The sequence below is a fragment of the Gorilla gorilla genome, chromosome 14 (assembly GCF_029281585.2).
Source record: "Gorilla gorilla gorilla isolate KB3781 chromosome 14, NHGRI_mGorGor1-v2.1_pri, whole genome shotgun sequence".
NCBI classification, from domain to species: domain Eukaryota; kingdom Metazoa; phylum Chordata; class Mammalia; order Primates; family Hominidae; genus Gorilla; species Gorilla gorilla.
The window spans coordinates 67542978-67687156 of NC_073238.2; the positions used below are offsets into that span (position 1 = coordinate 67542978).

At 40.6% G+C, this 144179-nt stretch overlaps 2 long non-coding RNA genes and 1 pseudogene across 2 annotated transcripts; 2 read left to right on the top strand and 1 right to left on the bottom strand.

Annotated features, from left to right (window-relative positions):
• Positions 1 to 13620: 13620 nt before the first annotated feature.
• On the bottom strand, positions 13621 to 34039 carry LOC109029390 (uncharacterized). Its single transcript, XR_010130667.1, has 5 exons — positions 33589 to 34039; positions 31241 to 31388; positions 30143 to 30250; positions 28755 to 28790; positions 13621 to 13696 (listed from the first exon to the last, which is right to left on the bottom strand). It is a non-coding gene; the product is annotated as an uncharacterized lncRNA (long non-coding RNA).
• Positions 34040 to 41656: 7617 nt separating this feature from the next.
• On the top strand, positions 41657 to 75558 carry LOC129526505 (uncharacterized). The gene is made up of 3 exons (XR_008671165.2): positions 41657 to 41757; positions 74445 to 74539; positions 75485 to 75558. It is a non-coding gene; the product is annotated as an uncharacterized lncRNA (long non-coding RNA).
• A 6217-nt stretch (positions 75559 to 81775) lies between these two features.
• LOC129526267 (protocadherin-8-like) lies at positions 81776 to 85051 on the top strand (annotated as a pseudogene).
• The last annotated feature ends 59128 nt before the right edge of the window (positions 85052 to 144179 follow it).

Consider the following 144179-nt stretch of genomic DNA (forward strand, 5'->3'; position numbering starts at 1 on the left):
CTGGAGACATTTTCCCCATTTTTTTGGAGATTAACATTCAGCTCCTCCTTGTTACTTATGCAAATTTTTGCAGCTGGCTTGAATTTCTCTTCAGAAAATGGATTTTTCTTTTCTATTGCATTGTCAGGCTGCAAATTTTCTAAACTTTCATGCTCTGCTTCCCTTATAAAACTGAATGCCTTCAACAGCACCCAAGTCACCTCTTGAATGCTTTGCTGCTTAGAAATTTCTTCTGCCAGATACCCTAAATCATCTCTCTCAAGTTCAAAGTTCCACAAATCTCTAGGGCAGGGGCAAAATGCCACCAGTTCCTTTGCTAAAACATAACAAGAATCACCTTTGCTCCAGTTCTTATCTTATAATAAGATAACTGATAATAAGACTTCGATTTTCTTATCTCTATCTGGGACCACCTTAGCCTGGATTTCATTGTCTCTATCATTATGAGCATTTTGATCAAAGCCATTCAACAAGTCTCTAGGGCGTTCCATACTCTCCCACATTTTCCTGTCTTCTTTTGAGCCCTCCAAACTGTTCCAGCCTCTGCCTGTTACCTAGTTCCAAAGTCGCTTCCACATTTTTGGGTGTCTTTTCAGCAGCACCCCACTCTACTGGTATCAATTTACTGTATTAATCCAGTTCATGCTGCTGATAAAGACATACCCGAGACTGGGCAGTTTAGAAGTTTATTGGACTTACAGTTCCACGTGGCTGGGGAGGACTCACAATCATGGCGGAAGGCAAGGAGGAGCAAGTCACATCTTATGTGGATGGCAGCAGGCAAAGAGAGAGCTTGTGCAGAGAAATTCCTGTTTTTAAAACCATCAGATCTCATGAGACCTATTCACTGCCATGACAATAACATGGGAAAAACCTTCCCCAATGATTAAATCATCTCCCATCGGGTTCCTCTCATAACACATGGGAATTATGGGAGCTACAAGATAAGATTTGGGTGGGGACACAGAGCCAAACCATATCAATGTTAATATGTAATAAGTGAATATAACTGATAATAAGACGTCTATTTTCTTAATAAAATAAGCAAAAACAGAAACCTATAATTCATACAAGACATAGAACAAATGGCTAATAAACAGGAATGGATGGTCAACTTCATTAGTAATCATACTGACACAAATGAAAACAGAAACAAAACTTAATATTTTATCTATCAGAGTAACACAGCTTGTTTAATAAAAATACTCAGGGCTGGGCCGGGCGCAGTGGCTCACACCTGTAATCCCAACACTTTGGGAGGCCAAGGCGGGAGGATCATGAGGTCAGGAGATTGAGATCATCCTGGCTAACGCGGTGAAACCTCGTATCTACTAAAAATACAAAAAATTAGCCGGGCGTGGTGGCAGGCGCCTGTAGTTCTAGCTACTCAGGAGGCTGAGGCAGGAGAATGGCATGAACCCAGGAGGCGGAGCTTGCAGTGAGCCGAGATCACGCCACTGCACTCCAGCCTAGGCAATAGAGCAAGACTCTGTCTCAAAAAAAAAAAAAAAAAAAAAACCACACACAAAAATCTCAGGGCTGGCCAGGTTGTGGTGAAAGATGATTATTTAACACTGCTAGTTAAAGAAATTTGACAGTCTTCACCAAGAGCCTTCAACATGTTTGTACTTTTTTATCTGATAATTTCCTTTATAGGAGTCTAGTCTAAGGAAATAACAGAAATGTGCTTAAAATATATGTATAAAAAGGTGTGTCTTAATATCATTTATAGTAGAAACAAAAAGAAAATTACCTAAATGTCCCCCAATAGACCCATAGCTAAACAAATCATGGAATGTCCATATGGTGGAATATAAAGTGCTGTTAAAATATTTTAATGAGTTTAATTGAATAATGTTCATGACACAATTTTAATTGTAAGAGCAACACAGAACATAAAGTATATGTGATATGTGATAATATAAACTATGGAATAAGTATTATATAAGAGTAAAAAAGTTTGGGTGAAAATAGAACAAAATGCTTATAGTGTTTTCTGAGAACCATTTTTTGGAGGATTGTAAGATTATGGAAAATGTGTGTCTCATTTAGATTTATGCATTTCCTGCAACGTGTTGCTTTCATGATGACAAAAAAGTACTCTGTAAACTCTAAATGAACATTTTTAATTCTATTATTTCACATGTCTCACTGCTCTGGGGAGTTGCACTGTGTTTGTGTATACGTATGTGTCTGTGTGTGTGTGTGTGTGTGAGAGAGAGAGAGAAAGAGAGAAAGAGAATTTGTGTTCTATAATTCCAGGGAATTTATGTATAAAAATGGTAAAACTCATTTTGTCAGGAAGTGGTAGATTAAATCCTACAGTAGTGCATTAACTCTTTCAGGCCACTTAGGGACCAATTAGTGCATTATGCTAAGGGGTACTAAATTGTATCCTACTGGCTTGGAGGAGACCAGGCATGTCCCGGAGCTCTAACTCATATCACCACTGGGAAGTGATTCAAATCTGGGAAGAAGCTGGCTCATTGAATATAAATTGAATGGGTGAATAAATGAAGGGAAGACAAAGAAGGGTGCTAACAAGCTAACACTTATTGATTATTTACTATGTGCCAGGGGCTTCCCATTCATTATCTCATTTAATTCTCATGGCAACCTTATGAGGCCTGTATTATTATTATTATTGCCATTTTACAGGGGAGGAAATGTATTTATACCCCAAACATAAGGAGTTTCCTGCTCTTCCTATGGGGAAGATGCTGGTGCTGACTTTAGATAGTCACTTATTTGCTGTGGTCAGGAGTATAAGATCCTTCCTGGACCCACAGAGGCTTCTTTCAGCCTGACTGATTCGTAAAATTCTGCAGTTCAAGATAGCATTCCTCTGTAGAGTGTGGCTTTTCTGAGTATTCCATAGTATTTAGTGTACTTGGGGAGAGTGGGTGGGAGAGTGGTCTGGGCAGTGGAAAACCCTGTGGGATATCAGTCAATTACACTGAAATAAGGCTAAATTTCATGTTACTTTCTGATAACTATTTTTAGTTAAAAAAAAAAAAGGTAAAATGAAAAAGAGGAGAGCAAAAGATTGCTGGGTGCCTAAGGAGCACCAAAAGGAATGCCCCAAAGGCAGAAAAAGACATAGAATAAGGGGCCAGGGATTACTACCAGCTAACTGGTGGTATTGAGAGAGTGCCTAGAAACCATTCCCATCCTTTAATCTCCTAAAGGCAAATGGTAGGCATTTGCAAGATAGTTGTCTGGGCTACCTGGCATAGATGGTTTTTGTGCCTCAGAGTAAAGGAAACTGGTTTCTAAAGGGAATGAATTCCTGACTTGTTTCATTAACAAGAAGTTGTAGCCCAGTAAGTTGTAAATGGTACTTGAAACTGACATAAGAAAACACAGTATCAGAGCAGAATCCATTTCTTATAGGACTCCTGGGCCAGGGAAAGAGTTCGGTACTCTCAGTATTTCTATTTAGAAGGCCTTTTACATCTGAGAGGGTGCACTTTTCTCTACAGGTGGTAAGACACAGTTTTACATTTTAGATAATTAGAAGTTTTCAGTACAAAGTTCTCTATGTCTATAATTTCAGTTTCAAAAGAGAGACTTTAAGGCATAAAATGAAAGTTCTAAAAGAAGCCTTTTTATTCTTTTCCGTTTCTTAGTTTAGGTACTTTATATTTAGGCTTTCAAGGAACAAGGGGACAAGGTTTTTCTTTTTAGAAGGAAAATCCAAACAACTGACAACTTTAAATAGATTTACACCCAAATTATACATTGTGTCTACAAGCAACTTTATAAAATAGCATCCACATGGCCTTTTGTATTGTGATCCTTTGTATGATACTGAAACTCCTGTAGGAGGGAGAAAATAATGATTACGCTTAAGCAAAGTGAAAAGATATTTTCTCAGCTGGAAGTTGTTAGTACTTCAGCTGATAGAGACTTGGAGAATAACTCCACTGTTATGTGTTTAAACAATAAATACACAAGCAGTGGAATAATTCACAGGAAGAGAAATCGCAGGAGAGAGATAACAGCCGAGCAGATCTGAGGCTGATCGTTTTCCTGCTTATGGGGATGTTGCTCTTTTGCCCTAAGTCTTGGGCTGACAGCTCTTCTGGACGTAGTCTCCAGTCCTTTGGGCCTTGCTGTCTTGCAGTAAATACTATATTGCCAAGTCAGTGGAGGGCTTTATATTTTCATAGAAGACATAATTATTGGAGACATAAGCACAGAGTTCAGAATTCTAAACCTCCTCTGTACTTAAAAATATTAAATATAACTTCTTTTCTTTCTCATTGTTAAAAACAATACATGTTCATGGAAAACTTAAAAAATATAAAGAAGCAAAAAGAAGAATCTATAGAATAATCCAACTAGTGAGAAACAGTCACTAATTAGAAGTAGAGTGTGTCAATTCTTCTCTTATTTAATCCAATGGGAATATATTTTACCAAAAGTTTTCTTCATATGGCATGTGCAGTTTTATAATCTTCTTGGGTCTACTCCCCTGTGCGTTCTGATGGGTAATAGTTAAATGTCTATACTCTGGAATCAGATCCAATAGAAGGCAGAATTCTGCCCCTGCTACTTACTATCTAGGTGGCATAAGTCTCCGTTTCCTCTTCTGCAAAACGAAGATAATGTTACTTGGATTGAAAGCTGTTTGTAGGGACAGAGATAATGTCTGTGAAGTCCTTGGCACTTAGTAAATTTTCAATAAATGGCAGCTATTACAATTTTTCTTTCTGTCTTCCTTTTTCTATCTCTACCACATTGGTGCCCTACTTTGTTTTTTGCTATCTTTAATATTACTAAAATTGCATATGCCATTCAAGCACACACACACACACACACACACACACATCTATCTATCTATCTATCTATCTATCTATCTATCTATCTATCTATCTATCATCTATCTATCTATCTATCTATCTATCTATCTATCTATCTATCTATCTATCATCTTAGGATTAAGATACCTTGACAGACGAAGAAAAGAGTAAGATTTTTCATCTGGGTATGATCATCTGCTTTAAGGCAACGCATATACTGAACATGTTTAGGTTTGGGTGCTGCTTATATTTTGCCTTAGAATATATAAAGTTTGAGGATGTTTTGCACAGGTCAGGATGACATGGCATTCCAATGTCTTGATTATCAGGCTTCACTATATCTGTCTCTTTAAGTAAGATAAAGAATTGAGCCAATAATAATCAGGATCTCACTTCTCTGACAGAGGGATTTAAGGACTGATGTCCTTACTTCTACTTCTGTTTTAACAATGTTTGAGGAGAGAGAAGTGTGGAGACCAGGCCCTATTTTGATGCAGGGCAGTGGCATGAAAAAGTTAAGCCCCCAGTCAAGGATGAGAGCTGCTCTGGGACACATTTCCCTTGTTCAGAATGGACTCTTCTGACTTTCCCCGGGACAAGCAAATGGAGGGGTCTGCCCAGTAACTGTTAAGTCATGGACTAACAGCGATCATGTATAGTGGTGTATCTACTGTCCATCATATTTACTTTTGGGGAATGCTGAGTCTGAGAGACTGCACTTCCTTGGGCAGCAGTGGGGCAACAGGTGAAGCATGCACAGTGGCCCTTACTTCTTTGCTTGCTGCACCGAGTAAGTGGAGGAATTTCTTTGTCAAAGTGCCTGGTGTAATGGAATGCACTGTTTAGTTGGTCAACATGAGTGGGCCTGGGAAGCCTGAAAAAAGATATTTTGGCTAGGCACAGTGGCTCATGCCTGTAATCTCCGCACTTTGGGAGACCCAGGTGGGAAGGTTGCTTGAGAACAGGAGTTTGAGACCAGCTTGGGCAACATAGTGAGATCCTGTCTCCACAAAAAGTTAAAAAAAAAAATTAGCTGGGCATGGTGGTGCATGTTGCCGGCAGTCTCAGCTACTCTGGAGGCTGAGGTGGGAGGATCGCTTGAGCCCACGGGGTTGAGGCTGCCATGAGCCGTGATCATGCCACTGCACTCCAGCCTGGGTGACAAAGCAAGATCCTATCTCTAAAATAACAATAAAAAATAAAAAATAGAGAATTTTTATTACTGAATTTTCAGGTATACACAAGATTAGAGAGAATAGTACAAATGAACCCATGAACCCACCACACAATGTCAGAAGATTTCAACATGTTGCCAATTTTGTTTCATCTTTTGCCATATCACTTTCTTTCCTTGCCTCACTTGTTACCACAGTATTCTAAAGCAAAGATCAGAGAAGAAACTCTCTAAGTGCTTCTGCAGGTATCTCTAAAAGATAAGGACATTAAAAAAACCCATAATCACAATCCCATTCATACCTAACAAAACTAGTAGTAATCCTTAATGTAGCCTAATATCTATCTCAAGTTCAGATTTGCCTGATTACCTCAAACCCTGTGAGTTTCTTCAAATCAGAATCCAATCAAAGCCTATACATTGCACTTGATTGTTAGTTCTTATAAAATGTTTTAATTACAACAGTTCTTCCTTCCCCTCTCCCTATTTTAACACCATTTAGTTTTTGAAGAAACTGGATTATTTCTTCTTTGGAATCAGGGATGACTTCGGATGAGCTATTTTTTTCAGGCCATAAGATTTTTGGCTAGCTTGGAGGTCATGTGGAACAATGTAATAGAAGTGTGTCTGTGAACATGTTAATGTCATCCATCATGGTGAGATCAGATGATTGAGTGATTGATGGGATGTAGGAGAACAGCTTCAGGCACGAGATATGGAGTTAAGACTCACTGCTTAAAGGGAACTTCTTATGCAGAGAAACTGAAAATGACAGTCTGGCAAGACAGCTGCCTTGTGAATGATCTCATTGATCACACTTCTGTTCTTTTAAGAACCCCTCCCTGGCCTACTGGTGATATGGTTTGTGAGCCTGGTCTTCACACCACTTTGTGTGTACTGACTCTACTATCCCCCAGCAGCTGTGGCTGGTTTTTGTTGGTAATGCACCGGCTTTCCCATGTAAGACTCTCTTGGCATTTCTAGTGAGCACTTTGGGAGTGGTTATTCACATACCTACTACGTGCTCTGTGGAAGAATAGGTGTGTGGTGATGCTGTTTGAAAAGTCTCTGCTTTCTATTCCAAATTCAAACAGACTAAGTCTCTATGGTTTTTAAAAGCTACTTAGCTGATTCTTTGGGCTTTGAAGCCACACGATCCTGGTAGGAACTGAAAAACAGAAATGAATTCTTTCTTAACCTGACCTCTGGGTTACTCCCAGCATTGTGCCATTGTTGGGCCTAAATAGTTAGGAAAGGGGTTAGAAATGTGGCATAAAGCAGTGCTCTGGCTTCCCACACAGCCCATGACCACATGGACTGTGCAATATCTCCTGAAGCTACTTCATGATTTTCCACCATCGCATGCTGCTTTCTCTTTTAGAAATGTGCTCCTTCTTTGTCTCTTTGAAATCTCCTCAAGGTTCTGTTAAGGAGACAACTCCTTCATGAGGCCTGTCCTGAGCTCCCCAACCAGGTGTGCTTTTCTCTCCTCTGAACTTTCAAAGTGCTGACATTCAATGGACCCACTGGGACTAGAACTTGTGCAGAGCCCTCTGTCACTTGTCCTCTTTCTTCTAAGCCCCTCTCAAGCTTGTGGCTGGGTATCCAACCCACGAAAAAGGGACATGTCACCAACTAGCCAATAAAGAAGCAAAACCAACCTGGAATAACAGTAGGTAATGATAAGTACTTGGTGAATTTTTCTTACCTATGCCTTGTTTGTGAGTGGAAATTTGAGTTCAGTTCAGTACACTTGTTTAACTTTTCTTTTTTTTGAGACAGAGTTTCACTCTTGTTGCTCAGGCTGGTGTGCAGTGGTGTGATCTCGGCTCAGTCCAACCTCCGCCTCCTGGGTTCAAGTGATTCTCCTGCCTCAGCCTCCAGAGTGCCTGGGATTACAGGCACACACCACCATGCCTGGCTCATTTTTGTATTTGTGTTTTAGTAGAGACACGGCTTCACCATGTTGGCCAGGCTGGTCTTGAACTCCTGAACTCAGGTGGTCTGCTCCCCTCGGCCTCTCAAAGTGCTGAAATTACAGATGTGAGCCACCACGCTCGGCCAACTTTTTTATTTTTAATGTTTGCTATGAGCTAAAGATGATGTGAGATACTGAGAATACAAAGAATAGTAATAACTGTAATGTTAACAATGATTATGGCACATCACACCATGTTCTAAGCACTTTACAGCTATTATTATTCACTTAATCCTCAGAACAATGCTATGAAGTTGATGCTATTATTATCTCTATGTTTTTCCCCCAAAAATAGAGGCATTGAGAGGTTAAATAAGTTACCCAGGTTACACAAGCTGTAAGTAATACAGCTGAGATTTGAACCAAAGCAGTCTTGCTCCAAGAGAAATAAGACAGAGTCCTTTAGCCTTCAACTGCTTATAGTCTGAGGGTTCTAACCAAAAGGGAAGTATGGTTCTTTTTCAGTCTCAGAATCCCAGACACATTTCACAGACCTGGATGTTACCACCAATGGAGTGCAGTGTAAGCTTTGGGTTAACAGACTATTGGACAAGGCCACAGCTGAGACAAGTGTTGAGAAGTGGTTGTCTTAGCATGCCTCAGAAAGAGAGGCAGTTGTCAAGAAGGGCTGGCCTGAGCTCCCCATTAAACTGTGAATCCTTATGCAGAGGGCATTGTCCATCAGACGGGACTGGGAGCACCACTGCATAAGGAGGCTGGTCCTTCCCTTAGGAACTTTCCCTTTGTTCTGCTTCATCATCATCAGTGAATGTAAGTGCACAGTGCAATTTTGTGGTATAGACTCACTGCACTGCCTGTTAAGAACTGCTCTGAGGAGACCCCAACGTATAAATAACCATTTGGATATTTCCTTAGAATTTCCTTCCAAAGTAACTGATCATGCTGCAGTGATGAAACAGTGCTGAACTGGAGCCATGTGGAATTGGAGCCAAATGCTAGGATGGCATAGCAATCTCCACAAACATTCCTCTGGGGATTTGGGAATGTTCAGAGTAACCCTCCATCTTAAACACTGTGTTTTTCAGCCAAATGGGTTTTCTGAGAAAGAAGAGGTTTTAAGAGCTTCTCTGGAGATAAATGAGCATCATCTGCTCTAGGGGGAAATGGTTCCAAAGCTCTGGCATAAATCTGGGAAGTTGTTGCCTTAGAAACAACTGATGTTGTGTAACTCTCTTCCCTGGACAACCATTTAGGGTCTCTATAATTTGCTCACTTCTACCCACAGTTTCTAAACCTTTAACCCCAGGTAAGAATTCTTAATCTCTTTCCCCAATGAGGACTGTAACAAACAACCATTCTTATCACCCTAGAGATTAAGCACTTGGTGGGGACTGATCCTCTTCTTCTTATGTGAGATTCTGTTGAGATGGCAGAGATAAGATAAGTCATGGCAGAACCACTTGGGGTTCCGTGATATTTGTCCTGCTTTGCCCATGACTCAGGAGTTTCCTGGGCTGCAGGATTTTCAGTGCTAAAGCCAGAATGGTTGCTTCCCTTAGTAGGGACATGGACAGCTCTCCAGGAGAGGACTCTGAGCTCCATGACTTCTGGACTCTAGATAGTTCAGAGTTCCTCCCCCAGCCTCATCTGTAGAGGACAATTCAGAGCACAGTCCCTGTTGAATTGTCCAGTGATTGTTCTTTCAAAGAAAGATTCCCCCACAGCAGACTGAGTTACATTTGAGAAACTGTTGGAAATATTACACACAGCCAGATTCAGTTCAGCTCATTCAGTTTTACTCAATGTATCAAGCCTACATGACATTTCTATAAACACATGGCACTGAATTAGAGGCTGGGGATACGAAGATGGACAAAGCATAGTCCTGCTCACTAGGGGCTCTGAGTCTAATGGGAAAGATGAAAATGTAAACAAAGGAGCACTTTTCAGTGTGAGGGATGCTGTAATAGAAGTGGTAGACAAGGTGTGGGGAATGAACATTAATAAGGAAGTTAATTACCTGAGGTCAAGAAAGGCATTACAGAAAATTGATGCTTCAGTGGAGAGTTTGAAAATGAATTGGCGCTTGCCCACTGGACAGAGGGGAAGAGCACTTCTGGCAAAGCTAAGAACACAGAACAAAAGCACAGAGACAAAAAATGATCTGGTCAAGCAGAAACTTTCTGGTATATTTAGGGAACAACAGGTATGGTCTGAATACAGAGTTTGAGTTAGAAGGAATGGTAGGAGAGGAGGGTGGAGGCAAGGGGCATGAGAGAGAGGTCGTGAATGGCATTGCATGAAATTGTAGAAATAGCCGTTGGCCACCTACCCAACACTTTTTCCCACTTTGTTAATTCTGTTCACGTGATCCACCCCCACACAGTTGTAGACTTCTTTAAGCCAATCACAGTCATCTAATTTCTCTTGTCAGTGGCTTGTTTTAAGATTTGTGCAGAGGCAAAAGAGATGCAAAGAGATGTGTGTCTGTTGAGAGTCTTGTAGGAAAAGATGCTCTACTCTACTGCTAGAAGTTGTCATGTTTGCATCTGAGGCAGCCATCTTGTGACCATGAGGATGGCTGGCTTGAAGACAAGCTGACTTGCTGAGAGTGATAGAGCAGAAAGATGAAAAGCTGCTGGGGCCTTGGAGTCACTTTCCCTTAGGACAGTTTGTTATGTGAAATAAAACGTTTCCTCATTCTTTCATCATTTTGAATAGAGATTTCTGTTAAAGAAGGTTGAAAACACTTAATTAGATGGCATGATGTGTTGCAAAGTTGAGACTTTAGGTGACAGGAGAAAAGGAGTAATGTTGCATAAGTTTTGTTATAGGACATTCACTCTTATTTGTTAGTAGCCATGTTTCTTGCATTTAAATTTTAGATGCAGAAACTCATTCATTCATTCACCTAGACTTTTTTTGAACTTTATATTAAGCACCATCTTAGATGCTGAAGATTCACTGTCAAATAAGATAGGATATCTCTTCTTAGGGGAGTTGCAGTTTCTTAGCGGAGACAGGTAAGTAAATCAATTTCACTGTGGTAGGTGAAGCTGTGGCAGGTGCTTTGATAAAGTTACCCCCAGGGTACTGTAGTCATGCTATAGGGGCTCCTAAGTCAGTTGTATAAATTGTGGAACATTTATCAAGGAGGTGTGATTGGACTGGACCAGTTGAAGACTCCTAAAGCAGTAGTTAGTCATCTGGAGAACTCTCTCTGGGCTTGTGCACCTTCCCATCCTTGACTTACTTGTTTCCACCGTGGTTCCTCTGACTTTAACTCATTTCTGGATGCTGGAGATCTGTTTCTGTGCTCATCCTGTCTCAGCTCTGCTAGATTTAGTTTCTTGCTTTGGTCTCTTGGATTGACTATTTCATCTATTCTGACTTGCCTTTTCATTGGTTCTAGCTTCTGGAATCTTTCTGGGCAGGTGTTCATCTAGTTTTGATTTCACAGATTTGGGCTTTTTGCTGTCTATTTTTAGACACATTTATTCAGGAATTACCTGCTGAACACTTCTAGCTTGTCTTGGTTCTCCACACCTTGCCTTTCAATGGTCTATACATGGCATTAGTTGTCAGGGCACATAGGTTCAGTGTACTAATAATGAGTGTGGGTCACAGTCGTTTTGGGGTTGATGTAGAGGGTCAGATTGGTTCAGAGAACTTTGGAGTAGGTAAAAATTAAACAGAAAATAATTGCCATCTTCCTTCTTGGCATCTTTGTTTTTAGGGGGTTTTGGGGGTCTCAAGACTTTTCAAACATCCAAAGAAGCTATATATGCATAACAGGATAACTTCCCATTTACTACAATTGTTTGCATTATGAATGATGTTGTTTAGTGTGGGGACAGTATTAACGACCTTTTAACATTATGTAAAAAGCCTTTTTCTAGAAGGTAAAAGCTAAAGAATTGTCTGGGGCTTATGCAGCCTTCCTGAGAATTGATTATGTGAAGTATCCCCTGAGGGGTAAGGAATGTGAGAAGGTAGGTGGCTTTTCTGAGGGCCCCTTACAGTTTTAACATAGCTTAATGTTTACCCTCTAGGATCACAGAGCTTGGAATTCAGTAGGTAGTGCCAGGTTTGGTGGCTTATGCCTGTAATCCCAGCACTTTGGGAGGCTGAGGCAGGAAGATTGCCTGAGGCCAGGAGTTCAAGACCAGCCTGGGCAACATAGCGAGACCCCATCTCTTAAAAAAAAATTAGCCAGGTATGGTGGCACACACTTGTAGTCTCAGCTACTTGGGAGGCAAGAGGATCTCTTGGGACTAGGAGCTCAAGGCTTCAGGGAGCTATGATCATGCCACTGCACTGTAGCACTCCAGCCTGGGTGACAGAGTGAGACTCTGTCTTTAAGAAAAGAAAGAAAGTCAGTAGGTAGAAAGGTTTAAGGAAAAAGAAGACATAAGGGGTGCATAATATGTGTTTACTACTTTTTAAAAATTAGAGATGCCAAATATTAAGCTTCTTTCAATTACTATATATATTTTCATAAAGAATAACTCTACTGAACTTATGAAAACAATATAGCTCATTATAAAGAAGTCAAGCAGCAAAGAAAGGTACAAAGAAGAAAGCAAAGAAGTCACTCCGTATCCCACTATACAAAAATAACTACCATTAACACAGGGCAATATCATCCTATGTATCTCTATAGAAATACAGACAGGAAAAAAAATACAGAAAAACTGAATTTGGAATATTCTGTAACACAATTTAAAATAAAAAAATTAACTGTACTTAATTTAAAAAATCCTAAAAAGTGAAATAAAGCAAATTATTCATTTTAAGTACAAGAAATATTAATTCCCAAAATATTTTCTAAAGTTTAAAAAATAAGGTATAAAAGAATATTAAAAGATTGGTGTCATTATACTTTTTAACTTCATGCACCAAGTGTAGGCAGTATTTATTAAATATTAAGAAAAACTGGGAAAACTGCCATATTACTATTTTTATGCGATTCACCTCTATATAACATTTATTTGGTGTTTATAACCATTACAAAGTATTATGACAATTATTTTGCCTTGTTTTATATGTAAATGAATTCAGTGCTGATAACCAGCCCTTTTCCCATGGCCTCTCTATTTTTGAGATTTTCATTTGATCAGCATAATCATGATTGCATTTCTTTAATGAGTAGGATGCTCCGTCAAAGAATGGCTGTGATTCTTTGTTTGCTTCTTCCCCTCAGAACTCTGGAGACTTTGCTTGACTCTGTATCACTAATTTCTCTAGTGATATGTGCTCTTCATCTGCATTCCTTCTTCATTTTTGAAGTAGCTGTACCTCAGCTTTGAAAATTGCTAATGATTAATATTTATCTTATGAAATATTAATCATATAGTACCTACCTGATGTTAGTGGGTATCAGGCTACCTACCAGGTAGAAGTATTAGGTAGACTGGCGACTGATTTGGAGCAGTCATCAATTGTTAGTTCTCTTGCCTGGGTGGTGTGGGAGGATCCCTACTCAACTCAGTTCTAGGGGCAGCTGTTACTCACTCAAAAGTCCCACATGTCACAGTCTCAACGTATTGAAATCTGACTGTTACTGCCTTCTCTCCCTTCTGTACCCAGCTTTCCATCTGTTAGTCTCTCTTAGGTAGGATGAGAAGTCCCACTCAACATGATTTCTCCTGGCTCCACTTGTAACTCTGCAAGGTCAATCCACACCTCTAAAGGGCTATTTGCTTCTTGTGGTTTACCACATCTATCCATCTTATGCTTGCAAACATAGTTGTATTTGGCTTGGCCTCTATGATGGACCTGCACAATATTTCAACAAACAGATGATTGCCTTATTTTCTAATGGTTAAGAATCAGGAGATATTGCACACAAAAATATGAATTTCTGGCTTCTCTTGAAATATCAATGACTTGATGATACTGGGACCACATTCCTACAGCCATCTAGAGGTAGGATGCCCTGTTCCGAAATGCCACAGTCCCCACATTCCCTATTTCTCTTTGACATAGCCTGTGTCAGCCACTTACGTTAAATGCCTGGCAGCTGTAAGATTTGAATGTGTAACCACTTTTTAAGCAAAACATCTTGCAATTGAACTTTTTAGGTATAGGGTGATAGCTTATTGGATAAACCTTTTGAGTGATTATTTATGGAGCACCTGTTAGGTATCTGGCACTGTGTCAGATGCTAGAGATATAAGATAACAAGATGTAGTCGCTGCTGCTAAGGAGTTCCATCTAGTTTGGGAAATAAACAGCCAACAGATAGAAATCGTATCTTTTGACATGTGCCTCTGATACGTATATAAACAATAAGAGATAGCATCTGTCAAGGAGTTTATGAAAAATACAATTAGTCCTAAAGCATGTTTTAGGAAGAAAAGAGTGATCCCATCTTGGAGCCTTCAGGGTAAAGTATTTGAGCTGGTTCTTAACGGCTTTGCAAGCTTTTAATTGGCAGGTGGGTGAAAATTGAATAGCCCAGAGGAGACAAGGCTGTAAGCAAACCAGAGCACAGAAATGAACAAGAAAGGAGAGAACCTGGGCACTGCAAGTCGTGCTGCTAGCGGGAACTGAGGCTTCATTTTTGGCAGTTGGGAAAGATATGGCTTAGAAAGGTAAGTTAGGGTGAGATGGGCAATGCTAAGATTTGAGTTTTATCCTTCGTACAGTGAGAAGTGACCTCAGGATGCAATGAGGGGAATGACATGATCAAAGAAAGGTTTTGGTGGATTAGATATTCTACTCAAGCAGGATGAATTAAAAGGAGAGAAATGCAAAGAAACTGAAATTTATGGACTACTTGTTATATACAAAGCACTGTGATGTTAAAAAGAAACCTGGATGCTTATGGGATTTTCTCCCCTAATACCTGAATTTTAAGGAATGCAAACAAGATATGTCTTGATGTGTGTATCAATGTATTCATTGTATGATACTTGGTGAACTCTTTCAAACTGAAGACTCTTGTCTTTTTTAGTCCAGGAATGACTTTATTTCTTTGATTATTGATCTTTTGAATACTTTGATCTCTCTTTCTGGAATTCTTGTTACACATAAGTACTAGATCTTCTGGATCATTCCCCCTGTGTTTCTCATTTATTTAATACTTTATCACCTTTATCTCTTACAGTCTAAGTTATGGGGAAATTTCTTGAACTTTTGCTGTAATTAAATATTCAGTTTTAATACATAATCCATTTGCTATGCACTGCACTTATTGCATTCTAAAAGTTATCCGTCTTTTTTAACCAGTAATAAATATTTTCTGATGTCAAAAAATAAAATGGCATTATAAATGATATTTTAAAAAATGCTCTATGAAGTTATCTCACTGAAATCCTCAGGAATGCACCTATAGGAGGCATTTTTATTTCTATTTTAAAGAAAAAAAACTAAGGTTCAAAAAGTTTATGAGTCTTGCCCAAAGTCTCAAATCTAGTATGTGAAAGTGCCTGGAATAGCTTTCCTGACTGTCTGACTTCAAAAACCATGGTTTCACCCCTTCCTCTGTATCATGAGGAAGGACTGGCATCACAGAGAGCTCATAATAATTATTATGCTTATATCACATTTGCCAAGATACTAAAGAGATAAAAATGCGCAATTTATTCAGGGTCCAATCTCTATCCTTCTGGCCTTCTGAATTTTGGAGAGAATTTGATAGGGGTGGAGAAGGCTCTAAAGCATATCCTTTAATCCTCAACTGATCTATTAGCTCCCGACCAGAACAGCTGGAACAAAGACTCTGAAAAAGAATATTTTACTAGTAAATTTTTATATTTTATTTCTTCTTACCCAAAGAGAGTCTTTTAAGCTCTCAAGGGAAGGGAGAAAAGGTGGGCAAGTCATGACGAGGGTAATGAGACTCTCCTGCTCCAAATTATTCAGAACACTTTAGCCACCTGCTTTGCCCAGAATCGCCATGCCGGCAGAGACCAGTAGAGAACAAAGTAATGGTTTTTGGAGTAGTCTGGCACAGTGGGTTTTATTCTCACCTCCCTGCAGGTGTGTGTGTGTGTGTGTGTGTGTTTGTGTCTGTGTGCATATACTACTGCCACACCGACACAGCTGTTAGAATAAGCTCAAAGTTTCCTTATGTTAATCTCCAGGATTTTTTTCTCTCTAGTTCCAGGTAAGCTTTCCTAACCTTTTCTTAAGTAATATATATAATCTGGAGATACAAATATTCACTTAAGTGATTTAGAAATATTTTTAAACAGTTTCATAGAAAAACCGTGAGAAAGAGAATTTAAAAAGCTAGCTCAAATTTCTCTTCTAGAAAGAGAATTTTGATTTGATTTTTTACAAGGTTTATGTATCTAGGAAGGAGAGAGGAAAAAGCCCTAGAGGGTATGCTAGCTAGTAAATTGTGGCACAGGTCTAGGATTTCCCTGGTTCCACTTATGCACAACCCCCATTCCACTTCTTCGGAGGCTCCTGTTCGGCTAGAGGCAGACCTGGGTCACCAGCAGCCTCAGGAGCCATTTCCTATTCCTTTGTGTTTCACCTTATTTAGTGCAAAGAAAAATGCCACAGCAACAATGTACGGGAGTTAAGGCTGAAGACGTCTTTCCAGCTTCTTCTTCAGTGTACCTGGACTTGTCAACATCTAGCTTTGCTATGGAAGAACAATTCGTTGAGACTATTGCATCAAATAGTATTGAACATTCATCAGTCACAATAATGATGATTAAGGCTCAGTGTGAATGACAGCTCGGGGCTCTTGGTTTCTACTATGTGTGACAGCAATCTGACAAAATCCTGAAACAGCCTTAGGGATAATGGTTGGACCAGAGTGTGGCATCTTCCAACTACATCCAGGGTGTTAAGTTTGGTTTTGAATGCCACACTGTGGAAGTGACAGGAACACATTTGAGCACATTCAGAGGAGGGCAATGAAAACTAGACAGGAAGTGCCCAGATACCGGAGGCACTGCAGATGTTTCATCTACAGGAAAGAGCCTGAAGAGGCACATTGACACCCAGAGTAGACTGGTTGTGTGCTGTTTCAGGCAAAGATAAATGCATGCTAGAAATGAGTTCTATGGAAGGAATAACTTTTCTAACAACGACAAAATGGGCTACTGTAAAGGTAGTGAGCTCCCTAACATCAAAAATGCTCAAATGTATGCACCAGATGACCTACATCACAGATTCTGCGATCTTCTGATTTACTGGAGTCTTGCAAGTGACTTATTTAAACAAGTCCATGTATAGCTGCCAGCTGTGGTTGATGCCTCTTTCCTTTCCTAACAGTCTCTTCAACCCAATCTAAGCTGGCTTTCATTCCAGCAACTTCATGGAGATTGCTTCTGTCAAGGCGACCAGCAACTCTCAGTCACCAAACCCCAATCTTCTCTGTCTCTAACCTATTTAACTTTTTCAGAAGCATTTAGCACCATGGCAACTCCTACTTTCTGGAAATATATTCTCCTGCTGGCTGCCATGACCTCATATTCACCCAGTGGTTTCCTTCCTACCACACTGACATTCGTATCAGTCTCGTTTGCTAATTATTCATCTTCTCCTCAACATCTAAATGTTGACATGCCCCAGGGCTCCCCTTAGAATTCTCTTTTCTTCTCTGTTTGTGTTGACTCTATGTGGTGGCTTTAAAACATGTGTGCAAACTCCTTGACACTCCTCTCATCCAGAGGTGAGATCTATGTCTTCTCCCCTTGAATTTGGGTTGAACATAGTAATTCATTTGTAATCATTAGAATGCAGCAGGAGAGATAATTTGTAACACCAAGGGCTAGGTCATAAAAGACCATGAAGTGTCCACCGGGTTCCTTGGGACATTAGTCTTAGGAATCCTGAGCTTCCGGCACTGAGGTGGTCACAGTGACAGGAAGCCCAAGCCTTTCAGGGGGCCATGTGTAGTGCTCCAGCTGAGGACTCAGGCATCACGGAGCAGAGACAAACCTTCCCTGTTGTGTTCTGCCAAAGTTTTGACCCACCATGAGCATAGTAAAATGGTTGCTTTAGGTCACTAAATTTTGGGGTGGCTTGTTATGCAGCAACAGAACTGATACATTCCCTAAGGGGGGCTCATGCTGTAGCATGACTTTAAGTACCGCCTATAAAAGCTTATGAGTTCCAAACCCACTTTCCAGCCCTGATCTCTTCCCTGAGCTCCAGACTCTTAAATCCAATTATCCACATGTTTACTTGATCTCTCCATATGGGTATTTAGTAAGCATTATCTGAAATGCAATATGACTAAAACAGAAAGCTCAACATTAACCTTTGTCCCTTGAGCTTGTTTCTTCTCTCTCCCCCATTTCTGTATACATCTAGTTTTTCAAGTCAAAACTGTTTGTCTTATTTCTGCCTTTTACCCCTAAAATCATCAAAGTATACCTAGAATCTGTCCCGTTCTTTCCATCTCATCTGCTTCTGTCCTAATCCAAGTTATCATAATCTCTCTTCTCATCTACTGTCATATCCACTGAACCAGTTTTCTTTCTTTCACTCTGGCTCTCTAAAATTCCATTTTCTACACAGTAGCCTATATTAGTTATTTATTACTGTGTAGCAAATTACCCCCAAATGCAGTAACTCAAAACAGTAACATTGATTATCTCACAGTTACTGTGAGTAAGAAGTCTGGGTACAGCTTATCTGGGTTCTCTGGCAATGATCTCAAAGCTTGACTGGGAGGGAGCTGCCTCTTAGCTCACTCATATGATTGTTGGCAGGATTCAGTTTTACCAAGAGCCCAGCTTCCTCATGGACTGTTGGCTGGAATCCTCCTGCGGTTCCCTTGTCAGGTGGGACTCTCCCTCAGGCAGCTTACAACATGGCAGTTGGCTTCATTAAGGTGAGGGAGAGGGAAAGAGAAGGAGGACTGGCAAGTCATAGCGTTTTGTAACCTAATCATGGAAGTGACATCCCATCACTACTGCCATGTTCTGTTAGAAGCAAGTCCCTCAGTCTGGCCCACTCTCAAGGGGAGGGGTTCATACAAGAGTGTGCATACCAGAAGGTGGGAATCACTGAGGGCCATGTCAGAAGCTGCCTACCACATGGTCCCAGCGTGATCTTTTAAAATCATAAATCACCCCTCCTTAAATCATATCACACCCCTCCTTAAAACTTCCAATAGCTTTTGCTACATTTTAGAATGAAATCCAATATCTTGTTGTTTTGCAGAGCCCCACATGTGTAGCCTGCTTTTCTCACCTCTAATGTTACGATGCTTTATTTAATCAGTTTCACTCCAGCCTTCCTGTTTTTCTTTCTGTTCCTTGAATTCTCCAAGTATGCTCCTTCCTTGGGGCTGTACATTAGGTGTTCCACCTTTTTGGATCACTTTCCCCTGTTTATATAGAGATAGCTGGGTTTTCTCATACAGGTCTCCACTTCAATGTCACTTCCTCAGAGAGACATCCCTGGCTGCTCAGCTTAAGGTGGGTCTCTAGCCTCTGTCACATTAACCTCTTTCATTCTCTGTATTGCTCTTATTCCTATTTATATTATTCTTATTCCTATATTCATTAATTTACTTACCATCAGTCTCTTTCCTCCCTTCTCTCCCACAAGTAGAATGAATTTAATGGGTTGACCAGTTCCAACTTTGGGTCATTCACTCTACACCTTTAGTAATATCAGTCTCTATTAATAGAATTGCCAGGGACTTTCTGGCAATTTTCATTACTACACAATTTTCATTTCTATACAATTTTCTGTACTACTATTACAAAATTTTCATTACTAAGTTTATAACAATAGCTGACAGTTATGTGATACTTATAAGGTGGCAAATACTGTTTCAAATGCTCATTTAATCATCACAACATCCACATTCTACAGATAAAGAAAGCCAGGCACAGAGAGGGTAAGTAAGTTGCCCAAGATCACATAGGTAGTAAGTAGGATGGCTGGAATATGACCTCAGGATCTAACTTTGCAGTTCTTGCTCTTAATGAGTACACTTTCCTCCCATTCATGACATGTACAATTCTGCAACATCCCTCCATCATTACTCAACACAGGAATAGGCAGGTTGCCAAATTCATGCAATTCCCACTAGTCACTGGAAGGCATTTCCCCCCGAAAGTATGCAGAACCTGTAGTTTTTAAATTTGTTTATTGTCTTAACTATATTTCTACCATTTTAGTGCCTGTGTTTCAACTATCTGGGACAGGGAGAGGAGAAATGTTGAAACGTAAAGAGATACATTCTCCAAAGTGCTCTTTGAAGCCATCGTTTTACCCAGGGAACAGATTATGTTTCTAAATATCTCTCAGATCTGCCCCGGCCTGGAATCGCAAGAGGGCTTTCAGAAGTTTTTCTGGCTTTTTGGCAGGAAGAGAACAACTGCTAGCTTGGTTATGACCTAAAAAAATACTCCCTTGCTCTAAAGATGTTATTGACTCAATGATATTCTCTGTGTTACACCATCAAACACCCCCCTTGGCTGTTAACAGTACAGAGTTTTACTGTGTAATTGCTTCATTTTCCATCCATGTGGAGCTACCCGTACGGTTCCACTATCCCATCTAGTCCCCCTGCAAACTTCTCTCCACGCACATTTTGAAATTTAGCTGGTAATTTTCCAGCAAAGAAATTTCTCCTGCCCAGATAATGATGATCACATGGCAGACAACAGGGGCAGGCCAGTTGCCAAGCACCGAGACGGAATAAACACCACCCAGCTTCCTTTTCCCTCCCTCTTGAGAAGGAACGGTGATGTCTTGAGAGTCAGAAAGAAAACAGTGACCAAATAGACATGATTTACTGAAAAATATGCAGGGCTTTGTTGGGAGGTCTGTCATGGATGTTGTCTCCTCAGTGAGCCCGCCTCTTCCCACTGCTGCGCGCAGACGGCCTGCACGCGGACGCCATTTTCTTTGGTACACGCTGTCTCTGGGTAGAAAGGCTATTTTTTGTTTAAGCTGAATATTCACCTGAACAAATAGCAGATGTTGATGAATATTAATTTGTGCTTAGATTAATGCTTCAAAGTGTCAATTTAATTTCTGTTTTACTATTCAGGCCCTGATTGCAATGAGCTACTTCAGGATGTGGGGGAGCATACACCTGGCTGGGGGCGGGGCTGGAGGTCTTCAGGGAGTGGAGCCCGGTCTTCGGGCTTTTATCTCTGCAGTGGGACAAGGCAGAGATAAAATTGTCTCCAGTGGAGTCCAGATTCCTCCTGGAAGTCCCCCAGCTGTGCACTGGCACAGTGGAGAGCTGGCAGCTCCTGAGAGACAGAGAGAGAGAGAGAGGGGAGAGACAGCAAGAGAGCGAGAGCTGAGCAAGTGCTTAAGCTGGGCTCCAGGCTCCAAGTGGGACAGGCTGCTGGGATTGCTGGGATGATCCCCTCGTGGTCTCCTTTTAACATATCTGAGTCCATTTCTCTTGCTGACTTTTTAGGTTCCTGAGAAGTTTAATTCTAATTTGTATCCTCCTAAACCCACATGGTGAGGGGGAACACAGCATGAATTTGAACTCAGGCATTTTAGAGTTTAAATGCTTCGCTTTCCTGAGTCTCAGTTTCCTCCCTCGTAATACAGAGTTAGTGAGGGGACCAAGTGGTACCTGTGTTCCATGCTTAGCAAGGGCCTGGCACCAAGTGGCACTCCGTAAATTAGATCCCTATCCTCCTTCCCTTCTGATGGATAAACTCATTCTCAAAGAATGTAAAAATTTAAACTTTTCCTTACTGAGTTTTCAAATATCTCTCTGTTGTGTATGTTTATTTCTTTATGTTGCTCAGTTTCCTGATTCTCTGACTTATTAGCAACTCGGTAAGTACACATGACATAAATGTTTCTATTTTGAGTTTTTCTGCCAGAATAATGTGAATGCCATGGTTTTGTTTGTTTGTTTTTTAAAGAATGCTTATGGCACCATATTCCATATTTGTCTTGTTCGTCCTTGACCTATGTTGCTGCTTCTCTGTCAGCTGGACAAAGAGAATGGATTTCTGTTTCATTGAGAATTGCCCTTTGAAGGCTGGGTGAAGTGGCTCGGCTGTGCGTGGTGGCTCATGCCTGTAATCCAAGCACTTTGGGAGGTCTAGGCGGGTGGATCACCTGAGGTCAGGAGTTCGAGACCAGCCTGGCCAACCTGGTGAAACCCCATCTCTACTAAAAATACAAAAATTAGCTGGGTGTGGTGGCAGGCGCCTGTAATCCCAGCTACTCTGGAGGCCGAGGCAGGAGAATCACTTGAACCCAGGAGGCGGATGTTGCAGTGAGCCGAGATGGTGCCATTGCACTCCAGCCTGGGGGACAGAGTGAGACTCCATCTCAAAAAAAAGAGAATTGCCCTTTGCAGACCTAACCTCTGTCCTACCGTGGACTTGCCTTGTCATTTTGCCTTCTTGTTCTTTCCACCTCGCACACTCTCATCCCGCAGACCCCAGATAGTCGGCAGATTACTAACTGCAATCAAAAGAATCCTGAGTAATGCCAGTGTGTAGGATTTTAAGGTCTAGAGTTGCTGTGGTGGAAACTGTTGACGGCAGGTTTCAGCACGCTCTGTGGATTCCCACCTCCCTCTAGTTCTCTTCCTGTTATGTTTGTTTCCCAGGGCTGTGATCACAAAGTACCAAAACCTGGGTGGCTGAAAATAACAGAAATTTATTATTTCATGGTTGTGGAGACGAAGTCCAAAATCACAGTGTAGACTGGGCTATGCTCCTTCTGAAGTCTTTAAAGGAGAATAACTTCTTGCCTCTTCCAGCTTCTAGTGGTGACCTTCGATCTTTAGTGTTCCTTGTGTCTCTGTCTTTCCATGGTGTTATTCTTGTGTTTTCACATTATGTTATGTCTGTGTGTATTTGTGTCCAAATTTCCCCTTTTTATGAGGATAGTAGTTATATTGGATTTGGTTTCATCCTAGAGTTAAATTGGTTGCACCTACAGGGCCCTTATTTCCAAATAAGGTCATATTGTGAGATATTGGTTATATCTGAGCTCAGGACTTCTTACTTCAAGTCTGTTCATCAGGGCAAACTTGTATTGATTCAGCAACGACCTTCATTTTCTCTTCAACTGTTAACACCTTCATTTTCTCTTCAACTGTTAACATCTCTACCTTAACCCTAAGAAATCCTGTGTGTCCTTGATATCCCCTCCATCAACATTCTCTGGTCCCTCTGTCTTTATCTTTGGGATTTCTGTGACTCTGGCCTCTGCCCCCACTCTCTGACCGGCGGTTTTGGCTCCTGCTGGGTGCTTTCTCCTCTACTCTTTTGTTTCCTTGCAAGGACATTTCTTTTCCTTGCCCTTCTCCCTTCCATCTCACTCTCTTTGTTATTAATTCTTTCAACACTGCAGCATCCTGGTCCCTGATATCATTCACCTATATTGAAAACTGGCTGGTAATTTCCATCTTCTTTGTTTATACATCAGCACAATTCTTTACCACTTTTTCTTGACACTCCTCTGTTTTTTTCAAAGCAACACACATAGCTTCCAGTGTATTTTAAATAGCCTTAAGACACCACTTTATACTGGAACACAGCCCAGTTTCCTACCTCTGCTGCCTCTTCCAAACACGACGTGGGTCCCCTGGGGGATATTGCCTGTTCTTTCCCAAGCGCTGAGAGGTGCCCTCTTGCTAATGTTATGGCATGGTGCTTTTTCAACAAAACTTAAGGAGTCTAGTTGGCTGCTCTTTTAACAAGCTTAGTGCCCTTCCTGGGAGAGTTACTTGAACTCATTTGAAAGATTACCTGGCTGATACTTCTGCCTGAAAGAATAACTATCCTAAAGTACCCGAGGTAGGTGAAAACCTAGCTTATATTTAAAACCTCCAGAAAAGGAGAATCAGTTTAACTCCCTTGATTAAAAATAATCCCCAATTTCAGGGCCCCATATTTTCTTCTGCTGTATTGTACATACTTATGTTCTGATTGATCTGATCTTCTTTATCACTTTTTAGGTACTATATGTGTGCTGGAAAATGTCAAATCTAATTCCCTTGGCTTAATACCTTGCCCAAGCTCCAGATCGATATTTTTAGTTCTCTGTCATCTCCCTGGGTGTCCTGAAGGCACTTTACACTTAGCATTCCTCCGTCCCTGCTGCCTTCTTCCTCTTGTAGTCTAGATTTTGGTTACCAGCCTCAGTCACATCCCCCATCTCCCAAGTTATACAGCATTATCCCTGGTCGTGTCTCTAATCAGTTAGTGAACCCTACCATTCCAGCAGAGGCGGACTATTTCTATTGTATTTCTGTTTTATTCTCATCCTCTTCGTCAACATTTCTCACTGAACTCCAGCATCTCTACCAGTCTTCCTCTCCAGTCCCTCTTCATCCCAATTCAAGTATACTTCTTTTGAAAAAGTAAAGTTGACCATGTAACTGTTTTTTCTTTGAAACTCTGTTGGTTTCCCATTGCCTGGGATCAATCTCTGAATTCCATATGTTGTCATTCTGGGCTTCTCAAATCTGACTCTGACCTTCTCATTCTTCAAGCTCTGGCCCTCTACTCTCTCTCTCCACCCCCAAGCGTACGAAACTTTGCCAAACCAAGCCTCTCATTGTGTCTTGGAAACAACATACCATTCATGCCTTTGCACTTTTGCATATACTGTTTCCTTTGCTTGAGATGCCCTTTCCTCCCTTCATTACCAGACAAATTCCTTCTCGCCTTTGAGACCTAGTGCAATGTTAAATTCTTGGTAATAGTAGTAATAGAATCCCCCTTGCTAGAGTTGATGTTCCTCTGTACTGCATCCCATGGTACTTTATTCACAGTTGCATGGTACTACTCTGTACTTTATAATTTCCTTTGCCTCCTTCATTAGACTATTCACTCACCAACAGCTAATACACAGTGCCTGGTGTTCAACAGGAAAGCCATGAATGTAACTCAACTCTATGTCTTTTTATCTCTTTACCTTCCTTCCCTTCTTTTTTTCTCCCCTTAGAGAAAAATCTGAGATAGTGTTTCAAAATCTACATTGTACAAACTATCAAAAAACAAACTAGCTGAGGTTTTAAAAAAGGTGGTGGCAGTGGATACTGCTCAGCCATAAAAAAGAATGAAATCCTGTCTTTTGCAGCAACATGGACAGAATTGGAGGCCATTATCTTAAGTGAAACCAGTCAGACACAGAAAAACAAATACCATGTGTTCTTACTTACCTGTGGGAACTAAATAATGTGTACCTATGGACGCGGAGTGTGGAATGATGGACAGTGGAGGCTTGGAGGAGTGGGGGTGAGGTGGGAAGGGGCTGGATGATGGGAAGTTGTTTGGTGGGTACAGTGTGCATTGCTGTAGTGTTGCAGACACTGAAGGCTCTGACTTCACCATAATTCAATGTATCAATGTAGCAAAATTGCACTTTTACTCCACGAATACAATCACATAAAAAATAAGATTTGAAAATCAAATTAAAAAAAAAAGGTAGCGGGATCAAGTGAGGGATGGGGTTAGTGTATCTCCTGCCTGTCTTGAGTAGCCCAGCACTAGAGATGGCTGCAGAACTTTTTTTGAGCTTCCCAGCAGCACAAACAGAGGGTACAAGATCAGTTTATATAATTATTAGTATCTATGTAACAAAATAACTCATTGCTCTGGGAAACAGCAACCACTCTAAATCCTGAGACCTGAGAGAAGTTTCTCATGAGGGCATATGTGATTTAGTGAACACTGCCATCTTCTCCCTCTGATTTCCTGGCTGAGCTATGGAAAAATCGTATAATATTTGTCCAGTCTCTACATTAATGAGTTTTAATGAGGAAACAAATATATTTTGTTCTAGTCTGTGTCTGATGGGCAGGGACAGAAAAAAAGAGTAGAGAGGAGAGAGTCACCATTTTTGGACTAAAAGCCCTGACAGATTCATTCATTCACTCATTCATTCATCAAACAATAACTCTTAATTAAATGACCACTTTATAGGAAATTTCCCTTATACCCCTATTGCGCAATCTCTCCTATCTTAAAATTCGGCTGGAAATTATCTTACCACATATCAGCTCTTTCAAATCAGAGGCCAGAGGATGCATCGCCTAAATTGCTTTGTAAGGATTCAGCACTCAGGCTGGAGGTTTTTCAGTGGCAGCTAATGGTTGTCATAGGGAGGAACAAAAATGGCTCTTGGACATGCTTCGTTTTAAGCGTCCAGGGAACATTTTCTGGCTCTGGAAAGATTGCTTTCACAGAGCAATTTTAGCCATTATCAACTGAGAATAAAACCTACTTTACAAAATTAAATTAGCTAGTCTTCCCTCCCAGATTCATTTTTCCTCCTTTAGTGCGATGAAACCCATCTCTATTTAGCAGGCCACGTAACCTCTCCTACCTCGTTGTTCAAATCATTTAGTAAAATAAAAAGGCTTTAAAAAAGGAGGTTGCAAATATAAACACCAGTGCAATTAAGATCTCGACTCCATTACATTAATATAACTACTTTGCATGGAGTTCATTATGATGCGCGTCAGGGTTTTAATGTTTTCTCTGGTTTAGTGCTGTCCTTAGTTAGAAGGAAACAGCCTGCTCTAGGAAACAATTGCCTCTTGGGTTGGAAAATAGTTTGAATAGGATTCCATTGTGATTAATTAAACTCACACTTGATAAAGTAGAGAGAACCAAACAGTTGTTCTTCAAATTGACAGCGTATTCAGTAAATAAAAAAATTTATAACACCAAATTTAAATTTTCCTGATGTAATAATATAGTATGGAAATTACTCATCTTTATTTTTCTCTTTTTGCTGAAAACATGGTGAGCCTTTATTTTTTTTCCTATGCCAAAAATAGAGGCACAAACAAGAATGAGGGAAATTGAAAAAAAAGGACTTAATTAGTGAGCGCCGGCATGATAATATGGATATAAGCCTTTATTTTCTCTCCATTACCCTCAAATTATTTCTCTCAAACATTTTATCAGACAATTCTTCTTCACAGTCAGCTCTAAATGTGTGCTGCCTCCATGAGGAGGGGCCGTCCATCTTTCTCCCTGCATAACAGCCTCCCTTCCTGGAAATCAGTCACCAAACTGAAAAGCAGCTCCTCTCCCCTTTCAGTTCCTCTCCTGACCTAACCCACGCCTCCACTCCACTCAGCAGGGCCTTCAGGAAATAACCATTGTCAGCCCTTAGAATATGAGGCAAGCTACATCAGTGATATTAGAGAACTGTAACTAACGTGTCTGAAAGGAGAATAATGAGCCCTGCTTTGAAAAATGTCATTTTCACTCAGCCTCTCCTTCTCTCCGTCTCTCTATTTTGTCTTTGCCTTGTTTTCCTCTCTCCTTATGCCTTTCTTTGTGCCTGTGTTTTTCTGTGTCTGTCCATCCTCCTTAGTAGGTCCATCCGTTTCCTCTCCCTGAGCACCACCTCATCCCGGCATCCTTCTTTGCTTTCTCTCTCTCCCTCCTCCCTTCTCCCCTCCTCTTAAATTCTAAGTCTCTGGGTTGCAATCAAGATCCTTGAAGCCAACCAGGCATGGTATCTCACGCCTGTAATCCCAGCACTTTGGGAGGCCCAGGCAGGTGGATCAGCTGAGGTCAGGAGTTCAAGACCACCCTGGCCAACATGGTGAAACCCCATCCCTACTAAAAATACAAAAATTAGCCAGGCATGGTGACATGTGCCTGTAGTCCCAGCTACTTGGGAGGCTGAGGCAGAAGAATCAATTGAACTCAGAAGGCGGAGGTTGCAGTGAGCCGAGATCGCGCCATTGCACTCCAGCCAGGGCAACAAAGTGAAACTCCCATCTCAAAAAAAAAAAAAAAAAAGAAAAAAAAATCCTTGAAGCCAAATAAAGAGTGATGGAGCATGTCTCTGGAGAGTGTCTTGAATTAACTGGCAAGACTCAGGAACTGCTATTAATGAATCAAGGCAGCTAGCTCCCCAGGGTCAGCCAGTGTTACTGGGGCAGCACATTCAAATACTTTTGGTCGTCATTGAGAAGCTCAGTTTGGGCCTTAAGTGCTGATTTCTCTTCTGATGGAGTGTTGCTCCCAAGGCTACAGCAGGATCTGCGTGATACTTAAAGTTACCTCTCTTGGTGTTGTCCATTGTTGACACTGTCACCACCAGGGCATAGCCCACAGTGAGCTCTATGAGCTGACTCAGCTAGAGAGCAACATGGACCTGAGGTAGGTGGGGACAGGATTTAAACTTTCCTTAGCCATTAGGGTAGGGGTGTCCAATCTTTTGGCTTCCCTGGGCCACACTGGAAGAAGAAGAATTGTCTTGGGCCACACATAAAATACACTAACACTAACAATAGATGATTAGCAACAAAGAAAAACACACAAAAAAACACAATGTTTTAAGAAAGTTTATGAATTTATGTTGGGCTACATTCAAAGCTGTCCTGAGCCACATGCGGCCTGCAGGCTGCACATTGGACAAGCTTGCTTTAGGGTGTACCAAAGAAATATGTCCCCTTAAACACCTTCTACATTTTGGAGGAAAGCCAGCTTCTCACAGGGGACTGGTAGCTTTCTGATAAACAGCCTACTGTTTATCCCATAAGCATACTTGTTTGCTCGTGATGTGCAGGCTTGAGAAACAGAATTACCAAAGCGTTCTGCAAATCCAAAGAGATGAAATACGATAGAAACTTTATTGATTTGGCACGCTTGACTTTCCCTTTCTGAGCTTTTGATGAATGTCTAGAACGAATGTATAACAAACACCCGTGGTCTAACTGCTGTCTACTGATTTCTGATTCTTTTTCCCTCTGTGACTTCACAGACCTTGTTTTACAGACTCTTCAAGACAGTTGAAATAATTTATTTTTAAAGAATAATTTATAAAATGAAAACTAAACCCAGGTTTTAGCCTTGTTCACCTAGCAAGAATAGAGGAAAAGAGTTAAAAATACTTTTAAAGTCTAGCTATTAGGGAATATAGCAGCTAAAAATTTACTTACTCTTACTTCTTACAGTCTTTCAGTCCTTGGTGCCATCTATAAAGTTAGAAAAACAAGACTTAGAAAATCCTCAGGTCAGTTCAGTCTAAAACATATTTATTAACTATTATGTGCCAGGTACTGATGAAGGGCAGGGATCCTGGGGTAAGTAGGACATGGTTCTTGCCCTCAAAGAGTTCACAGTCTTCATGGACCTCCCAGAGATTGTATGAGGAAAGTGCTGAGTAAATGTCACTTCTCTTCTTTTTACCTCGATATAAGGACGTTCTAAGGACAGTGGGCAAACACTCATTAGAATCCTTTCTTATCTTAAATGGTCGGATTTCTTCCTATTTGTTTTGTGTTCTTGGTAAAGTGGTAGCATCTCTGTACTCATATACCACTTTGCATATACTTTTACTTCCAAACTGTGACCAGGGCATGTTTGTTAAATGCATGCTTGCATGAGGGCCTGAATTGTTTTGCAATTACTTTTTAAAATCAATTTGTCTTTCACTTTGGACTCTATGAACTCTTTCAGGAAGAGAAGGCCATGTCTTTCTCATGTTTGTGTCCCCAAATAATATGTGCTCACAAAAACTTGGAGTTACATTTAATTTCATGCCTCCTTTTTGGGTGAAAAATGGGATGCTTTTCTCCTGGCCCTCATTCCGAACACACTGGGTGTGGGATTGTTGTGAGGACATATAAAGTGTGGATCTCAGTGGATCTGCGTAGCTTGGAAAGCGTGGTTTTGGGGGTGAGTGGTGGCAGCTATCATACATTATGAATAAGCATGGCAGTGTGTTTCTGGGTGTTCTGCTCTGAAGCGTTTCTGCAGAGACCAATTCTTAGCAACAATTAAGTAAGCATTGTTTTCCTCCTTCTGCCAGCTGTGAAATGAAGGTGTTGGCTACCTTCTGGTTTCCTTTAAATTAGCATAACCCTCTCTTGGTTGCAGATATCGTATATAAATCCTCTGTAGGTGCTTGTTCATTAGCTCCATGAAGTTTCTTTGGGTCTCTCCTCCCTTCCTTCTCTCAGAATCTCCCTGACATAAGCTCCTCATGGGTCCTAACCCTTCAGGCTTATCACTTTGTCTCATTGTCCTCTTGCCTGGTTTAGAGGTGGTAGCCTGATTTTGGAATTCTTAAGATACTACTGCAATGAAGAGCCTCTACATTTTACTTCTTAACAGTGACCCAGAGGTACCTCACCCCAGTCTCATCTTTGGTCCAGGGAATAGAACAGCCTAGGGCTCTTCACCTTGTCCTGTATCTGTGGAGAAAGCTGTGATTCCCCTAGGATGAGCTGATGTTCAGAATGAGTACAGCTTTCTCAACTGGAGATGTAGGAGTAGGGGAAGATTATGGGTGGATCTAAGGTAAGCATCTTTCCTTCTTACTCACAAGACACACAGCTAGCCTTGCTTTCATCCAGGTATACAGCAGAAGAGGTTTGTGGATGTCATTTGCATCTCCTTGCTAAAGATAGGCAGCAAGTTCATATGCTGGCTCCTAGAAGGGAAAAGTTGGGAAATGCCATAAAGAACTTTTTTGGGGTTAGAAACTATTGAGAATGCTTGCCTTATTATTAAAAAGATTCTAGAACAGGACAGATCTAAGGAGATACATCTGATCCTAGACTTTTTTTTTTTCTTGTTTTGGAACACTCGGAGTCTGGCCCTGTCACCCAGGCTGGAGTGTGGTGGCGTGATCTTGGCTCACTACAACCCCTGCCTCCCGGGTTCAAGCGATTCTCCTGCCTCAGCCTCCAGAGTAGCTTGGATTACAGGTGACTTCCACCACGCCCAGCTAATTTTTGTATTTTCAGTAGAGACAGGGTCTCACCATGTTGGTCAGCCTGGTCTCGATCTCCTGACCTCAGGTGATCCACCCGCCTTGACCTCCCAAAGTGCTGGGATTACAGGCATGAGCCACCATGCCAGGCCTGATCCTGGACTTTTAAAGTCATTCCTCTACCCCCAGACATTCAGCTCCAGGGAAAGGACAGTGTCAAGGGCAAAGGCAGCAAAAATCTAAGGGTTTTGGAGAGTGGTTGGCAGGGCCAACTTGGGGGCCTGGCTCTGTAACTCTTTCTCATTTTCAGGTGTCTCCTTAGCCCTTGGGAAGGCTTCTAGATGCCCAAATGCTGGGTTCTGTGTGCCCCCTTAACACACTGTGCCTACAATTCTGCCAGCCCCCAGCCCATCCAAAGCCCATGTTTGTGAGACCGTAAGAGTACTGAATGCAGGAGCTGCTGCTTTTCCGCATGTGCCTGCAGATATGTAATGTCACAGAGACATTACAGGCATTCACTGGGGACTTGCTGAATGAGTATATTAGGCAGATCCTTTATAGCACAGGTGGTCCACTCTAGGAAAAGCCCTGCCACCTCAAAATGTCTCCAAGGTAACTTGTGTCCAGAATGTGCCCATGGAGTATTAACTTTAGGGTTTACATTTTTCTCCCTAATTGCTACACAAAGTCTGTGAATGAACACAATACCTTCTCTTCATGAATTTATAAAGACCACCCTTGTCCTAGTTCCTAGCAAAGGCACATCTTCGATGAGTGCTATTTCCCTTTTGATGATATGCAGACAACCGTGGAAGAAGTGGCATTTTACACTGCCCAACAGGAATTAGATAAAAATCTGGAGAAATTTGTGGAGCAGATTGTTGTACCAGGAGAGAGCACATAGAGAATTAAATAAGTTAATATTTGAAAAGCACATAGTCAACACTATATAAGTCTTTTTAAATGGAGAAACAAAGTGTTACTGCTGTTATTGTTATTATTAGACACTAAAACATTATGCAGACCAGAACATTATTGCTTAAACTACCGAAGTTCTGATATTTCAAAGAGAAAATGTTTTACATTTTGGAAGTCTCCAAAATATAACATGGAAGTACTCTTGGCTTGAGGTTTATTCTATTTAACACCTTTCAATAGGGCAACATCTGGATGTTATCAAGGCTTGGCAAGATGAGATGCCAAAATTACAAATTCTGGAAAGGCTGTGCATTAGGCACTCTTGTCTTTGCCTGTAATTGCCTTAAAGATATAAAAGAGCCTGATTGTAATAACTCCCCTAGTGTAACTATTCTTCATTTCTATTCCACAAGAGAAGATAGCAGGAAGTAATATCACTCTAAGGGTATGAGTAGGGAGAGAAGGAGCTAATCCTTAAATATGTGTGCCCTGCATCTCAAATAAGCCCTGAACAACAGTGTGAAAGGATTACGGGTAATCTTATATATATCCCTTAACCTATTAACTGGAATAATTGTTGCACTAAGATAAGACGCCCCTAAGTATTCCAGGCTAGGTGGCCCTAGGTCAGAAAGCGTTTATTATTTATTTCCTAAAGTCCTGTTCTCCAGTGATAGGGACGGAAATTTGGCAGACTGGGTCTCCCCTTGTCAAGCAAGTGAAATGGTTGTTTCATTTTTAATTTGGATCCTTTGCCCTGACAGATAAATCTGAAGAGTGCTGTTAAGAATGTGATGAATTGGGCTTCTGGTGATGTCTGTGGGAAAGGGAGCAAGATACAGCAGCCTGGAACTACTTTCATTGCACACAATTGCAGGTCTTTTAAAATGGTAGAGCCAACCATTGCCGAGAAGACTTAAGCAAGGAGAAAAGTTTGTCTCAAACATGCCTTGAATTCTCTCAGTGCACTTCATCTCTCATTTCAGGGAATGTGTTGAGGGTCTTTGGATTGAGCTGGAATGATGGAGAACACTTGAGTACTATTGTGTCTGAGTTAGTTTTGCCCCTGGGTACCATGACACTTTGTGAGCAGAGAAATGGGTGCTTCTGTGTTACAGTTCAACAGCTCTAGCTGGAGGTGAGCTGTGTAACATAGAGAGGGTAAGGCATGTCTGAGTCACTCTTGGTACCATGTGGCTAGGTACCATGCTGCCAAGCATAAAGATAAGCAGCAGTTTAATCCTTATTTGAGTAATCTGACCTGAGGAGATAGCCAAACTGTGTGATTACCATTCCCAACTAGACTTTTGAGATGGGCAGATCACCTGAGGTCAAGAGTTCGAGGCCAGCCTGCCTAACATGGTGAAACCCCGTCTCTACTAAAAATACGAAAATTAGCTGTGCATAGTGGTGGGCTCCTGTAATCCCAGTTACTCAGGAGGCTGAGGCAGGAGAATTGCTTGAACCCAGGAGGTGGAGGTTGCAGTGAGCCGAGATCACACCACTGCACTCCAGCCTGGGCAACAGAGTGAGACTCTGTAAAAAAGAAAAAAAAAGAAAGAAAAGAAAGAAAGAACAAAAGTGGTAAAGCAGTCAGGGTTTGGTCAGGAGACAGAAATCACAATAGTATAGTCATGAGCCGCATAATGACATTTCTGTCTAACACAGACTGCCTATATAATGGTGGTCCCATAGATTACAACACTGCTTTTACTGTACCTTTTCTATGTTTAGGTATGTTTGGATATACCAATACCATTGTGTTACAATTACCTACAACATTCAGTACAGTAACATTCTGTACAGGTTTGTAGCCTTAGAAGCAATAGACTATGCCATATGGCCTAGGGTTGTAATAGGCTATACTATCATCTAGGTTTGTGTAAGTACATGCCATGATGTTCACACAATGATGAAATTGCCTAACAACACATTTCTCAGAACATATCCCAGTCATTAAGTGAGACATGACTAATAGTTTGGACAGGGAAAACTTAATACCACATAAAAATAAGGAACTAATTAAAGGGTATTATCTACTAAGAAGTATAAAGGGAATTCTCAAGAAAACTGGGGTAAGACGCAGGGAGCAGTCACTAGGCATAGGGCTGAAAGACAGTATTCAAAGAAGGTATAACCTTGAAGGAAGTCCTTCCAGTTCAGTTTCAAGGCTGTGATTCATTTAATGTGGTCTAGTAGATGTCAGAGAAGTCCACTGAAGTGATGCAGGATGGGCTGCCGAGCAGGAAGCCACCTGTTATGGTGAGGGTGGAACTCTTTGGAGGGTTTGTGTCATCAGGTCTTCTGCATGCCCCTACCAAGGGAGCTGCTGGTTGGCAAGGAAGCAGCTCAGTGTTTTCTAAGAACAGAGCTGGAACCAGGAGAGAAGCCCCTTCCTTGTGCAGTGTCCCTCTAGCGCCCTCTACTGACAAGGTCTAACATTGTGCCCGCTAACGAAAGAAATTAGGTCCAGCTCCAGTTATCATAACGTAGGGCAGAAAAGGGCATATGTGGGGTTCAGAGACAGTAAATTGGAACAGGCATAGGCGGTGAAGTAAAGGTTGTCTTAGAGAGGGGAGAGGAGGTTGGAGTGGGTGGAGCTGCGGATAAATTAGGATGAGACTAAGCGATGCACAGACCATGGTCCTGAAGCGTGGCTGAAAGAGTGTTGATGGAACAGAGGGGGAATTAGAGGAATACTCAGGGGATGTAATAAATAGGTCTCTGTGGCGGATGAGCCAGAGACGGGCCAGAGGGAAGTGGCAGGCATGCTCCCTAGGTTTGGTGGCTTTCCTATCTGAGAAAAATGGCAGGTTTGGGCTTCAAGGAAGATAATGAATTGTTTGGACTTCTCAATTTATGGTACCTGTAGACTATCCTAAAATTCAGAATTTCCTGGAAAAAGCACAACAGATTCAAATATTCAAATACCCAAATATGTAGTGGAGCTATAGAGTTCCACAACTGATACAAAACTCACATGCAAAGAAAAGGAACGAAAAACAAATTTCCACCTTAAGAAGAAATTCAACAAAATTTATTTTCAGAAATAAACTTTCTTCAAATTCATAAAAATCTAATGAATTTCCATTCAAGCTTGGAGCTGCAGTACTTTTTTATAATATGGGAAGTTGTAATTTAAGTTTTTAAAAGATTGAGAGGTGGGATTTCACTATGTTGCCCAGGCTGGACTTGAACTCCTGGGCTCAAGGGATACTCCCATCAACTTCTGGAGTAGCTGGGATTACAGGTGTGCACAGAAACTGTAATTTGAATAAAGATCACCATTAAAGTTCAGTGTATTTGTGCGTGTGTTTCTGTGTGTGGAGTTTTGTTGTTGTTTTGTACAGAAAGAAACTGAAAAATCTGTATATAATTTCTAACTGAATGAACTTTCTATATTAAACAGAGTAGAAAATATAATATTTTTACAGGCTGTTACATTTTATTGCAGGCCAAAAGCTGTCTCACTCTTTCTGTGTATATACACATATACCCAAAGGAAGGAGGTGGAGCTAATGGGCTGAGAAGTCAAAAAACAAAACAAAACAAGTGTAATTTTTCCTTAGCACTCATTTCTCGAACCACACATTGTAGCACTTGGTTGTATTTTGTATTTTTCTATTTTGTGTCCAGTTGCTTTCTGTATATAAGTCCTGCTTCCTCTTTCATACTTATTCCTAGAGGGCAGGACAGATACCACATTGCTATTTATTCTTCACAATTTAATAAGAACTTATCAATAAAGAATTCATTTTTATTGTTCAACACAGGCTTACGAAGCATCATTCTGAGCCAACACACGCCTAGGTGATCCTCGGAACAAGCATGAAAAACACACTGTTCCTGTCCTTGAGGAACTCATGATTTAAATGAAGAAAAATGTAAATGAGACCATTTTGATAAAATATAGTTGGATGCTTAAAGTGATAATCCATTCTTTGGTCAGACTCTTGAATTTTGAATGGATCTTTGAAATAAGGATCCAGGAAGTACCATCCATTCTTTCCACCAAAGTTTGTGAGTTTACTGGGTATCAGACACAGTGTGGGATAATCAGAACTCCAGTAGTATTTATATGTAAAAATCAAATGAATGTTCCCATATTATATGGAATTGTACTGGAGAGAACATCAGAACAGTCTAAAGCTTTATAAACTTGACAAGAACGCTGGGAAGAATAACGAGTTAATCTTCCACAAAATGCTTTGAACACAGAAAGTACGAACATAAGTGCTAATTATTATTATTAGCCCCAAGACCTTTTTCCTTTTTCCCTGTACTGTTAGATCCATCATAAAATTTCTTAACTTCAAGGGAAAGTATTGTTCTTTACATAAGCACTTTTTGTGAAGTCAAATGTTAATATATGCATTTATGGAAAAAACACATCTTTCATTATTCTTTTTATCCTCCCTAGAGGGAAGACATTGTGTCATTTATCTACTCTGTAAGGTCCCTAGAGCAATGTGCATTTTGTTACTCTATGTTGGCAATGGCTGGCTTGCCTTAAGAAGAAGCAAAATGTATATTTAGAATCTTATCTGGGGCCAGGCATGGTGGCACGCACCTGTAGTCCCAGGTACTGGGGAGGCTGTGGTGGGAGGATCACCTGAGCCCCTGGGAAATCGAGGCTGCAGTGAACTGTGATCTCATCACTGCACTCCAACCTGGGTGATGAAGCGAGACCCTGTCTCAAAACAAACAAACAAAATCCAACAACAACAGAAAAAACCCCAAAGAATCTTAGCTAGGACTACAAACTAGTGAGATTTAAAAATAACAGAACTTAGATAAACTAAAAATATTTGCATTTTAAAGTGGTTACCGGGGAGACTATAGAGTCCACACTATCAGAGATCTGTCATCACTCCAAATATTTTGGTTCTTGTCATCTGGAATTGCTTTCAGAACCACTTGTGAAAACCATATTAAAAGCTAGTGCCATTACTTCATTTCACATCTGATACACAGAAAAGAACATGAGAGACCAAAAGTGAAAAATATATCCAAAGGGAATGCTCTGTGTTGGTGTGTGCATGGCTCAGAAAGTCAATGAGTTAGAAACTCATTGCACTAATATGAAGCAAATCATTCTATACACACCCACATAAACTCAAGAAAATTTCAAACACAAACATTGAAAGGTTTTAAAGCATTTTAAAATTTCAAATTTCAGTTATACTGGATCTTGTGGGAAAAAAAAAATCAAAATCATGTTTAAAAGACATTCACCAAAGAAGGAAAGAAGGCAAACAGGGAGAATAACCTCCACGACCCCCCACCCCCAACACACACACACAATTCCTCTCTGCCCTCTTTCCAGGAGTCTAATCAAATGTTCTGAAAAACCAACTAATGACCACCCCCTCTCCCAGGTTGTTTCTTTCTTTCTTTCTTCCACCTCAGGTGACAATAGTCAGAAATTTTTGGTTACTTTCCACCATTTTCTGATGAACCCGTTTGTTGTCTGGAAGAGGAAAGAGAACTAGATAATGGGCAGCTGGAAGATAGAGCTGGCTAGTCACAGGCTCTTATTCCTTTCCCTGTCTTATACATCTTTTTAAGGCTTGTATTGGTTTGCTAATGTTTCTGTAACAAAGTACCACAAACTAGGTGGCTTCAACAACAGAAATTTATTGTCTCACAGTTCTGGAGGCCAGCAGTCCAAGATCAAGGTGTTGGCAGGGTTGTTTTTTTCTTAAGACGTGAGGAAGAATCTGTTCCGTGACTCTCCCCTAACTTCTGGTGGTTTGCTGGTAATCTTTGCTGTTTCTTGGCTTGTAGACACATCACCTTGATCTCTGCGTTGGTGTTCACTTGCTGTTTTTTCTGTGTGTATGTCTGCCTCTGGATTTCCCCTTTTATCAGGACACCAGTCATGTCAGATTAAGGCAAACTCTAATAATCTCATTTCAACTTAATTACCTTTGTAAGACTCTTTCTCTCAATAAGGTCACATTCTGAAGTACTTGGGGTTAGGACTTCAACATGTAAATTTGTGGGGAACACAGTATGACCCATAACAGCCTAGAGTGAGGGTGCACAGAGAAATGAAAATGTGGGGAAAAAGAAAGCCTAACAGCCAGACTTTTTGCACTATGGCATATATAAACAGGCAGTCGTTCTTCTCACTTTCATAAATTGTCATACCTATAAGGGTCTGAGCTAAGGCACCTTTTCATATCCATCTCATATAAATTCCTATAGCACTTTACTTGTACCTATCTATGACACTCATAATTTTCTACCTTGTACTGCAGTTTATTATGTGCATAATTTATTTCTCTTATCAAACTATAAACTTCTTTAAAGCAGTATCTAATCCATCTTTGTTTCTATTTCTTGACCTAGCACAGTACCTTGAACATGATTGGTATTCAATAAATTATCATTGAATCCATAAATGGCTGTCCAGACTTTATAGGCCAGAGTTCAAAAAGTATATAAACTCACTGCTAAGCACTATATTGGTCAGGATAAGTTAGGTTGTACTGCAGGATCAAATTACTCCAAATTCTCAGTGATTTAATACAACAAAGTTTATTTTTTGCTGAGGCAAAAATCTTGTACAAGTCCAGGCAGTTCCTTAAACTGTTAGTCCTCCATGTGGAAGCAAAGTACCGTGGACAATTTCATCTTAGCATTAAGCAAGCCAGAAATGTGAAATGTCAATCTCAGGGACCTTTTCTTTTTCCCTAAAAACAAGTATCCTATATTAGTGTTGTGTACAGTATTTACTGAGCCCTTACTATGTACCAGGCAGTATTGTAGATGCTGGGATCCAACAGTGAAAAAGACACACTAGAGGCTACATTCCTGTGTCGAACAAGGATTGAAAAAAGGAGTGGCCAAACAAATGAGATATTTGCATACAATTATAAATGCCATAAAGAAAGTAGAACAGGATAATATGGCACAAAATAACTTTCTTGTGATTTCAGTGCCAGTATGTTCTAAAAATCTTAGTCTTCTATTAGAAAATTAGTCATGGGAAAATAAATTCACACAAAATATTTAAGAAAAGAAAAAAATCTTAAAAATGGAAACACACACTCTATTTCAGTTATCTATTGCTGTAGAATAAACCACCCCAAAACTTAGTGGTTTAAAACAACAGTAATTGTATATTTGCTCAGAATTCTGTGATTTGGGTAAAGCTTGGTGGGAAAACCTCATCTGTGCTCCATATCTGTTGGGCTGGAATGTCCAGAATGTCTTTTTTATTCACATGACTATTGACTGAGTTGAATGTCTAAATTATGGAGACTATCTGAGCATCTCTATCTCCATGTGTCTACTCCAAATGGCTAGCTTGGGGTTCCTCACAGTATTGCAGCTGGGTTTCAAGACGGACCATTCCAGGAAAATACGCTCAGGTGCCTATCAATCCTTTGCTTGCATCACACTTACTAATGTCCCATAGACTAAGGGTAGTCACATGGCCAACCCTAGAGTCAACCTGGCAGAGAACTACACAAGGGCATGATAAGAGAAATGGTTCATTGAGAGCTACCAAAATATCTGTTTATCACTGTCAACAATCTGGCCTCTAATAATTCTCATTCCTGCTGCAATACCCTCTGCTTTTGCTGAGACCTCCATAATCTCGTTCTGTTACAGCATGAGATTTGGACTTGAAGTCTACAATCTCATCATCTAAATCAGGCCCAGGTGAAAAATGAGGCTTCTTAGGTATAATCACTTTTGATTTGAATACCTGTGAACTGAAGAGATGAAGAGATAAGTTATATTCTCCCTCATGCCCATAACCATCAACATATAATGGTGAAGCAAGGACTGAAAAATGGCAATAAAAGGTCCATTCAAAAAGGGGGAAATGTGAAAAATATAGCAGTCACCAATCTTAAGCAACCTGCAATCTAGCTGGGTACATATTTTCAGATCTTAGGGCCTAGTTCTGATATCTGGAAGTGATTCTCCATGGCTCATGCTTACAACTGAGTGGCTTTCAGTCTTCATCTTGCTCATAGAAGGTTGAGAGCACAAAGGCTTCTTTTTATTTTGAAATGCTTCTGTCTCTTTTAGTTCAATCTGGCAATGTTTGTGCTAGTACAATTCTCTTTAAAACTTTGTGGGTTTCTTAGGTATCTTATTAGGGGTTAACTTCATTAGACAAAAGTTATACCCACAAAGCTCTTTAAAACTGATCCCTTCCTAATTTTGCCTGCAAGTCAGGGTGCTATGGGATAATACCTTTACTATTTTTAGAAGATCTTTATTTTTTCTCTTTTCTTTCTTTTTTTGGTGAGAGAGTTTGAGGCAATTTGTGAGGATTCCTAGAAGCCCCTTTTTCTATCCAAGGGAATTTATGGGTCAGAGCCCTAAATCTTTCTGAGATCTCACAAACAGTATCCTTGATTTCATCTTTACTTGGAGTCCCTATTTTATTGGTATTGTTCTGGATTTGATATGAGGCAGATTTTACTTTGAGAATATTTTTCCAAGGAACACTGGGGATGAGAATTTATTTTTGAACCCCAAAGCCTTTGCATTTTCTTCAAATTCTGCTTGAAAACAGAATAGCTAATTCTTTAGTTCATCTTACACTTCCCATAACTTAACTTAGGCAACTAAAAGATGCAAGGTGCTACTTTAAACATCCCGTGTGGATATCTTCATAGCTGGATCCACAAGTTAATTAGGTATCTTTTCTATTTTGCACATTACTGTTGGTGATAGTTTTGCTAATGAATCTACACATCCATAACTTGGGTTTTCTTTTCTCCAGCTTCCAGAAAGCAATTTCCTCTGCGCTCTTTTAACTAACATTAAGTGTCTTCTTGAGATTTATCAGGCCTCCACCTATTGCACAATTCCAAATCCCACATGTTTTAGCTTTTTGTTGTAGGAGTACTCCACTTTGGGTATCAATTTCTAACTTCCAGTTTACTTCAGGGACTGTTTTACCAATTGCTCTGCCAGTACATGATTCAAGTTTTCTTTTCTCCAGTGTCTGATAGCTATTTTATCACTGCCCTTCCATTCTTCACTAATACAAAAACTCAAGCAAAAATCTCTTTTAAGTTATATCCTTAGGGGAATAAGTACACATTTAATTTGGTCCCCTATATCTTCTGGATCATCATTTTCAGCACTGTAAAGTCATAATTGCAGTTATTAAAATTTCTCAATTGCCTAAGATTCAGTTTTCTTAGAAAGATTGCAAACAACAATTGCCTGTCTTTCTTTCCCTTCCTTCCTCCCTGCCCTTCCTTCCTCTTCTTTCCTTTCTCCTTCCCTTCTTCCTTCCTTCCTTCCTCCCTCCCTTCCTTCCTTTTCCTCCCTCCCTCCCTCTGTCCCTCCCTCTCTCTCTTTCTCCCCTCCCTCCCTCCCACCTTCCCTCCCTCCCTCCTTCCTTCCTTCCTTCCTTCCTTCCTTCCTTCCTTTTATCCAGGTACGTAGTATTTGGCTTTAGGGTGCAGAAGTAAATACATTTTTTTCTTGCATGATACTTACTGTCTAGTGAGAAACTTACTTGTCATTTATCCTAAAAAATATATTAACCAGAAGACCTATTTTGTTATTGGATAGCCCAAGGGAAAATTTCAAAGTAAACAAAACTTGTCTTTGGCTTACCTCACTTCACCTGTTGGCAAAAATTTCTCCACTTTTGGAAGTCTAGTCACTGAGGTCTACTGTTTTTATGTTTTTCTTAGGGAGCCTTTGTCCTTTGCTTGATTTCTTCCAGAACGGGCCTCAGAATCTATCCATAGTTTTCCTGCTTTTCTTTACACAAATACATATATATCTCTACCTTCTTCTTTGATTTCCCCAGGGCCTTGGTCTTGACTAAATTTTCCCAAGCTTGATTTATTTATTTATTTTTTTTTCCAGTAATGTGATATTGGGTCATCATTGCTTTCTCTGATAAAATGGTAACATTTAGACAGATATTTTTCTTTCTGGAGATGAAACATGCGAACCTAAAGAATGTCTAAAACTATGACTGGGCATGTGAGGAAGATATGTAGGGGTAAACTGGCCTTTCAGGCCTCCTTAAGTTGCCATGGCAACTCCATGTGGCTTCTATCTCTCCTCCTGGGATTCTCCTTGTGACCAGGCCCTTGTGCTGGAGTAGGCATGCTTTCAAGTGTGGATAGAACCAGTGGCTGTGCAATTAAATTTCTCCAATTTATTTTCAGGCCAAAGAGGTTTGCAATGTAGGTCTGGCTTTACACCCTTACTTAAGAAAACATCTTATGGCTCCTCAAGGATCCGAAGGAACCTAATTAGCCACATAGTAAAATCTGTACTTTGTGGCCACCAGAACTTTGACAGCAAGTGTAAGTAACTTTGTGACCAGCATTTGCTTTTCATATTTACTTGAAATAAATCTATGTTATCTCTTCTGTGTATTTAAGATCTGAAGAAAAAGATTTCTGACCCCACCTCTTGTTCACAAGACAGGGAGTATGACCCTCTGGCAGGGTTTTCAGCTCTTTACCCGCATTGGGTATTTTATTTTTTTATTTTTTATTTTTTTTTTTTGAGACAGAGTCTCGCTCTGCCGCCCAGGTGGGAGTGCAGAGGCAGGATCTCAGCTCACTGCAACTTCCGCCTCCTGGGTTCAAGCGATTCTCCTGTGTCAGCCTCCCCGGCAGCTGGGACTACAGGTGTGCACCACCATGCCCAGCTAATTTTTTGTATTTTTAGTAGAGACTAAGTTTCACCATGTTGACCAGGATGGTCTTGATCTCTTGACCTCGTGATCTGCCCGCCTCGGTCTCCTAAAGTGCTGGGATTACAGGCATGAGCCACCACGCCCGGCCTGGGATTTTTATCTGTGAGGATTAAGTGAGGTGTCAGGATGCAAGGAAGACAGCTGGGCTGAGGGGGATGCCCCGGAGCCTGCTCCCAGGGAGGAGGTGGCCTGAAGGTGCTGCAGCCAGACTCTGCCTCTTGCTGCTTGTGGGACCTATTGGGTTTGGAAACAAATACATTTCTATAAATGTGGAATGTTCTCAAGTGAAGAGAAGAATGGGAAAACCTCACTTAATCTCTTCAATGATAGTTTCTTTGTTTTTTGTTGTTGTTTTGAGACAGACAAGGTCTTGCTCTCTTACCCAGGCTGGGGTACAGTGACACAATCACGGTTCACTACAACCTCGACGTCCTGTGCTAAAGCAATCTTCCTACCTCAGCCTTTGAGTAGCTGGGACTACAGGCATGTGCCACCACACCTGGCTAATTTTTAAAAAATTTTTATTTTTTGTAAAACTAAGGTCTCACTATGTTGCCCAGGCTGGTCTCAAACTCCTGGGCTCAAGCGATCCGGGTCCTGTTTTGGCCTCCCAAAGTGCTTGAATTACAGGAGTGAACCACCGCCCGCAGTCTTCAATGATAGTTTATCTTAAAATATAAAATGCAGATAGTAACATCTGCCCAGCCTTCCCAAAGATGAATTATATTTACAGTTCTGACCATCCTGGGGAAGAAGATGTTCATAATTTCTGAGAAAGTTTCTGCAAACCAAAACAAAAATATGTTCCTGTAGGGAAGAGCAGGTCTCTCTGACTGTCTGACTCAGCTTGAGTTCCCGTTGGTGGGCAAATAAAATTGCTTTTCTGTGCTTCTTTGAGAGCAAGTTGAAACCCAGACAGGGAGGGACATTCCTTTGTACATTTACTGCTACATGGAAGAATTTTCTTTTTCTTTCTTATAGGAATAAAAATAGAATCTAAAAATGTTCCCTTTTTTTGGGTGTAGTTAGGTGTGAAACAGCTTAAAACCATCATTTAAATAGTTATGACAAAGCTACTTCTTTTTTTCAGGGAGGAAAGGTATAATCGTATTATCTTTGTGTGGTTATCAGCACCACTTGAAATTCCAATTAGTGCAGCTAATCACCATGGGCTCCTCTAGTACTTAGCTGGCAAATAGCTAAGTCTAATTAATACTTTGGAATAGTAGGTAAATGACATTTATTTTACTCCTGTAGGCACATTTTCTAAGTAAAGTTCTGATTTGGGGCTTGTTTCATTGCAAATGGACGATTTATAAAGAGGAACAACAACGACAAAATTCTGTATGAAACTAACAAAATAAGATCCTAAATGATCTTATCTAATCTAAAAGGAACTAAGTCCTAGAGAGAAAGGTAGTCCACTCGCTGTCCAGTCAAAGACATACTTCTCATCCACTTATTGTTAAAAAAAAAAATCTATGAAATAGGAGAGGAATTATTCATTTAAATTCAGATTTGTAAAGACATACATTACCATTTGACCCTTTAACAATGATTCGTTTGATTAGGATAGAATATTATATTACTAATAACTTGGACCTCTGAGCTTTTTAATGCAAAGGACTTAGAGCCTGGGGCCTCTGGCAAGTCCATTATAATCACCTGGCTGATCTCCATGCAAAATGATACCTTTCCTGTGGCCAGTAAGCATTTTATTTATTTGTTTATTTTTAATTAATTAATTGTTTTGAGGCAGAGTCTCACTCTGTCACCCAGGCTGGAGTGCAGTGGTGCAATCTCAGCTCACTGCAACATCTGCCTCCTGGGTTCAAGTGATTCTCCTGCCTCAGCCTCCTGAGTAGCTGGGATTAGAGGTGCCTGCCACCATGCCTGGCTACTTTTTGTATTTTTAGTAGAGATGGGGTTTCACCATGTTGGACAGGCTGGTCATGAACCTCTGACCTCAAGTAATCCACCCACCTCAGCCTCCGAAAGTGCTGTGATTACAGGCATGAGCCACCACGCCCGGCCCCAGTAGGCATTTTAAACTGGAACTTGGCTGAGGGGCAATCCCTGTTCTTCCATGTAGAAATTCTCTGTTAGCAACACCCACTACCTGTCAATTCAGAGTTTCATCATCTCCTGTCCTAGTGAGATCCTGGAGTTGATTTAGATGAGGGTCAGCTTTATGGGGGAAGCAAGGCTTGATCACCTGCCCACTGTTACCTGTGGCCCCATGTTGACCATTGTGGTCTACATATGTCTCAGAGGAAGAGACAGGAGGGTTCACAACTTAGTCAAACTCACTGTGACTACTGGAAAATCCATTCTGATTGTTGGTCATTATTGTCCCCTCAATGTTTGAAGATAAACACCACAATATTAATATTAACCCAAAGAGTAAGGGTGTATTAGTTCATTTTCATATTACTGATAAACAATACCCAAAACTGGGAACAAAAAGAAGGTTAATTGGACTTACAGTTCTACATTGTTGGGGAGGCCTCAGAGTCATGGTGAAAGGTGAAAGGCACTTCTTACACAGTGGTAGAAAGAGAAAAATGATGAAGAAGCAAAGGCAGAAACCCCTGATAAACCCATCAGATCTCACGAGACTTAATCACTATCACAAGAATAGCACGGGAAAGACTGGCCCCCATGATTCAATTACCTCCTCCTGGGCCCCTCCCACAACACGTGGGAATTTTGGGAGATACAATTCAAGTTGAGATTTGGGTGGGGCACAGTCAAACCATATCATTCCATCCCTGGCCCCTCCAAATCTCATGTTCTCACATTTCAAAACGAATCATGCCTTCCCAACAGTTCCCCAAAGTCTTGATTCATTTCAGCATTAACCCAAAAGTCCATAGTCCAAAGTCTCATCTGAGACAAGGGAAGTCCCTTCCACCTATGAGCCTGTAAAATCAAAAGCAAGCTAGTTAGTTCCTAGATACAATAGAGGTACAGGTATTGGGTGAATACAGCCCTTTCAAATGAGAGAAACTAGCCAAAACAAAGGGGCTACAGGCCACATGCAAGTCCAAAATCCAGCGGGGCAGTCAAATTTTAAAGCTCCAAAATGATCTCCTTTGACTCCAGGTCTCACAACCAGGTCATGCTGATGCAAGAGGTAGGTTCCCATGGTCTTGGGCAGCTCTGCCCCAGTGGTTTGCAGGGTACAGCCTCCCTCCTGGCTGCCTTCACTGGTTGGCATTGAGTGTCTGAGGCTTTTCCAGGTGCATGATGCAAGTTATCAGTGGATCTACCATTCTGGGGTCTGGAGGACAGTGGCCCTCTTCTCACAGCTCCACTAGGCAGCACCCCAGTGGGGACTCTGTGTGGGGGCTCCCAAACCTCAATTCTTGACTTCCGTGCACCTGTAGGCTCAATACCACATGGAAGCCACCAAGGCTTGGGGATTCCACCGTCTGAAGCCACAGCCCAAGCTCTACATTGGCCCCTTTCAGCCATGGCTGGAGTCGGGGGGACACAGGGCACCAAGGTCCCTAGGCTGCACACAGCATGGGGACCCTGGGCCTGGCCCAGGAAACCACTTTTTCATTCTAGGCCCCTGGGCCTGTGATGGGAGGGGCTGCCGTGAAGGTCTCCCACATGGCCTGGAGACGTTTTTCCCATGGTCTTGGGGATTAACATTAGGCTCCTTATGCAAATTTCTGTAGCCAGCTTTAATTTCTCCCCAGAAAATGGGTTTTTCTTTTCTATTGCGTTGTCAGCTGCAAATTTTCCAAATTTTTTATGCTCTGCTTCCCTTATAAAACCAAATGCCTTTAACAGCACCCAAGTCATCTCTTGAATGCTTTGCTACTTGGAAATTTCTTCTGCCAGAGACCCTAAATCATCTTTCTGAAGTTCAAAGTCCCACAGATCTCTAGGGCAGGGGGAAAATGCCACCATTCCCTTTGCTAAAACATAAAAAGAGTCACCTTTGTTCCAGTTCCCAAAAAGTTCCTCATCTCCATCTGAGACCACCTCAGCCTGGACCTTATTGTTCATATCACTATCAGCATGTTTGTCAAAGCCATTCAACAAATCTCTAGGATGTTCCAAACTTTCCCACATTTTCATGTCTTCTGAGCCTTTCAAACTGTTTCAACCTCTGCCTGTTACCCAGTTCCAAAGTCATTTCCACATTTTCGGGTATCTTTTCAGCAACATCCCAATTCTGGTACCAATTTACTGTATTAGATTGTTTTCACACAGCTGATAAAGACATACCTGAAACTGGGAACAAAAAGAGCCATTTCCATATGGCTGGGGAGGCCTCAGAATCATGGCGAGAGAAAAAGGCACTTCTTAAATGGCAGTGGCAAGAGAAAAATGAGGAAGAAGCAAAAGCAGAAACTCCTGATAAACCCATCAGATCTTGTGAGACTTATTCACTATCACGAGAATAGCACGGGAAAGACCAACCCTCATGATTCTGTTACCTCCCCTTGGGTTCTTCCCACAACATGTGGGAATTCTGGGAGATACAATTCAAGTTGATATTTGGGTGGGGACACAGCCAAACCATATCATTGGGTCTGCATTTCTTTTAAGGCTGTTTCTCTATAGGCCTGGGGGATTCCTATGCACATGTCCTAGAGTAACATGTTTATAATTAAACAGTTGCTTTGTTCTCCTCCCTTGAAACAAGTCCGTATTTGCAGAGAGTACCAGAGTTTCTAAACCAGAAAAGGCTGTAGAGAGGATAATTAGTCTCAAAGAGTTGCAAATTTCTGTGGTTTTGAGCACAAGCCTTTGGCTGAGTGCTGGTCTGGGAACAGAGGATGCTTATTTTTAAGACACAAATTCTGTGTTTAATTTTTGGGAATATGAAAGAGTAGAATGTTTACTGGGGAAGGGATTTGAAACCTTTGTAGTCATTTTGAGTTTTGCAGATAAAGGCAATCCACACTGCTGTTCTTAGGCAAAGTAGTTCTGCAAGCAGCTCTCACAGGACTAAAGAGCTGCTCCCCAATGTGTAGCCATTATTCTGTATAATTATGGATATTTTCCCTTCCAAAAATATTTTTTTTTTCTAGAAGCTGCTGTTTCAAAGGCTTTCAATTCTGTGTGTCATTATCAAATAATCTTTTTTGTACTCGGGTGTTTATTATTGGATTGCAACAACGATAAAGCTCTAGGGGTTTTTGTCTCCTTTGGTATGCTAATTAGCCAGTTTCCTTTTGATCTTTTTCTCACTGAAAAGAGTGAAAAGCTATCTCGGTAAGGAATCTTAGTGCTGTACATTCATCTCCTCATCTCCATAATCTGAGGATCAGAGGAAGACAACAATTTTACTGTTGAATGAGAGCTACTAGAGGCTTTAGTTAGAGCTCACTGCTGTCAAATAGTCCCACTGGCACCCAGAGTTGGGCACCAAGGAGGAAGACGCAAAGGGGGAAAAAGGCACAAATATTTTATGTAGCAGAGTGAGCTCAGTTGCTTTTATTTTTTCTTGAAGCATTCAATCCATGCAAATCTATGTCACTTTGCTTAATTTTTGACTTTTAGATTTCTTTATCCTATTGATATATTTTTAGTGACAACAACTGAATATTTAGTTGGGAGAAAATGGCTGCTGACAAAATCCGTTGGATGATAAGCTGCCTTTCAAAAGACACAGTAAATTCACATATGCAGAGTAATTGGGGAAAATGCGATGGCTCTTATGGGCTGGAGGCACATGTATTAGATTATGTTTGGGAAAGGATGGGAAGAAATAAGTTAGTAGATTCTTCGTTTGATTGTTTATTGGTCCACTGAGGTTGTGAAGATTTACCTTTTTATTAAGATCTAAGGACTTAGGACACAGTCTGGGAAGTTGAGTGGGAAATTTCATCATTAATATCATCACTTAACATCTGTTGAGAATGCACTAAGAGGGCAGCATTGCATTACAAGGACCAAGCAAGTTGATATTTAAATACTGTTGTCACAGGACCTATATCCAGCCCCTACAGATACACATTCACAAACATATGCACACATTTTTGGTTGAGCTACAGGAAATCACTGTTTTTGCAAGTAAAAAGTAATTTCAGATGTCTCAATGGAACACAATTTACTGTTTGGGAGGTGTGATCAGGGTAATCACGTTTTATTTATTTATTTTTTAAAAAGCGCTCATACATCCAAAAGAGTATTGCCTCCTTTAAAACTGTACCAGGTGGTCTAATTCCAAATATACTGCCATGGCTGTGGACATTTTTAGAATAGTCCTAAACCTGAGGTGTTTCATTTCCTCAATATTTAGAAACCTTCGAAGATGGGTTTGAATTTTGGAAATAAAGGAAAGTCATCAAAATCACCTCTTGTATGTAAAAACACTTTATACTGTGTAAAACTGCTGAATGAGAGCTACTATTTTGAGTGTTCTTTTAAATAAGCAAAATTTGAATGCAATGGTTTCCTTGGGTGCCATAGCAACCACCAGTGCCTTACAATTTTTGATTCAAAAGATACTTTGAGGTCATCTGGTTGAACAATCCCTAAACTTTATCAAACTTAAAAATTCTCAGAGGAATTAAAATGCAGTTTTGAGCACCTTGCCATAAAGATTCTGACTTATTAGACTTAGAAATGACCTGGGAATCTATGCTTTTACTAAGTTTGTCAGTGATTCCAATGCAGGAGGTGGTCAACCATACTTGGAATGGCTGCTCTTACCTATAGAGATAGATGCTGAAATTCAGTGACCCACTGGAAATTATTCCACTACACAAAAGCTGGTCCAGAGCAGAATGCCAGGCTGCCAGACTCCCAGGAGAGCCTTCAGGAGGGACTTCTTGGGTTTGAATCACAGTATGGTACTTAACAGCTAAATAGCATCCAACCATTTTTAAAGCCCATGTTTTCTCATATGTAAAATGAGGATAATTCTGATACCAAGCTCACAGTATTGTGTCCTGCAAATTGCTTACAATAGTGTCTGGTAGATAGTAATTGCTCAATAAACATCACTTACCCTACGTTTAGCCAAAGAATTTTATTATGGCTCTTTGTATTTATTTCCTTTTCTGTACTTGTCACTTTTTATGATTTCTCCCCTACACTTTCACCCTCCTTTTCACAGGCATCTCATCTTGACATTCCTTCCCCATGACTTTGATCCCACCTTGGTTGCTGATACTGCCACCAGACTAGAAAGTCACTGAAAGATAACAATCAGTTATAATAACTCTTTGGAATCCTCTCTGAGAGGAACAGCTGGGTCTTTTCACATTTTGTCTTTATGCCCAATTAACCTCTAACTACAGCCCTACTGGGTTGTTATTTAAAAAATTCCTCAGCTAGTGTGCAGAGATTGAAGTTATCAGCACAGAAATTCTCTCTTTATGCCAGATGAGTGGAGGGCAAAGAGCAGGATATAGAGAAAAGCAGCCAGCACAGCTGGTGGCATCTGCACTTGCCCATGGGCTCTTCAGACCTGGCTCTGAAGCCAGAGGCACTAATGATGGTGCCAGAGGGAGAAAGTCAGCATGAGGCATCCGTGCAAGGTGCCAATGAAGCACTTGTGTCTCTTCCCCATCTGTTCCCATCACCCGTACCCCCTCCCATTTGCTCACAAATAAATAGGCAATGGGCAACCAAATGCTGCCTGAGCTACCTGATGCTGTTAATTACTATGACTGCTTAGAGCCAATTATCTCCACAAAAGCAAAACATCTTCATGTAGCATTCCAAATGGAAACTGTTTCGTCTGGGGCAGAGACAAATTGAACACTGTGGCTTAGTTCAAGCTAAAAGGGCTCTTCTTTGGCATGGATTTCAAAGACCTATTTGTTGTCTTTTTGTTTCTTTTAATTTTTGAATTTTTGTTGTAGCTTTGCAGATGCCACAACTACTAAAAATATAGCAGGCATGATTGGGGTGTGATACTCTGTATAGATAGATTTGTATATGTCTTTTAATCTTTATACATACATATATATATATGTAATATGTACATGTAACACACACACATAATAGATGCAGAATGTATATTGTCACTTTTCCAAATCTGATCTTATTCTTAGTTTGAATACTATAAGTATTTCTCTATTCATTCAGTCTCTCTCAGTCTCAACTTGGCTAAAGAGTGTCATGTGAACTTATGGAGAACCTCTATGTAATACAATTGTGCATCTATTCATTCAAACTTTGTTGGAAATCTAGTCTAGGACTTCATTCATTTAGTACAAATGATTAGACAAAAACTTTGAGTTAACTCTTTTTTCTTTAGTATAAGTGAAATGATGCTTACATAAGACAAATGAGGTGTAAATCTGAAATAATTATCTGATTTTCTGGTCAAAACATTTCAACTAAGGAAAAAGTTAGGCTATGAACAATACATATTTTCTGTTGCTCTGATTAGTGTCATTGGACAATTGCTCAGCTCTCTTTGTTCATAGGTACAAGTTGAGTCATTTCTCTCCCATGTCACTGTTGGAAGAAACAAAGATAATTTGTATGGAAAGTAATATGCATGATTTCAGTGTCCTCTAAATGAACGAAGCTTCCACAATGAAGTCAAGAACCTGGAGGAGAAGGATGCAGATAAATGCATCTCTCAGCACGGACACACCTGGGAAAGGCCAAATTTCCTTGGGCATGCTTCTAATTTCCCCTTGGTTTCTCTAAAGGAGCGGACCACATGTCATGGAAAACATCCACATATTGACTCATCCTGGATAAAGTTCATGTGAACTGGAGAGTTTTGCCATATTCATCCAGTCATTCATTCATTTGCCATGGGGATGCAGTGGAGTTTCAATTGTAGCTGAGGTGAAATCCATGGGAAAAACAGTTTTTATTTACTCCCTGGAGTTAGACAAGCCATACCGAGAAACTTCCAGGCCTACGAAGTGCTGCTTTTAGCAGTCCCAATGTTGTGAGGATAGCATACTTTTTTGAGATTTAAAAATATCAAGGTTGTTTTTGATAATGCCTGCCGGTTATCCTTAGTATTTAGCAGACATTTGGATGTGTGTGGTAGTATGTGCTAGTATCAAACGAGACTTCGATTTATAGGACTTGGATTGCTACTAGATAGTGATCACAGCATCCAACTGGTGACTGAGCTGAAGCTTACTAGGTACCCCCATTTCATCATGTGAGTACCAGGTAATAGCTATTCTGAAAAGGATCTCTCTTCACTGAGCTCCCTCCCAGCTTGTTAATTGTGCGCGCGCGTGTGTGTGTGAGAGAGAGAGAGAGAGAAAAGAGAGAGAGAGAATATGTATGGGCAAACATGTATGTGAACATGTGTGAGTTTGTGCATAATGGGTGTGGACATGCATATATGTGAGTGTATGTGGGTGTGTCTGTGTGTGTGAATGTCTGTCTTCAGAATGCTTATAATATAGATCATCATAGGCCTCTTGATGCCCTGGAGAGAATTGAGAGACTCTTCTGGAGAAAGTTATTCAAATTATAGAGCAGTTGAGTAATTTTAGTAACCCAGCACATTCTTAAATGTAGTTTTGAAAAGGGGTTTATTGAAAAGAAACAGACCCTTTTCAATAAGCTTTAGGTTCTATCATACTATGAGGCAACATTTGGACAGTGTCCATGGTAATCTGTGCAGCAGTCCATGCTGCATTCATTTTAAATTGGTCTTTTTAAGAATAGCATTAAATGGCTGCTCATAAACAGGACTGAGCAATTTCTGAGTGGGAGAAGATTCCTCAGTTCTTTACCCATGTGATTTGTAACACTGACGTGGGTGTAGAACATTTCTGCCCAGAATATCATTATACATTACATGGGGATATTTTAGAATAAATATTTTCATTTTTTTCTCAAGAAAAAAATGTGTTTATTGCTAAAATCCTTTTGGAAAATGAACCAAAAGGATAGATTATTATTTTTCATTTTTCTTACAACATTATGCTCTGAATTGTCCCCGCTCCTTTTAGGGGCTGTGATATCAAAGGCTGATTTCATAATGGCTGTGTTCTAGTGTGCTTCCCTAATTTCAGACTGGGTCTTCATGACATACAGTGACTGCAACTCCATTAGATGTCTTTTTAATTTAAGTATCTGGAGACTTAATTTTTTTTTCCTCTTAGCTACTTAGACTTATTCAACAGGCATTTATTAAGAAAATTTTGGGTCATCTATAATGACAGGTTCTGGGGAGAAAATGATGAGTATAATCTAGGACCCTCAAGGTGCTCTGGGAGTGGTGGGGGAGGCATTCTCTAAGAAAGAGCCTAATTAAGTGAGATGACAACACAAGGGAGTTCTTTTCATGGCATTATGGAAGCTTTACAGAAGAAATGATACATGAGCTGAGGCCTGAATGATGGATATGAGTTTGTCATGTGACAGATATTGTAGGGGGGTAGTGAGAAAACATTCCAGGTTAAGTCCTGGATGTATAAAAAGAAACCCAACTGTCGAATTTCCATTTTCAGAGCTAAGTAGTCACAATTCAAGACCTATTTATTATTTTTCCTCCTTTTTCAGTCACTATTCTAGTCTTGCCATTTTCTCTCCTCTCCTTTGCCTGATTCTCTTCCAAAATCTTCTGAATCAAGCACTTGACTCACTATAAAAATATAAGACGCCTAGCCTAACAAAGAGCAACTCTCTCCTTCCTTGAGTTTATTATGCTGCCTTCTTTGTCTAGGACAAACTGATTCCTTGGTTTAGAACTTTTTTGGCAGTAGGGTGAGGGGGAAGATTGGTGGCCAAAATGATGCTTTATATTCCCCAAAGCTACTCCAGCCTCTATGTAACAGCCCAGAAAAAGGACAAACCCTCTACTCCCATAGGAAAGACAAATAATTTGGGCAGCCCGCAGTTCTGGCCAGAGCTTATCCTGGGTTGTGTAACTTCAAGAGGCTCACTTTCAGTCAAGGCTAGTTTGAAATTGGTCTCCATTTGCTTTTTATTTCATGCTTTGAATTGTGAGTCATTGGGGTTTAAGTGCCCTTTAGATTTCTTAAAATGGACAAGCCATAAAACCAGACCAAAACAAAAAGACAAAAGAACACAAACCCCCCAAAAGTGCCTTGTCTGATTTGCAACACATTTAGCCTTTTGTGGAGCAAAATGTGCTTCATTAGTAAACAGCAAGTGAAGATTTATTGGAGTTCGGTAATGAAGGCATCAACAAGGGGCTAGAGCAAATATTTTTCTGAAAACAGCAACCATATTCTGTTCTGTTTCATACTAGGTGGGATTGTAAATCTGCAAAGGTCAGAAAGCAGCTTCCTTTCAGGCTCATATGAGATGCTTACAGATGTCATATAGTACCAGTTTTAGTTACAATGTTACACAGCAAACAAGGCCAAATTGTGGTTTAATTCCTGCATGTGTGTTCTTGATTTGTGTTGATTTATGTAGAGCAAGGATTCAGCTTATGACCCCTGAAATGATCTATTCTTGTACTAACACCTGTTTTGTCCTTTGTGTTGCATAAATGATAATCTCCTTTTTGTCTAGGAGGTAATTTTTCTATATGGTGTGAGAATAGAGTTCTTTCTATCCTTTTGGTTCTTGAGAACTTTCATGTTTTTTCCTCTGTTTTCTTTAATTCCATAGTGTAATATAAGCACAGGAAGTGTGGTGTGCAAACTCTGGACTGATTAATACTATTTACTGTGATACTTCTTCTTGTCAATTGCTGCAGAAATGAGATACATCAGACCCTATCTGAAAAGAGGCATCTGGAGTCACTGGCTTCCATTGTCTTCCACGCTTTTGATTTCTTATTTGCTAATGTACAAAATTCTGTGATTGGGTAGACAATTCAAGTTAGTTCTACAAATATTTATCAAATGTATGTGTAAGACTCTGTATTAGGTGTGTAGGGGCTGGGGAAGTGGAGGCAATAGCATTATGGGCAAAGATAAACAAGAATCTGTCCTTGTCTACAAGAATCCTAATATTTTGAAGGGGAAATGCTGACTTATAAACAAGAAGGAATGAAAATACTTTTATAGTAGAAGCATAAGCACAGTGCTCTGGCAACCTAGAGAAAAGGAAAGCTTTGGAAAAGCCAATTTCTTTTGAGCTGTAAAAATCCTTACAAACTGGAACTCATTACTTCTAGCTTTATATATATTCTCTGGGGCTGTAATATGAATAGATCCAGCTTCATTTCACATGTATATTTCAAAATTGCCTCTGGTTTTGGATATTTGTGGTGAAGCATTTTATAGACTGTGCTGGTTCCAAAGGCAGGTAGTATGTAGTTAAATAGTTATGAGAAAGCAAAGTAGTTTAGAAAAACCAACCTTTTCAAGTCTCCTTTGTTTGGATGACTTTATCTTGTATATTGTCTCAGACATCAATACTTTCAACTGTGGCTCAGAAGTTTTGCTTATCCATTAATTTCCCTTCTTTTTAAATATTGTATTTTCTTAACCTGGAATACATGGATGAGCTTTAGGGAACCTATGTACTCATTGTAAGTATATGCAAAAAAATCTCTCTGTGTACTTTTTTTTCTTTTGACATAGAGTTTTGCTCTGTTGCCCAGACTGGAGTACAGTGACCCGATCTCGGCTCACTGCAACCTCCATCTCCTGGGTTCAAGTGATTCTTCTGCCTCAGCATCTTGAGTAGCTGGGATTACAGGGACCTGCCACCATGCCCTGTTAATTTTTTTTTTTTTTTTGTATTTTTAGTAGAGACAGGGTTTCACCATGTTGGCCAGGCTGGTCTTGAACTCCTGACCTCGAGTGGTCTGCCTGCCTTGGCCTCCCAAAGTGCTGGGATTACAGGTGTGAGCCACCACGCCCAGTCAGCTATTATTATTTTATTATTATTATTTTTGAGACTGAGTCTCCCTCTGTTGCCCAGGCTGGAGTGCAGTAGCGCAATCTCTGCTCACTGCAACCTCTGCCTCCCAGGTTCAAGCGATTCTCGTGCCTCAGCCTCTTGAGTAGCTGGGATTACAGGCGCCTGCCACCACACCCGGCTAATTTTTGTATTTTTAGTAGTGATAGGGTTTCACCATGTTGGCAAGGCTGGTCTCAAACTCCTGACCTCAAGTGATTCTACTACCTTGGCCTCCCAAAGTGCTGGAATTACAGGCGTGAGCCACCATGTCCAGATCTCTCCTCTGGAGAGCACATTCTCTTCATCAGATTCTCAAAAACACTTATGAACCATACGATGTAAAACTACCATATTTTCTCCCTTCGTAATTTTATTCACTCTCATTATTTCAATACTTACTAAATGTTGATGACTTTAAACCTGTATTTCTAGCCTAAACCTCCTCTGAGTTTTATTCTTATATATCCAGATGTTTACCAGCCATCTTTGCTTTTTTGGGCCAATAGTACAAGCCCATGAATTTCAAGATTAAATTCATGATCTTTCCTTCTAAATCTTGCTCACACATTTTCTGTCTTCATTGGTGCCACCAACATCTACTCAATTACCCAAGATAGGAAACTGAGGATCATTTTGCTGATTCTTGAGTGTCTTTTAAGACAACTCAAATATCAGTTGCGTAAGGAAGCACCCTTTTGACCACCCAAGACAGGGTGGTTGCTCTCTTTTGGGTTCCCATAGCACTCTGTACGTATCTCCATCATTGTTCAGCCATATATTAATAATCTATTTTTCTGTTTCCCTTATTAGTCTGTAAGCTCCTTGAGAGAAGTGACCCATCTCTTATTTGGCTTTGTAAGTCAGCACTGAGCCCAGAGTCAAACACTCAGTAAATGCTTAGAAATGAATTAATTAAGAGGACGTACATTGTACATGGCTTCCTGAAGTTCAGAGGTAGTGATAGTGACTTAAAATATTCTGATTTCATGGCCCATGAAAGAGCAGAAGGAAGAAAGCTTTGTCCAGTGTGGTCTGATAACATGAAATTATCTTAAAAGTCAGGCCTTAATGCTGATTCTATGTCACTCAGTAGGAGGGGAATGCCAACTGTGTGGTAATAGCCTATATTCTACATGTCCTTTCTAAACTTGAAAATCTTCCTCTCCGGAGAAAAAATTCTATTAAGTTAAACATTTAGCTTTTAAAAAAATAATGTTTCAGAATCAAGTAATTAATAATTAATGGCATCTTATGGCAATTTGTGTTAGATAGAAGTATAAAATTCCTGAGTTCTGGTGGAAGCATAAAGGACAAGAATAGTAATACTTTGCCCATTATTGTTTAAGATAGAAACCCTTTTAAAATAGGGACTAATTCAAAAGGAGTTAGAATATGTCTCTCTGTCCTTCACCTACCAAACCTCTTTTCAAGCCATTGTAGTGAGGTTTTTTCATTCTTCACAGTCAAATGAATCAGAATTTTGTATCCCCTCCCCTCCTCCTGGGTTAAGATGAAGGGAGTGCTTCCTCCTACTCTATGCCATGTAAGAAGGACTTGAGAGAAAGTACAGTGTTTGTCAGAAAGGAAGCCTGACATCTCACCCTGGCTGACTGTTAGCTGAGCTATAGAATCCCATCTGTTCTTGCAACACCATGGGAGCAGAGCCAAGGGCAGAGAGGCTAGGGAGAAGTCAAACTACATCCTCTAGAGTCTGGACCTAGAGATCAAGCCCTGGCTGTAGCTTGGAAAATCTTAAAAGCAAGAGGCTTGTGGAGAAGCCCCAAAGGTAGACGAATGATAGAAGGCCACAGTGGGAGCGTCGTGTACATCCAGATTTTGAAGAGGCAGAGGTGCAAGTTTTCTCATGGGCTAACTGGACATGGTGACAAGTTTAGAGGTATCTTGAAAGTCCACTGCCTAAGAGATCTGATGGTCAGTACAAGATGGCTTCAATAGTCAGGCTGAATGGCATATTGTACCGGGGTAGGGAAGTGAGGTGCATAGTCTGGGAATGGTGTTGGAGATGCTGTGTGTGTGTGTGTGCGCACGTGCGCATGTGTTTGTGTATGTTTTGGGTTGGGGTCTTTCCCCATAGTCCTGTGTCCAGAATTTATTCCTTCTGGTGGGTTCTTGGTCTTGCTGACTTCAAGAATGAAGATTGAGAGGTGAAGCCAGCTGGACTTCCTGGGTTGAGTGGGGACTGGGAGAACTTTTCTGTCTAGCTAGAGGATTGTAAACGTACCAATCAGCACTCTGTGTCTAGCTAAAGGGTTGTAAATGCACCAATCAGCACTCTGTAAAAATGCACCAATCAGCACTCTGTGTCTAGCTAAAGGATTGTAAAAGCACCAGTCAGTGCTCTGTAAAATGGACCGATCAGTGCTCTGTAAAATGGACCAATCAGCAGGATATGGGTGGGGACAAATAAGAGAATAAAAGCTGGCCACCCCCCAGCCAACAGTGGCAACCAGCTGTGGTCCCCTTCCATGCTGTGGAAGCTTTGTTCTTTCACTCTTCATAATAAATCTTGCTGCTGCTTACTGGGTCCGCACTACCTCTATGAGCTGTAACACTCACGGGAGGCTCTGCGGCTTAATTCCTGAAGTCAGTGAGACCACGAGCCCACTGAGAGGAACAAACAACTCTGGACGTGCCACCTTTAAGAGCTGTAACACTCACTGCGAGGTCCGTGGCTTCATTCTTGAAGTCAGTGAGACCAAGAACCCACTGGAAGGAATAAATTCTGGACACGGTCCCATTCTCAGACTTACTCAATCTTACTTGTTGAGAAGCTAGAAAAAGAAGTTAGTGGGCTGGGCGTGGTGGCTCATTCATGTAATCCCTGTACTTTGGGAGGCCGAGGTGGGTGGATCACTTGAGGTCAGGAGTTTGAGATCAGCCTGGCCAACATGGTGAAACCCCATCTCTACTAAAAATACAAAAAATTAGCTGGGCGTGATGGTGTGAGCCTGTAATCCTAGCTACTCAAGGGGCTGACGCGGGAGAATTGCTTGAACCAGGGAGGCAGAGGTTGCAGTGAGCCAAGATCATGCCACTGCACTCCAGCCTGGGTGAAAGAGCAAGACTCCGTCTCAAAGAAAAAAAAAAAAAAGAAAAAGAAGTTAGCCATGGGACAGGCAAAGGAATAAGGAAGACCTAGCTAAAAAGCTGCTATCTTTGTCTGTTTGTGCTACTGTAACAAAATACTTCAGACTGGGTAACTTATAAATAAGAGACATTTATTTATCATATTTCCAGATGCAGGGAGGCCCGAGATCAAGGGACTGGGAGATTCAGTATCTAGCGAGGGCTCTGTCTCTGTTTCCAGGATGATGCTTTGAATGCTGTGTCCTCACATGACAGAAGGACAAAAAAGGAGGAATAGTTCCCCCATACCACTTTTTATAAGCGCACCCATCACCTCCTGAAGGCCTTACCTCTTAGTACTATCACATTGGGATTAAATATCAGCATATGAATTTTGGAGGACACATACACCCAATAGCAGCTGTGTTATTGAAATGATCAGGTTGTCTGTTGTACTCAATGCCATTGAGGCCCTTCTAGACCTCCTTTTCACCTAATACAGCAGTCTGGCAGCTGCTATAAGTGGTTTCTGCTAATAGCTCACAGCTTTCCTGTGCTGCTGAGAATTGTGCTTGGCCAAATAGGAGCCATCTCACCCAGGAAGCTATGAATGCCGCCTTAGTAAACCTAAGACATCTAGTATTTTACAGGAATTGTCGAATTTCTGCTGCTGCTGGTATAGGATGTTAAAAATGTTAGAAGTATTTTGGGGGGCTGTATATTTCTGGCAATCGTGAACTAAAAACAGCTAAACAAAATATTATTTTCTAAAAAGTCTACCAAATCAACTAGAACTTTAGTGGCCAAGGTGTTGGAGACAAGAGAAGTACACAGAGGAAATGATTTTCAGGGCTGCTTTTTCCCTTTAAGGCATTTGCCAATTCCAGAGCAGCAGCAGAGAGGCTGAGAAATTGAGCAGAAATTGATGGCTGAAAGGTCAAGAAGGCAAAAGAGCTCCTGGTGGTCTCATGGGCTAGTGGACAAAAATTGGAATTCAGAGCCCACTCGAGGACAGAGATCTTGGCAAACCCTCCAGGGTTTTAATTAGGACTTTGGATCGGCTACTCCATAGGAGTAAGGGTGGACTAGTAATAGACCAGCCACACAAAGCTGAGCACAGATTTAAATCAGTTCATTCTCAAGTCAGAGTAAGATGATCTTTCCTTACCCTGTCAGAAACAAAAGTAAATGCTGTCTTGAAGAAGCTGACGTTATCCAGAATTCCAAACGACTTCTCAAACGAAAGTTTATGTGTGGCATTTAATAAAAAGTTACCAGGGCACTAGTAGAATGGTGAACTAAAACCATCTATACAAAATGTACTTTCTAAAAGTCTGTTTGAAGAAATTAGAGGAAAGCTTAATGTTTCTGGAAACCAGGAGAAAAAAAAAACAGTAAAAATAGACTTAGAGGAGATGCAGGTATTGAAATTATCTGACATAAACTTAATAAACATGATGAAAATAAAAAGCAAGATGGAGAATTTAAGAGAATAACTTTTTAAAAACTCAAAAAGAAATTCTAGAAATGAAAAATAACAACTGACATTAATAACTCCCTAGATAGGTTTAATAGCAGACCAAAAATAAAACAACAACAAAAAACCCAAAACAACAACAACAACAACAACAACAACAAAAAACCTGCTAAAGAGAGAATTGGCACTCTGAAAAATAAACCAGAAGAAAATCTCAGCATAAGACAAATATAGAATGTGGTGGATAGGCCAAACAGTGTGTACATTTAGAACCTGTCAATAAAATTTCTGCTAGAGAAGCCATGATTGAAGGGATAATGGCTAGGAATTCTCCAAAAATAACGAAAGATACCCAGAGTCCAGAAGCACTACAAATCTCTGCTAGGATACATATAAAACATACCATACCTAGCCATATCATAGTACAACTGCCACAAACCAAAGAAAAAAGAATCTTAAAAGCAGACAGAAGCCAAAATAGAACTGTAATGTGACTACTCTAAAGAAAAATGAAGCTAACAAATTATTCAAAGTTAAAAAATTGCTTCAAATTATTTATTTAAACTTTTGAAGAAAATAAACTGTTAACCTAGAATTCCAACCCGGTAAAAAATCATTTAAAAAATAAGGCAAACTAAATAACTTTAGGCCAACAAAAACTGAGATAATTTTATTATCCAGCTGACTTGTATGATAGTAAATACTAGAGCAAGTTCTTGAGACAGATCCAGCCAGAAACAGGGAGAAAATGAAAAGCAATGCAAAAAATAAATATATGGGTAAGTCTAGATAAATAGTGAAAGTATATGATAATGATGATGATAATGATAATGTTTTGTGGGGTTTACATATCTATGGGATAGACACATGAGAAAAACAGAAAAGGCTGGAGAACAGATCAATGGAATGGAATGGAATTATCCTCAGGTCTTTTCATTATGTCATGGGAAAGGTCAATAATGCATGTTTTATTCTAGGGTAAACCCTAAAGAATAGTAAGAGTATAACAAACAAGATAATAAAAGGGGAAATGGAATAATGCAAAATATTTAATGAAACAAAATAAGGCAACAATGAGAGCAAAGGAAACACGGAACGTGTTGGGGGAAAATAGACAATGTACAGCATGATGGTAGATTTAGACCCATATACATCAGTAAATGGATTAAATGAAAAGACTAAATATTCCAGTTGAAAGACAAGTATAAACTAGATTAGAAAACTTTATTTTGCTTATATTAAACAACTTCAAAAGTGAAAAGGCAAAAAGGTTGACAGTAAAAGGATGACAAAGATATTTCTTGCTCACATTAATCAAAACAAAGCTTTTTTGCTAAATTCATAGCAGACCAAATAAATATTAAGGCAATAGACATTAAGATATTAATAAATATTGAGATATTAATAGATATTAAAGTGAGAAAAATTAGTAGGCGAATATTTCAGAATAATAAAGTGGTTAATTTGCCAGGGAGTAATACTGACATGACAATATTACGTGGATGTAATAACAAGCCTCAAAATTTATTAAGTAAAACTGACAGAACAAAAAAAGAGAATAAGATAAATTCACAATAGTTTTAGATAATTCTAATATACCTCTTTCAATGACTGACTGAATAAGCAGAGAAAAAAATTATTAAGGATACAGAATAATTTAACAACATATCCAACATACTAACTCAATTGACATACATAAAACACCACATCCAACAACTGCAGTGGAATCTAAGACAAGTCCCAGTGAATTTTCACGCGTTAAATTTATACAGGGCGTGTTCTTTGATCACAGTAAAATTAAGCTGAAAATTAATAATAAAAAAGGTAACTAGAAAATCCCTAGGTGTTTGGAAATTAAGCAATATACTTCTAAATAAACCATGGGTCAAAGAAGAAATCACAATAGAAATGAGAACTTATTTAGGTTTTAGAAGATGACAAATATTGTGCTAAAATGAATACTGTAGGAGTCAAGTAGCTAGCCCAACGAAATGAAGTAGATTCTTTCTTTTTCATTCTCTTTCTGTTAAAATTTCAGGGAATTGTGTATCTGTGGTGCAGAAATGTCATGGTAGGGCTTTTGAAGTGTTTGTTTTGTGGTTGAGTGTATTATAGATCAAATGGCCAATTTAGAGTAGCTTTCTGGGACAAATAATAATAATAATATTAAAAACATTGACAGTTATGCTCAGGTGTAAAAGTGATTATTTCTATCACCCCAAAGATCTGTAAAATGGCCTGAGTCCTTTCATCTTCTTTTGTTTTGAGACAGAGTCTCCCTTTGTTGCCCAGGCTGGAGTGCAATGGCGTGATCTTGGCTCACTGCAACTTCCACCTCCCAGGTTCAAGCGATTCTCCTGCCTCAGCTTCCCTAGTGGCTGGGATTATAGACACCCACCGTCGTGCCTGGTTAATTTTTGTATTTTTAGTAGAGACGGGGTTTCACCACATTGGCCCGGCTGGTCTTGAACTCTTGACCTCAGGCGACCCTCCTACCCCCATGGCCTCCCTAAGGACTGGGATCCCTGGCCTTTTCCTCTTCTAATTGATGTAAAATGTTACTTTTCTGTGGATACAATTTGGCCGAGTTTTAGGAGCACAGTGAAGCACTTCACACCAGTATTTAACCAAGCACACTGTGCATAATAATTAAGAATCCTGCTATCTGTTTCCTTGAATGTGAAGGAAAGGGATAGAACAAAATGAGACAAACTAGATACTAGATGTTTTTGTGTGCAGAATAAGGACAAAGATGGTCTTTTAATGAACACTTTTTTTTTAAGTGGGCAAACTTGCCAAAGGTTGTTCCTTTGTAGAAAATATTACATTATTAAATAATAGTAATCGTGCCAGTAAGTAATGAAATGGAGGGTGATGCTCTTTGCTTCTCTTTCCATCCCTCTGATGAAGATCATAAGTTTCCAATGCCAAAAACATTAAAGGTTTGTCATACTAGAGACCTTAAGAAGCCCATGAGGTCAAGACTTATGTGATGGCATTAGTTGCTGTGCTCTGAGGACCATAGTCTAACATAGCAGGTTAACACAAATTAAATGTCATAGATTAATCACAAGAGCTAAATTTAGGGAGTTAAGGAGCTCATTTATTCCTCCCATATCCCTACCATAGCTTTAACCTCCAAGACAAACTACCACCTCATCAGCTGCAAAAACACTGCTGGCTTCTATTAGAAATGCAAAATGTTTCCTTGATGTTAGGATGAAGGGGCTGCATTTGTAATATTGTGCTCATAAAACAAACTTCATTCTTTCTCAAGTAATTGGCTTCCTGCTGACAGGAGCTCTAAAGAGATACCTGACAGGAGTTGAATTGGTGTGTTAGTACCTTTCTTATGTATTTCTCTCCATGCTCTGTTTATATTTCCTCCTGTTAGCACACTCTTCTTCACTTGCTAAAGATGAATTTGGATTTCTAATGTCTTCCTGTATAGACTTATTAGTGATTTGTAGTTGTATAGAGTTCTCATGACTATATAACTGTAAAATTTGTAGTTAGGCTAGAACACATTAAATCATAAGGTCCTGGTCTGAGCAGCCCCAAATGTCCCTAGGATTTTGACACCAGAGCAAGTTTTCTTTTTCTGGTATACTTTGGTTTGTTCTGAAAGACTCACTTGGATTTTATATGATGCAAAAGACAGTTCTATTTTCAGTGTCCTGCCTTTTAACCTACTATAGAACCCAATTTGAATGCTCTTTCGGAGGACAGATCAAACTTACTTTAAAGTGATTGCTTTTGGGGGAAAACATCCCAGATTGTAAAATGCTGACACTGAAGTGGTTCTGAGGCACATATTAGTAGGTAACTAAATCAGAATGAAAACATTTCTGAAGATGACCGCTATGTTAAAGCAATGATGGAGGTGCTGAAATTCCTTGGTATCAGGGTCACTTGGTGGAATCAGGGCTCAGGGATGCTCTGGATGAAATAATGAGTGAGAGAATTCAGAAATAAGTTTTTCCATCCATCGTTAGAATAACACTCCCTCCTCATTCCCACACATTCCTAAGCCATGGGGTAGGATTACTGGGACAAAATCCTTTCCTATCAAACTCTTTAAAGACTAGAGGAATGAAATCTCAAATATCTTCTGCCTCCTATTTATCAATTTGGAAAGTTCACATTTAAAATCTGTGACTATAATGCAGGTCTTAAATATATAAAGTAAAACAGCAGTGTGAGAGACTCAAGTGCATAAAGGCAGGACTGAATCTCATGAAAATCAATTGGAATGCTTTACTAAGAGCATATCGTCCTGGCCAACGTGGTGAAACCCCGTCTCTACTAAAATACAAAAAAATTAGCTGGGTGTAGTGGTACGTGCCTGTAATCCCAGCTACTCAGGAGGCTGAGGCACGAGAATTGCTTGAACCCAGGAGGTGGAGGTTGCAGTGAGCCGAGATCACACCACTACACTCCAGCCTGGCGACAGAGTAAGACTCTGTCTCAAACAAACAAACAAACAAACAAACAAACAAAAAAGAGCATATTGGCCTAACAGTAGAAAGGTCTGAATTCCAAGCTTGCTTCTCCTGTCTTCTTGTCCTATGATGTCACTAAAGAAAATCACTTGATCTTTCTGGGCCTGCTTCTTCATGTGTAATCTGAAGGGTTTGGAAACATGTTAGAGAGCCCATGAGTCTGTGAATTACGCCTAAGGTATTTATCAGACTTGGATTAGGTGTTACAAGAAACCAACCTATATAGGCAGGGTTGATATTCTAAATATTTACCAACCTTATAAGTACTCAACAATCAAAATGGAGGCTTGCTATAAACAGCCAGTAGCTCTGCACCTGTGCGTGCTAGGTAAATATCAACTACACTTTTGGGAATGGCGCCCTGGACTCAAACTGTTTAAGTAGAAAGACCTTAGGACTCACCAGTCCATCTTCCTGATTTTACACACTGTTGCAACCTCTGTTAAAGAAGAACATTGTGATACTGAAAAATTGCAGCAGAAGGATGACACAAATGCATGAAGGCTTAGGTACATGAATAGATATCTCAATAAATGTGATAGATTATTATAATAATGGCATTAATGAATCATACCTGCTTGTATCTACACCCTCTATTAATCCTTTCCCACAGTAACTCTGGGCTCAGCCATGTGACTTGTTTTGATGGTAATGGGACATTAGCAAATGTGACACAAGCAGAGGCTCAACAAATGCTTGCTCATTAGTGTTTACCCTATCTTTTGTTACTTTTGGATCATAGCCACTATTAGGAGACTTCTGGCCTGCTGGTGACATATGGCCCAACTGACAGCCAGCACTACCCACCAGACTTGCGAGTGAGGCTTAGACTAACAAACACCATTTGAGCTGACAGATGACTGTGGCAACGTGAGTGACCCCAGGTGAGACCAGAAAAGATACCACCCAACTGAGCTCAGCCCAAACTGCTGACCCACAGAATCAGAGCAAATGAAATGTTGGTTACTTAAGCCACGAAATGTTGGTTTGATTCACTGCAACGGATACTTGACACAACAAGAAAAGATCTATAAGTTGGGGAGGAACATTCTGAAGGGGAAGTTGATGGGAGGAAAGACAGTGGTGATATCCTCCACCATTTTCCTAATTGAAGTTGGAACCAAGGATTTGTGTCTAGTTCCTATGAACAGGTCTCTTGCTTCCCAGATTTACCAAGGAGCTCCTTCATACTCATCTTTCTGGTCAAGCACACTTAGTTCCAGGAAAAACTCAGCTAACTAGTTGAGTCCTAATCACTCTCAGTGAAGAAACACAGGTGGATTTCCTGCTTCCATTTCTCTTTCAGAATGTGACAAGGGACAACTGTTCTGGCCTTTTCTTGTTGATTCAGCATGTGGCTACCAGCAAAAAAATTCATGGAATACTGTGAGAATAAATAGCGTTCTTGGGAAAAGGTAAGAAGATAAGATCTAAAAATGACTGAAAAACATGGAAGATTTTTTCCCAAATGTCCATATAAAACCTGCAACCTTCCTGCTTTCAACACTACTTTGATACAATAAAAAATCAATTGTATAATTGTACTAAAGCTTCTGAAGCCTTCCCTCTGGCAGCCACAGGTCAAAGAGTTCATATAAAACAAAGTCCTGAGGACTTCCACTTTTTGTCATAAATCATTCTAAAACTGGGCAAATATATGAGGCAACTGTTTTCAGGTATCAAACAAGCAGCACGATTCCCAAGAGAAGGGAGAGACACTCTCTCCATGTTCACTTCATTCTCTGCCTAATTTTCCAGCTGTGGCACAGGAAGCTGGAGTTCATGCAAAACACGATGGTCCAGCTGAGCTGAAGAGGCAGGATCAGAGATCAGGCCTACTCAAGTGGAGCGTAGCTGCATGTAGGGCAGTAAGGACAAAAGAACTATGCTGGGTCATGAGAGATGGAGAAAGAAATCTTTTTTTTTTTTTTTTTTTTTGAGATGGAGTCTCGCTTTGTCGCCCAGGCTGGAGTTCAGTGGCGCGATCTTGACTCACTGCAAGCTCCGCCTCCCAGGGTCACACCATTCTCCTGCCTCAGCCTCCCAAGTAGCTGGGACTACCCCGTCTCTACTAAAAATACAAAAAATTAGCCGAGAAAGAAATCTTTAGAGGAGTTCCCATGAGTTCTTGACTGAGGACTGAGATGCATAGGTGTGGGGCAAGATCATACAGGTCATGCTACTGTGGGGCTGAGAGTTAGAACAGAAATACCAGATAGAACATCACTGGAAGATGCTGGAGCTCTGACCCAGCCTGAGGAGAGAGTTCTCATGAATACCTGTATTAGTTCATTCTCACACTGCTGCTAAAGACATACCTGAGACTGGGTAATTTGTAAAGGAAAGAAGTTTAATTGACTGACAGTTCTGCATGGCTGGGGAGGCTTCAGGAAACTTACAATCATGGTGGAAGGGGAAGCAAACAGGTTCTTCTTCACATGGAAGCCAGAAGGAGAAGTGCTGAACAAATAGCCCATTATAAAATTATCAGATCTCATGAGAACTCACTATCATTAGAACAGCATGGGGAGACTGCTGCCATAATCTAATTACTTCCCACAGGGTCCCTCTCCCAACACGTGGGGATTACAATTCAGATTACAATTTGAATTACAATTCAAGATGAGATTTGGGTGGGGACACAGAGCCAGACCATATCAACACCCCAGGCATTCATCTGAGGCACCAGAAATGTCACACTTTAGAAAAAAGGATCATGTCTCGCAGTAGGTCCTACTCTGAACCTACCTTGATAAAGCCTAGAAAACCAAGCTTTGACAAGATTTGACAAGAGATAGAATTTGGAGGTTGAGTACACTAAGTTGGGGGAATGAGAAACAATAGGGCTTTTCACAGGCTAATAGGTTCAAATTTACTATCCAGTAATTAAATTATCTGTCAAGGGCATCACAAGAAGAAAAATTAATAAACTAATATCTTTCATTAACATAGATGCAAAAATTAAACATTTTAGCAAATCAAAACCAGTGGTATCAAAAAAAAGGTAGGATATCATGCACAAATCAGGCTGGTCTTAGGAATACAAGACTAGTTTAACATTTGAAAACTAATTTATGTAATTAACTACCCTAAAAAATATAGGAGAATATAATCGTATGATAATCTCTCAATAAATACCAAAAAAATTGACAAAATTTAACACCCACATATGATAAAATCTATTAGCAAATAAAGAATAAAAAGGAATGTTCTAAAACCAATACAGATGTTATTCAATATATCTATAGCAAATATCATAGTTAATAGTGAAACACTGAATGCTTTTCTCTTAAATTGGGAACATGGCAAGGATGTCTGCTCTCACTGCTTTTATTTGATGTTATACTGGAAATGCTAGCCAGTGGAATAAAGCAAGACAAAGGAATAAAAGAAATAAAGATGAGAAGGAAGAAGTGAGCCTGTCTCAGTTCACAAATGCCATGATTATCTATTTTGAAAAGTCAAGAAGGCTACAAAATACAAAAAAAAAACCAGAATTAATGAATAAATTTAGTAATGCCCCAGGATGCATCCAATTAAAAAAAACCCTATATTCCCATATATTAGCAACAAACAATTATTTAAAAAATAGTATTTAGTATAGCATCAAAAAACATAAAGTGCTTTTAAATAAATATAACAAAAGATATGTCTTTCATATTGAAAACAACAAACAACTCTGAGATAAATTTAAAAAATTCTAAATAAAGAGATATATCATGTTTATGGACTGACAATCTCAACATTGTTAAGACATTCATTTTTTTCTAAATTAAAATATAGATTCAATGCAATCCCAACCTTTTTTTTAATCCCAACCACTTGTTTTTTTGTAGAAATTGAGAAGCTGATGCTAACGTTTGCACACAAATGCAAAAGACCTGGAATAATCAAAGTAATTTTAAACAAGAGAAATAAGGTGAAGGACTTATACTATCTGGTTTTATAACTTACTATAAGTGCAACAGTAATCAATCCTATTGGAATTAAGTATGAAATTGTCAGAAGGGCAGATATATAATCAATGGAATAAAACAGAATTCAGAAATAGAGCCATACATATATGATCAATCCATTTTGACAAAGGCAACAAGATGATTCAATAGAAAAGGGACACTTTTTTCAACAAATGATAGTGTAAAAACTTGATAACCTTTTGAAAAAAATAAATGTTTACCCATACTCTATGTCACACAGAAAAATTAAATTAAAATGGATCATAGATCTAAATGTCAAAGCTAAAACTATCAAACTTCTAGAAAATAGAGTAAAAGAAAATCTGTGTCAAGTTAGAATAGAAAAAGATTTTCTAGATAGGACACAAAAAGGACTAATAATCAATTTAAAAGAGGATAATTTGAACTTTATAAAAATAAAAATCTTCAAAGTACATCATTAAAGGCAATCATAGACTGAAAAAAATTCAGTGAATATTTCTGACCAATAACTTGTGATCAGAATATACAAAAAACCCTTACAAGTCAACAATAAGAATCAAACAACTCATTAAAAATGGCAAAAGACTTAGCACTTCACAACAGACACAAAGAACTTTTGCACTTTAATAAGAGGTTAAGAAGAAGATAATTCATTACAACAGGAAAAATATTTGAACAAACACTGCACCAAGAAAATATAGAAATGGTTCATAAGGACATGAAAAGATGGTCAACATCATTATCCATCAGGGAAATGAAAATTAAAACCATGGTGGGATATCACTTTACACATACCTGAATGTAATACATTTAAAAGACTGTAAATAGAAAATGCCAGTGAGGATGTGGAGCAGCTGGAAGCCTCACACACTGTTGGTGGAATGTAAAATCGCACACCATGATGGAAAATAGTTTGACAGTTATACAATTAAGCATACAATTAGTATATACTCCAGCAATTGCACTTGTAGGTATTTACCCCCCTGTCTTCAAGATAAAGAACATGTCCACAAAAACACTTGTACACAAATGTTCATAACTGCTTTATTCCTAAGAGCTAAAAACTGTAAACAATTTAAATGTCTACACAGGTGAATAATAAACATAAGTGGTATATTCATACAATAGAATGCTACTCAACAATAAAACAAACAACAAGCAAACAAAAATGGAATACATGGAACAACATGGATGCATTTCAGAAATACTATACAGAGTGAAAGAAGAAAGACACAAAAGAGAACATATTGTATGATTCCATTTATATGAAATTTAAAAACTGGTAGAAGTAACACAGTGATAGGATTCAGATCAGGAGTTGCTTGGAGTGGGACTGACTACTAAGTGGCACTAAAGGAACTTTCTGGGATGATGGAAGTGTTCTATCTGCATCTTAACCGTGGTGGCAACAGATACAGGTGTATACTCTTGCCAAAACTCACTGAGCTGTACACCTAAAATATATGCATTTTATTGTATGTAAAAGTTGGTTAAAAAATAAACACCCTTTATCAATAAAAATAACAAAACAACAGTAAGAAAAATAAAGCCTTCAGGAATGCCTCATTGAATGGTCCTCTTACTGAAGAAAAAAGGAATTATTTTTCATCTCCAATCAGTTATGAGGAATATGAAATATTGAATAAAAATATCATAAAATTTGAGGAGAACATGACTTTTAGCTCAAATACAACTATAATTAAACCTTTACACATTAACAAATTTAAACTTCACAAAGGCAGGAGAGAAAGGCATTAACTACCCCATCTTCATATTAAAGAAAAAGAGCCTCAGAGAGGTTTTAAATATCTTGTCTAGAGTCATAGTACGGTGGAAACTGGGATTCAAAACTCAGATATTTCGGCACTAAATCCAATAACATTTCCACTATACTATGCTGTTTCTCTTCCTATTTACCCCTTTGAAAATATTTTCAATAACCAAAACTAACAATGTCCTTTCTGTTGCTAGGCCTTAAATTGCATTTCCTTTGATGCTATTAGATAGAAAAAGGCTTTTTCAGTTGGCACTGAGTTTTTGTCTGAAATCTTCTCAATCACTAGCTTCCCGAAGATGTGGGGATCTTTATCTTCCTTGCAGAAAGTTTGGAATCTTTGAACAGTCAAATTAAATTAAATCTTATAACAGCATTTTCTCCCCCCAGCTTGCATTTCTAATGAGAGCAGAAATTAGTACAATATTTCCGGAGAGCCAGTTGGCAATATGTATCAAAACTCTTGGCATATTCTTGGGCTGAGCAATTCTCCTTCTGGGAATTTATCCCAAGGCAATTATTAGAGACGTGTGTATGGATGTGTGCACAAGGATGTAGCATTATTCACAATAGCAAAAAATTGAAAACAAGTTCAATGTCTGTGTCAGAGACTGTTGTTTTCCTTACATTCTCATCTCTTCTTCCTTAGCAATAAGAATCCTGGGTTGTAGTTGGGTACATTGTTGCCCAGTAATGCATTTCATACCTTGGCCCTCCTTTACATCTCATTTGTGGTCATTCACAATATTTTGTGTGACTTCTAAGAACTTGCCTTACAGGGAGGTTTTCTTTGACCTTTTTTCTTCCAGCCTACTGGATTGTGAATGTGATGGCTGGACTTGAAGCACACATGTTGGAACATGGGGCAACACTCTAAGGATGATGGAACAGCGAGACACAGGGACTCTGGGTCCTGACACTGTGGGAATCAACCATACAAGCCTGGAGTCTTATTTTACATGACGAAATTTAAACCTCATTCTAGTTTAAGCAACTGTATTTTAAATTTCCTGTCACAAATAGCCAAATCGAATCCCAACAAATGCAGTGTTCAACAGCAAAGGGAGAGTAAAATTGTGATATAGGCACAGGGTAGAATCCCAAGCAACTGCTCAAATGACATGAAAAAATTTGCTAAGAGGAAAAAAATAAGTGACATTCAAAAGAAGGATAAACAATATTTGCAAATATTTTTATTTTTAAGCAAATTTAATTGCAATTCACTAATTTTAAAGAAAAAGGCCATACTAACAGATAAATTTTAAAACATAGAAATTAAATATTGAGAAAGTTCTTGTCCCTGTTTGCACTTAAAAATATATGCTGTAGTTGTTATGTTGATGCATAAGTGGTTATAATTACTCTTAAGACTGTATGTGAGCCAGTTATTTAGTAGATGGGCGAATGTATATACTTTACAGCTCCTACTGCTCAAAAAGCAGAGGGACATTCTAAAGATGACATCTAGCGGTTGCTGTGGTAACCTTATAGACTACATGTTAGAAATCTTTTATGTCAGTTTCTAGAGTTGAAATTGGCATATTCTTAGCTTTAACATACAAGAACAAGGCAATAACTTGCAGTTATTAACCCTTACAGGCTGTATTTGTGATAACTGTTCAGCCTATAGAGAGCAGTGGAGTCACAGTGGAAGTGTTCAAGAGCAGCCCTACAATGATTAAAGGATCTAAAACCTGTGTTAGAATTTTCATGGCAACCTTAAAGAACTGTCACTGCAGCTAACAATGAAAGTTCATGTTTATTACAGAGCACTTACTATTCAACAGGCACAGTGCTAAACGCTTTATTAACACCATCTCATTTACATCTTACAGTAGTTCTAAAAAGTAGTATTATTGTTATTTTATAAGAGAGAACAAAACTGAGACTTAGAGAATTTAGGTGAGTTGTTCTAAGCCCTATCATTAGGACACGATTGTGCCAGGATTCAAACCCAAGTCATCCGTCCACACTCATAAGCACTGCTCTATCCAGTGTCCAGGTTGTTGCCATGAAACCCGGTCTGGGTCTATTATAAACATGCACCTTTAAGGGAAATTGTCTGTAGCAATGCTGGTTCATCCAGTCTAGCCTTAATCATCTACACTCATTAAACAACAACCACTTTGAGCATGACACTGTTGTAATTTCTCAAAGTATGATGCACCCTTGTTATGACATTAAAGTATAAAACTAAGCTTACAAGAATAATTGTGCCACATCATAATTTTATTTTGAAGCCTAGCTCTAAAGTAAGGCAGAATGGCTAACTGAGGTAAGCCTAATAATCATGGTAGGGGCGATGCTGCACAGCTGAGGCAGTGAGAGGATGCTTCCCTAGAGAGCTGACCTTGGAATAAGCTCTAAAGCCTAGCTCCTCAGAGAGCAGGTATGGAGGGGCAGCAATGGCATGCCTTGTTTGAAATGCAGCATCTTAGACCCTACCCTAGATGTACTGAATCAGAATTTGCATTTTAAGAAGATCCTCTTGAGATTTGCAGGCACACTGATGTTTGAAAAGCACTGCTTTAAAGAGCAGATAGCATTTCAGCAGCATATACAGAGGGAACAGCACTGTAGGTACAGGGAATAGCAACAGCAAAGGCACAGTGGTGGGAATGAATAAAGCCATTTGGGGGGAATATCATATCTGGTTGAGCTGTGGCACAAACTGGAATGAAAGATGGTGAGTAGTGGGAAGATAAGTAGGGCGGAATTTATGGAGAGCTTAAGAACTACATCTTGTTCTGGAGGTAATGGGAATACCAAAGTTTTTGGTCAGAAGGTGATGTAATTTTTTTGTTGACTAGACTTTTAAAATTTATAAAATACTTAAGCTTTGTGATACATTCAGAACATAACCTTTGGGTAAGACATGACTCCACATATTTCCTTTAGCCTTCATATCACCAAACAAATCTATTATTAATAGGTATTAATTTTATGGAGGTTATTAAAAGAGAATGAAGTGAATCCTGATGGCAAAAAGAACACTTCCGAATTCTACACCTATCATGCATTTACTGTTAGGGATTTGATGGTTAAACTGACCTACGGGATTTAAAAACCCACACAATCTTGTCCTTCATGAGTAGACAGAACAAGCAGACAATGTATATTGTCCCTCTGTATTTTGCATGGGTCAGGCTCTCCTTTGCTCTCTTGTTCTGAGAAGGGCTCCCAAATCCCCCCAGGCTCCTTTGATGAGGAATCTGTGAGAGACAGAAGCTATTTTGTAAAGCTGTCAGCTGTCCTGAATAAGGCAGCCAGGAATAAGAGAAACAGATAAGAGGTACATTCTCAGGCATGAGGGGGAGCCTTGTCTGCCTTGGATTAAAAGGAGAAGGAAAGAGGATTTCGGAGGGTGGGTGAGTCAACTGAATGGAATCTTCATCGGCAGGCTGACAGCCACGTTACAGACACAAAATGAGTCAACAAAGACACCCAATGATTGGTTGAGGAACAAAGACAAGGAAGGGATAAGTGCAGCTAGACACAGGATGCTTCATATCAGGAGCAGTTGCATTTCTCAGGGAGGGTGAGTTAGAGGGAAAAGGGGAAAGGTAAAAATCAAAATCTCTGTTCCTGTACCTTGGGCCTTGCTAACTAGGACATTCTTTGTTCCCACCAGTTGGTGACTTAACCAGTTCCCTTAAGGAAGCTCAAAGACTGATATAATTGCTGGGTCCTACAAGTCAGATGTTGGGAAGATTTGCATTGCCCTCAATCAGGACTGGGCATAGCTGCTCAAAATCTGACTGTATGTATGATATAGTTAACCTTCCCCAACAAATATAATGACAGATAAATGCAATTAATCTCATCTGGAAAAGGGAAACCCACACATGGTGGGGTGGGCTATGTCATTATCCATAGCCCAGGAGAATATCCTGTTGGCCAGAAGATGCAGGAACTCCTTACCCTGCCGGAGGTGTGTGTTCCTAGTGTGGCCTCCCCAGATTCTGGTCGCAAAAGTGGTCTTTCTTAGCTTTTGTCCTTTGTGACCACAACTAAGCTGGTCATTAAGGATGATATTTCAGGGGCTTTGCCAACATAACAGGCCATTTATAATTGGGGGTTCAGCTGTCACAATCCCTTGTTTGCCAGGTAAAAGTTTTGTGTTTATTTGCATTTGATTAACTCCACAATCAAAGCTGGAGATAATTCAAATTTACTCAGAGCCTAGCGATTTTCATCTTCGAGTATGGATCTTGACGATTTGTTCATGCCCTTAGCCCTCAGCTTAAATGACTTCTCCCTGAGCCTCTTCAGGGCCATTCAGAATTTCCTGGGGTGGAGGTCACAGCTAATATTCCCCTTTTGCCCCCAGGTTGCATCTCAGGGGATGGTTTTTGCTGAAGGTTGACTGCCATTTTTCTTCAATTAGATATGCCAGACTTAAGGAGAGTTTGGAAGAGACGTGGGGCTGAAGACTCTGTGAGGCTTCACTCTTATCTCCTTGATTATCTTTTCCTTTCATTTTCTTGCACTAACTTTACTTTGATGGAGAAAAGTTTGCATATTCTGTCCTTAAAAGTTGCCAGGTTGCTGACTTTCAGCTCTCCTGGTTTGTTGGCCTCAGTCAGAAAGGGTCTATTTTAGTGATATTATATTTTCTTCTCTTTCTGCTTTCTGAGGGACTATGTTCAGTAGAAGACTAAATTTTTCTTATAAATATATATGATCCCTTCCAATTCCTGACTCTTTGGTCTCTGGCTTTAACAGACACACAATCCGTGTCTCAAAATATGAGCAGCGGTTTACCAGCAGCTGTGCGATCACCTAAGAAGAATGTAGATCATCCTCTCAACTTAGTATTGGTAAGTCTCCACGAACCTCCTCCTAGATCCTCTCAGCTAATCACTCTTGTTAGGGTCTTTTACTTACAATTTCTTTCCCAATTTGGAATTTGTTTTGATTGTTTAGGGAGTCAGTGACAGAAATCCAACCACTAATTGGCTTAAACATTGGGGGAACTTATTTCACTTAAATGAAAAATTCATTTGGAGATCAGGTATGGTTGGATATAAAAGCCATCTCAGCTCTTCTTTGCAAAACACTGATTTTATTCTCAGGCAAGCATTCCCAACCTGGTAGTTTCACATCCCAGCCTTTATCTTCTAAACTCAGCAACTCCAGGGGAGAATAATATCTCTTTCATAGTCGTTGCAGCAATAATCCTGGAGGTGATCCCCAATGGCTAAGAAGGACCTGGGTTGGGACACATGTACCTATCTGGATAAGTCACTGCAGCTAGTTGGATGGAATGCTCTAGTTTGTCTAAGCCTGGGTCATGTGGCCATCCTAACAGCAAGGGTGGGGGTCTATCGTACCCTACTTGCATGATTAATTTGGTGAAGGGATGGATTCTTAAAAGAAGACTAGATGCTGAGCAGGTAAAAACAACAAATGTCTTTCATGTCCTGATAGGTCAGTTTTGAAATTGATCCAAGAAACCAGTTTTTATACACAAAGAAACTCTGCAGGTAAAAAAATTAAATATAGAAAAAATATAGAGATTCTAAAAAACCAATTTTATCACATGTGGCAGGACCAACTCTGAAATATTATTCAGCAAATTCCACTTATTGCTGAAGCCTCATATAATATACTAGTTCCACATGCTAAGCCTATGATCCTTTAGTCAGTCTTCTGGTTTCAAATTCAGATGATGTTATGTGGTAAGTATTTCACAGAAATCGTATGAAATGGTGGGAACTTCACCAGTATTCCACAAATACTAATGATCCCCTTTTATGCTATAGGCACTGAACTGGGGACTGGGATACAAATTTGATGAAGACATGGTTCATACCCTAGAAGGACTCAGAATGGGGGTAAGACATATACTTTAAATAAATAAATCACAGTGTATTGTGAAATGCCTATGACAAAGGACACAGTTGTCTTCTAAAGTCCCACAAATTGCTAGGCACTGGGCTTTTTTCTCCTCTCACATTTTCTTCCTTAAATTTCAAAGCAACTCCTCAAGGTAGGCATTATTCCCTGAAGACATTGAGGTTTGAAGAGATGAAGTCTTTTTGGTCAACCAGCTAGTGAGTAGAAGGAAGTTTTGGGAATTCTATTTGGAAGTACTTTATTTCTCAGTATTTGGGAATACTACAAAAGCATGACCATTCTTTTAGCCATCCACAAGTTTTGGGACCGTTTATTTTTTTCATCTCCATCTTGCAGAGCTTATCTGTCATGAAGTCCTACCAATTCTTCCTAAGTAATGTTTCTCAGGTCTCACCCTATACTTCTTGCTACTCATGGGTCAGGCTTTCAACATCCTGTACCTAGATGGCAGGGGCACTTTAAATGACCTTCTTTTTACTTTCAGTCTCTCTTTAATTCATTCTGCTACTAAGTGGGGTTTTGAGGTTGGCAAAAGTTGTACACCATACAATACTGCCTTGATCATTTATTTAATAAATATTTATCACAAGGCAGTCATTGTGCTGGATGCTGCTTTAAAGCTTCACATAAAGCACAATCATTTTTAAGGATTTCATCAATGTTTAGAAAGGCAATCATCCATATTATCCTAATAAAACACACATCAACAATCCTTTGCTCCACAAACCTCAATGGTTTCTGACTGCTGTCTTAAAAGTGTTGAAAATTTTTAGCTTAGCATCAAGGTCTTCGTCAGCTATGCCATCCATTCATACTTGTTCTGCATATTGTTCTTGACCCATGCACTGCAACCAACTGGCCTACTCAGTCCCTGTAGGGTCTGTGCCTGCCCTTCTCCACATCTTGTTCACGTCATTCCTAGGTTCTCTCCATTACTGGAAATTTTGGCTGATTGTGATCTTTTTCACTTTTTTTTGGAGATGAGTCTCCCTCTGTCAGGCTGGAGTGCAGTGACACGATCTCAGCTTACCGCAACCTCCAACTCCTGGGTTCAAGTGATTCTCCTGCCTCAGCCTCCTGAGTAGCTGGTACTACAGGTGGGCACCACCATGCCCAGCTAATTTTTGTATTTTTAGTGGAGACGGGGTTTCACCATGTTGCCCAGGCTGGTCTCGAATTCCTGGCCTCAAGTGATCTGCCTACCTCCCAAAATGCTGGGATTACAGGTGTGAGCCACCATGTGTGGCCTGAGGGTAAACTTATCTGTAAACTCTGAGATGGTTTCTCATTTGTACTTCCTATAACTTGGTCTGTGTCATTGGCACTTGTGACCTTCTCTAAACTATGGTGAGTTAATTTTTTTAATGTGTAAATATTTTCTTCTAACAAGGCTGTTTGCTTCATTGCATTACCAATATGTGATTAAACATCTGTTGATAAAGGGCTTGAAAGTGTTCTAATTGCTGGTGGACATGAGCTTTTGTGCAGAGTAGGAATAGAGGGACTCAGCTAAGAGGAAAAGAGATGAGGACAAAATAAGGCACAGATGAAAAATTGCTTCTCAGTCTTAATTTTTAATTTTTATTCTTTTTTAGAGACAGAGTCTCACTCTGTTGCCCAGGCTGGAGTGCAGTGGCATGATCATAGCTCTCTGCAGCCTTGAACTCCCGGGCTCAAGAGATTCTCCCCCTCAGCTTCTTGAGTAGCTAGGACTACAAGTGCACACCACCACACCTGGCTTTTTTATTTTTATTTTTATTTTTTGACTTTTTGTAGAGAGGGGGTCTTGCTATGTTGCCCAGGCTGGTTTTAAACTCCTGGCTTTAAGTAATCCTCCTGCCTTGGCCTCCGAAAGTGCTGGGATTACAGACATAAGCCACTGCACCTGGCCCCTCAGTCTTTAATTTTTATCCTTCATCTTGCTTTGATACATTCTCTGGTGAAGGAGAAAGCCTCTTGCCTGCAGAGTGGGAAGGACACAAAGCATGAACCAGTAACTGAAAGTCAAGTACCAAAGTCAATTTCACTAACTCACTTTGGATTAATGAGCCAAAATGGTAATTTTTTTTTTTTTTTGAGATAGAGTCTCACTCTGTTGCCCAGGCTGGAGTGCAGTGGTGTGATCTTGGCTCACTGCAACCTCTGCCTCCTGGGTTCAAGCGATTCTCCTGCCTCAGCCTCCTGAGTAGCTGGGATTACAGGTGTGTGCCTCCATGTCCAGCTAATTTTTGTATTTTTAGTAGAGACGGGGTTTCACCATGTTGGTCAAGCTGGTCTCGAACTCCTGACCTCGTGATCCACCTGCCCCAGCCTCCCAAAGTGCTGGGATTACAGGCATGAGCCACCGTGCCCAGCCAGTAAAATGTTTTTTTATTATTCATTGATTTAATTTCCTTCATGCAGAGATTTTAATAATACCAGTAGTTTAAGAAGCAATTTTATGTAGGATTTAAGATTCACAGTTTTGATAATATTTTTATTAACATAATGATCTTTACGGGAAACTTTTTTCTAAATGAAGACTACGTCATTTAAATCCTTATTTTATGTTGAGGGGAACTTGTGATTGGTGTTGATATTTTACAGAGGTTTTCTGTGATTTTCTCTGGGTTAAAGCACTTAAGTAGTGAATAAAATATCATTTGTTTCTATGCTACTCTTGTAGAGGGTGTTTTGGCTGACTTCAGGGCTGAATTATTTTCTCTGAAATCATTTTACAGGAAAAAGACCAGCAATTTGCTGATAACTTCTGTTATAAATAACTGCATAGTCAAGACCTAATAACAAATTGATTATACAATGGGGTAACAAGAATGTGAGATAATGATACTTGTTATGAAATAACTTAAAACAATTTCTCTCTGCTTTGGAGACTCATACTGCTGAAGATTGACTTCAGTTTTTTCAAGCAATGATTTAAAAAAAGAAAATTTTTAAAAAGCTGTTAGGTTGATTTGTTTTCTTTCAAACAGTCTTAATAGCTTCAATTTCTGGAACTTACTTCTTGAAGACAGTAACATTGCACTTGATAATATTTTGCTCATTCGTCTCCAGAATGTTTGTTCAGTTGAGAAATGAAAATGGGTCTCAGTATAGTACATACAGTGATTTGTTCTAAATGGCACTAAACTGTTTCTGGCCTAGGGAAGTATTAGTTCAGGGTCCTGTATAACTTGATGCTTACTCTGACACATGGATGCAATAATCCAGCCAAATTTGCAAATTAGAAACTTTCTTATGGCTTAATTTTTTCCCCAAACATATGTTGTTGGTTTTCTGTAATAGGAAAGGGGAAATATGCAAAGGCACAGACAGTATTCTGCATTAGGGTGCTAATATTTTCCCATGTTTTTGATGAAAGTTGCATTTCTTTACATACAGTGTGCTCTAGTGTGTGGATACATTGGTGTCATGTGTTCAATAACACAGAAAATCTTTTATTTAAATGATTGGAATATAAATCCTGTTTTTCAGATCTGATTTCTTGACATTTGCGGGGAACACTAGCATATCTGTTGCTTTTGTTTTAGGAACAAAAGTAAACTCTGTAGGGAGTTCACCAAAATCCTCACCCTTTAAAACCAAACTAAGAGGAACAAATTGTTGCTTCATTCACATTTTGGTCTTCCTGTGGTATGGTATCCCCCTTCAGTCTATTGTTTGTTTTGCTTTATCTTTGACTCCAACAGAGATCAAAACACATTTTTTTTGAACTATAGTTTGGCAATATGCTGGCAAATGGGAAAACACATAACATAAAGCAAATTTTTTTCCACAATGCTTTTAATATTGAGACAGATTTTTATCTAACAGAGCCAACAGAATGTAACATGAGTGTACCAGCAGCCCAGAGCTGTAAACACAGCTTCCTGATGACATATCCCTAGGGGGACAGATCATACAGTTTCTGTATTATTCAGCTTGTTATTCTACTGGCACAGAACTGATTTTTGCTTCAGAAAAATGTTTCTTTTCTGAAACTCCAGCTGTCTCTCATTCATAAAGCGGTGTTTTAATAAGGTGGTTGTTTAGTATGAAACAATGATAGCGCTAATAATGAATCACTAACAATATGGCACACTTCTTATCATGGATGGTCTACTTTATGCCAAACAGCTGGAGGAAACGTGGGGGAAAATGCAATCAAGCATTTAAATATCATAGCTGGATGTTTCCAAACATAAGTATCCAGATGCTTAGTTTTGTGGAGGTAATATGTTTGATTGCTTGCTTTTTAAAATATTTTATCTGGATCTTTTGATGTTCTGTAGGTGGAGTCACGGACTGTTCTTCATTTTCAGTATGCTGAATGATTTTTCTGATCATGGATAATCAGAAAAACAGTAATGCTGAAGACTAGCTGAGAGTAGGCCTGGCAGGAACTGTGTGAGCTAAAGGAGAAGAGGAAGACATGAGACTTGGACTGTGGTTAAATGGGTCCCTCTCCTGGCTAATACATATGGAAGCAGGCACGTTTTAAAGACATCAGCTAAAGCAGATTCAGTTTTCAGTTAAGGGACATATAGCAATTATGATGTTCGGTGGAAGAACCAGATTCTCTTGTCTTCCCTGAGACCCAGAGGCTGAATAACCAGGAACTTCCAGAGATACTCGGTTCTCAGAAAGAAAGAAAGCTGTCCAACATGCCATTGAGGATACTGGCTTAAAAGAAGTCTGTTCTTACCAGGCTGAAGTAGAGCTCTTCTCTTCCTCAGACAGATGCCTCATTAGGCAAAATTAAAAATCTAGGAAAATAGAGTACTTTTTCTTTTTAGGATCTCAGAGTACCCCGCTCAAATGAACTCATGCTTCCCAGTATACTTCCCCAATACCAGTCACCGGTACTTATAATTAGAGTCATTGCCAAATGCTTCACTAAATGAAAACCCCTGAAAATTAATTATCTCATCAAAGATGGCTCATTTTCAGAACAGGATTCATATGTCCTGGCACTGAAATAAATGCAAACTGCCTCCTCAGAATGAAAGGAAAAAAAGTCATTTACTGACATGTCCCTGCAGGAATCAATAACATTACAGATCATAGAGGAGACAAGAATAGCATGGGCATATTAATAACTCCGCCTACTCACTGATTTGAGATGACTAGTTAAATAACATTCTGCACTGATGAGGACTCCATGGCACGAGGAACAATGTCATCATTAACATGTGAGACTGTTTAGCATTTTGAACACTTCACACATAAAGATAACTTAACACAGGACTATTTATTGGGCTTTAGACAGATGGTTTAATGTTTTTTTAGCCTTCAGCCTATCAGACCACCCGTGGTTTCCTTCAGCCAAGGGCTTTTAAAAAATAATTGGTCTACAGCAATTTTCTAACAAGACTGACTGCAATATATTTCTCTGAATCTTTTTCTTACCCTTAACTATCCCTTACAGTGGTTTGTGGTTGACAGACTTCTCTGTCTGATACTGGTTCCTCACATATAAGTAATTACTGACATAAAAGGAGATGAAGGGGCTGAAATTTCATCATTAATGGTTTCTTTTCTATAGAAAAAAACTATTTAGAAATGATTATTTTGGAAAACAGTTCTTCCCTAATTAGACATTGCCTGACACCCTAGAAGATGTTTCCCAAAAATCTTTCAATATAGGAAATGACAACCCAACATAGGTGGGTAACTGTAGGTGGCAGAGGATGCATTGCACTAAGCCTGTATACGTTCATCTTAAAATGGTAAAGAGGGTCAAATGTGCCTCTGTGTGGGGAATATGTGAGTCTGCTTAGGAAGGAATAAAGTGGCTGTGGATTCCTGCTCTTATTGTCGAAGCGAGGCCAGTACAATGGAAAAGCAAGCAGGATGTGTTTTTATAGTGCAGAGATCTTAATAACCACCTGCACCACCCTGGCCACTGGTCAGCTCTTCAGGCCCTTCTGTGGGTCCTTTAGTGAAACAGCATGGCCCAGAGGCCCAGAGACTGTGGACTGGCCCAAATGGATGATTATTTGCATATTCTTCTGTATGTAGCTCCCCCGGTAGGGTTCTGAAGAGGCATGCTTAGGCTTGGGGCAGAGAAAAGCAAGTATATAGCAGAGAGGACTTAGTGATGGGATGTTCTAAGGGGAGAAGTGTCTTCTGACTGAGCACTCGGCACTCGGGAGGGCTTGAGAAGCCTGAAAGTCTTAGTGCAGAGCTTGCGATTGGCTTTTCTCTTTGAGGAATAAATGTCTCGCTGGAGGCTCAGATTTCCTGCTGACACTTCATGCAGGGTTGGATTGGAGTCCTTGCTGATTCTGTGGCTGCTGCTAGTGTCAGGATTTTGTACCGATACTGTCAATTTCCTCACCTGTGAGGAAGACACCCCTCGCACCAGCATCGGTGTTTTGTCTGATCACGTCCAGTTTAATTCGCAGCGCGAGGTGCCAAGTCAGTTTCAGCTGATGAAACAATTCAACAGCTCTCTGCTCCGGGTGCGCGAGGGCTACGGGCAGCTGACCGTCGGGGACACCGGCCTGGACTGCGAGGCGCTGTGCGGCCAGGCCCCGCAGTGCGTGCTGGTCTTCGACGTGGTCAGCTTCTCGCAGGAACAGTTCCTGCTGGTGCACGTGGAGGTGGAGGTGAGGAACGTCAACGACCACTCGCCGCGCTTCTCCCGGGCCCAGATCCCGGTGGAGATGTTCGAGGGTGCGGCCGTGTGCACGCACCCTGGAGGTGCCGGTGGACTAGGACGTGGGCGCCAATGGGCTGCAGAGCGTGCTCCTGGCCCAACCGCACAGCCCCTTTTCGCGTGGAGCTGCAGAAGCGCGCGGACGGCGCTCAGTGTACGGACCTGGTGCTGCTGCAGGAGCTGGACCGCGAGAGCCAGGCCGCCGACAGCCTGGAGCTGGTGGCCCTGGACGGTGGCCGCCCGCTGCGCTCCGCCACGGCAGTCTTCAGCGTGTGTGTCCTGGACGCCAATGACCACAGCCCGGCCTTCCCGCAGGGCAAGGTGGCCGAAGTGGAGCTGGCGGAGGCGCGCCTGTGGGCTCCCTGCTTCTTGACCTGGACGCAGCCGACCCCGACGAGGGCCCTAACGGCGACGTGGTGTTCGCTTTTGGCGCCCGCACCCAGAGGGAGGCACGCCGCCTCTTTCAGCTCGACCCGCGGTCGGGCCGCCTCACTCTGGCCGGGCCCGTGGATTACCAGAGTCAGGACACCTACGAGCTGCACGTGCGGGCGCAGGACCGCGCTGCCGCCTGCAAGGTCATCCTGCGCATCCGCGACGTCCATGACAACGCGCCCGACATCGCCATCACCCCGCTGGCCGCCCCAGGCGCGCCGGCTGCCTCGCCCTTCGCCGCTGCCGCCGCTGCCGCCGCCGCCGCTGCCCTCGGGGGAGCGGACGCTAGCTAGTCGGCGGGAGCCGGGACGCCCGAGGCTGGCGCCGCCACGCTGGTGCCGGAGTGGGCGGCGCGCGAGAGCCTGGTGGCTCTGGTCAGCACCTCGGACAGGGACTCGGGCGCCAACCGGCAGATGCGCTGCGCCCTCTACTGGCAGGTGCACTTCCGGCTGCAGCGGGCCTACGCGGGCAGCTGCCTGGTGGTGACCGCGGCGTCGTTGGACCGCGAGCCCATCGCCGGGTACAACCTGACGCTGGTGACCGCGGACCGCGGCGCGCCCCCGCTGTGCACCAGGAGGCCCTACACGGTGCGCGTGGGCTACGAGAAAGACAATGCGCCGCTCTTCACGCGGCCGGTCTATGAGGTGTCTGTGAGTGAGAACACCCCGCCCAGCGCCTACCTGGGCACGGTGGCCGCCCGGGACCCGGACCTGGGCCGCAACGGCCAGGTCACCTACCGGCTGCTGGAGGCCGAGGTGGGCCGCGCCGGGGGCGCTGTGTCCACTTAGGTCTCGGTGGACCCAACCACCAGGAGCTGCGCGCTCGACGGCACTTTGACTGCGAGGAGCTGGCGGAGATGCAGCTGCGGTTGGAGGCGCTAGACGGCTGCTCTCAGCCGCTGTGGGGCCTGGCCATAGTGTGGCTGCAGGTGGAGGACCAGAACTACCACGCGCCCCGCCTGGTGGCCCCACTGCTCCTCCATGGCTCAGCCCAGCTGCCTCTGCTCTGGGATGCGCCACTGGGCTACCTGCTGACCCGTCTGCAGGCAAAAGACGAGGACTAGGGCGCCGACGCCGAGCCGACTTACTTAGTCCTCGGCAGCGACGGCGGCCCCGGGGTGCTGGCGCTGCACCCGGCTTCGGGTGAGCTGTCTCTGCAGCGCCGCCTGTCCCCGCAGCCCGCCGGCCCGCTGACGGCGGTCATCGCGGTGCGGGACTGAGGCCGGCCCACTCTAAGTGCACAGCCACACTGCTTCTCGTGCCCGCGGGCCGGGCGCCACCTGGCGCAGAAGTGGTGCTGATGCCGCCGCCGCAAGAGAGAGGAGAGCCACGCATCAGGCAGCGAATGGGAGGGCAGCTTGAACCCTCCCTGTTCTGGTGGGTGTTTTGGCCAGCGGCTGCGTCCTTCTGCTAGTGGCCATCATCACTGTGACTTGTTCTTGCCAAGGCAAGGCTAGGACGCTGGTGAAGAAGATCCGTGAGCACTCCCCAAGCAGATTTCAGGCAACGAGTGACCACGCTGGTCCACGTGTCAGAGCCATAGGGGCTGACTCTGGGGGCTTCCGCTCCAGGTTCTTTATAGACACACGGCCAGTTTCCATTTCCACAGGGGCCCAGGCGGTCGAGTCTGTGGAGGATTCCTAGTCTGAGGTCAGTGAGGTGTCTTGGAGCTCCTCTTGTCGGGAGAGGAGCAGGACTGCGTGGGCCCAGGTAGGGCACCCCTGCCGTTCTTAGTGTCCTCATTCTCTTGGAGTAGTTTTTCATGCTAGGAGCCTTATGAAAATTCAGTGCTTGATTTGGGACTTCAAATGGCTGATATTTCTGGGCATGTTTTTTTTTTTTTTTGGAAAGGAAAAATTATCCACAGGCAAGGTTAGGGGGAGACTTGATAATCACATGTTCATTCATGTAGGCCCATGTCTGTTTCTGCTGTTTTTGCCTATGATAACTTCCTTTGGGTACAGTTTGGATACAGTCGACCCTCAGGTTAATGCTGTGTTTCTGAAGCACTCCGGATGAGGAATGCGGCGCCTGCTCTGTCAGGTTTGATATTAGACGGTGAAATATTATTAACTGCTGCTCTCACCCCTTTTTAAAAATAGGGTTCAATCTCAGTTCCTTTTCATTCCTCATCCCCTTATGGAGAAAATAAATCTGCGGCAAGTTTAAGGTAATTTCAGAATATTTGTTGTTATCTCTAAGCAATGTGTTTGACATTTTATACATTTTTATGGATACCAAAGTAATTCTTTCCTTTTCACTTTCAGTATACATTCAAATCTAGATGAATTCAGTATGAAGGACAGTGGAAAAGGAGACGGTGAATTGAATGACAGCCATTTGGATATCAGCAGAGAGGGTTTCAAGAAAGCATCCTTTCAAACGATTGCAAAACAAGGGGGTAAGTTCAAACCTGTGGCTTTGAAGCTCTTTCTCTCAAAGCATCATAAGACTCATTCCTGACTTAATTACACTACTAAATAAGTGGCCCCAACTATATATTCATAGAGGGAGTGTCTCGGTCATTTCAGGCTGCTTTAATAAGATACCATAGACTGGGTGGTTTAAACAACAAACATCTGTTTCTCATAATAGATAATGAATTTTATATAGGCTAAGATTCCATTTGCTGGAAACATATGAGTATGTGATTTTGCTTGGCTTTGCTTTGTTTACAGAATGCTGCACCAACACAACCTCATTCTATCCAGTCCATCTGCTGTGTCATTTGGGGGTGTGCTTAAGTCCCAATTCTCTGTAATGGTGTCTGGTAATGGAGCTCCTGTGGTGAAGACATAATCAGTTATGAGGTATTTTGTGTTAGTCTCCATGAAAATGGGCACTAGATCTTTAATCTCTAAGAGAAAATATCTTACTTAAAGAGGAGTCCTAATGGTATGTCCTACTGACTCAAATGCCTCTTCACCATAACAAGTGTTTTTGCACAATCTATGTTCAGTTCCTTTGACTTTTTTTTTTTTTTTTTTTTAATGAGGGGCTTCCAGAAGCATCCACCTCCTGGTTACCTTCCTCTGAATATTCTCTAGTGTTCAACATATTTCCTAAAATGAGGAACATGAAGTTGTATACAGTGATTTGGTACCAGCCTCTCTTCTGAGGTCCAAATTCGTTTACACAACTGCCTACTCAACATCTCCATTTGGATTCTGAATGGACACGCTATACGTTCAAAACTAAACTCTTGGTTTCTATTCTCCAAACCTGTTTTTCCTGTAGTGTCGATATCTCAGTAAAAATGACACATCTATTCACTTAGTTGCTTGCTCTGGCTTAAATCCTTGGTGTTATTCTTGATTTATTTCTTCCTACACACAACTTTCAATCCATCCGCAAATTCTGTGGAATTTTCTTTCAAAATATGTTCTCAATCAATTCACTTCTCACCACATTCATTGCTACCACTCTACCCCAGGCACTGTCATCACTTGCCCGGCAATGGCACTAGCCTCAAACTTGGCTCCTCTGCTTCTACTCTTGCCCTCTTGCAGACCATTCTGCATATGAGAACTAGACTGGTCTCTTACTTCATAAATCAGGTCACATTACTCAACTCTCCAAATACTTGTCACTTAAATAAAATCCCAAATCCTTATCATGATGTCTTAATTACTATTGCTGTGTAACAGGCCAGGCTAAAATGTAGTGGCATAAAACAACCATTTTTTTATGCTCGTGGATTCTGTGGTCAATTTAGACAAGGTATAGCAGGGATGGCTTATCTTTGCTTCAAAGTATCTGGGGCCTTAGCTGGGATGATATGATGGCTGGAGGCTGCAACCGTCTGAAAACTTCTTTAGTTATATGCCAGGTTTGTGGGCTGGGATGAGCCAAAGTTTAGGAGAGCTGACTTGGTGGAGTGGGAAAAAGGGAGGCTTCATGTTCTCTTTACACGTGGCTTGACTTCTCACAGCGTGGCAGCCTCTGCAAAGTCACATGGCAGCTCGGGCTGCAAACATGAATGATTCATCCAACAGGACAGAAGTCACATCTTCTTTTATGACCCAGCTTCTGAAATTACATGATCATTTCCATCATATTCTATAGTCCAAGCTGTCTTAAGCCCACCCAGATTCAAGTGGCGGGGACAAAGACCCTGTGCCTACCCTAGAAAATTTTCAAAGAGTTTTGAGGTTCATGTTTGTAAATCAGCCACACATGACTCACAAAGTCCTGCGTTATCTTGCCCTTGGCTCTTTCTTCTACCTGATTTCTTATCCCTCTTCTCCAGGATGTTTTAGATCATCTTATTGGCCTTCTTGTGTTTTTTGAATACACAAAGCATCTCTCCATCTCAGACCTCAGGGTCTTGCTGTTCCCTCACCTGGTAAACTTTCTCTAGATACCCGTATTGCTTCCCACCTTCATTTAGGCCTTTGTTCATATGTCCATCTAATCAAAAGAGGTCTTCCAAACCTCAGATTGCCCCTCCTCCCTGTCACTCTCCATCTTCTTTACTCTGCTTTATTTTCTTTCCTGGCATTTATCACTCCCTGGCATTATTTGTATATTTATTTGCTTATTATTTGTCTCTTGTTCCGTGTTGAATGGCCACCATCAGATATATACCGAAACAAAAAAACAGAGCTAAACAAAAATCAGCAAATTTACTGGGTGGATAAATGAAAGGTGTGGTCTAACCAGCACATACATTGAAACTTGTATGACTAGTTCTTATGATCATATTGCACTTTAGATTAGGGTAAAATTGTATTGGTATTTTTTGGAAGTTCCATTGTACTCCCTAACTTTCTGAAAAATTTTAGTGTCATCTTAAAACTTGAAGATTCTATAGTGAATTTATGTTTCTGGGTCATTTAGCGTTAAATGAGCCTTTTCGAAAGAATCAAAGGACCAGAACTCCTACTGTTTATATTTTCTATTTAGGAAATTACCAGCTTATTCTTGTCTTAACTTAGTTTCTTCTTCCTAATAATAAGCATGATAACTCAAAGTGCTCCTATGGCAAACGATAATGTGATCAAGGCAATGCATTCAACCTGAGAGAATATTTTTTTCTTAGTTATAATAGTCACAACGTTGCTTCTTACCTGTATTCAACAAAAACCTTTTATTTGTTTAATAACATTTACAGAGGACTTCTTATGTACCAGAAACTGTTCTAGGTACCTTATAAATATTAAACTCACTTGAGTCATGCAACAATGCTATTAGGCAGGTACTATCATTTGACCCCATTTCACACATGGGAAACTCAGGCACAGAGCTGTTCGAGTAATTTGGTTGAGGCCGCTCAGCTGTGAGGGGCAGAGCTTGGTCTCCAACCTGGGAAGTCTGGTTCTAGAGTTCATGCTTTTAGTGTTCTGCTGTAGCATATTTTTCTGCAGGTTCTTAAACACTTATTTTATGAGTCTTTTAAAGATTTAGGGCCAGTTTACATTCCTGAGGATGTTTCTGTCTTTGAGTTTGAATGAGATGCTCTGATTTATGGTTTGGTTTATCCTCCAACTCTCTGCTGCAGTTTCTTATAAAACTTTTAGTGGGATTATTGAAAGGATGACACATAGGTAATGGCAAGATAATTGAATTACATGTTGATAGCGAGGAGATAAGAAGTTTAATGAAAATATTTTAATTTTTTTGCATCTTTTAATAGTTAACACAGAGCATGAATGAATGAATAAATAAATATGCTACCAGCCCTTAGAAACTTCATTTTAGATTGTAATTTCACCCATTCCTCCCACCAAACCTGTATTAAAGATTCCAGCAAATAGTTTAATTGACTTGCTTGAATTTTATTTCCACTTCATTTCCTCAGTACACCAGCAGGTGGAGGTGCAAGTCACTGGCAGAAAATCCAGAGGAAGAAAAAAGCAAACAGCTAGAAAACCAGCCCTGGAACAACTGAATATTGTTTACATTTTAAAGTATATTTCTATGTAGCATTCAATTTTAAACTATTCTCTTTTTTCCAAGTTTTTTTTTCAGATTATTCAGGATGAAAAACATTCAGGGATCCTGAAAAATTAAACCAGGAATCTCAAACCAGCAAAAATTGTTCATCACGTCATGAAAATAGCTACAGGGTTGAACTTTCTTCAAGTACCCTTTACCCTCACATTTCCCAGATGAAAAATACAAATTTCCAACCAGAACACTCAGAACTCAATTGATGTTCTTTTCAGGTCTGTGCCTCCCAAGTGAAGGGCTGCCAAGTGTCTATGACAGAGTTCAGAACTGCAGACCAGCAATGCCACTTCCCCATTCTTGGACAGAATGATGAATTAAATCATCCTTCAGTGGATGGATCACCTTCACATACTTCAGAAAATGCCACTTCATTCTAAAAAGCTGCAATTCACATAGATGGTCATTTCTGTCAAGTGTTTACAAGCCAGGTTACATGCATGAGCCTTCTTGTTTTGATATACATTTTCTTAAATTAAGTTGACAATCCGTGACACAGCACAGGATGATTTTATAGAATCTAGGATATTTTACCAAAAAGTCTTAAAAGTGGTCTTTATTGCCATGAATATAATAAATGATCATGAATTTTATATTCTAGTACCTTTTATGAATATAAATATTCAGTGTAGCTACTCATTTACATTTGAATGTGTATGTGATTCTACTGCGAATGCAATTCAACTTCAGAATAACTTTAAGTTGAATTAAGAACCTGGACCCGGACCTTAATCATGAGGCCCAGTGAGGAGGAAGAGGAAGCTGTGGGCAGGCAGTATTTGAGTGGGGGTTACTCAAATTGTCTCTCTAGCCTGGCTTCTGAGAGAGTTGCTGAGTGTTTCATGGGTATAACAGTGGCAGATTATGGCAGTGGGTGAAAATCAAATGGCAGTGGCTGATGATGTGTTTCTGGGCACTTATCCCATTCACAGCATCAGCTCAATCAGAGGCTGCGGCTACAGGGAGGAGCATGGTGAGAGAGAGCGAGAGAGAGAGCGAGAGAGAGAGAGCAAGAGAGAGTGAGTGTCTTATGGCCTCAGCCATCTGGGCTAGAGTTCCTAGCAGAACTCCTTCCTAGCTATGAACAGGATGCTAGGAGAAAACTGAGGCATAAAAGCAAGGATTAAAGGAAGAGTTGGGCCCCAAATGTAGTGACTTAAAAGCTACTTGAGCAGCTGGGCTTCATCTGGGTCCAACCAGATCCAGGGGCAGCAAGGCTGGGTGATGAGATGGAAGCATCTGATTGTGTCTTGTTTTCTGCAAGATTGGCTCGGACTGTGGGAAGAATTGAGTCAGCAAACTGCAGGATGTTTTGTGTCTCCAACTAGAAGAGCCTGGGGGTCATTAAGATTTGATGGGCAGGAACTGTGCTGCCCAATACTATAACCACTAGCCACATGTGGCTGTTTAAGTTTACATGAATTACAACTGAATACAATGAAAAATGCTTCAGTCTCAGACAGAGTCACTATAAAATGTTTCCATCATCACAGAACGTTCTGCTGGACGGCATTGGTCTGGAAGAAGGGATGAGCCGGAGGTCTACCTTCACAGGCTGGGAATTGAAGGTAGCCAATGACCCACTGTCCTTGCTCAGCACATATATGGGGAAATGTGTGTTTTTGTCTGTTTTCCACCCTTCCAAATGTGGAGAACTAACTAGCTCACGACAGTTAGCCTTTTAATGGTTCATGTATTTTAAAATGAATTGACACATTATTCATTATATAATCTTTGAAAAAATGTCTAAAGGCAAGAATTCTCAATGGTAGAAGGTTTTCTGTAGGCTGGAGAATTTCTAAAGGCTCCTCTGCTATAGCGCCTTAAATTTATAGTCCTCATATTCAGTCCAATAACTTCAGAGATTTTGTAGCAATAGTCATGATAAAACCTACTGCTCTTACTCCTAAACTCTCCCAAAAATAATTCAGCAGTTTTTAAAACCAGTAATTTATTCCTTAGCCACGCTCAGGCAAGAAGCTAGGAAGAACTTCAATCCTTTGGCCACTGGTCTGCCACAGAAAATTACTGCTGTTGGAAATTAGTTTCTGAGTCCCATGTTATCTTCAGAGAGTCAGTGTGTCCTCTGAAGTGTGAGCTTTCCAGATCGGGTGGTCTAGGCCCCAGAGAGACTGTGGCAAATGTGAATGTTCCTTGCTTTATCTGCTACATATCTTACAAGTAAAATGGACACCTGTCTTTTGGGTTACATCTAATAATATTTGAAAATTTTAGAGTAATTTTTTGTGTAAGTGCATTCTGTGGGAAACATTTTTTAAAAGCTGAGAATCTAAAACTTTTCCTCAAATTTACAAACGTAGAATTAGATATTTTTACTTTTCTTAAAATGAGGCTCTCATGTGTTTGTGATATTAGCTTCTACCTTAATTATGATTCCTAAAGCAATTTATAATTCCTGAATCTTGTCTGTTTATGATTGCATTCCTAAGAATAATAATAGGCAATCTTTATCAAGCACTATATGCAAGGTTCTGTGCTAAATGCTTTACATGAATTATTGTTTTTACACCTTGTAACAATCCTAGGAGGTAATTATATTACTACCTCAATTTTATAGATGAGGAAATGAGTTTAAAGAGGGTAATATGCTTGAGGTTACACAGTAAGCAAATGAGCTTAGAGTTTAAAAAATTATGGTATAGGCTGGGTGCAGTGGTTCACGCCTGTAATCCTATCATTTTGGGAGGCCAAGCAGGTGGGTCTCTTGAGCCCAGGAGTTCAAGACCAGCCTGGGCAACATGGTGAAACCCCATCTCTACAAAAAATATAAAAATTAGCCATGCATGGCGGTATGTGCCTGTAGTTCCAGCTTCTCAGGAGGCTGAGGTGGGAGAATCACTTGAGCCTGGGGAGGTTGAAGCTGCAGTGACCTGTGATCACACCACTGTACTCCAGCCTGGGTAACAGAGGGAGACCCTGTCTCAGAAAAAAAAAAATTACTGTATAACGCTAAAGTGCATGAGTTTCGAGTTTACAGCCAGATGAAGTTTTATATATATTCACTCTTGTAAGCACCACCTAGATCAAGGTTTGGAATATTTCCAGATCCCTAGACGGCTCCCACATATACCTTCCTGGGCAATACCTCTTCCAGAAGTAACTACTATTTAGAATGTAAGAATTATAGCCATTACAGAAAACAGTATGGACGTTCCTTAAAAAATTAAAATTAGAACTACCATATGATCCAGCAACCCCACTTCTAGGTGTAAACCCAAATGAAACAAAACCAAAACCACTATTTTGAAAAGGTATCTACACCCCCATGTTCATTGCAACATTATGTATAATAGCCAAGATACAGAATCAACCTAAGTGTCTATAGATGGATAAATAGATAAAAATGGCAGTATCTATATCTATATATCTATATATATGCAGTATATATATACACACACACATACATACATATGTATGTATAGTGGGGTGTTATTCAGCCTTAAAGAAGAAAATATTAACCATTTGCGACAATATGGATGAAAGTGGAAGACACCATGCTAAGTAAAATAAACCAGTCACAGAAAAATACTGCACAATCTCACTTATGTGTGCAATCTAAAAAAGTCAAATTCATAGAAGAGTGGAATGGTGGTGTGCTAGGTGAGTGGGAGGGGAAACTGAGAGATGTTGGTCAAAGGGTACAAAGTTTCAGTGAGGATACATAAATTCTAGAGACTTAATGTTCAGCATAGTGACTATAGTTAATATTGCTGTATTTGATTCTTGAGATTTGCTAAGAGAATGTATCTTAAATGTTCTCACCACATGTGGAAAAAACAACTATCTGATTTTTAGCTTGAATATAGTAATCAGTTCACTATGTATATGTATATGAGAACATCATGATGTGCAGCTTAAATACATAAAATTTCAATTAAGAAATTTAAAAGAGGTAATTATTATTCAAATCTTTTTCACTATCTATTATTTTTTGCTGTATTTAAACTTCACATAAATTATACAATTTATACTTTTGGGGCCTGGTTCAAAATTATGTCTATGTACTTCATCCATGCTGTGTATATCATAGTCTGTGCATTCTCACTGCTGTATAGTACTCCATTGTATGCATTTACCACAATTTATCCATTGTATAGTTGGTGGAGATTAGGGCAATTTTCAGTTTTTGACTTTTGTGAATAATGAATTAATTTACACATTTTTTTGGTAGACATATACACTTATTTCTGTTGGCCATATACCCAGGAGTAGAATTGTTGTGTCAAAGAGTGATGTATCTAGGGTTTGAACCTTGAATTTTTTTTTTTTTTTGAGACTAGGTTTCACTCTGTTGCCCAGGCTGATTTTGAACTGCTAGGCTCCAGCAGTCCTCCTGTCTCATCCTCCCTAGTAGCTGGGATTACAGGTGTGCACCCCTGCACCCAGCTTGAACCTTGAGTTTTCTGACTCCACTATTATCCATTATGTAACACTCATTACATCAATAGTAGCTAATAAAGACTGAGAGCTCTCCATGAGGTCTTTAAGCTTTCATTTTCTAAGTAGGATATTGATTCAGTAGAGAACTTTCTATAAGCTTAACTAATAACAGCAGGGGGAAGTCTTCTATTTGTTCAACAAATAAGAGAGGCTTTTACATTATTATTAAATAGCTGATGTATTACAATGTATGTGGAACACTTAGTAGCTTCTCTTTGAAAAGAGCACGATAATATCCATCTTGACAGACTTGCTTTACTCATTGAAATGTATACAGTAAGAGTAGAGTTAGCAATTGATCATTCATTTACTTGTATACTGTAATTAGCCAAGGAAGAAACAAATCAATTTAAAACCAATTTCCATAGTCTACACATGCACAGGAATTGATTGCAGACTTGAATTTGCTGAATAAAAAGTGAAGCTGGCTAATCTCAATTTGTATTTCGTCGAGTGAATGTCAGCTATTGATTTCTGTAACTTACTACTGGTGAGGCAATCTGTCTGTCATTCTTTAAAGGTAGCACAGCACGATCGCTATGCCGTTTAATTAGGTGTGGTCTAGTCATTTCACTGTTTGAGGAAGATGAAATATTTAGCTGTAGTGGAAGGAAAAACCTCAGCCAGATGCCTGCTCTATCACCCTCTTTCAGACTGGTACTCATCTTAATTTAATGCCCATTGATTCTTATTGTTAGATGTTGTACAGAGTAGCCCTTTTGTAATGTAGTGTTGGAAGACAAAGCTAAAATGGACTTTACAGGCTAACTGAACTCTCTCAAGCTTTCTTGAACTCTTGACAATGCAGCATTACATTCTAGGGGAATGACTTGACCTGTGTGTTATAGAATAGGTTTCCACAGTGTGCCTGGTTTTCTTAGAGAGTAATTCATGTTGCCATTGTCATACAGGATTTGTATAGTCTTTGACAAGTTGCAATGCCTTTTTCCCTGGCGCAACACAGAAGATGTAATGTTTAACTATATCTGAACACTGCTGCTTATGTAAAAAATTGTCTGAAATAACAGTGAAATAATGTCTTCTTTCTTAAAAGAAGTATCACAACCTCTTTATCTCTTCGTTTTTGGTTTCCTCACCTGTAAAATGGAGGAATAGTACCTACTTCGTTGCTATTTTATGCTAGCTAAATGAGACAGTATGTATAAAATGCATACAGCAATGCCTTTCACCTAGTAATAACTTAATAAATATTTATTATTATTAATGTCAGATTTTTTTAATGGAGTCTCGCTCTGTTGCCCAGGCTGCAGTGCAGTGATGCAATCTCAGCTCATTGCAACCTGTGGCTCTTGGGTTCAAGTGATTCTCCTGCCTCAGCCTCCAAAGAAGCTGGAATTACAGGTGCTCACCACTATGCCCAGCTAATTTTTGTATTTTTAGTAGAGACGACGTTTCACCATGTTGCCCAGGTTGGTCTCGAACTCCTGACCTCAGGTGATCCGCCTGCCTCGGCCTCCTAAAGTGCTGGGATTACAGGCGTGAGCCACCATGCCTGGCCCAAAATGTTTTTAATGTTATTAACATTATTCGTTTTTCTCTTCCTTTGTTTAAATTGGCATCATATTCTAAATATTCCTACGTTTTTTCTCTATGTCTTTCTGCTTGGTGCAATTAATACTTTCCATCTTTTTTGGTTGGTTACCATTATTATTTTTTAAACTAACTTTTCAAATAGGTGACCAAAAATGATTTAAATCCCTGGGGACCATAATATTTTTGACAGCAGTATGAGACTGATTTTAAAAATATTCCTTGGTAGAAACTTTTTTTTTACAATAGTTCTTATAAAGATAGATCAGTTGGTCATTTTGTCTGCAGCTATATTTCAAGCCAGTGGCAATCTTGACAGATGTATGAGGGTATTTAAATGGAAAGATCAGAGTTCAGTAATAATAAATATACTGATACTTTAGTTTAAAGATTATACAATAATCTCACAAAAGTAGGTATCCCCCTTTTACTTGCTTTGACACGTGTTAATGTGCCGTTTAATTGAACCTGTAAGGCTACCTGCTCTGTATCCCAAATACTCCCATCAGGGTGTAGTTGTAATACCCTGCAAGAGGCATTAAGTAATAAAGGGGTAAATGATCAGCTTCTAGCTCAGGCCACTGTAACTGGGGAGATTATTGATAGTGAGGCATTGCTACATAATAAGAGAGTCTTCCAGGAAGGACTCAATCTGAAAGGTATTTTTCTTCCATCTAAAACCAGGAAAACCTATAGAACATCTCCTACATAACCCAGAAGACATTCACAGACATTTATAGACATTTTTGCAGACATGTTTATAAAAGGCATACTGGTCCTTGCTGGTTTTCAGCTTCATCTCTGGTCACCTTCTTGCTTGCACTTCCTGTCTAAGTGTCACCGTAGAAAGGGCAGCCACAGAGACAGTAAGTCAAGCTCTGATCCCAGGAGCCAGGCCCACTTCTCAGCCCTGAAACCAGAATCCACTCAAGAGTCTTTAGAGAAATAGGTACCTGAAATGCATGGATAACTGGTTCATTTGAGTCCATGTCCCTGAGCAACCTTCCTCCTTCTGCCTATGACTTAGTGTTCTGTGTAGGTATGTCTTTAGGGAGAGAATGGGCTGGACATGTAAGAGCATGCATTGTGTTCTTGTGCAAATTAGAATTTTCATAATTAATATTAAATTACTTAAATATTAAATTGTGTTTTGGTTTTATACATTAGTTCCATGAGGTTGAGTTGATGTGATTCTGCTATTCAGAGAAGGATCTCATTCATATTGTTGAATAACCAGGGTTCTGAGTCTGCATATCTGAAAGCTGGATCCTGTGTTATGTCCAATTGACAAAGACAATAAATGCAAGTCCCTAAGGCTTCCTAGGGGACAGCCCACAGGTCCTTCTTTAGGCAGTATTCTACCCTGATCCCAACCTTGGACAAGGCAGAGTGTGGAATATCCTTTCTTAATTAATTATGTCTATCAGTCATGTTGATGGAGTAATAACTAATATCAGTAGAGCTCCTCCTGTGTACAGTGCTAGTACAATCCTGTGAAGCAGGTACTATGATTATCTTTCTCCTCCATATAAGAAAATTGAGGTTAAATCACTTAACAAAGTCACAGAACCAGTGTGTGGTGAAGTTTCAATGCCTGGGCTTGTCTTCTGGGTTCAGCGCATATTCCACACTGCCTTCCTGCCTTTCCTCTAGCTTATTAGTTCTTCATTTTATTATGTGTATAGGCTTGGAAATCAAAGTATCGAAAACCCCATTTTGGTAGTTTCTTTGCTTAAATCACCAGGAGCAAATGAACAGTCTAAATGCACATTCAACCACTTGAAGCTGTGATCGGGTCCCTGGTTGAGTGCCGCTCATCCATCATGCATGCTCCTGATAGACATGACAGGTCTTGCACAAAGAGGAGCTTTTTTCCCTCTCTCGGTGGTACTTCCTTTGAGGCATGCTACTGTTCAGGGCCCTGTTGAGATTTTGATTAAAAAAGACAGATATTGTGCAACTTCCATTAATGTTCTATTTCTCCTGTAGCAAAATGTAGGCTCTTGGAACTTTCTCAAGGGAATTTAATTTTCCATGTCTGTTGGCAAATTTAATTTTGAGTTTTACATAAAACACTAGAAAACAGTTAGTGGCCTGGTCCAGGGTTTATACTTGTAATTCAATGATTCTTTTAGGTGATTTTAACCTGTTTGCAACCTATTTTGTTGTCGTTGTTCTGTAATTCACAAACCACTAACTTCCTAAAATAAAACTACTTTTTAAAACTACTCTTTAAAATAAAAGAAAACTACTTTTTAAAATAATAAATACTTTTTCTGAAGTATTTAACTTTCTTTTGCCCTCCTCTATCTGGTTATGGTAATGTCATCTGACTTATTTTTATATTGCTCCCTAAAGGGGAAGAAAACCCTAAGCTGAGAAACTATGAAAATCCATTTTGAAAGTGCTCAGTGCACAATAACTAATGTTAAGACAGCACATTATACACCTGAACAGCCCTATAATGCCTCCAATGATACTGTGCCCTTGTTTATGTAGATATAAATCAGTGCTCCAGTCTTTACCTAGCTCCATGTATATATAATTTTCATTAATTCTGAGACTATGTCAGCTTTGTCAATAACCTGAATATTTTCCTTCTGTCTCCTCTATGGCTTTAGTTTTTTACCTCCTGGATACTGTTTATTTTTTTCCTACTCATTAGTGTTTTTCTAGTGTTAGAGCTAAAGTAGAAGAGTGAGGAAAGTCAAACATATATATTTGACTTTTTTGTGATTTGGCCCATCAAGTGTTTTAGAAAAGTGATCAAATAAATCAAGCAACCAGTACAAAGTTTAGAGCTTCAGTTTCTACTAATATTTTTCTAGATACATGGAATAAATTGGAGTAGGGAGTGGATACGAATACTAGCTTTCTGCAACTGTTATCAGCTTCATCCCATAAGGGTACTTTTCTTTTTCTGGCATCCCACACAGTCATACTTATAATTCCATGCAATTCATTGCCCACATTTCCTCAGAAAGACTAAGCTAAAACTTGGAGAATAATTGAGTTAGATATTCAAGTTCTTGTTTTAAAAAAGCTTCAAGATTACTGACTACAAGAGTCACATTTATAGACTTCACTTAGCCATAAATATACAGAAAAGTGAAAGAATCCGGTTTTATGCAATGATAATTTTTTAAACAGTTGCCATAGCTGAAATCCATGCTTTCTAAAGCAAACCAAAGAAGAGATTCAATGAAAAAACATTTTTCATGGACTGAAGGTTAGTAATTTTAGTTACTTAGATGACCTTAGGAGAAAAAGGTCATACATGCATGTCCTATCAGCTTTAGAGGTTGTCCATATTCAGCTGGACTTGTGAGCCCCTTTTATAGAGTTTTCCTTCTTGCTAAGCACCTGCTCTGTCTAGAAGGGAAGGAGACAGCTGAGCTTGGGGACAGACTGGGGCCCAGCTGTCTGGAAGGAGGGTTCTTTTCTATAGCCATCTGCTCCTTGCTTAGTGAGCTCCCCATCAAACACCCAAGTTCACAGCAGCTTGGAAAGATGATGGATTTACTGCTGTCCCTGATGGTTGAGATGGTTGTCCTTGATGATTCAGATAACCTCCCATCTTCAGTTTTGTAGAAACCTGGGCTGGGATGTTTTGGGAAATGGAAAATATATACTACAATCTTATTTCATTCATTTTTCCCTCTCCATTTTCTCTTTATGCTTAAGATCTAATCAAGTTAGAAGTATTAAAAGTCTGATCTCTATGCAGCCAGTCCAGAGTGACAGCAGATAAGCTTTTGCCTTCTCCCTGTATAGGGTTGTTATGGACTGAATATTTGTGTGCCACCAAAATATATATGTTGAAGTCCTAACTCCAAATATGATGGTATTAGGAGGTGGGACCTTTGGGTGATAATTGGGTCATGAGAGTGGAGTCCTCATGAATGGGATTAGTGCCCAAATAAAAGAGGCCCTAGAGATCTTTTTCATCCTTTTTCTGCTATCTGAGGGTACAACAAGCAGCCAGTATAGTTTTCAATCTGGAAGAGGGCCCTAAGCAGGACCCAGTGATGCTGGCATCCTGATCTTGAACTTCCAGGCCCCAGAATTGGGAGAAATAAATATCTGTTGCTTATAAGCCATCCGGTTAATGGTATTCTGTTATAGCAAGCCTGAACTGGCTAAGATAAAGGCCTTAGTAATTATCTTGTTTGACATCAGTAGACTTTCGGGAAATACTTGTTAAATAATGAGATGACTAAGCCGAGAAAAGTGTTAGGTAAATGAAAATTTCATTTAAATAGAATTAGCATACTTTTATGTCCGTATTTTATTTTAAACTCCATATGAACATGCTGAAGGCAAGTCTCTTTCTTTTTTAGCCCTGGATGAAATAGAGTCAAGCTTTACCACTTCTATAGTAAAGGATGAATGAAAATCTACATGGCATTATATATAGTTCAGCCACTCTGAGTATCAGCATATTTTAAGTCTATTGTTTGTGTTGCAAAAACTTAGGCATAAATTCATCTCCTTGCAGAAGATCTTGTTCTGAAGACCTATAGAGTTTGTGTTGGGAAATGATTAGATGTGCTTGAGATTGGGTTGCATGAATGTGGCTTGGTAGCCCGGAGGCCTTCCACAAGGAGAAGTGACTTCAGGCTATGAATGTCAGTATGTGTGCCAGGCATAGGACTGAGGCTTTCTGTTGCATACCTCTAACCTTTGCAGACTTCTGAAAGGTAGATATTATCACCCCCATTTTAAGATGAGGAAACCAGACTCAGAGAAGTTAAGTGACTTACCTAAGGGCACAAGTTATAAAATTGTCAAACTGAAATTTTAATTATGTATGTCTGATTTGAGAGTTCAAATATTGTTTTACTATATTTTGCTGCCTTTTCTGGTAAACCTGGCAGTCACATTGTTTGGTTCTGCTCATGTTTCAGACATATATCAATAAACACAGCGGCAAATGTATCATGCACCAGTAAACAAAGTGTTTCACACATGTCACTAAACACAGTTAAATGGAGACTGTGAGCCACTAAGCACAGTTCTTCACACATATATTACTAAACACAATATGCCCCCAGTGACTAAGGTTCTTATCTTGAAACACAGCCAGTTGTGTTTTTAGTGGTTAGGTGTCAAAAAACAAACAAACACAATCTTATATATCAATAATCTCCCTGGCAAGCTGCATGTGCTTCTTTTTAATATGTACATTTCTCCTTTCAGGGGATTATCTGATGGATATGCAGCCCATGCATTCTTCTAGATACCCTAAAATGTACCTATAGATCAAGGCAAGCGTTTTTTGATCTATATACCTGGAATGAATCACTCTGCCCTCCAAAAGACTTGTTTTTGCTACACTTGGCTTTGGATGTGAGCCAGAGGGCCAACTTGGGGGCAACAGCGTAAGAGGAAGAGTTATGAAACTCACAATTGTATTTATTGTAAGGATGTTTTTGTCTATTTCCCCCGTTAGTTCTTTCAGTTTTTGCTTTCTGTATTTTGAGGCTATGCTATGTAAACACAAATTTAGAATTGTTTTATTTTTCTGTTAGATTGTTGTATCTTTCTGCTAGATTGACCCTTTCGTTATTATAAAATCCCTATTTATCTCTAGTGATGCTTCTTTCTTTCCTTACAAAGTTAGAAAAATTTAATTGCAAAAAACATGTAAAATATGACGTCTTAACCATTTTAAAGTGTATAACTGAGTAGTTTTAAGTATATTAACACTGTTGTGCTCTAGTAATTCTTATTTCTTAAAATCTACTTTAAATGATAGTATAGCATATTGGTTTATCAGTTTTCTTTTGTTTATTGTCTTCATGGCATATCTGTTTTCATCTTTTTTACTTTCAGTATTTGTGTGTCCATACATTAAAGGTATGTCTCTTATAAGCAGCATAGTTTTTTAAAATAAAACTATCCTGAAAATTTTAGTCTGAGAACAGCTTATTTATATTTATGTAATTACTACTTCATGTACTTACATCTATTGTTTTGCTGTTTGTTTTCTTCATAGATTACATATTATAATCTGTATAGGTTGTTTTATTTTTCTTCTAGTGGTTAGCCTAGAGATTACAGCATGCACACTAGATTTAAGATAATCTATTATGAATTATAACTTTTTGTCACTTCCTGAAAAATGTCAGAATGAAGAACAGTTTGCATTGACCCCTCTGTTATCTTTTGTGCTTTTGTCATGTATTTTAATTTCACATATATGTGATACTTCATAAGCTAATATTTATATTGTTTTATATGGTCAATATCTGTTTAGTTTGACCCACCTATTTATTTTCTGTTATTCTTAATACATTTCTATGCTACCATCTGGGTCATTTTCTTCTGCTTGAGGAACTCATTTTAATAATTCTTTTCCTCTGAACCTGCTGGATGAGAATTCCCTGTATTTAATTTGTCTGAAAACATTGTTCTTTCTTTTCCGTTTTAAAACAAACATCATCAAACTACAACATACATGCAGAAAATTGCACACCTCGTAAACATACAGCTCAATGAATCTTCACAAACTGAAAATCAGCACTGTGTAAAAGCTCAAGAAAGAGAACATGACTAGCGTTCCAGGAGCTCCTCATGCTCCTTCCGGTCACTATTGCTTCCAAAGGGTGTCCATTCTTCTGACCCCTAACATCATAGATTATATTTGCCTATGTTTGAATTTTGCATACATGGAATAATATGTTATATGCTCTTTTATGACTGACTTCTTTTATCGGTTTTATATGTGAATTTGTGACATTCACTGATATTGTTGCATGTAGTTTTATAAAGTTGGTGCTTATCTGTGTAGTATTCCATTGTGTGGATATACAGATATTTATCTATCCGTTCACTATTGATATGGATTTGGGTAGTTGCCAATTTTGGTTGATTACATATAGTGCTGCTATGAAATTTTAGTACAAAATTCATGTTCTTCTCACATGCAAAATACATTTGCCCCATCCCAACGGCCCTCAAAGTGTTAACTCATTCTAGCATCAACTCCAAGTCCAAAGTCTCATCTAAATATCATCTAAATCAAGTATGGATAAGACTTGATGTATGATTCATCCTGAGTTAAAATTCCTCTCCAGCTGTGAACCTCTGAAATCAGATAAATTATGTGCTTCCAAAATACTATGGCAGGACTGGCGTAGAATCGACATTCTTATTCTAAAAAGGAGAAATCAGAAAGAAGAAAGGGGTGATGGGTCCCAGCTAAGTTCAAAACCCAGGAGGAAAATTCCATTAGGCCTTAAGGCTAGAGAACAATCCTCTTTGGCTTGATGCTCTGCTTTCTGGGCCCACTGGAGTGAATGTTTCTCCCCTGTGGTCTCAGGCAGCAGCACTGCCCGCAAGGCTCTGGTTGGCAGCCTTGAGCTTGAGGCACTGGGTGGTGGCAGCCTGGCCATTGACACCAAGGAGGAGCACACTTGCCCCTGGGGCCGGCCTGTGTATTCTGGGCCTGTGGTGGGAATGGCACCCCTGCTAATCTCTGAATAGCCTTCAGCGTGATTTATTATTTTTCTTGAAGGATGATGCATGTTTCTAGCGAAATAGCTTCACTGTTCCATCCTGTGAAATCCCAGAAATCCAACAGTCTTCCTGCATTTTGTCCATGCTGGCAGTGTTTCTACCGGTACAGACTCACCTCTACTTCTGGTTTCTGCTGACATGGCTGCTTGGATCCATGGACAATCTCTTTTTGGGGTGATTGTCCAGTCATACCCTTGGTGTTTTCTTCATAACTTGCATTATACTTTTTTATCCTGCAAAATGAACAGGCTGAGAATTTTCCAAATCTTTAAGTTCATATTCCTTTTTGCTTAACAACTTCTTCAATTGATCTTTCTCCTTTCACATTTAAGTAGTAAGGAGAAACCAGGCCACACCTTCAACACTTTGTGTAAAAATCTCTTCAGCTAAATATCCAATTTTATTGCTGGCAAAATTTTACCATCTATAAAATGCTAGAAAACAATTCAGCCCAGTTCTTTGCCACTTTATAACAAAGATTACCTTTTCTCTGTTGTACAATAACATGTTCTTCACTTACTCCAAGTTCTCACTAGAATCACCTTTAATGTCCATATTCCCACCAACCTGTCTCAAAAACTCTTTTGGCCTGTGCCCATTACCCAGTTCTGAAACCACTTCAATACTTTTAGATAATTGCTTTAGCAGCACAGTACAGCACAGTACCAAAATCTGTTTTAGTCTGTTAAGGCTGCCGTAATGAAATACTACAGCCTGGGCTTAAACAATGGAAATTTATTTTCTCATCATTCTAGAGGCAGAGTCCAAAATCAAGGTGCCAGTAGTGTTGCTTTCTCCTGAGGCCTCTCTCCTTGGCATGCTGGTGGCTACCTTCCCTCTGTGTCCTCATATAATCTCTTCCCTGGGCACATGTACTCCTAGTGTCAATTTCTTTTCTCATAAGGAAATCAGTCCTATTGGATTAGGGCCTCTTCCTTATAATCTCATTTAACCTTAATTACCTCCTTAAGGACCCTGTTTCCAAATGTGGTTACACTGAAGGTTGACACTTCAACATATGAATTTTGGGAGGACACAATTTAGTCCTTAACAGAGCTCAAGTTACATTTTTTCCCCATATAGATATCCAGCAGACCCAGCACCATTTAGTATGAAGATAAACTTTTATGCACTGAACTGTGGTTTTGCCATTATTGTTAACCAGGTGGCCATGTATGTGAGGCTCTGTTTCTTAGGTCTGTGTTCTCTTCCATAGGTAGGTTTGTCTATTACTGCATCATTACCTTGCTGACCCTACAATAGATTTTAGTATATGATAGAATAAGACTCCAGCTTTGTTCTTCTTCTAAATTATTCTGTTTATTTTTGACTCTTTATTTTTATAAGTATAATCAGTAAATTTTGTCAAAGTATTAGCTAAAATTTTATTGTGATTGCATTGAATCTATAGGTTTTAAAAAATGTCTCTCATTAGTGTAGAGGTCTTGAGCATATTGAAGACCTCTATACCTCTTTAGACTTAATTCTAAGAATTTGATGTTCTTTGATGCTGTTGCGAAATATCTTATTACACGTTTTGGAAGATATTTTTGTAAGATATGGATTTCTAGGTTGGCAGTTGTTTTCTTTCAGCACTTAAAAATGATACTCCATTATCTTCTGGATGCTATTATTTTATTTTTGAAAAGTTTTGTCAGTCCTATTATTGCAACTTTGAAGGTAGTGTGTCATATTTTCTTTGACTGCTTTTCAGAGTTTCCTCTTCATCTTTGTTTTTCAATGGTTTTACTATGTTAGTTAGTTTCCAACGATGTTCCTCTAATGAATTATGCCTCGTAGTATTTATGTCCTTATGACATGCCTCTCCTTTAATCTAGGATAGCTGTGACACTTCTGACTAGTAAAGTACACCAGCTTTCACACTGCATTGCTTCCAAAGCCCAGACATAAGAAGTCTTGCTGCTTGCTTGGCTTTTTGGAACACTCACTATTAGGATGCTCCTGTGGGAAACTGTTGAGAAGTGCAACTCCTCTGAGACCACTGTGCTGCAAGAGAGTCAAGCCACATAGAGAAGCCCTGAAAGATACTAGAACATAAGTTTCTACTGGGGAGCGAGAGAGGGGAAGATAGGGAGAGAGAGAGAATGAGGGAGATAAAAAAAATCTGAGATAAAAGATACAAGATTGAGCCATTTTGGAAATCTAGCCCAGTCCAGCTTTCAGACAATGATAGCCCTGGCACTACTGACTGCAGCTGCATGAGAGACCCAAGCAAGAACTGTGTAGCTGAAGTTGATTAATTCACAGAACTAGGAGAGCTGTTAATAATAATTGTTTTAAGGCCGTAAGTTATGGTGTGGTTAGTTACACTGAAATAGATAAATGGAACAAAAATAATATCTATATTGTTTTCTGGGTGTGGTTGTAACTACATCTTAAAAAATGTGGCGTCTGCTTTGGGACCAGTAGCAGGAGAAGGATGGAAGATGCTCAGGGATTGTTCATGGAAACTTGAAGGACAGTGAAGAGTCTGTAATTAGAGGCTGGAGGAAAGAAAACACATGCTATGTAGTGTCAGAAAATTTAGGAGAACTGTTGTCTCTGATATAGGATGGACAATAGAAAATATACCTAATGAAATAGTGAAACTATGTATGGATATGTCAAAAGGAAAATTGGTTATTTTTTAGCCATGTATAATAAGGTAAAGAGGAAGAGACAGAAGCGCTAAGGAAGACATTTTCTAATATAAAGCAGAAATTAGAGAAGATATAAAGAACTCAGGGCTTACTAAGTGTAAAAGTGAAACTGTATATTAGTCTTAGCCACTCTGTATTGCAAAGGATGTCAACATAACACCTGATCTCAGGACAAAAATTATTTCAGATGATTATTAATGCAGTGCCACTGCATTCCAGCCTGGGTGACAGTGCAACTGTAAGACACATTGTTAAGATTTCAGGAAGATTTAAGAGTGTGCCTTACAGAGCATTTGAATTAGACAAAAAGTTTTCTAAGAATCTTAAGAGTGTTATGTCTCAACACTCTCACCTTCAGCACGAGGCAAACTGGGGCCTGTATCAGAGAGATTTCTGAGTGAAGTTGTTGTTTGCTGAAGTGAACCCCACTACTATTCATAAGAAACCTATACAATCTTTAAGGGAATTATGTATACAGAAACATCATAAGCTTGGACTAAAAGGGTCAGAGTCAGTTTGAAATGAAAAGATGCCTCTGGGTTCCTAATCTTATATCAGCAAGGATCAGGCTGAGACAGTTACTTAGCTGCAAACATGAACCATTTCTGTGGCAAAGGAAGATTGGGATTAATAAACAAGAGGGAGACAACAGTATTCCTGAGGATAGAAATAAAAGCCATGGAAAACTACTCTCAGAACCAAACCCTAACCAAGGAACTGGCAACATATGCCCAATTAGATTTCAGAAATGCTTTGGACCAGTGACTGCCATGTGACTCTTGTCCTCTTATCTCCTCCACTCCCATCCCCAGCTTTTGAATGGCATTGTCCATTGCAGTTATAACATCCTGCTACTACCATTGTTATGTTGAGTGTGTGGGGGCAGATAACTTGTGTCTTTGGTTCACAGGTCTTCACAAGGAGAGGAACTGTACTCAAGAGGGGTATAAGCTGCATCTGGGAAATTGCACTTCACAAACTTTATCAATATTCAGGCCTGATGTAAATGCCTGGCTTCTCATTACAGGGAATTCAGAAATCAGCAAAGATTTTAGGGGGAACATAATACAAAATGTTGACTCACTTCCCTACAATTCTTTTTTGTCCAGAATCTTTTTGTGGCTGATCTAATTTTTTGCATTGTACTCATTTTGTAATTGTTCTTAGTAGGAAGCTTGGTCTAATGCAAGCTACATAGTTCAAGCAATTGTCCTCCATAGTTAAGCAATCCAAGTTTTTATTTTGAGAACATTGCCCTCATATGCAATGCTATTTTTTGAAGGATCCAAAAAAGAATTTCTCTCTAGTCTCAGTACCAAGAAGAGTGCTGCTTCTAATTAGCCAGTGTATTTTTATTAAAAAGATAAAATAGGCTGGGCGCGGTGGCTCACGCCTGTAATCCCAGCACTTTGGGAGGCCGAGGCAGGTGGATCACGAGGTCAGGAGATCGAGACCATCCTGGCTAACACGGTGAAACCCTGTCTCTACTAAAAATACAACAAATTAGCCGGGCGTGGTGGCAGGCGCCTGTAGTCCCAGCTACTTGGGAGGCTGAGGCAGGAGAATGGCGTGAACCCGGGAGGTGGAGCTTGCAGTGAGCTGAGATCGCGCCACTGCACTCCAGCCTGGGCAACAGAGTGAGACTCTGTCTCAAAAAAAAAAAAAAAAAAAGATAAAATTAACAGTGTAATTGTTATGTTATCCACTTTGCATTTCTGTTTTATTTGTAACAAACATATGGGATTTTATTAGATATATTTTTTTTTTCCTGGGGGAATATTAACTTCATATATGGCCTTTCTCATGTATTTATTCACTATACTATACTTTTAGAGTATTTTAGAAGTCTGCTTTTGAATAAGATAGAATATTGATATGGTTTGGCCAAATCTCATCTTTGTAGCTCCCATAATTCCCATGTGGCATGGGAAGGACCTGGTGGGAGGTAATTGAATAACAGGGGCGGGTCTTTCCCATGCTGTTCTTGTAATAGTGAAAAAGTCTCATGAGATCTGATGGTTTTATAAACAGGGGGTCCCCTGGACATGCTCTCTTGCCTGCTGCCATGTAAGACGTGCCTTTGCTTCTCCTTTGCCTTCGACCGTGATTGTGAGGCCTCCCCAGCCATGTGGAACTGTGAGTCCATTAAACCTCTTTCCTTTATAAATTACCCAGTCTTGGATATGTCTTTATTAGCAGCGTGAGAACAGACTAATACAAATATAAATTAAGAAACAATGGTAAATGTTCAGATTTGGAAGGTGGGAAGTTAATAGAAGTTTAGCTAGTATTACAGAGGACTTTTTTTACAGGTTAACCAATGTGTCAAAGATGATGTTTATAGGCAGGTATGGTGGCTTCACACCTATAATTCAAGTTCTTTGGAAGGCTGTGGCAGGAGGATTCCTTGAGCCCTGGAGATCAAGACCAATCTGGGCAACATAGGGAGAATCTCGTTTCTAAAATTAGCTGGGCTTGGTGGCACACACCTGTTGTCCCAGGTCCATGGGAGACTGAGGTGGGAGGATTGCTTGAGCCTGAGAGGTTTTGGCTGCAGTGCCATTGCATTCCAGCCTGGGTGACAGAGACCCCTGTCTTGAAAAAACAAAACAGAACAATAACAATAACAAAACAAAAAAAAAGCTGATGTTTTAACAATCATGAGAAATCTTTCAAACAAAATGAGGGTAACATTGGTCAGATCCTTTCATAAATGATCTATACTACTCCCTAAATACAAACTATTCATCCATGGAAGGTGAATAAACCTGGATTTTCAGGTAATAAATGATCTCCTCCAAGACTCTAAAAATATCACTGATGACTTGGAAAATTATGCTTAAATATAAGGGCTAAACGCTTAATTCACTGACAGGAGGAGATTCATGCCATCCCTAGCACTCTGCTGTTTAGGTGTTTTGACAACCAGCCTGTACTAATTCAAATATATTAAATTGCAGTATAAACAGAATGATAACAAGGTATTGTTTAATTTAGTTTATTTGTCTAAGGAATAGAGTCCTATGATTAGCTAACAAAGCATGTTAATTTTAAAATCTAATGCAAAGCATGTCTAAGGAATAGAGTTCTATGCATAGTAGCTTACAAAGCATGATAATTTCAAAATTTAATTCATGTAATCTGTATGTGATAAGTAATCTGTATGTGATAAGTAATCTGTATGCGATAAGCTACTATGCCGGTAGCAATTCCTTTGAGCCTTCCCTTCATTTTTTCTTCTTCTCTTCATTTCCATTGCTCATGGGGTATCACTCTGATGCTTGGGCCAAATAAACAGGTCAGAAAGCACAGTATTTCTATTGATGAATTATGGGCATTGGGCAATGATAAAATATTTGACAACTGTTTGGCATGGGTGCCAATCAATCAGAACAGCTGCCTCATCCATCAGAACGGTGCCTAACCGACATGGTTTGGATCTGTGTCCCCACCAAATCTCATGTTGAATTGTAATCCCCAATGTTGGAAGTGGGACCTGGTGGGTGGTGATTGGATCATGGGGGCAGTTTCTCATGAATGGTTTAGTACCATCTTTGTTGGTACTGTCCTCACAATAGTGAGTGAGTTCTCATGAGATGCAGTCATTTAAAAGTGTGTAGAACCTTCTTCCTCTCTCTTCTACACCTACTCCCACCATGTAAGAGACCCACTTTTCCTTTGCCTTCTGCCATGATAGAAAACTTCCTGAGGACTCCCCCAAAGCAGAAGCTGCTATGCTTCCTATATAGCCTGCAGAACTGTGAGCCAATTAAACCTCTCTTCTTTATAAATTACCCAGTCTTAGGTATTTCTTTATAGCAATGAGAGAATGGGCTAATACATGAACCAATCAGAAAGGCTGCTTAATCAATCAGAAAAGAAGCCAACCATGAAAAACAGATATGGCTGTACCTGTGCATAGTAGCCAAATACCAGCTCTCATTATGGTTATTTTTTTTTTAACAGAGGAAAAGTAGGGAAGTAAGAAGTTAAAACCCAATTCTCCTATTCCCATAGTCTGTTGCCTTCTAGATCATATCATTATGAAATAGATGACTTTTTATGTTTATTTTATTTTTCTGTTCCAAGATGTTTAAAGCAGAAGCTTCCATAAATGAACATTTGTCTTAATACAATTTATTTCTTTTCAAGTTAAAAAAGAATTTAGAAAGAAAACATTTTACCTTATCACACTCTTTGTTTTTCTTGAAGGAAGTACTCAGGGTAATGAAACAGCTGGTGAGTTTTGAGGAAGAGGAATAGGAGCAAGAAGATAATTTGTTGTTTTTTCTTTATCATTTAAATGGAAACAAAGTGTGTGGTTGTATTAATGAAGAGAATGCGTCTCTTAAAAAAATACCCTTTGCAATGGAGAAAAATATTTTCAATTTAATGAGATAATTTGCATGAGGAAAATATTAGATACTGAATGGAGGAAAGATAAGTTAAATTATATTATGTGTTGTGGTGGGGCTGGTTAGTTGGTGAAGGGGAGTGAAAACTGTAATATGGCATGGAATCAGGATTTTATGGTTGCGAGGAAAATTAGATGCCATCAAATCCTGCTACCTCTCATTTTACTGGAAGAAATAAACATCTAGAGAGGTTAAATGGCTTGCTCAGGATCACATATCTAATTATTTACTGAGAAAACTAGAAAAGTAGAAGGAAAACCTAGTTCTTGAATCAATTAGTTGTTTTAGATTGTGTGTACATAGTATCAAAATGACTGATTATTCTCGATTTAAAAACAACAGCAACAACACTTGAGTGGGTGGTGCCCCTGTAGTCCCCACCACTTGGGAGGCTGAGGTGGGAGGAGTTCAAGGCTGCAGTGTACTGTCATGATTGCCTTGTGAGCAGCCACTGCACTGTAGCCTGGGCAACATGGCGAGACCCCAACTCTTAAAAAAAAAATAAACCCAAACAACACTTGGGAAAATTGTGTCCCTATTCCCTGAGGTCTTCCTGCTGCTCCTGCCCCCACCCAGACTCAAACTGCATGGAGTCTGAATAGCATGTCTCTCTGCCCATTAAACCTCCCCCGCCCTGTATCCAGCCTTCACAATTGTCAACTGAGACCTAACGTATCTGTGACATATTTGTCAATGATTGAAATTTCAGAAGTGGTTTTTATTTCTCTCAACGTTTTTTGGGGGTAATTGCTTATGGCAATGAACATCTACCATCTTAACTATTTTTAAGTGTACCATTCAATAGTGTTAAGTCCATTCACACTGTTGTGCAACCAATCTCCAGAACTCTTCACTTGCAAAACTGAGACTCTGTATCCATTAAACAATTCTGCATTCTCCTTCCCCTACTTTCCTTTTCTATGAATTTGAGTACTTTAGATGCCTCCTATATGAAGAATCACACGGTATTTGTCTCTTTGTGACTCATTTATTTCACTTAGCCTAATGTTCTTAAGATTTACCGACATTGTAGCATGTGGTGGAATTTCCTTTTAAAGGCTGAATAACTTTCCATTGCATGAATATACCACATTTTGTGTATTCATTCATCCATTGGTGGACACTTGGGTTGCTTCCTCCTATTCCCTGTTTAGCCATTTTGGATGTGCACAGACAGTTTCAAAGTGTTCACAATAAAACAGTAGAATCATTAGTGTTGCCTGTGTGATCCTAGTGTTACAAAGAAGTAAACTGCACGCTATTTTTATGAATTTAATGCAATATGATGCTTTGTCTTCACAAACTTACACAGCTGTGGGGTGAGATGCAGCTGTGTGGTGAGAAAAGGGACTTACAACTGGTCTGGCGCATGATGTTCAAAGCCACAGACATTTCTTAACATTTATGAATTTTGGAAGCGAAAGGCACTTTAAAGGAGGTAAGGGTAGAATTGGGCATTTGGATTTTGGCATCAGGTACACCTAGGATCGGGTGTTCAGAGCTTCATTAGCTGTGTGACCAGGAGCTGATTATTTAAATTCTGGAATACAAAATGTAGCATCTCCTTCATGGAGTTACTGAGGATTAAATGAGACAATGCAACTAAAGTGGCTAACAACATCCTATTACAGAGTGAGTAGTCAATAAATTCTAGCTAATAGTAGCATCTTCTCACTTTACAGATAAAGAAGCTGAGCCTCAGAAAGAAATGTGACTTTCTTATGATCACACAGACAAAACAGACAAAACCACAAAGTTGGCATTTGAATTATATCTAAAAAATAAGGAGAGAGGTCTATTTTCAACAATCATCTTTCTTGCATTGGAACTTTGCAAGTCATTTATGAATGCTCACTCATGCCTAGCAGAAACATGGCAAATACGCTTTTTTTTAAAAAACATCTTGTTAATTTGGTCTGTCAATTAATCATTCAATGAATTCCTTCATTCAATAACCATTGAGTGCCTATCATATGACAACCATTGTTGAGCAATGGGGACCTAACAGTCATGTGGAGGTGACAGGCAAGTATGCTAAGTGTTCCAGTGGTGATGAATCCACAGAGAGCATGACTGACAAGAGGAGAGGTGCCTAACCCACACTTGTGGGTTCAGGAAGGGTGTAGGGAACTGGAGTGGGCATGTGTTCAGGCCCCAGGTCACTGTCTGCATAAAACTGAGTAAGCCTGGCATTTGCCTTTCAACCTAGTGAGATAATTACCCCATAAACAGCAACTGAGAACTGAATTTGAAAGTGCAGTGTGCATTATCAAATGCCAGGGGCACAGTAGAGGGAGTGATTGACTCTGACTGAAGTGCATTTGGGAGGGGTGATGATATGGCTGGAGAGAGGGCTTAACCAAGGAGCTGACAAAGGAGGTAAGTCTTGCAGGATGAGGAGGTTATCTCTACCCAGAGAAGGAAGGGACAGTTAATCCAGGCAAACACCCAAGAAGCATGCAGGCGCAGGGCTCCAGATACCTGGGATAAGGTTGTTCACGAGACGCTGGTGATAGAGTGCAGAGGGAGGTGAGTCTCTCATGGGAAAATCCCAGGACTTACCTGCTGATGAGTGTAATGGTGTCATGTTAACATTTAATGTCCTGATTCTGATGGTTGTTCACAAAGAAGTTCTAATCCTTCAGGGTATCCCATGCCCAAAGTCTTTCCCAGATATCTCTGGGAACTTTCCCTTTCCCCAAGAGGCATCTGTTTTGCCTAGACTCAGGATCAACTAGTCTCAGTCTTCTGCCCTGGTGGCCTCATTGAGTTTCCTTGAGTTCACCACTGCTGACTGTGGCCTCCACCAGAATGTTTTCTGCCTAGCCCAGGGTACTTTCTCTGGTGGCCTCCTTCTACTCTTAAGGCACCAGATCTGTGACTGCAAATGGGGTCGTGGGGATAGATCAAGCTGTCTCCTCTATTCCTTCACCTGTGTGTGTGTGTGTATATGTCAGAGAGAGAGACAGAGAGAGAGAGAGAGAGAGAGGGAGAATCCTGTGAGGTTGTATTTCTCGAAATTGGAATCTTATATTCTCTCCTGAATACACTTCTCTTTCCTCATTAGGACTTAAAGTCATCCTCCAGGCCCAAAGGGAAGACATTTACCATTCTACTGTCTTCTCTGACTTCATCTCTCCCACTGATACACAGGCATCATTATTAATGCACCATTATCTTCCTCTTGTTTCTGTCAACAATGACCAAAAAATCTCTGAATGCATGTGAAGAAATGAAAATAGATACTTGGTCAGGGAATGTCTGCCTCGTGTCCTGTCCTTCTGGTTCTCAATTTTGGCCCAGCCAGTAGCTTTGCAAGGTCTCTCATTGCCTAGCTGAGAAGTTCCAACATTCAAGAAACAATTATTGCACATAACTGACTCTTCTGTAGGAAAGGAGGCTGCTAAGGGTAGCCTCATTTGTTTGATGTCAGGTGAATTGTGTAATCAGATCTTAGAGGAACCTGTGGATTTTAAAAGAGAGGTATGGCAGGAAGACCAAGTAGGAGGCTTTGTGGCCATCAGGATGAGGCATGATAGATGCTTAAGCTAGGAAAGTGATTGGTAGGGATGCAGTGATGGGGACAGAACTGAATAAACTATAGGGGCAGGAGAAGTTGGAGACAGATTCGATTCAGGAGAGCACAGGATAGATGGTGACTGTGAAGTTTGTCTTGAGAGAGTTGGGTGGCTGTTGATGAGATGGGCATCAACTGACCCATTTTACATAGAGGTTAAGTGATTTGTCCAAGGTCAGTGAACATACTGATAGCTGCATTATGTGTTCATATTGTGCTAGAAACTCCAAACAAGAATAGTTTCTACTTCATTACCCCCATGGCCTTTTCCCATTATATTAAAACTTCTACACACAGAACATACTCAAATAATTTTCTAAAATGTCATTAAAATTAAGAAGGTACTTAAAAGGACATACGAGAAGCTACATTCAATAAGTACAGAAATAAATTACAGATGAGAAAATATTAAAATACCTGACCTGCGTGGGTATCTGCATAATATTTAAAATGATCTCATCCATTTAGTTCTAGTGTTTGGTGTCCTTATCTGAAATATGAAAAATGTTCTCACAGAGAGGCAGGTGAACTGAAGGAGGATATCTTAATATACAGTGAAATATAAATTAAAAAGCCTTCTAAAGCTATTAGTAAAAGTAGTGAAATACATTAACAGGTGCATAGGTTCAACTTTGGATGAATGTTCTTTGAAATCGGATTCATCACCAAAATTAATCTGAGAGGTGTCAAATCTGTGCTGGGTTAAAGAGGTGACAAATGGGAAGACTTCATTGAAGTTCCAAATTGTAAAGGGATCAGAATTAATAATGCTCTGTCACGGGTAACCTGAACACACAGGAGTTTAAGGAATTCACATCTTGAAGAAGAAACCTGGAATATTGCTGTTGAAAAGAGAAGTCTGGTCATCAGTTGGATTGATCTGTCTTATGAATAACTTCAGATTGACTACAAATAACCACAAAAATAGATTTCTTTTATGTTAGTGGGGCTTATGTATTTCAACAAACCGGTCAAGTCTTTCTCTTAAGAGTGGAATAAATACAGTATTTTTCTCCCCCATGAATCATTTAAACCTATACATATCCATGTTTTATTTCTTCTCCTTAAAGGCTCTACCTGTTTATTTAATTCAGAGCTTCTTGGAGATGATGCACCTTAGAAGCACCAATCTTCATTCATCAGTGGCTTTCATTATGGGCTCTTCATTCATACAGTCTCACATTATGAAAATGAGCATAAAGAGAAGAGGGAGGCGGGGAATACTGCACACTCCAAATATCTATCTCTCTCCAAATACCTAAAATAACATATATCTTTTTTTTATTCACAAAAACATATCCTTTGGTCAATTCGCAGGCAGATTTTCATGTTCTAAGTGATGAGTTCAGGGTGATCTATTAATGGGACACGTGCACATCTCTGCATAATGATCTCAAGGGTTAGGCAGACAATCTTGTAGCACACTGCTTCAGGGAACAGTGGGGAGGGATATGGCTGATGTCTCTTCTGAGCTGGGTTTGCTACACTTTTCTGCAAAGAACAAAGCCGAAGCTGACATTTGAGCCTGCCAACCAACTTCGCCTCATGGATTCATAGGATGAGTGACTGCCAAAGGTTTAGCAACTCTGTAACTGACATTTTCCCCCATGAAATGGAATTTCTGAAGAACTGGAATAGTTTTAGGAAGACTCAGTAGACTTGAAGTCTTCAACGAAGCACCTACTCCCTCTCCTGGTGATGCCTGTATCTATAGGAATAATTCTGGCTTGCAGTATCAGAGTGTATTCTAGAGTTACTTGGTGTATGGTTCCAGAGTTTCATTCCCTACCCAAAACTCTTTCCTATAAGCATGATTAAAAATGAGGAAGGAGGGAAAAAAGGAAGAAGGGACAGGTTAAAAAAAACTAGGTCAAAGGAACTTTCCATCTCTTGCCCACCCTCCTTCCATACTCTTTTTATGTCTTGTATCATTCATGCTTTTGAGTATCTAATAGGTATCTTACCTAATATCTTTATATAATTTTTGATTCTCATCCGTTGAACCTGTCATTTCTTCTTCTCTCAATAATGGAACCACCGTCTTCCCAATTACTCAACCCAAAAGTCTAGATGCTATTTTTGGTTTTAATTTCAATCCCTTTGCCTGCTTGGATCTGGGAGTCTTTAGATTCTTCTAAGCTTATTCTCACCTTAGCAGTTTGTGCCAGCTGTTAACTCTGCTTACAGTAAGATTCCCCAAGAATTTTGCAAGGTTGGCATCTTTTTCTCATTCAAATATCACCGCTTTTGGAAGAACTTCCCCCACCACCAAATTTAAAATCATCTAATTGAAAGTATTCACACTGTGACTGTTTATCACAACACTCCACTATAATTTTGTTATGACATAGCACTATTTGTTTTTCTGCTTCTTCCTCACAAAAACCTGTGTTAAGGTCACAAGAACAGGGACCTTATCATTCTTAATCTTTGTCATAACCCTGATACTGGACTAGAGCCTGGCACAGAGTGAATACTCATTATAATATTTATTGGATGACAAAATTAACAACTTTTAATTATAGTAAACCTTCAGTTCTTATATGTTAGTGTTTGAGTATGATAGTGTTTGTCTATAATATGTGTGAATAATTTGTTTTCAATTACTCTTAAGTTGTGGCAGTCATGGAGATGGGACACTTGGATTACCCTTCAAGAAAGAACTTGCCCTTCAGCTGCAGGGGCTGCAGTTAGCTGACAGCTTCCATTGTTACTGCCATCAAGGTTAACGTCAGCTTGGAAAAATGAGGCCAACTCTTCTGGGGCAGGCTCCAACCAAGGGGGAATACCAGGTTTAGTTCTGCCTAAGACAGATCACCACTCACAAGAAATGTCCCTCTAAAAGGAAATCCTTAATCTGGAGTTTCTGTGGGCTAAGACTTTGTTAGATGGTTTGGTCAAGACTTTATTAGGACTGCATAAGGGATGTTGCTTACCAGATTGGCTTATTTGTGGCCACAGAACTTTTGTATGACTATTAGTTAGGAGTCCTTTGTTTAACTGATAAAAACAAGGGTGGAAGAAAACAAGCAAACAGTCATTGAGAACCTGCTCTGTGCCAGGCTGTTTTAAAAACTATTGATAAGATCTCACTCAGTAATCACACTGACTTTTTTTTTTTTTTTTTTTTTTTGGAGATGGACTCTGGCTGTGTCTCCCAGGCTGGAGTACAGTGGAGCGATCTCTGTTCACTGCAACCTCCGCCTCCTGGGTTCAAGCAACTCTCGAGCCTCAACCTCCCGAGTAGCTGGGACTATAGTGCATGCCACCATGCCCGGCTAACTTTTGTATTTTTAGTAGAGATGGGGTTTCACCACATTGGCCAGGCTGGTCTCGAACTTCTGACCTCAAGTGATCCACCCACCTCAGCCTCCCAAAGTGCTGGGATTACAGGCGTGAGACACTGTGCCCGGCCTAGTGATCACACTGACTTTGAAAGGTGGGTAGCAGCATGTTTGCTTTTACAGAAAGAGAAATAGAAATTTCAAAAGATTTAATAACAAACTATTGTTTGGTTATGTAAGTACTGAAGCTAGGATTCAGGATTTGGGCTCTCTGATTCGAAAGCCCTTATTTTTTCAAACTCACCATGCTGTCTCCATCTGGAAGGACTCTCAATTCAGGATCTTATAAGGGCAGCAAAAGGACAAGATGGGAACTAATAAACCTACATTCTAGAGTAAAATATTTAATTTACGATCAAAATTTGAGCAAACATACATAATACAGCAAATGAGATACAATCCATGGTATGACTTTCTGTTAATTCCAGTTACCCATCTTTTGTATTTTTGCAGTGGTTCAGTTGAGAACACTATGCATTGTTCCATCCACCTCCTAGAACTGTCTCTTTGTCCTTAAGATAATGGAAACCAAACACATTTCCTAGGCTCACTTGCAGCTGGGACTGTGTACATGATGAGGTTCCACTAATCAGATGCATGCATGGGACACTTTCATTTGGAACACATCTATTTGCTGTCACAGATCATGGCCGAGCCTTCATGATTTAGGAGTGAGTTGCTCTGGCAGGAGCTTCCTTGGTGGTCAGTTCTGGGCTGTGATTCTTGAGAAGAATTCTTAAAACCTCATTCTAGAATCATCTGTTTACCTGTTTCTTCAGCCCTTTAATGATTCTGCTACACATACACACACACACACACACAAATACACACACACAAATACACACACACACTCATACACACACACACACCTCCTGTATATAATATTCTATAGTATTGAATTTATTTTTCTTTAAACTTACTAGATTACAAAGTTTCAGTTAAGAACTTTGATCAAGCAGCTCATAATCTTAGGCCTGTTTTGTGAGGAATGAGATGCTCTCTTTAAAAGTAAGAGCTAAGTTATTAAATCACAGAAAAACTTCAGTCTGTCTGTTGGTGATTGCACAACATCTCCATCTCAATGATAAGTTTCCATGAACCACATTGCTATAACTCTTGCCACTTTGCTACTCAGATTGATTATTGCACAGATTTGTGAGTAATAATACTAGACCTTAGGTCATCACTTTCCTAAGGGGTGCACAATGCAAAATTCTAGTTGCAGATGTTCACAGCAAAAAAAAAAAAAAGCCTTCTACTTTCCATCTTTTTTTCCCCTAGGCTGTTTCCCTAATTTGGGCCTCAGAACTGGTAGGTAATTTAAGGGCTATATTTCCTTTGTCTCAAAGAGTAGTGCCTGAAAATATGCCCCTCTTTCTGGTTAGAAGTTGTAGGATGCTAGTATTTCTTGTGTCTCATTGTCAACCCCTTCCCCCAACCCCCCAGCATCCTTCTTTCTTGTCTCCATAATAGCACTGTGGTTACAATTTTGTGCTTATCTTATTTGGGCTATCATGTGTATGGCCCTGTAAATCACAGTGTATATTAGTCTGAACTCACATTATAACACACTCTGCAAGATAATGTCCATGCATGGGAAGATTTTGCAAAACTGGAAGATACTATGCAAATGTTGGTTTTTCTTCTTGGCTTAATTCCTGATGGAATTAGAGTTACAGAATTATAGAATCTTAGAAATCATCTTGGTCTGTTGTTTTATAAAGAGCTTCATAGAGTCCCAACACATCATAAGAATTCCTTAGAGCCTTCTTGGGGGGATCAGAGCTTCTCACCTCACTTCGGCCCAAGTGGCTCTACCATTGCCTCATTTTTATTCTGCTGCTAAAAGCAGTTTGAAAAATCACTGATCTCATTGCATCCTTAGCCCATGTATTAATTCCCTTTATAATCTCTGATAGGGTTTAGATGTGTGTCCCCTCCTGTTGAAATGTGATCCCCAATGTTGGAGGTGGGCCTAGTGGGAGGTATTGAATCATGGGGGCAGATCCATCATGAATGGCTTAGTGCCATCCCCTTGGTGATCAGTGAGTTCTCACTCAGTCAGTTCATGTAAGATCTGGTTGTTTAAAAGAGTCTGGGGCCTCCTCATTCTCTCTTTTGCTCCCTCTTTTGCTCTGTGACATGCCTACTCCTGCTTTACCTTCCACCATGAGTAAAGGCAAGCAGATACCGGCACCATTCTTCCTGTATAGCCTGCAGAACTGCAAGCCAATTAAACCTCTTTTCTTTATAAATTACCCCCGGGCATTTATTTATAGCAACACAAGAATGGACTAATACAACCTCTCTCGTAGCTAGTTGTCCAACCTTTGCTTGAAAATATCCAGTGACAGGGAGCTCATTACTTAATGATGCAGCTCACTGTATTTGAAGACTGTTTATTGTTATTATTTCATAATTCTGTCTCATAGCTAGAAATTCCAACTAACTGATTTCATTGTTGGGGTCTGGTTAATTAAGGCTTTCCTCTGTAATTTTTTTTATGCACAGATAATCATTCTAAGGCATTTTAGTAATTCACACACTTATTTTATGCCCTTTCTGGGTAGGGATGAGGGTGGATATATTACCGCACCACTTTCATTTATACATCCTAATGATATATAAAACACCTAAAAGGTGACAGTGAGTTACCACAGGCAATTAAACAGAAAATATTGTGGTTCATGAGATGCAGAACTGAGGTGGGTAGGCAGAGAAAAGAAGGGGCAGATGCATATATCGAGGGCCTACTTTTTGCTAAACCCATCATATATTTTTTCCATATTCGACTCTTACAAAAATCAACCTTAGGTGCAATTATCTTGAAGTCCAGATGCATTAAGAAAATAGTGTAAAACCTAACAGCTAGCAAGTAGTGGAGTTGGGATTTTAACCCAGATTAGATTCTGAAATCCGAGTTCTTTCTTCTTTCTTCCACTTCAGAAGGAAATTTTCAGTCCTTCGACTGGCGACCACTGACATCATTATTATGGCATTGTTGTAATAATACGTAGAATCCTGCAGTCAATAATGTCTGCTTAAAAATTTCCTCTTCCTGCCTCTTTTTGCTTATCTGCAAAATGGACATAATAATCATAGCTATTTCACAGGGTTTTTATGAAGAGTAAAAAAGCAATGATAAATTATGTCCTCAGTGTCTTTCTGGCGCATAGTTAGCCTGGGATTTCTGTTAACTTTGTATGATTGTTTATGCCATGCCATGCCCCTCACTGAGTAAAATTAGAAAGCACAAAATCACATATAGCTGAAAGAAGATCTAAAGAAAAAAATTCATGTGTTAAAATGTCTTAAATCTCTTCTGCCTAGGAACCGCATTGGATTGAATTATGATGTTGGGGGCAGGGGCTGGGCATGGGGGTGGGAGGCAGTGGAAGTGGAGGAGAAGACACCCTCTAGTTGCTTCTAGGCTAAGGAGGACCCTGGAGGGTATCTCCACTCTGTAGTTTAGCACCCTGGATATGTGGATATCAGAGAAAAAGAGCCCAGTTGATAGGCACACCAGGCCAGTTCAAAGGCATCACCGTGGCACCAGTTTTATCCTCTTTCTATTCATGACCCTCTGATTCAGGAAACAAATCCATTAAACCAAACAGGATTAAGCTGCAAAGCCCAGCTTGTGATGCGGTTGTCAGGCAGCAGTTTCCCTGCTGGTGTTAACGGGCTGTGGTGCAGAATCCTAACCTCAGGCTGTCCCACCACCCGGGCAAGCGTGAGGCTGAGGGCCAAGGAACACCACACACTTCCCTAATGTGTCACAATTACGGAGACAACTGTGCTAAGTAACCTTCCATGGATCTGCTCTGAAAACTTGCAGTGTGTTCAACAGCCCTCAAAATTTTTCATTTGGAACCTGTGGTGAGGTGGTCTGGCGGCGGTTATACTGAGCTGTGCTAGAATAAATACAGTCGCTTCCAGAGATATTTTTCCTCCCCTTTGGAGTGTATTGTTTGTAAAAGAATTTGGGTTCCTTTTCAGCATCATTTGTATCTCAATTTAGCACATTGAAAGAGAAGGAAGAGAGGTTGCAAAGATAGCACAAGTGCTAGTGGCTGCAGAACCGGATCTTGTACATTGCTAAGAATCAGGCGTCTGCCTCGCTGGGAACAATACTTTGCATTTACAAAGCAGCAGCCTGTCCAGGCATTCTGAGAAGGCTGCTTACACGAGTTATCCCATTAGCGCTGTCGGTGGTGCTGGGCGAGGTGCCCAGTGGCAAACACAGCAGGTAATGGAGCAGGGAATGTGACTTATCTCCAGGGACATCCTCAGTAGGACTCGAAAGTCCTTCACTTGTTTCTGGAGAGTAGCGATTTAGAGCACAGACCGCTACGGAGAAGCACTCATTATTTACCCAGGATACAATCCGGAAGTTAACCCAGATCTGCAAGATGCCTCCTGTTATTAGCAGGAGCACCACTTCTCAAGTCCCAGCTTTGCACTTCAGAAATAGGTGACAATGAGATCAAAGAAAGGTGGAGGCTGCAATTCATCATGCTTCCAGGGGAATGCATATCAACACTTCTCTTTCAGGTGACAGGGAAAGGGTATTAATGATGGCCTCATTCTCTCTGGGAGACCCACATTCCAGTTAATAAGGTATAGCTAGGCCAAAGCCAGTGGAGAAGGCTGTAAATGAAGTGGGCTGAGCACGAATGGGCAGGTGAGGAATTATTTAACAGGAGTTCAAGAATAGGCTGAGTTTCTCTAGGTTACTGTAGGAAAGCAAAGTTCTCTCCTATTTACTCAGGTGCCAGAAATGATTTCTTTAGTTTCAGGACCTGCTTTGTCTTTTGGAAGGCACCCTGGTTGGTTTATCACAGCGGGTAGAGGGAACTTCACTCAGTGGGTTGGTGTTCCCTCGAGGGGCCGTAGGTTTTGGGCTGCCCTTTCTTGAGGGCAGGGATAGAAGTGTTGCTGATGTGCAAAAACTTATTCCAGACTGCTTTGGGATGGGCGTTAGACCCTCAGGAGTTAAAAGGCCACCAATGTCATCTATGTGGCCCCAGTCTCCCTTTGCAGCTTACTTTCCAGATGCTTCCTCCATTCAGTGACCTGTACTCTTCTTGCCATGGGTGCCGTGGTCTTCAAACACTCTGTGCTTCCTCATGTCTCCTGCCTTTGCTTGTGCAGATCTTGCTCTATCTGTCTGCAGGCGGAGGTCCCCCTCCCTTCCCTACCTAACCATCTCTGTTAGTCTTTCCCCAACCCACAGGCAGGCTCAGTCGTGGAAACATCCCCGTGACACTTTGAGCTTACCTGGCTTGCCCTGCCTTTCACAACGTGCGACAATTATTTATTTTCTTCTCTATCTATTCCATTACCTTGTTAACTCCTCTAGAGAAGAACCCATGTCTTATTTATTTTTACATCCTCAGGGCCTCGAGAGAGTAGACGTTTACCGAAAGTTTCCCAAAAGAAATGAATGGAGTCGCTTGCGCGCCGGGTGTGGGTCCTGGCAGCGGTCCTATTGTGCTGTGTATCTTTAATGAAGCTATAACCTGTCTCCATTCCAGCTTCTCATCTGTTAAAAAAGAAACAGGTATGAGAATAGTACAGATCTACCTTAAGGGACCTTGTATGAATTAGCAAACTAGAGAATTACGCAGACGTCCATTTTAACGGCTGCCAAACCTGAAGATGTAGCTGAGCTTATGATTGGGAACCAGCCAGGCTGCTTCAACCCACTTAAGCATAGATAATCAAATGCACAGCTTCTCTGACAGCTGCTGATCACAGACACTATTAAAGAAAGAAATGGTCATAATACAGGTGACAAAGAGGGAGGCAAGCCTTCTGAGTGGCAACTTAGTACCACTAGGAAAGTGACAAAGCTTCGGAGGCCTTTCCCCAAAGCAAGGCCAACTGCTACCCTTTGCTGGAGGTGAGGGCTGTTGGAAATGAGCGGGCTTATGTAGACAATCATTTACATTTTACTAAAAATAATTGGAGTTTACAGACATTTCTTGCAAACATGCAACTGTCAGGCCTGGATGGAAAAGAAACATTTTTCTCAAATTGTGAGAAATTCTAACGTCGTAGCAAAAAATCAGGAGTCTGATGATTAAATGTGGAGAGCTGTCATCTTGGCATTATATTAAAATAACTTGCCTCCAGCAAGTGCACAGTATTTCTTCTTTCAAATCTGTCAGTTCTCGGGAGGCCATAGCTTCGGTTGGCTGCACCGGTGGCTTTGTAGCCATGGCGGTTTAACAGCAACAGGGACACTGGGAGGCTTTCTGGGGGCAGGCGCGGGGGCGATTTGGGAGGGGTCTCACTAAGCACTGTGCGGCTGGAGCAAACCATTTGCCGACCTATTTCTTCCTGACTTAGTGGGGCCCTTTGGAATCTGAAACTTTAAACAGAACACTAGCAGATAAATTATTTTCAGTAGTGCTCCTCAGACAGCGATGTCAGGCTGCGGGCAGAATGAACTGCATTTGTTTATGAAATCTGTTGCTTAATAGGACAATCAGTGTCTCATTTCAGCCTCTAGTCACGATAGTTTTAATGATGTCCATACTGTGCTGCTTTTACGTGCAAACCAAGTGGGAGCAGAACAGTGGGAAAAAAAACCTAAATCGGCAGAAGAGAGAAGAGCGATGCTGTGTCAGGGACCACATCTCCTGCTCTGTCGAATAGAGCAGATGTGTCTCTGCACTGTCTGTTTCCTCTCGCTTTGGCTCAAGAGGCCATTTAACCTCTTTCCCTAGTCAAATGCTTCCCAAGGATCCCAGGTAGCCCCTCCTGTTTCTCTGCTTTCCTGATATGTGCTGTATAATATAGCAAAAAAAATTTTTTTTTACAACAGTAACACTTCAATTTGCATTGTCTTTTTGGCTTTTGAAGGCACATTCACATCTATATCTCACAAATTCCTAACAAAAGAGAGGCAGAGTGGACTTTACAGCAGTGAAGTCTTATATTTGCCCAGACTTTCATGGTGCGTAAGGCCTGTCTGTCCATATTGTGTAATTAGTTTGGTTGTGATTGTTATGTTGGTTATCCCCATTACATAGGTAAGCAAAGTAACGTAGAGGAGACAGCATGACAAATTATTAAGAACAGGAAATTTTGGGATCAATTCTGTTTTGTTGCTTATTTTTATGTGATCTTGGGCCAGCTACTTAACCTGCCAGAACTTTAATTTCTTCTCTAAAATAAGGACAATAATAACTGCCTTTGAGGTTATTGTGAGGATTAAATGCAATAATATACATGTAAAGCATTCAGTACAGAAGGTGTTTAATAATTGGTAGTTATTATTAGTGGTAGTATTGCAGAAATAAAAATTATGAGCCTTGGCTGAAGGCACCATGGTAAGGGCTGGAGTTATACATACCTGGTTACTGGAGAGTCAGGTCTCCTGAGTTTTCATCACATTATGCCCTGCCCTTGCTGTCTGTCTTAATGCTTAAGGGGTGTGCAGATTTTCCACCTTTCAGCAATTCCAGATACAGCCTGTGAGGATATAAAAAGCAAGTGAAGAGCCTGCAGAAACGCAGGTGCAGCTTGGGGTCTCTTTGCCAAAAGTGCAGTATTTCTTCAAAAGCCCTTAAATGTCACTTCTCCTTGCTCAGCCTGGCTGGAAACGCCCCCACCATTGCCTTTCAGCCCAGGGGTGACATTGCCTGAGCCATGTGTGTCTGAAAGAGGGATTCACCTTGACCTTCCTCTTTCCCAGAAGAAGAAACAACACAAATGAGGCCATCAAAAACATCACAGTTCCTCCCACTCAGCACCTCTCAAATGCCTCATCCTGACCCCCCATCGATCAGCCATAAAACATAAAATCAACAGAGTTCTGCTTTTCTATTTCATGCAGAAAAATCAACATTGACCAGCATTGTCAGCCAAGCTCACAGAAATATACAGTAAAAATGGGCGTGCCCACAGACTTCCCTCTCAGATCCTCTTAAGCCTCTCCTTTGTCCTGGACTCAGGTGACAGCTGTGGAGCAGAGCAAAATCCTGCTGCTAAGTACTAAGTGGGAGAAGCGTTCATCTTTGTCCCTGCACAGAGGGTGCTTCCAGCGAGTTGGTGACTGACGGCCCGAATAAGCAGTTATTTCTCCAGGCTCAGGTGCAAGAGACACATGTAACCCAGTGCCTGACCTTATGCAGCTGAGCTTGGCATTCTGGAGCCAGCTTGCTGCCACTATTACCTGTTAAGGTTAAAATATTGTTGAGCTGATTGATGATGAAGCTCTGATCATGCTACTCTCCCGCTGAAATAATTTTTGAGTGTGCTCCAAGTCCTATAGAATCAGGTCCAAATTCCTTATTCTGGTGTTCATGGCTTATGATGATCTGACCCCAGTCTCCCTTCCTAGCTGTGTCTCTTTTTACCAGGGTTCATGAGTTCTGTGATACAGACAAGCTGAAACATTCTCTGAATCTGCCCCCACAGTCTCTCACCTTTCAGTTGACACTTAGGTTTTTCCTTCCCCTGGTATGCTCTTTTCCTTGACTGTTCATGTCTGAATCCTATCTACCCTTCAAGCACCATTGATATACTACCTCCTCCATGAAGAGCTACCTGTTTCCTCCGGCTATGGCAAGTTTTCCCTTCTCTCAAATCCCTTAGCTCCTCATGCATATCCTTCTTAGGACAGTTATGCCTTCTTCCTAGTATTATGTATATTAAGTATTATGAGTTTTGTATACATTGTATTTTTTTTTTTTTTTTTTGAGACAGAGTCTTGCTCTGTCTCCCAGGCTGGAGTGCAGTGGTGCGATCTCGGCTCACTGCAAGCTCTGCCTCCCGAGTTCACGCCATTCTCCTGCCTCAGCCTCCTGAGTAGCTGGGACTACAGGTGCCCGCCACCACGCCCGGCTAATTATTTGTATTTGTAGTAGAGACGGGGTTTCACTGTGTTAGCCAGGATGGTCTCGATCTCCTGACCTCGTGATCTGCCCGCCTCGGCCTCCCAAAGTGCTGGGATTACAGGCGTGAGCCACCGCACCTGGCCTATATTTTTTAATAGACTCTGAGCTCCTTGCAGGCAGGAGCTACATCTTTTTATTTTATGAATCACTATCATTTAGCCCAGGATCCCTGATCCCCACAGAACGAACTTAGAAAGAGCTTGTTATTAAATGAATAGATGCTCCTTTCTATTCATTTAATGAGAGCTTCACATGGGTTGAGAGAGGACTCATGTTTGTGGCGACGCATTGGTAGAACCAAGGTCTGCTCTGATTGCTTCATGCCTGGTTGGCTGTCACCCCCAAGTTGAGGGATTCACTCAATATGATTTCCTAGACTGTTTTTAAGGAGATGACTTCTATGTCACACTTCCATATCAGCAAGGAATCTAGTTGTCGTACACACACAGACACACACACAAGCACACTCTTACATGTAAATAATTTGGCCAAATTCTCTTTAAAATAATCTGCTCCTATCTCCTTGGTACAACTGTGGCTGTTAGTGAGAAAAGAATTCATGAGCAACATTCAGAAGGCATTATTAGTAATTTCAACTCTTCATATTGACTCTCAAATATATATTGAGACAGAATAATGTATTGTGGGCCAAAAAGATCAGAGTAAGTCATTATCCTTACAGGGGAACCTACTTGTTATAAACAGTTTTCTCAGGAATTGGCCTTTCAGAACATGAAGAGTGGTTAATGATTGTCACCTTCTCCTCTACCACCACAAACAAGAGCCAGCATGTCTTCTCCAAATAAGCTTTGATTATTAACTATTCACGGCATCCATTAAATATTCTCCTGGACATACAGGTTGCCACTCAGAAGTCTGAGTGTGTTACATATTTTCTAATTTTTACTGCCAGTCAAGTTTTACCTCTGTATTGTTATTTTTTACAGTGAAATAATTCATTAGAATACAACTTCTTGTGGCAACCCATAAACATAGCTTTGTTTAAGGAATATGAACTCAGTAGTCTCTAGGAAGCTGTTATTTGTGCCACGCCAGGGCTGTTCTCTATTTGCATATTTGCAGGTGGAGGAAGTTTGCCTGCATATCGAAATGATATATATTTCCACTTTGTTAGTGAAATATCACCAAAGTTCAGCAGTGAGCCTGTAGGTTATGCTGACTACTGATTCCCTTGCACCAAAAAGCAACTGGAGCAAAAGAGCATCAGAGATGACCTTTAGCTAAAGAGTTGCAAGTTATATTACTTGTCATCTCTGCTTAAACACCAAGCACCAGGCACGGGGTAGAATACAGAAAAGAATCCTTCCCACCATCAAGCCACTACCACCTGAAGCACGAAGGAGAGAACAAGGAGAGATCACCTCCTAAGCGCTGGTGTTAGAACACCCGTTCTCCTCCTCCTTGCCCCAAAGCAGTGCTTTTTATTTTCATTTCCATGCTAACAAGGTAGACCTGTCCTAGCGTGTGTTCTGAAGAGGTTCTTTCATGCTCAGGGCCTGGGGAGCTTTAACATAGTTAGATGTACTCTAACAGCAGGTTGCCATCAAAAAATTCTATAATAGGATTAAAATAAAAGAGAAATGCACTTGCAGTAGGATGGCAATGATTATTTAACACATTTCAAGTGCTTGGTGGGAAGATGCAGCACAAACAGCAGACAGACCTGCTGTGTGGGTATGTTGCCTTCTTACCAATCAAGGTTTTGTGTTATGATCATGGATTTTTGGAGCTCAGCTTTGGAGAATATCCAAAAGCTGCACAACAAGGTGCTGGGAGAGGGTTTTCTTGCTATCCAAGATGATCATATTTGTACTCGCTGTCCAGCCACTCCGCCTAGAATGTGAGCTCCAGGAGGGTGAGGATTCTGCCTTGTTTATTTCTCAATTCCCAGCATGTAGAACTATCCCTGGTGCATACTAGATGGTCAGTGAATATGTGTTATCTGAAAAAAGTGTCCCAAGCATGGGCTCTGGAGTCAGATAGTAAAGCATACCCTTGGACAAGTTTCTTAAGAATTCTAAGTGCCAGTTTTTCATCCTTAAACTACAGTGACTTTCCAGTGTTCTTGGGAGGGCGTCTAAAGCAACTAAAACTATTTTTGTATCTGGCAGTCTGCGTTTCATGGACAGCTGTTTGGGCTGGATGTGTTGGTAAAAACTCAGCTTTAAGAGCTGCAGTGGTATGACGCTTCTGGAGGGCTCTGCCTCATGTCTCACTAGAAAGCTTCAGCATCTGCGGCCTCTGGAGAGGTAGCAGGTGGTGGTGGTATCAGGAGGAAAGAGAGATCCTTAGGATATGCCCAGAGGTGGCTCTGGAATGAGCCAGCTGAACCAAGTCCCTGAAACTCACAGCATCAGTGTCATCCTGGAAGGCAGGAAGGGAGATCTTAATGTAGCACTTATTTCTGGCACCTAGAGAGGGGGCATTCAGGGTCATCGAATGGCTTGGTGTCATCAAAATCTACTTGTCTTGAAATACTAGTTCTTTTAAGCCTATATTCTGCCATCTCATAGTCAGGTCCCCTAACTCCAGCAATTAGCTCCACTCATGTTTGCATCTGCAAGCTTTCCACTATTTTTATGCTGTTTTACTTGGGTCAATGTGTTGGCAATTCTCCATTTGCCCCACCCCACCAGATCACTTTTTGTCCCTTCTCCACCCTGCTCTGTGCTCCAGGAGATGGGGTTCCCAACAACGCATTGCCTCACTTCCTTGCCCTTTGGTTTCCAGTTGGGTTCTGTCAATGGGAGGCATGGGCAAGAGATCAGAAGTTAGAAGAGATAGGTCAGGAGTTTTCTTTCCTACTGACTCCCTGTTTTGACATCGTGGTCTGGCAATGGCTTTATCCCTCTGCAACCACAGCTTCTGCCTGAAGGTTTTGCTTCAAGTTATCATCTCTCATTGGGCGCTGGTAACACTATTTCCTGCCATTGCCCCTTCGGACCAGGGGATAATAAGGGCTTCCTACTGCCATCGGTCTCTGATGTTGTTATGGCATCAGTGCCATGCCACTTGTTATGGTCCTATTAACTGTGTCCAGATCACTAAAAACCACCTCATCATCAAGTCTCTTCATATGAAATATCTGAATGAAATTCTGTTGTCAGCTAGGACACTCTGCAATTGTGCCCATCTTAAAGAAACCATGAGCTACCATCCTTTCTCTCTCCTCTTCTTCACAGCAAACTTCTTAAAAGTGTCCTCTAGACTTTTATGATGTCCTCCTCAATTCCACTGTATTAGTCAGGGTTCTCCAGAGGGACAGAACAAATAGGACATATAAAAGACAGTTGATTAGGAAGAATTGGCTCACAGGATTACAAGGTGAAGTCCCACAATAGGCCATCTGCAAGCTGGGGAAGGAGAGAAGCTGGTAGTGTGACTCAGTCCAAGTCTAAAAGCCTTGAAGCCAGGGAAGCCAATCGTGCAGGCTTCAGTCTGAGGTCGAAGGCCTGAGAGCTCCCTGGAGGGCACTGGTGTAAGTCCCAGAGTCTCAAGGCCAAAGAACCTGGAGTCTGATGTCCAAGGGCAGGAGGAGAGGAAGCAAGAGTCTGACACAGGGGCAAGCAGACTCAGCAAGTCGCTTATCCCCTTTCTTCTGCCTGCTTTGTTCTGGTATGCTGGCAGCCTATGGGATGGTACACTCTCACTGAGGGTGGGTCTTCCTCTCCCAGTCCACTGACGCAAATGTCAGTCTCCTCTGGCAACACCTTCATAGACACACCCAGAAACAGTACTTTACCAGCCATCCAGCCATGCCTCAATCCAGTCAAGTGTAGATGCCTTGGGCAATCATGGGTCCACCAAACCCTGGCTCTCCACTCTCTGAGAAATCCTACCCACCTCCAGTACGTTCTGCTGTCTCCCACAGGCTTATGATCATCAGATTCATTCATTTGTTCAACAAATACTCACTGAGCCTCTAATAGGTGCCCAGCACTGTTCTAGGCTTGGGATGTGCTGGTGAACAAAACAGTTATGGAGCTCAGGCTTTTATGGGATCAAATCTGCGCTATAAGCCTCTCATGGGATCTTCAGAGTTGTAATTGCAGTTGCCTGCCAGACATCCCCAAAGCTCCATCAGTGCAGCACCTCTGAACCCAAATTCATTATTACGTGAACCCAAAACTGTTCTCTCTCTCTGAAGGTATGGCACCATCGCCCCCTAGTTTTATGTAAGTTAACCATCTTGCCCTTAACTTTCATCTCCAATAAGATTTTTTCGATTTTGCTTTGGACTTTGCTCCCAAAACTCTCTTTTATTCACTATTTCTAATTCTTTGTCTAAGGTTAAAGATCTTATCATTTCTCACCTGGACCATTGGAATAGCCTCTTACTGGTCTACCGGCCCCCAGCTTGTCACTCTGATATGGTTTGGCTCTTTGTCCCCACCCAAATCTCATCTTGTAGCTCCCACAATTACTGTGCATTGTGGGTGGGACTAGTGGGAGATAATTGAATCATGGCAGTGGATCTTTCCTGTGCTGTTCTCGTGATACTGAATAAGTCTCACGAGATCTGATGGTTTTAAAAATTGGAGTTTCCCTGCATAAGCTCTTTCTCTTTGCCTGCTGCCATCCATGTAAGACGTGACATGCTCCTCCTTGCCTTCCGCCATGATTATGAGGCTTCCTCAGCCATGTGGAACTGTAAGTCCATTAAACTTCTTTCTTTTGTAAATTGCCCAGTCTCTGGCATGTCTTCATCAGCAGCGTGAAAATGGACTAATACACACTCCAAGCCTTTCTCATTACTACTGCCAAAGTTAATCTCATATATACTTTCCTGCTTGAAGAATTCTGCCAGCTCCCTATTGCCACACTTTTTTGTAAGATATTTAGTTTCCAGCTGAGAGGGACCACTGGTTTCTCCAGGCCTCACCCATCATGTCAACTCAGGCTTCTTCTGCCTCAGCTCTCCAGACCTGCATGAGTGCCCTGGCCTCTCTGCCTTTGCACACGTGCTTTTCCTGAGTTGTTAGCACCTCCATCCCTCCCTTTTTAAAATTCAAGACCTTATTGATGACACCTTCTCTGTGAGATTTTCTCTGACTCTTTCCAGAAAAATTAGTTACTCCATCCTTTTCACTCCCATACTTCTTTGTTCTTTCCACTTGCCAAGTTGTTGTACAGTTAGTTATAAAAGTGTTGATTCTCCTTCTAGCCTGAGAGCCCTTTGAATCCAGGAGACATTTTGAATCCTTGGTGTTTAGCACTGTTTGGCATAGAAGAATTATCGGGATATACTTATGTAATAAATTAGAAATGGACAACCCTCACTCTGAGGCCTAATCTCCAGGAAAAGCATCTTCTGACCCCCCAACTCTTCTTGCCACCAGCCTAGCCCACTGTGGGTAGCTGCTGTTGTGATACCTTGTCCAAAGAACCTACTCATGCCTCCATCTTGGGTCCCTAACATGTTACAATACCTAAGTTACCCAACAGCTGAGAGCTAGAGTAGCACCCACGGTTAGCCAGTGCAAATAATCTTCCTGACCTCTACTTTATTTTTCCCTTTGAAGGGGGCTGGTGATGAGATACGGAGTTTTGTGAGGACAATGCTTATGGCCCCAGAGATCAGAAAGCTAGGGCCATCTCATGGAGGGCACTAGCAGGCAGAAACTCAAAATCTAAGTCTCATCTATGTGCAGTCAAAATGTCACCAAAGCCCTGGAGCTGCTTTTCTAGCCACAGTGTCCCCTTCTCAGCCCCTCACCCCAATCTGTGTGTGTTTTCATCCCCCGTCAAAGCAGACCTGAAAATGGGCTATGCGGGCAGGTCACCTGCAGTTGGGGGAGAGAAAGGAGAGAGGAATTAAAACATGTAGTAGTTCCTCTGTGATCAATATCTGCCTAGAGATGGTGTTGCTAATAATAGCCTGAGCAGAAGCATTACTGAAATCCTTACCTCTGATTCCCAAATGGCTTGGGAGTTCAGCCAGATCAAGCTTCTGCTGCTTGTGTTTCCAAATTTTAAAATACTGTGAGGTTTGGGGCTGGCTTCAATGCAGTGTTTCTTTTCGTGGGTGGCCAACTCAACTTATTTTATGTGTTTAACCCTAACCCCTTCTCCACAAACAGCAAACAAACTAACAGCTAAAGAAGGAGAGATGAGGTGGCACCAGGGTGAAGGTTTCTCTGTGACCATGTTGATGGGGTTGACAAGTGACCTGAGGCTACCTGTACTTCCACAGAGTTGAGCCAGTCAGTGCTCCCAGGCTGGCATCATGTGACCACCATGAAGAACAAAGGCTTCAGGGAATTGTTTAGGGCTGCAGCATGTGAAAAGATGAGGCCAGGTAGATGCCCTCCCATACATGGGAAAGAAGACATGAAGAAGGATGAGGATGGTGTGCTTATTTCTCTCTGTCACTAAAAACTTTAAATTGATTTTGATTTTCTGAAACTAAATTTGGTGCCAGATTGTGAATATACAGTAAATGCTTTACTGTGTTTCAAGCGCAAAGTAGATTTACAGCAGCCGAGATAGTTTGTTAAATTCCTGACAACTCACCAAACCAGAGTGCACAGCTGCAGTCACAGTTTCTGACATGGGGGGCAAAGATCCCCTGAAACCTTTTCATCTTACCAAAGGAGGACTCCCAGGAGATTTCAAAACATATGAGGGGAGAAAGCAATGAAATTACATCCTTGAAACATCACAAATAGGGGCCCCATCTGATCCTACATTCTGCTCTCACTGTGACCTGATTCCTGGGGATGAAACTGGGTAATGACCAGTAAGTCAGACATTGCTGGCCTCTGATGCTCTTTGAAATGGTTTCTCCTAAAGGCACGGAAGAAATTCAAGAATGGGTCTAAAGTGCAGTGCCTAGAAATTGTTTAAAAAAATAGTATTGATCTTATTTTCATTGCAACATAAGAACTGAGTTTAAACCACTCATATGATTTAATCTATTTCTCTGACAAAGTAAAAACACTGAAAAATAGCTCAATTTCTCCATCTTTTTTAGGTGAAGAATGAAGTTACCATGGTTCTAATGAGGGTATTGTTTATTGTCATTTGAAGTAAAAATGCATTTTTCATGAGGCTGTATTAATTTGACCATAAATATCTTCTTATTTCCATGCTGAAAGTCTATTTTATAAATTCTGACTTAGATTCAACTCTCAATAGACTTTATAAAGTTTGTTTTCTTTTGGTCATTGTAATTCGAGTACATTGATCTAAATGAATATTTGCTTCCTCAAAAAAACCACGTTCTTTTATACATTTCTGCTGAATTAATAGTCTAGAAAATGCCCACTAGATGGCAGTGTCACTGCATAGTTAAAGACTATCTGGGCAAGTGATAAAGAATAGCAGGCTACTTTATGTGGTAGTTACCCTGGAAAATCCAGAAGGTGGCAGATTTTAGCTATTTATGAAAAGTCAAGTACAGAGGAGAAGAATCTCCTTTTTTTTTTTTTAATTATTTTTATTTATCTTTCCAGAAGGAGATTATGAGCTGAATAAAATTATCTGTGATATTTAAAAGATTTGAAAATGTTTCACATTTTTCGAGCATGTAATACAAGCTGAAGGGCTAGCAGAGCTAACAGTGACACAAAATCAAGGTGAAATTGACCAATAAATTGAGAACTCCATTACAGGAACAATTTCCCCTAGTTCGAGTCACAGCATTTGAGTGATAACCTAAACCTGTCTCAACTTTGTGAAACATTCAAAGTGAAGACAGAAGGAAAGGACGAGGAACACTGGAGGAGGCGGAGGGGTGCAGTGTGGGCACTGATGTTTATATATTTTCACCAAGTTTTGTAGTTTCTCAGAGGACTTTCAGCAGACCTGTGCTTCAGTGTTCAGTTTTTTTTCAACCGATTACCTAAAGGGACCTGGATTTTAAAAATGAAAAATGACAGCTTGAATACAATAGTCCAATTTAGAGGGATCATGCATCCTCACAGCTTTGCTGGCTATTGGAGACATTTGCAACGGATACAAATCCACATCCATTTTGTGGAAGACACTACTGCAGTTTCAGTTCCTCACTTCAAACCTTGGGTTTGTGTGGGTAAGTGTGTGCTAGCTTGTTCTAAGGGAATACCTGTTTCTTAGTTGATTTTGGCCCCAAGCGGTATGAATGGGCTTGCCTTCCCACCTCCTGCAGGAAATACACATTGGTGTGAGGGTGCTGGGGGTGGAAGGACTGCAGGACAGCAGGATGGTGGCTTGGAAGTCATTCTTCAGAGTGACAGCTCTACATGGCTCTTGGCACTGCAATATGTCAGGGAACTGGTGCTCAGACTGGGATCATTTATCTCATTTAAATATTCCAAAGAGAGTGGCCTACATACTGAAGTTAGATTCATTTTCATCTTTATGCTCTAAAATGGCCTGGCAGCCTCTCTCGAAAGGAGTGGGATGGGGGAGAAGGAAAGGAAGGAAGAAAAAAAGAAACGATGGTAAGGAAATGCAGCAAGTGAGTGATATACAAGATGAGCACAGAATTCAATATCCAGGACGAGGACACATATGTCTAGGACCCCAGATATATAGCTCAGAACTGATGGAGAAATGGGCAGGAAGAGAGATAATCTTTATCTCTGTTCCCAAGCCTTCAGAAATAGCTAAGGCTAAATCACCCTCAGAAGAAAGCAGGAAATGAAGACTGCTCCAAGTCACCCATGAGATTTCAGAGTGCAGGCCACTGGCTGAGTACATTTTTCCTTCTTTTTCTTTTTTAAAAATTTGAGTCACACACTGAGTTCAGGGCCAGTCAGTATATGGAAACCTCAGTCGGTGTTTAAGTCTAGGCTAAGCTTCTGATTTCTGTTTTATTTAGGAAACATTGCTAGATTTTATTTGGATTTAGAATCTGAAATCTATGCAAAAAGCAAAAAGGAGAGGAGATTGTGGCATTTTCCACAGCTTCATTTGTTCCTGGGAAAACCATGTATCTATTTCCTTTTCTAACATTTCACATGCCCACTCACATATTTGAAAGTTTATGTGCCTACCAAACCACATAGACTTTTGGGTTACTTGTACTTTATTTTTGTTATTTAAAGCTAATCATTACTGCAGCAGGATTTTAATAGTTTGGAGTAATAATTGTTAGGATGATGAGAACAAACCCTGGTGCTTGAAAGAAAGTGGCCCATTCTACAATATAAGATATTGTATATTATGTTACTGCATATCCTTCCTTTACAGTATTTGGACTTGCTTTCCCACAAAGAGGATCTGTGATCAAAGAAGTGAAAAAAAGGCTCAGAAAATGCTTTGGTAGTCACTAACTTGTGAAGCATGAAGTCCATTATCTTCACTGGGCCTATAAGCCCCATCATACAACCAAGCCATTGAAATTGATGTTCTTTGAGTTTTCTTGAATTGTCTGGAAAATATTTCAGTCCTCCAATCAGCTAGCTTAGTTAGCCTATAACATTCACTAGCAAAGTGCTACCTTTAGGGAATCATATTGGTGTGGTTTAGTTATCCTTGCAAATGCTTCCATTTCAGACTTTGCAATTATAAGCGGACAGGAAAACTCCAGTGAATTACTTTCAGAGTTGTGAACCTACAAAGAATCAACTTTCCTAACCGCGTTCATTCCCAGAGGACTCAGAACTTTCCCAGTGGCACTGTAGAACTTCATCTCATTAGCATAGTTCAGACCCAAGGATTTAATATTTGCCTAGCACAAAGGAAGAGAACAGGATGGCTTGCTCTAGTTACCTTCGTCATTGCTGGGACCCAGGAAAAACAGGCATCTCTGGTTTCGGCAGGAATTTGCTTTATTTGGTTCTGTTTACTTCTTCTAGGTAGTGGTGAGATAGGATTGAAATGGGTAAATCAACAGGTAGAGGCCAAGGAGTTTCCTTCTATTCCACTTCTGAATGATACTGGCAAGGATTCTTCCATCTCTTTTCTCTTCATTTTCCTTGTTAATCAAAGGGGCACAGTAATACTTGCTGTCTCAACAGAGGCAGCTTGTGGTTCAAGTAAATCTGTGAGAATAAGTTGACAAGAACTATTTGGTACGCCCAATGTAAGGGAGCACTAATTACTTACATTTAAACATTTAAACATGTTTACTTACTTATAAACATAAGTTTATAATTAACCATGAGGAAGGAGGAAGGGGGCATTGATATCATTAGTGCAATTCACTGCACATTTCTGGTTCTTTTTCCTTCCTGCCCCCTTTTGCTGCTCTCTTGACATTAGATGATTTGCTTTGGCCAGAGAATGTGAGTGAAAGGAATTATGTGTCACTTTCAGGCAGAAGCTCTAACAATCTGGTCTGAATGGTTGTATTCTGTTCTCCCCACCTAGGTCACTCTGGAAGATTTTTAGAGATGGAGCTATTGTCAGCCTGAGTCCCTGAAGTGATCTCAATGGGCAAAGCCACCTTTCCAACTCATATTGTATATGTAACTTCATGTTGGGCATTTCGTAGAAGTAAGAAGTGAACTTTTGTTGTGCCAAGTTGTTGAGATTTTGGGATTATTTGTTATTACTGCAAAACCTAGACTCTTCTGATTGATACACAGGAATTGCCTTCTGATTTATTTTCTGTAGACTCTCAAGGCAATGCCATACTTCTGTTTTATAGGCCCTATATCACACAGTCTTTATTATTTCTTCAGACCTATTTCTCTGCCTTTGAATAAGAAAATTCTCTTCGTTCTGACAAGAAGAACCTTTATTGGTCCTTGGCATATATGGTCTATCTGCCTGCCACAACATTCTCAACCTCCCTCTTTTCCTGCTGTCTTTTACCTATCATTTAGATGCTGGCTGAAACATCACTTTTACTGGGGCATCTTCCTGGACTTTTTGGATTGTCTCTTCTTTACGCTCCCAAGCAGCTTTTGCCACTTTTATCAGAGTATTTAAACACTGCATTGTAATTGCTTTTTCTGGTGTGTCTTTATGTATGACGTTTTCCTGTATCTTTACCATTTGACCCTAGTGTATAGCTAATAATAAACACTATATTTAAAATATAACATGAGCATTAGAAGAGGGTACTTAGTGAAGTGAATGGAATCTGGAATTTTTAAACCTATGTTGTTCCCTGTTTGCCACTGGGTTTCTTTTCTCTAAATTGACCATAATGAGAGAGTATTGGTGGGAGAAGGTCAGCATCCAAGATATACATTGTTGATTTACAGCCTGACAGGGGCTGAGGCACACCTTTGACTTTCCACCTGCAGCTCTCTGATATGGGGCCCCACAAGCTCCTCAGAAGCTGTCGTGCTTTCCTCTGCTTTCCCTGGTGCACCACTCGCTAGGTTACTGCTTCTTCCACTGCCTCCGGATCTCTGATTCTCTGTTCACCAGGGCCTCCCCTCTGTTGATTGTGTTGTTGTTATTGAAGGAGGCCACAGGAAGATGAAAGTGGATAAAAAGGGGACCTAGGGCAGAAAAAACTCAACCCTGCCCCAGAAATGATCCAGAAAGTTTAGGCCTTGAGCAAAGCGTTAGAGGTGGGAAATATCTGCAGATAGTACTCTTCCTTCTCCGGACCTGTCCCGTCTGCCAACCAAGGTGCAAGTTAGCTGTCCATGGTCTTGGACCTGTAAGACCGTATCTTTTTTTTTTTTTTTTAAACCACTTCATTGAAGGATGATGGGCAAGTAAAAAGCTGTACATATATAATGTATACAACTCGATGAATTTGGGGATAAGTATACATCTGTTTAACCCTATCCCTTATTCCTAATCTCCTCTTTGAGTTAACAAAGATTACTTTCTTACCCTTATTTGTAATGTTAATGTGTAATATTCATAATAATAATATTGACAACATCATAATGAAAAACAAAAGAGTTAACATTCATAGGTTGCTTAGCAAATTCCATGAACTTAGTTAAGAATTTTATAAATGCGATTTCATCTACCACTTGCAACAGCATTAACATGTGGTTAGTACTATTGCAATTTGCATGTGAGAAATTAGGGCTCAGTGTAGTGAAGCAACCTGCCACTGTCACACAGCTGGTAAATGACAGAGTTGAGACTTCAATCAAGGTCTTTTGATTCCCACCCTAGGCTTTTTCCTCTTATGTTCTATCCCTAGGAAACTGAAACACCTTCACAACATAAAAGCAGTAATTATATAATTTCAGGATCAAATTAAATGAAGGGAAGTGATGTTTTGGTTGGGAGCTCTTGCTTGGCCTCCTTCACATCACATTGAATGAAGGGTCACCTGTTTTGCTGACTCTTAAACCCCATCTCAGGCAAAAGAAAAAGTCATGGGTAGCCTTCCAGATTTAAAGAAAGATGGCCTATCTTTTTCTTTTGCCACACTTTTGGGAAAATAAATTTTCCAGGAGATATGATTTTGGCTGGCACACAAGCAGCAAAGGGACTTTTAAAAAGAAGCATTATGGTTCTCTGGCATTTTCATTCTGGGGTGCTGAGATATAATGAAACAAGGAAAGCATTGAGAGCCAAAGTCATTATGAATATAATTCAGATTTTAAATTGCTATTTGCAGAAAAATATTCCTTAGGCCTGGTTGAACTAGGTTAAATAGCTATAGTGATTATATTTACGGGCAATTGCTTGGCCCTGTACTCCTTTTGCCTGTGTGGACACAGTAAACTTTTCAGTTAGTAGGTGGTAGGGCCACACATTGAAACAGAATATTGTTATTGCCCTCAGTAAGAGAGACCCTGATTCTTTTAAGTCTGCTCTAACAGGAGCCTTTGGAAAAACAAGAGAAATTTCAGAATATCTGACTAATTTAGATTGAGGAATTAACAAAGTGACATAGTTAACACTACTGCTAGTATCACTTATTAGCTTGGCTGTGTGGGAGGCAGCCTCCACCTTGGGAAGGAGGCTATTAGAATTAGGTGCCACCGCATATATCTGGAAGCCAGCCCAAGCAATCAGGTTCCTGTCTGTGAGGCTTACAGAGGTTGAAAAATCTACTTTCGGTGGTGCGTCATGCTGCACTGGTTTTTATTCTAGCAGAGGATGGAATGGCTAGAGAAATAATGTTATTTCCATAGTGCATGTTTCTCTTAGAGGCAAAAGCTGTGCTGCTGCTGGTGCTGCTCCTATCTGTGTGCCCTGGATTAGGCTGGGTAGATGCCCTCCTGTTCTTTCTACATTACCAGCCTGGGCACAGGGTCCTGAGGCTTGAGGAGACCCTTGTAGGACCTTCACACCTGAGTCCTCTTGGCTGAGCTTCTTGCTGGGTTTACATGGTGACAGTCACTGAAATGAAATCATTAAGAAATTGGCCATTACTTGGATATTTCAAAATATTTCCCAAATATTTAGATTAGAAGCCTATCCAATATTCAACTAGAGTGACTCGGTGAAGCTGACCTGGCTCCAGGGTCACTTTGAATAGCTCTAATTAGTAATGGGCTATTTGGTGTACAACAGGCTTCCTAAAGAGAGGAAAATAGCCATTTCCTTTATTTGTTTTGGTGGCAGTGAGGGGAAAAGGCAGCTCAAGTAGGGTAGGGGCACCAAATCCTGTCCCCAGATGGAAACTGTTGTAAATTGGACAAGCTCTGAAGCCAAGTGTTTGGGGCAGTTTGGGTAGCAACTCACAGCCTGAGGGTTGGGAGTGAGCTGACCCTAGGAGGGAACATTTCATTTAGGCTGGGAATGGGGGATTAGCAGGGCCACCTAAAAAGAGCTGCTGGCTTATCCAACGACAGTGTCTGTTGTTATGCAACAACTAGTGGGTCTGGGTTAGCTCATCCTAGAGGCAGAGCCCTGAGGTGCAAAGGCTGGACACATATTAGCCAAGTGGGAGATGGGGGGCCGGAGGGTCTGTTCACACATGGCAAGGTTCCAGCTACCCTGAGCACCAGAAAAAAGCTCCAGCTTCTGGCAAAGAAGGCTGGTGGAGCAAGGTGGGCCACTGGGACCCCTATCATACCAGGATATCGAGCAGGTGTCTCCAGACCTAGCCTGGGAAGCTGGTGTGGACTAGACATGACAGAGGAAATTACTGAGGAAGATCTGTCTTATCAACAGGGTCAATGGGGGAGGGGCTTACAGGACTATAAAATGGAAATATCTGGATGCCCAGGGCTCATCATAGACTCTGCACATCCTGAGACTGTTGGATTTCAAAGACACTTGTTGGGAGGGCAATATGGGAACCTAACAATGATAAATACTCTTCAGATCTCAGATCTGGAACCTATGCTTTGATTGGAAGCCACTAAGAGCTGATGGAGTGGAGGCCACTGTAATGCCTCTCAGCCTGGCCAGTGCAGGCACAGCAGCATGGGGAGCCAGGCCAGGGGTGGACCTTTCCTAAAACTCAAGCTTCTGTGAGCTGGGGAGACAAAGATGGGCACAGAGGAGAACTGTTGTCCAGTTGCTAGTAATAGTCCTTTCATGTGCCATAAAGCCTGCCCCTTCCACTCCCCAGGGCTTGGCTCTCCATCAAGGTACCAAGCAAACAGCTGCCAGATGAAGATGCCAGAAGGAACATCTGAATCCTTTATATTTCTGATGTCTTTGGATGATGTGTGATAGCTTAGGCATTCAGATTTCTTAAATATAAAGAATTTATACAGAGGCTACTGGCCACATGCTCCAATTCCAGATGTAAACTTCGTAACTCTGAATACATCCTACTTGCAAGTCTCTGTGTAATGTAGTATCTGGAGTTTGATAGAATTGGTTTGAATTTGAGCTCTGTCACTCATTAGCTAATGACATTGGTCCAAAGAGTTTCTTTGTATGTGAGATTTCTTATCAGTACAATGGTCATAAGATTGTCCTTTTCAGGCATATAGGAGATAATGTATGCAAAATGCCTGGCACAGAGTTACTGTTTAATAAATGGAAATGGCATATACACGCATACATGCATGGCCCAAAGCCTTGTCATGGAGCACTGCACTAAACCTGTAGTAAATTGGGGATATCAGAAACAGTGGTCACTAGGCATGCTGGTGTGTGCTTGTAGTCCCAGCTACTTGGGAGGCTGAGGCAGGAGGGTCGCTTGAGTCCAGGAGTTCTGGATTGTGGTGTGTTATGCTGATTGGGTGTCTGCACTAAGTTCGGCAACAATATGTTGATCTCTCATGAGCTGGGGACCACCAGGTTCCCCGAGGAGGGGTGAACTGGCCCAGGTGGGAAATGGAGCAGGTCAAAAGTTTGCTGATCAATAGTGAGGTTGCACCTGTGAATAGGCACTGCATTCCAGTTTGGGCAACACAGCGAGACCCTATCTCTAAAAAAATTTTAAAAAGAAATGGTCAAATAAAATAATTTTATTAATATTGGTCTTTTGATACTGACAAAAATCACATGGACCCTCTCTGTTGTAGATGTCATTTATTTTTTGAATATATTACATATTGCAGGCACTAGTGATTCCCATCCCTCAATTTGTCCCCTCACCCCCAGTTGGGATCACTGGTTTAAGGAGAACTATATAGGACAGAGTGTTTACATCTAAATGGCAGTGATAGAATGAAAGGTTGAGAATCACTGATATGGCTTGCACTCTCTGGAAACACCAGGACATACCATAGCCCCACTTACTTTTCTTTTAAGGGAAACATTCAGTAAATTGCATTTTGTTCAAGTTTATGCCAACACAAAAGCCAGAAGGAGTCTATTCAAAAGAAAAAATGAAACATCTCCTTGGTCCAATAGTAAAAAGACTGCCAAATATCCTCTTTTATCTGGCTCAGAAAACCTTGCAGAGGTTAATTTCTAACACTTGTGGCTCTTATAACAGCAGAATGATAATTGCAAGCTAGGCTACTCCTCTATGGATAGCAGCTGCTTCTGGTCACCACACCCTCCTACGCTGAAGAGGGCCTCTCGTTTTGGAGGGTGCAGGAAGAAAATGATGAATGAGATGGTAAGTTTTTCACACTAAGAAAATAAATAGGTATATGAGGTCTCAGGAAACCTGGGAGGGGAGAAAGGAGATGGGGGAGGGGGGAATTCAGCTGGCCTAGGAGATGAGTGGTTCTGCCTGAATCCGCTATCTTGGTCCTGGGTTTCTCTGCAGCAGAACTGGTCTATGCCTAAGAGGCACTCAGTTGGAACAAAAAGAAATAGAACTTGACACGTAACTGTTAGTCAAATTCTGTCTTCTGAGTAACAATGCCCATAGGTATGAAGAGTGAAGGGGTCTGATATCAGTCTACCTTGAGTAAGGCACTGTGTGCATTATGTCCAGCAGAGCACCAATGAAACACCTCTTACTGGTGATCATTTTTTGCTGGCCTTATAAAGGACTTGAAGTTCAATACAATTCTGTAGGAAACTGAGGATTTCTTCACTGAATTGGCATTAATTACTTTTTAAATGTAAATTTTCAGCTGCAAGCCTTTTTTAATATTAAAAAAATCCTCCAAGTACATGAGGGTAAATCAAAGACTAATTGGTGACCAGATTATAGGATTTAAAGCTCTTTTTTTTGCCATAAGTGAGTAAAATAATTAGCAAATGTGAATACATGCTTTTTTTAAATTAATAACAAATCACATGGTAATATCCCGTTTTTAGCAAAATACAAATTTCAATTTTAGACTTAGGGCTGCAATTCCATTATGAGGCATTTTGTATTCAGCCAGTGCTTGGTGTTCATCTGCTGGTGTCTCCTCATGCCCAGACTGAGGCTTGTCTTATTCTCAGGATGGCTGTCGTCAGAGGACAAGGTGGAAATGGACAACTATATTGGGTTCTGTGGATGGGATTAAGCAAAATTCTTTACAAATACGTTACTGGGGCTTCCATTTTAGGAGTAAGCATGGAGAATGGCAGAAAGCGAGGGGGGTTGATGAGTAGTCCATAGAAGATGGGAGGCAGAACCTGGTCTGAGAATCCTTTGGGATGCTATTTTCCCTGCTTGATGACGGTTTCAGCCCACTTCCTATCAGCCAGAGCTATTTATATTCAGAGGCACAGATTCCACAGCTGTAAGGAAAGTGCCTTTGAGTGCCTCTGAAATCAGTTTCTTCTCCCCTTTTTTTAGGGAAAATTTGCAAAGTTGTTTTTGAATATAATCATGAAGAAAAGGCAGAGTTGGCTGGGGACAACAGAGTTGTCTTTGCAGGAGAGGTTCCACTGTGCTCCCTATGTAGCTTCCTCTTCTCTCTTTTTGATAACATTACTTCCTCTCATTCCCAGGCACCACATCTCATTTCTAATAAAACAGTGATTTGGGCCTTTTCTTGACCTTGCAGGAAAGGTGTTTTTCTCTTGGCTAACTCTACAAAGATTCTACAAGTCTTCAGATGAGGGTCATTCTGTAAGCAAAGCTATTAACTTTGGCTGGTAGAGGGAGAGAGATCTGAGGTGCAAAACCAGGAGGCACTGGCCATGTGAGGGGGGCGGTGTTAGGAAGGGCATTGGGACATTATGCAAAACCACTCATCAGGTGTGAAGAGAAATGGAATCTCGGCCAGGTTCTGCCCCGAGGGGCCCAGCAACATGGGCAGGTCGGTTTACCTTTCTCTCCTCTCTTCTCATCTGTTCCTGATGACGTCTGGGGTTCCTCTCAGCTATGAAATTTTGTGATTGCTGCAAGGCTTATTTTCCTCCTTCCTGTGCAATGATAACAGCTCCGGGGTTGGAAAGTGATCTAACAGTGTTGCGACATGAATGAAAATGTGTCTTTCCAAGAGTTTTGCTGAGAAAAGCCCAGTTTCCCGCAGAGAAAAACACCCACCCCCTGCCGCCTCCCTGCCGCTCCAATGCAAAGAGGGGTGGTGTGGAGTGGTGGTAGAAATGAAGAATAATACCACCACTTCGTATTTTTACCTTTCGTGATAAAACCGTAGTTTTAAAAGTTGTAAAAATGTACTAGTTTGACAAGTGGCACATTTAAAACCTGATTTAGCAAAAGGTTTTTACCTTTGTAATTTTAAAACTGTCACTTGAACTAGAAATATAGGCTAGCAAGTTGAACTTTCATATTTAATGTTTTCTTTTTTCCCTTTTTATTTGCAATTCATTTTGTTCAGCTTTGATTAAAGGAGTGGCAGCAATGGGAAGGAGAGTAGCCAGGACTTGGCTAATTAGTCATTGGGAAGATGAGGGTGTGACCCTTCACACCAGTTCAGATTTGAAACTTTTCAGCACCAGCCCTTGTTAGTTTTAGCAGGTTAGCCATATATCTTACCTTTACATGTGAACACACAATCTCACAAGAACATTTGACTTAAAGAGGGCAAAGAAAACTGGAGGATTGTTTTTCCCCCTGACCATAATCTCAAGGTTTTTACATGTTTGTTAAAATAAATATGCTATAGCCCCAGATTAAATGGTAATGATGGCAAGTCCGAAAGGATCTGGAACAAAAACACGATAAACCCAGGTCAGAAAGGATCTGGAACAAAAAAATGATGAACCCGGGTGTCCTGGAGTGTGGAATATTAAAAACGGCTACTCAGGATTCACAAAATGTTTACAATGGACTTTCTCTTAGTAGGCAGGAACTGACCCATGACTTTAGGCAAGTCACTGCATTTTTCTGAATTTTAGTGAGCTGACTTATAAAGGAGTTGGAATAGATGAAAGCAAATATTCTTGTATGCCCTAAAATCTCTATTTGTGCCTTTTTCTTTCTTTTGCAGAGCTTGTTCATGAAGGTATTAATATTTGTTGGATTCAATTGAGTTGACAACTTGTTCAAAGAGGCAGCAGGGCTCGGAAGAGATAAGTCAGCTCGGGGTTCTGGGATTGGTCCTGGGCCTCAGTGGTGTGGGGACCTTGGGCAAATCACAAAATAGCTTCTTTGTTTGAAAATGGGGATTATAATCTTCACTCCTAGAGTCCCGTTAGGCTCAAATGAGATAATAGAACTGAAAGCTCTCAAAAAACTTAAAAGACTGTATAAAATGGAAGGTATTAGTATAAAGGCCCTTTCTAAAGAATATTGATGGAAACATCTTTATGCACACACGGACTTCATTGTTGAACTGTTTATTCAGTTATTAGTTGTCATTAGCTTCTAATTCCAGACCGTTGATCTATCATAAGGGCAAAATAGATGTGTTCACAATAATAACAGATTGGAATGATACTGATGTATCTATCTGGGGCTGATATCCTGGAAATGACTGGCTTCAGGTTTCATTGACCCGTGCCTGGTGTTATAAACACTGCTTGAACATCTCCAGTGATGGAAGGGGTGGTTGAGGTCAG